This window comes from Aythya ferina (assembly GCF_964211825.1).
Source record: "Aythya ferina genome assembly, chromosome: 4".
NCBI classification, from domain to species: domain Eukaryota; kingdom Metazoa; phylum Chordata; class Aves; order Anseriformes; family Anatidae; genus Aythya; species Aythya ferina.
Window position 1 is genome coordinate 19,591,521 of NC_140300.1, and position 144,179 is coordinate 19,735,699.

General features: G+C 38.9%; 1 protein-coding gene across 3 annotated transcripts; it reads left to right on the top strand.

Moving 5' to 3' along the window:
- The first annotated feature begins 10,404 nt into the window (after positions 1-10,404).
- STIM2 (stromal interaction molecule 2) lies at positions 10,405-80,328 on the top strand. 3 transcript variants are annotated; one of them, XM_084516691.1, is made up of 13 exons: positions 10,405-10,754; positions 46,290-46,420; positions 56,891-57,005; positions 63,486-63,597; positions 64,219-64,334; positions 65,321-65,498; positions 66,433-66,610; positions 67,201-67,368; positions 67,557-67,657; positions 67,875-68,048; positions 68,091-68,113; positions 71,638-71,839; positions 72,642-80,328. In XM_084516691.1, exons 1-13 carry the CDS (start codon positions 10,523-10,525, stop codon positions 73,120-73,122), a joined length of 2,211 nt encoding a protein of 736 aa, XP_084372817.1. In that variant the 5' UTR covers positions 10,405-10,522; the 3' UTR covers positions 73,123-80,328. The 3 variants fall into 3 exon arrangements, with proteins under 3 accessions (XP_084372817.1, XP_084372818.1, XP_084372816.1); XM_084516692.1 differs by adding an exon at positions 72,115-72,263 and having other exon boundaries at positions 10,406-10,754; positions 67,875-68,113; positions 72,642-72,825; XM_084516690.1 differs by having other exon boundaries at positions 10,406-10,754; positions 67,875-68,113.
- The last annotated feature ends 63,851 nt before the right edge of the window (positions 80,329-144,179 follow it).

A 144,179-nucleotide genomic window follows, 5' to 3' on the forward strand; every position in this document is an offset into this window, starting at 1 on the left:
AGGTAATTAAAATATTCCCATTATTATACTATTCGTAAAACTCATCCATATTATTTGACTTATGTAAAAGGAAGGGTCAAGATGCTAGTTCCTACAAATAAACTGTTTTGTGTACAGTAGATGTTTATGCAATGTTCCAGAACATAAGGAAAGGGCAAAATAAAAGTATCTTTTCCAGAAAACCAATGGAGAACTGTGAAATCTGGATAAATAGTAAAACAAAGATCATCTTACATGGTGTGTACAATAGCAATTTGTGACGTTAGGAGCTATAGACATTTTTCTAGTTTGTCAGATACTTCCTGGTCCCTGGTAGTGGTGACATTCTTCTTTAACGATTGATCAGACTCTTGATGTTCTTAAATAAACTTTTTTTTTTTTTTTTTTTTTCAATAAGGAGTAAGACTTCATAAAGAGATAGTCTTCCTGTTCACAAGTTCCACAGTTCAATCAAGACTATTCTCAGCCAAACTAGCCTTAATTTTTGTTCTTTTTGTAGAATTTCCTGTAGATCTCTCAGAAAACTGCAGCCAGCCCAACTGCAATGAGTGCATTCTCGATGCAAATGTAAGTCATCTTTTCAATTTGCTCTTGACTGAAATTTTGCCCCCTTTTAGAAAACAGTGTGGTGAGATTATTAAATAGCAAGTGCAGGGTGGATATCTCCTTCCTGACTTCAGGCCAGACATTTAGACAGGGAGATGGTTATTGATACTGCTGGGGAAATTGTTCCAATGCAAACAAGTCAAGGCTCTATGCTCTGCTTTTGGTGGGACTGGGCCATTCAAAAGCAGAGCTATTATGGGACAGAGACATTATTTAAAGACCCAGTGCAGTATTAAGATTTTAGTAAGGATTAAAGCTAGCTTTTTATTTCCTTCATAGTATTTCTTTTAAAAATTTACTACTCCCTTTATTTCAGTGTTGTAACTTTACAGGCCATCTGTTAGATCTAAAAGGGGGTGCTGTTAGGATTTAACTGCACCTCATGTCATGCTCTCCTGTCCAGCTTAAACACTCCCAGGACAAGGCAACTGTCCTGCTTTAAGGAACAACACCCACCGTCATAGTTTGTGGTTTGCTGCCATGTCTCTCCAGTAACTCTGGACAGGTTTCACAACTACCTCAAATCTTCATAACTGAGGAGACATTAGAAACCTAATTTTTTTTCTTTGTTTGGTAGCTGTTTCTTGAGCTTGCCCTTCTTTGTCAGATTATAAAAATATCAAGACTGCACAGAAGGTATCAGTCCTGGCGTGATACTGAACTCTTAGTTCTGAAGGACCACAAATCCTAGTTCCTGATGAAGCAGAACATTGCTGGTGTTAGCACAGCTAATCCCACTGGGAATGCATTTCTGGAGCCAAATGCTTCTCTGAGTCTCTCTTTAGTCCTTCAGGATTGGTTCTGAATATATCTTCTGAACTAACTGAGGTGTAAATATGATGACAAATAGGAAATCATCAGAATAGATTTACTCATTGCTACTGGATGTATAAGTAAGCTGTAAGCATTCATCCTTGTTGTTGTTTTCCAGTATTTCAGTAACTAACAGTAGTAGTAGTAATACTTCAGTAAGGCCTAAAAGTATTGATTGCTCTCCTCTCCTCTCCTTCCCTCCCCTCCCCTTCTCTCTTCTCCCATCTCCTTTCTTCTCTCCAAAGTGCAGCAGTTAAATTACTAAAATAGTTTTTCAAGGTTCCCTTTATGGCCAGTAGAGTGAAACAAATATTTCAAAAGAAAAGTTATCTGATCTCAGACATTTGTTTTAGTGTGAAATGAACAACCTTCTGGAAGTTCCAGTCTCTCTCTATTGATTCTAAAGTGATCAGGATTAGACTGTCTCTGTGGTGGTTTCACAGTGCTGGGCAGCTGGACTCCACCACACTGCTCTGTCACTCCCTGTCCTCAAATGAAGAGGGGAAAAACTATGATGGAAAAGGGCTCAAGGGCTGATACAAGGACAGGGAGATCACTTGCCAGTTATCATCATGGGCAAAACTGACTCAGTGTGGTGAGAGTAATTTATTTTATTGCCTATTACTAACAGGCTAGAACAGGGAGAAACTAAAAGCAAACTAAAAACACCTTCCCCCATCCACCTCCTCCCCCGAGTGGTGCAGGTGAATGGGGAATGGGGGCTGTGGTCACTCTCTGATGCTTCATCTCTGCCGCTCCTTCACGGTCATTCCCTGCCCCTGATCCATGTGGGGTCCCTCCCACAGGACACCGTCCTTCCTGAACTGATCCTGTGTGGGTTTCCCACAGGGAGCAGCTCATCAAGAACTGCTCCCACATGGCTTCGTAGCATGGGGTCCATCCCCCAGGAGCAAGCTGCTCCAGCACGGGTCCCCCACAGGTGGCAGCTCCCCCCAGACCCCTGCTCCTGCGTGGGCTCCTCTCCACGGGCTGCAGCTCCAGCCTGGGGCCTGCTCCTGCGGGGGCTCTCCATGGGCCGCAGCCTCCTCCAGGCCACGTCCACCTGCTCCACCAGGGGCTCCTCCATGGGCTGCAGCGTGGAGATGTGCTCCATGTGGGACCCATGGGCTGCAGGGGGACAGCCTGCTCCACCAGGGGCCTCTGCAAAGCCCACGGGGGAGCTTCTGCTCCATGCCTGAAGCACCTCCTGCCCTCCTTCTGCACTGACCTTGGTGTCTGTAAGGCTATTTCCCTCACATTTTCTCATTCCTCTCTCCCAGCTGCTGTGGCACAACAGTTTTTTTCCCTTTCTTCAATCTGCTCTCCCAGAGGCCCAACCAGCATTGCTCAGCTCTGGGAAGCAGCAGGTCCCTTTGGAGCTGGGTGGAGCTGGCTCTGATCTGACATGAGGCAGCTGCTGGGCTCTGCTCACAGAGGCCACGCCTGCAGCCCCCTGCTACCAAAATCTTGCAACGTAAACCCAGTACAATGATTTGAATATCTAACTTTTAGTTGAACTCTTCTCTGTATTTTCCCATTAACCATCATGAACAGTTTACAAAAAACTGTTGAAACTCATTAAATAGATGTAGATGAATCCTATACAGGTTATATCAGAGAAAGATGACAAACTTCATCATTAAATGCAGAACATTTTTTGTCCTACCACTAACCAAAACTCTCCCAATTTTGTCATGAAGGCAGATTAGAGAATAAAAAAGTCAAAATCTGAGGAAAATCATGAAGGTCATTCGAATCCAGTGCTCAGGAAAGACTAGTACCTTGCACACAACCTCCAAGTATCACAACCTGCAAAGCAAGCAGCAACAAAAATGAAATGCACGTGTACTATTTCTGAAGATATAAGTTATAGATGAAATTTTGCTCTCACTTTTTTTTTTTTTTCCCTGAGAAGTACAGCTGTTTGTAGTGAGTCATAATGCCAAATGCCCAAGGTTGTATTTGAAAGTAGGAAGTCAATCCGTTTCCAGTGTTCTTGTAACAGAGAATATGCCCTTCAATGCTTTTTTTCCTATTACCTAAACCAAATAATTAAAAAATAAAAATAAAGCAAGACAAAGACAAAATATCTGTTATTTGACTTTCTCAGCAGTAGTTTCCATATCACCTTCAACTTTCTGAGTGATCTGAGACTAGCTATCTCTGCCTCTGCAGAATGATCGTATTTGTTGTGTGACACATCACTCGTGGTGACACTCGTGTGTGACACATCGCACGCGCCATAGCAGTCTGATAGATCTAGGGAGAGCTGCTGTTTACAGGATGTGCGGCTTGCCTTCCAAAATTCCAGGAAATAATCTGATTGCTTTGACCTCAGAGCAGCCATTTCAATTTACTACAAAACAACTGATAATATAGTTGTATTTACAAACAATGTACACATTCACTAGGCTTTTTATCTTCCAGTCATAGATCATGAGAATATAATCTCCTTTTCACTCAAGTTCTGGCCACCGAATGAGTGGTTGCTTGTCCAACCTTTCAATCAACAGCTGCTAAAACTACCAGAACCACATTTGAAGCAAATCTCCAATCACTTCCTTCTTGCCTGCTCATGAGGTCATAATATTCTTTGTTCTTATCCCAAATATTTACTTAAAGGGGTGAAAGATTTCCATTTTAAACAACTGAGCTGACAGCATTTTCTTAGACCCCGCTCAGTAAGATAAAGAACACCTCTCTGCATTAGAAGCTAACAGCGCTTTGGCTCTTTATTTAGACAGACAAAAATAATGAAAGTTACTACATACATTGGTTTTAATGCAGCAGTTCCCTTGGTTACAGCCAATTCCCCAGCACACCTCTACCAGCCAGAACAGGCAGACTCCATCCCAAACAGTTCCAGCTACAAGTGAGTAGGAACTTTTTCTCCTAGTGAAAACATCCCCAAACATGCCCCAAGAGGCAGTCTTCACTACTTGCTGTGAACATACAAGTATATGCTAATTAGTATGCCCAAATTCTTTTTTTTTTTTTTTTTTTTTTAACGTATTGTAAATTTTAGTCTTAGTTTTTGGTGGTGGTTGTGGTGGTCGGCGTGCTTAGTTTAAAATAAAAGCTAGTCCTCTACAGTAGTGACTCTGTCATCTCCTGGTTGTACTTTTTTTCCTTGTTTGCTGTCTAGCAGGAAGGAATAGGCAGACACAAAGCACTTTCTGTCTCAGCTCCCAGTATGTGTAGATTTAGAGATTTACTGAGATTTAGAGAAAGTGAAAGAAAGATTATGTACATACTGGGATTCTTTTTTATATGGCAATTAAATTATTTGTATAACCTTCCCTCCGAGATAGCCTTTTTTAGTAAGTCATCTCACTAAAGACTGAGAAGCTACCACTTCTGTCTTGAAATGGGCTGAATTCACAGATAACGTGAAAACAGAAGGATGGCCAGCATGTTATTTTAGTATGTTGATTGGTTGTGTAATATTACCGATCATTAAATATTAAAAATGGTCATATTGATTATTTAAAGACAGGTTTGCAAATGAACTGATTATGACTTTACTGGAGATGCAAAATTGTCAGAGTCAAAGCCCTCTTAAAAAAAAAATGATCAAAATGTCTGGACTTTTACAGTCTGGCACCCAATCTTGGGGAAAGAAAAAATAAAAGAAAGAAATAAAAGACTATAGTGAGGTGCATGCTCTTAGTATATCAGATGAAGAAAGGGACTTACTAATATCTAGCTAGCTCTCCAAGTTTGTCCCTTGGCAGATAAACATATTTCTGACCACCCTAAGCTGTAATATGCTAATTTCCACAACTGTTTTTGTGTTATTCTTGAATGTTCCTGTAGCTGTCAAAACATATAACAACCCATCGTTTTGTTGTAATCCAACTGTCACACCAAATAATCAGACAGATAGGAAGATTCCTGCTCCTCCATTGCTAATACGGTTGTGCCCTGGCAAGCTGCTTGGCTCCTACTACAGATTCCAGAAATTAAAGTGCTGCCTCAGATATTTTAGTCACTCGTTCTGCCATTGTTTTCCTTCAGATTTGGTATCTCCGGATATGCCTCAAGGTATTGCATAAACAGATTGAGTCTTTGTTTGTTTTTGAACTAAACAAAATCCAACCCCAGTCTGCCTAGCCTACATCGAGTAGCTGGAATGGCATCTTTGCTCCCATAAAGAGCTCAACAGATTGAAAAACAAAACATAAGCAAAGCTTCCATGCTAATGGGAGATGCAGCCGCAACAAGCATTTGCTGAATGTTCTGGGTTCTTCAAGATTTTTTTGTACTTATTTTATTCTTTAAGTGTGAGAGAAAAGAATCTGCAATACTGCTGATAATACTATCACTGGGGAAAAAAAATAAAATGAGGAGACATAATCAACAATTTCTCACAGAGCTATAGCCCTAGCTTGCACTTAATGACTGTTCCTTCTCACTGATTGAAAGAGATTTTGTCATTTACAGCATTTTAGGTTATTACCAGGCAATTTGCTCATTTGAGAGATGCCTAGCTCCCTTGATAAGAAGATCATAAGGGCTAATACGCTCATCAGATGAGAACGTTTAATTTACTTCCATTCTCTCAGTTCCAATTTCATTATTGGAACTTGATAATATCTATGGCCCATAATTTCTTAGTCCATTAAGGGCTGGGAATACAGGACCATTTATAATACTTACTGTAGTTTTCTCTGCAGTTAACAGCCTTCCTTCCTCAAAATATAAACTTCAGTAACTCAGCAACAACTGAGAATGGGGTCCTAAACTAATCCTCTCATTGTGGCAAATATAAAGACTATAAAATTCCATATTTGCTCAAGATTTTATCAGCACACAAAATCAGAGAACTTGGAGGCATGATTTTGTATAATTCGGGTAAAGATATGAATAACTTCTCTAGTCAAGAAAACCATTGAATTTTACTCTCAAAATTGAAAGTGATTGTTTCTTTTCATGGCATTTGTGGAATTAAATGCTCTTTAGACAATTTACCAGTAATCTGGTGATCATAATTTATTTGAATATACATGAATTTACTGTTGGTTTTGTATTTGCAATGTTTTTAAAAAGCAAATCTGATTGCCTTCATTTCTACCTAAGCATTTGCTTTAAGTCTTTTCTGTTATCTGACCTTCCTTCCCCTTTTTTTTTTTTTTTTTTTTTTTTTTTTTTTTTTTTCAGTCTGTGATATGCTTCCGTTTTGTCCCCCAGGTTTCTTTGTAACTCTTATTATCAGCCTGTTTCTGTATATGGTTAATATTTTTCCTTTTGAGTCCTCAGATATACCCAGACCATTCTCATCTTGTTAGCTGGAGAGACTGTAAATAGCACCAAGGAGCAGAAAAAGTATTTATTTTTTTTTGCTCTATTGTTCAAACCTGCTTCCAGGGTCTTTTAGGACTGGCCAAATGTAGCTATTGGAAAGCACTGTGGGCATTAAGCAACTCTGAAGATTATTTCCTTTCTCTATTCAGATAAATTTCCTTTCCCTATTCAGATAAATCAATGTGTGCAAGTAAGCAAGGAGGATAAAATTTGCTGATTGCAAATTGTAGATGGAAATGACAACTCCAAGCAGTAAAATATAGACTATGAAAAAAAAAAAAAAAGAAAAGAAAAAGAAAAAGATAGCTCTCTGCTCTGAAGATCAATGAAAGAATGGGAGACAGAGACTCAAAAATGGGAGACAAGACTCAAAAATCTTGGGTTTTCCTTACAGCAAAGCACATTCAAAACATTTGACCAAGACTATACAATTCCAATATTGATCAAGACTAAAGACTCTAAGTAACATAAATGACTTAACTCTAGACCTTGAGATGATGAGTTTGCTCTTTGCAAAAAGAGGTTGCTCTTTGCCATCATGGGAAATACTGCTGCAACACTGTACCAGCAGTGTACCACATATCAGTGTCGGAACGGTTAGAGAGGAAAATGGTTTTATTTAAAACAGAATTTGCAGTGAAACACCTTTAATTCACATCCTCACAGTTTCATGCTCAGGGGCACCAGAACATGTGTGTTTGGGAAATCTGTAAAGCCATGTGGCACCAAGGCAGAGATGCTTAAGCCACCCGTCCAGACCTATGGCACTGTCATGCCTAGGTCCAGCATCCCTTGCAATTACATACAGGACAAGTGACACCAGCTTTGAAGTCCTCAAGTTTCCTGGGTTCTTCTGAGGCTGGCAACTGTGTGGAGATCTTGGAAATGACCCTGTGGAGTCTTTAGGAGCTGATAGTGATAGCATCTCTATTCTGTCTCACTTCTGTGAGTCATCTGGATTTGTTCTTTGATCTTTTTTCTCCAGATCTGGGTGTCTTGTAAAACTGCACATAGATGTGCTGTGGTCTTGATAATCTGCTAACATGGGTGCCATTAGCACAGGCCCTGTTGTAGCAGTGTGCTCAATCTGTTGCCTCCACACCCAGACATTACCATTCATTCTCCATTCACACCAGTTTCAGCCTATTACAGTTGTCTACACCCAGTGGCAGAGAAAACCGTCTCAGTTTTTTTCATTACAAGCATACCAAGCCCAAGAACCACAGGGTCTGCTGATGAATGGGGTAGGTGACCCATTGATGAAGGATAGAGAAAAGGCTGAGATATGCCAAGCCCTCTTTCCCTTGGTATTTACTATCAAGGTCAGCCTTCAGGCCTCACAGACCTCTATGCCTAGAGGCAAAATCTGGGGGAAGAGATTACCAGCTCTAGGGAAAGGTTGTATTAGGGTCACTTTAGCAAATTAGATGTATACAAGTCCACAGGACTGGACAGGATGTGCACGTGAAGGTGCTGAGGAAGCTGACTAATGGAATTGTGCTGGTCCTATCATCCCTGAAAAGCTGTGGCAATCAGATGAGATTGCCAGGTACTGGAAAAAAAACAGCCTTGTGCAAGCCTCTCTCTCAGAGAAGATGATGAAGGAAATCTTTCTGGAAGCCGTTTCCAGGCTGATGAAGGACAAGGAGTTGATTTGGAGAAAATAGCACAGAGCTACCAATATGTTTGTTTTCTATGATGAGATGATTGGCTCTGTAGATGATGTGATCAGAGAAGCATACCCTGATTTTACCAATGCTTTTCATCCAGCATCCAATAACTCCAAAGTGGGTGAAAAAGAGGCAGAATCACTTTACACAAAGAGTACTGATCAACAGTCCAGAATCAAATTGGCATGTGGTCATACATGTTTCTTTGGGTTGAGTGGGTGGACACTCAGCCGTATTTGGGTCCTCACACTGAAATCACGAGGTGCTTAAGTTTCTGTGGATTAATGGGTCAGGCTGCAGCCCGGGGCCAGTACCTGCCCTTGCTCTGAGCTGGTGTGGCTGAGTCCATGTGAGGCGAAGCAGGAGGGCCCCTGGAGGTGTTCCCCCTCAACGTGCCCCTCACCATCAGGTGCTTATCAGCACCAGGCTCCCCCAGCTCCCAAACATGTGCTCCTTGGAAACAATTCATCCCAGGCTTCCTGGTCTGGGGACCCTGTAGCTGAAATCAACAGGTGAAAACAAACTGATTTTGCAAGATTTTTAATGAAAACCGTTTTCAGCTTCATACCCCCAGCATTTCAGTGAAGTGCTCCCTGCTCATGTCCCCAGCTCACAGCTATTCTGACACATGGCATTTCTCTGCAGGACTCCTGCAGCCCATAGCCTTTGACTCCAGCAGTTCTCAGTTACAGTAGATCACGTTCATCCAAGAAACTTGCCTCTTTCGTGTACCCTTTAGGAATACATCTCTTTTTGTATCTTAAAATTACCTAATTAATTAAAATAACAGCTGGTTTCTTTGTTTCCTTCTGGGGAATTTACTCTGCTCCAGTTCCCCTCCCTAAAGTCAAACAACGCCGAGCGAGCTTTCGTAAGATGCGGGCGTTTCATTGTTCTCTCTGCACCAGATCTGATCAGATACTGCTGGTCTTTAAAGGCTGCTGCATGCTAAGGCCACAAAGTCACCGTTGGATGCATTTTCCAAATCTCTGTATGCTATGTAACTAAAGTTTTTGTGTGCGTGTTGTTTTTATTGAAACGTTTTGGCTGAAATGGGTGTGCAAGCTGACTGTCGCTGAGAAGTTATTTCCTGCTGTATGTAACAGCTCTATGAGGCAGCACAGTGAGCTTTTGGGATTGTGCTTTTGGGATTGCGAGGCATGCGATGCCTCCATCTCCTGTGGGGTTTGCGAGGCAGGTCGAGGCTTTTCCGAGGAACCTTTAAAAATACTTCTGCTGTGACTTCTTAGTGGATTGCAGTAGTTAATTTTATAGTGAGGGCAAGGTTTATATAGCTTTTACCATCCACGCTGCATTGTTTTATGTTGTGTATCTGTGGTATTACGTGGGATGTGGGCTTTGAAGGCCTTGTTATTCATTGTTGAAGGGATCAAGACAGAGGGGCTGATAATCCTGTGGATTTGGACAGCACAAGGCACAACACGGATTTTATTCCTGCACAGTGGCTTGATGAAAATGACTTGAGTAAAACGTTTTTTTTTTTTTTTTTTGCCAAGGCCCTAAGCACAGTTAAATCAGGGTTTAGCCCTCATGAGGGCTTGGCGCTCCTGATTTAAGTTGCTCAGGACCAGACTCCAAACACCTTTCTGTGGCTGCCCAGAGGAGGCTGCGCGTGCCAAATTTAGGTTTTCCCTCACACCTTCGTGTCTTTTGGACAACCCTCCTCAGGCGACTGCTCTTTGGGCAACACCTGTGTGGCCAGGGCAAGTTTACGGGACTCCAAGCGTAAGGATATATTAATATTTATATTAAACTTATAACACGAGGTTTCAATTTTTTATTTTTTCACGCTTTTAACCGAACTGTTTCCACACACCGCACCCTGCCCCGCTCCACCTCAGCAGCCGACCCCGGGGCTCCCCTCAGCACCCCCCCCCGCCATGTCGCCCCCGCTCGGCGCCAGCCCGCCCCGGCCCCGCCCCGCGGGTGACGTCACGGCGCGGTGACGTGTCGCCCGGGCGGCTCGGCGGTGGCGGCCGCCGGAAGCGGCGCGGGGCCGGCGGCTGCAGCGCGGTGCGGCTGCGGAGCGGCTCCGGAGCGACTCCGGATCCTTCAGCTCCTCTTTCCTCCCTCGCCGCGGCCCGGCCCAGCCCGGCCGTCCCGTCCCGATGAGCGGGCTCCGAGCGCTGCGCGGCGCGGCGGGGACGCCGCTGCCCACCCGCCTGCTCCTGTTGGGGCTGCTCCTGCCGGGGCTGCTCCTGGCCGCTGCGGGCGGCGAGCAGGAGGCGGCGGCGGCGGCGGTGGGAGGGCGGCGGGGGTCGCGGGCGGGCGGCCCCCCTGCCTCCTCCTCCTCCTCCTCCTCCTCCTCTTCTGCGGCGGACACCGCGGCGGTTGTGGCAGGTAACGGGGGGAGCGCGTCTCGGGGCCGGGGGGGCGCAGCTGCATGCCTGCGGTCCGATACCGGGCTTCCCTTCCCTTTTTTCCCCCATTTTTCTTTCCCTTGCCCTCGGGTTGCGGCAGGCTCCGGTGGCCCGGACCCGCCCGGTAACGGACCTGTCTGTCTGCAGGCTCGGGGGCAGGGGGTTGAGGAGCCGGGGAGCCGTCGGAGGGGGGCTGCGAGTTGCCCGGGTCGCTTTAACGCCTTCTTTAGGGAGCCCTGCGGCTGGGGGTGGGAGGGGAGCAGCAAACCCCACCGCCCCTGCGAAGCAAGGCGGGCTGCGCTTCCTGCCCCAGCAAAACCCGCCGCTGGCTGAACCAGCGCCCTGAGCCAAAATCGCTACTTTTCGCGAGGTATTCCGTTAGCCTGCTCCGAGGCCAGGGCGCTTCGGAGGTCCCCGTCGCCTGGTTTTTGTTTGGCTCGCCACAGAAACTAAGGAAGTTGGAACATCCGCAGTCTGAAGCAGGAGTCGCACCTCCCAAGGGTGTTGGGGAAATGCCGTGTTGGATCGGCTTTTTTTTTTTTTTTTTTTTTTTTTCCAGAACATAACTAATGTGGTTGTAGGTGGTATTAAGTGGTTCTCGCTATGCCTGGTGCTGATGCTGTCTGCGTTTCACGCTCAGTCAATCTTGAAATGTCAATTTGGAGGGAGAAGTATTTTAAAAATATTTTTGGACTGTAAAACCACTGCGATGCTTGTCAGCTGCTGTGGTGCCTCCCTCCCCCACCCCCCTGCACTGGATCTGGCGAGAAAATACATGTGAGAAATGTAACACATCACACGTGGATTTACTGTTACATGTGTAAGCGTGGTCTGGGGAGCAGGTATGTTTAAGAGCCATCAGAGAATCAGTTTTAATCTTTTGAAGGTTTTTAACACAGTTCTGCATTCATCCACTTGCAGGATTTGGTGTTTGAGTTGAATGTGTGAATTGGCTGCCTGTCTGGTAGCTAACCCAAACAGTGCTAAGTTACTCTGCAGAGTCGGAAGGAAGAAGCCTTGAAAGCGGGGGGAGAACCAGATGAGTGTGCAGGGAGTGATTGTAGTTATATTATCTCTTATTCTTTCCTCTGAAGATTAAAACTTGCAGATGTGACATCAAGTTAGGAGGGACTGTAAGTATTCTGCTGGATAAAAACAGAATGAAAATCAAATTCCATAGGCTGGAGAGGCAAAATCCAGAAGTTAAGTCTGTTAAGTATAAAATGCTGTGCACAGAGGACTCTCAGATGCTCAAATACAGTGTAGGTGTATAGTCAGCACAGCTGTAGGAAATAATCCAGGAGTGATGGTTGCAAATTGATCTGAACAAGCAACGTAATGCAGCTGGCAAAAGCGGACGCTATCCTGGGATGTGTTGATCTGGCTTAAATTACAGAAAGCTCTTCATTTATTGTTCTTCATTGCTCTTCTGTGCCTAGTCTCGAGTATTAAACAAGCCAAAAAAGTCAGAAGTAGCAATGTGGATGGAGAGGCTTAGCCTCTGACTGATGTATTACTTTATTTGGGGGGATGGAAAAGGCTGTGGGAGGGGTGTGTCACTATCTAAGAAATTAGTTCAAGAGAGGATATTGATTTATTTTTCCATCTAATGTGGTTAAGAGGTGGGTTAAGAGGAAGTGAATTGTACGGGGGACGACTGAGGTTAAATATCAACTGGAAAGTTTTTACCAATAACATTCAAATTACAGAAATGGTTCAACAAATCCCATCGCTAAAGGTTTTTAATGGGTTAGAGGAGCAGCTGGCAAAGGTAATCTAGAGAGATACTGACGTGGCAGAAAAGGGATGTGCAAGTAATTTTATGACTTTATGATTTTATAAACAGCCATATTTTATCAGCTATTCAGGGACTCAATCGTTTGTTACTGTTGTCTACTTGCGTGCGTGCACCTTTTTAATCGTAACTTGTAAATGACAACTCTACATATGTTGCATCTGAAGATGTTTAGTCACAGTTATAAAAATCAGATCAATGAAACTGTTTCCACTGATTGGAATACTGTGAGGTTACCTTCTCTTCATTCTGTCCATGCTTGTTTACTCTTAATTTGGTCGAAAGTTTTAAGGAATCATTTATCCAGACCTTGAAGATAAGTGTGAGTTATCATATTCTGTTTATTCTGTTGTTATCTGCTTTGCAATTCTGGAGGATTTTTTTTTTTGGTCTGAATTTAATAAATGATCAGAAAATCTGGTCATCTTTCAGGCAAGACAGAGAACTTGGAACTGTATCTGGCTAATAAAATTCTCTCAAATAGTAGCTTATAATATTTAGCTAGGCCATTCTTAACTGTAGCTCTACATTGTATTTACTGCAGAAACAGTGGATGCCACAATGTAACTGCTTTCTCAAAGTGAAAGATTTGCCTTGTTCACTGAGCTTCCATTCTGGAACTGCCCCATCATGTAGTCTCAGTGCTCTGTGATCCCCAAATTTCTGTCGTTGGCACTTGAGAAATGAAGGTTTGTGTAAAACAGTTTTTTATGGAACTTTGTAACTGATTGAAGCCATTCTAACGTGGGTGGCTGTCAAAGGCTGTTTTTTCTCTTTGGAAGCTGACCCCAGCTGGCCATGCTAGCAGGATCAGTGCAAGAGAGCAAGCAGGAGGACATCCTGGTACCGGGAGGGAGGGAGTTTCCTGCTCTTTCTGCTTTGTGCTTTCTTTGTCCCCAGTGCTGTGATGAGCACTGCTGCGTTAGCTTGCAGGAATGTGAGAGGGGCAACAAAAAGCAGTGGTTTTCTTATCAGACTCTTTCCTGGCATGCTCTGAGTGCCAGCAGCAGTGCAAGGAAGAGGGAGGATGGGCTGTGTGGGTGGGGTCAGCAGTGATGGCAGTAAGTGAATAAATGAGCCTCCCTGCCCATGTAATTGCATCTGAAGGTGACTGAAACTGCTCTGGTGACCTTTTTTAGCTAGAATAATCTGTTTAGAAGTTGGTGTGGTTACGTGTGAGACTTTACGCTTGCTATCACTCCAGCATATGTGTAGTGATCTTGATCGTGCAGCAAAATGATCTTGGATTACATGTGCATGCACTGGTCTTGTACGACTGAGCTCCAGGACTGGTCTCTTCCCTAGCAGACTGCTTTTTAAGGCCAGTAGATTTTTCTAGCGACAAAAATTGAGTACCTCAAGCTTGTTTTGTTCTGTTACTTCTATATGTATGCTTGTAGCTAAGCTCTTTGTGGTCTGCACCTATCATTTAGGTCGAGGACAGAAATTTGTGTCCTTTTCCCACTAAAATGATGCTGACCTGAAGCTGTCGGTCGCTTTCTGACTGCATTTCGGTGCAGTTACTTGAAGTTCTTTGACTCAGGATCATCCCTCCATCAGCAGGTTTTCGCATTGCTCTTTCAGCTGTAAGCATTCTGAAGCAATCTCTGCTTTCCTGGGGACCTCCTACTAGGCTCCGGCTAGCTACTCCTACGCAACTTGGGCATGACTCATTTTCTTCTAACTATCTATCCTAAGTAGGTTGAGCTGCTGTGCATCTGTCAAAAGAGAACTGGACCCGATGGCAGAGGCAGTGGATCACGTTAAGATTTCTCATGATGATACTATCGCTACGGAAAACGCCTAAAAAAGCAGTTTCCTCTTTAAAAAAGCTTGTATGAAGTAAACAATTTGATATCATTTTTTTTTTTTTTTTTTTTTTTTAGTGTGTGTGCTGCACTCTTCGTCCTTTTGTATTTAATATGTTCTCAACCAGCACTAGGGGAGAAGAACATATTGTAAAGATCTGTGATGCTGTGGGAAAGCTGGTTACAGGTTTAATCTTTCTGTAGCTTTTAATGCACTATCTAAAACTTCTCAGGAGTCAAGTGTGGTATTTTACATAAGAGTTGACTCTGAAACCTGCTGCAGAAGCCCTGATGCACAAGAAGATTTCAGTGGGATTAGTCTGCATCTTATCTGTGAAATGCTTTTTTAAATACAGGAACTTGAGATGTTTATCTTGACCACACATGGTATGTGTTGGGAGTAAATAATCATTACAAGTGTTGTCCTAAAATAAGCACCTGTGCGTTTTCCAAACAAAGGTGAGTTTCGAGCTGTTACATAAGTTGGTGTTATTCTGCCTTGGTAGATGCTCCCCAGTCTCTCGTGTTGCCATGGAAACTATCTTTGCATCTCTGCAAGGGGGAGGGTGCATAAAACAAAATGCATATTTATAATTGAGAATCAGCATAAATGGGATGGGATGATTGCCTGGGTACTCTACAACTTGCGTTTGTTTACTTGATTTCTGCCAGCACTTCAGACTTAACTGGAGGATGTTTGTTCCTGTTTCTTTAATGCTTTTTTCCTCCCTTTGGACCTTGCTCCTTTTTCTTCCAATCACAAAAGCACGCCACCTTTCAGAGGCCTGTTAGAGGGATGTTTAATTCTGTATAATGAGAAGTAGTCCAGAGTTTTAACAAAAAAATCATCATGGAAATTGCATATAAGGTGCTTGCCAAAGCAGTTAAAAACTTGGGTTAACACTAACATTAACATAAGTGTTGACTCAGCAGAATATGAATTAACAGGTAGGAACCACCAGCTTTTTCTTTTTTTCTAAATCTCATCCTTGCTGTCTCTAGCAATGATTTTTAGCTATCTCATGAGGAAACTTCCTCTGTATGCAGACAGTGTTACACTCCTGCAGGTGAATTGTGCTTCTCTGGGGATCTCTGGGTGCAGGGGTAGAAGGCAGCGTCACTGAATATTGCGGCTTGTATTGCAAATCACAGGCAGCACCACAGAAACTTGGGTAAACTGGAACAGTTGTCGAGGCTACTGGGACTGTGTGAAGCTTTAACTTCTGCTGTAGCTTAGAGTTTATAGGAACGCAAAGATAGCTTTGACACTCTTCCTCTAGGCCATGCTTTCTGTTCCCTACTTCTTTATTATGAAGCAATTCACAACTGACAGTGGCCCAGCCCTATGGTACTGTGTCCAGTTACAATTTTAATACATGATTTTTTTGTGTATATTGTTTCTGTGGTTGTAAGAAGCTGACGTGTGCTCAGCTTCCAAAACTGGTATCGGCAAAAACCATCAGCTTATCTGAAATGATTTGAAGGTGTTTAAAAGCAAACAGCCTTTGGTATTCATTATTCAAACATTTTTTTTGGTGAAGATGTTTTGGGTTTCTAAACTCTGGGTACTTTCTCCTTAAAATTTGGAACTTTGCATACAAGAAGGTGTGGTATGAATGTTCTTTCTTGCTTTGTGGTTTAGAATAAAGGAAGGGGTTAGTCTTATGTAAATTACTCAGCACACGTAATAACGCTACACAGGAGAAGGAATAGGTTTTCCTCAGTTCCATCAGGTTACTGTGTGAACTGAATTACTTAAAATTTGGAATTCTTCACAAGTTTGGGGGATTCTCACAATGTTATTTTGTTCTTAATGTCAATTAACTCTACTAGATGACCATTGAGATTTGTCATCGGTAACTCCTGAGCATACCATCTTTTTTTCAGCATTTGTAGTACTTCATGAATAAGGGAATGGCTCAGCAAGTGTTTTTTATATTTATGCTATCATCTCTGTTTACATGTAGGAGTCTTTGGTGAGTTTTGCTGGGAATTTTTCAATGTAACTTTTGTTAATGTGCTGACACTTTGTTCCAACCATAGGATTTCATTTGAAACTCATTCCTCCCATGTGTACCCTCACTAACTTCTGTAAGCAGATGAATTTTCAGGTTGTACACCTAACCTAAAGCAGATTAAGATAACTCTATGTTGCTTCTCCATAGTTATAGCCTGAAATGACCAGCTTGGTTTGCTTTTCCCTCAATTCGCAGTGCTGCCTAGTATTTGGAGAACAGCAAGCAAGAAATATTATACTGTTAACAAACAAAACCACCCAAACTTTGTGGTCTTTGAGATGATTTTGAAACAAATACTGAAGTTAATCATTCGTAGTAGGAGACTTCCTTCTAGTGTGGTTTTAATTCTAGACTGCTATATATAGAAGGCTGCGAGATAACTTCTTACTGTAGCGTTGTGTGCCTGGGTGAAAAGTACCGTTGGTTTAAGTTAGTTTGTGTTGCCTGGACTCAAATGATTTTGAAGTGAGAATGAGGCAGTTTTCTTTTTTAATGCTAAGTATGGTGTACTGTTTCATTAAATATTAAAAATTAGACTATAATATCATGTAGCTCTGATACTTACATAAAGATGTGATACGAAGGAAAAAATGTCTTTACATCCTTGTCTACTTGTATTTTTTAGGTTGAAATGCATCAAGGCAGCACCGCCCTCCCAAACATGTATATATGTTTGACTTAACTTTTGTCAGTGCTTTTTGGGAACATGGCTGACTCAATTTCCTCTCTCCTGTCTGGTTTGTGTTCCCTGAAGACATCTCCTGAAACGCTGCTGGCATAGCCACCGAGGGTATTGTGGTTAAACATGTAACAACTGAATAATATGTCAGTTTATAGATGAGAGACAAGGACATTATTTTGATGTAGGAACCTGTGTCCTGTATTCTCTAGAATGTAATCCCAACACTGCATTTTAAATGAATATTTTCGTTTTGGTCTGAGGAAACTGCAGTGCCTGTAATTGGCCTTCCTTTGGTTGCGTTGCAGGAAAATGACAGAGTCACTCTGCAGTCTTTGAAGGATGTGGCTTTGTTATCAATTTCAGCTGACCTCAGTGCAGGCTCTTGCTGCAGAAGAGGGTATTCCTTTGTGCCTGTTGCGTTCTCTTCCTCCCTGCCTATTCTGTCTGTCCCAAGTTCTTTAATGTTGTTGTGGCTGAGGTGGTCCAGGGGAATGCACTGAGCTGGTAGTTGTCACTTGTGTTTTAGCAGGGTCAGGTCCTGGCTTCATTTCACTGCACTGCTGCATAAGAGCATCTGTGAGAAGGCAACAGTGTTGGAGGAAGGTAGTGTTGGCCATTTCAGTAGGAGCACATGCATGCCAAGTAGAAATTTTTGCTTTCAAATTAAACCTTCCAGGAGCCAACTCAGTTTTTAGCAGTTGATTGTAAGAGAGCTTATCTCAAAAGCAAAATTGCTTGCTTGGCATAACTATTTGATCACATAAAGCAAACTAATGAAATATGATTTTTATTAATACAGGATAAGGAAGGCATCTTCCATTCTGATTGAGATGTAAATGTTTATCAGCTTGAAAGGAAAAAAAAAAAAGAGCCAATCTGAACTCTTAGTTCATCTGACTGCTGCTTTTAATCTTTGTCGTAAAGGAATTTGAGTATAACTGGTTTGTTTCCTTTATTAAGTAAACATCTTTCTGAAGAAGCTACATCTGTGGTGTTTCCTTTTTTGTCACAAAAGCACTCAGATACTTGTTTTATGCTGCCTCATGTCTGTGTGTTTATAGTATTGTGAGATCAGTAGTCAAGGCTCTAATTTCTCTCTGTGTTGAAGAGTGGTAACATTTCCTTGCTTCAACAAAATGGAGGCTCTGTACATGACCTGGCCTGTTACGAGACCCACAGAAACTGCTGTTTCTTTACAGATGAGTGATAAGCAGTCACAGCTAATGTTACCTTAATGGGAAGAGAAGTTATGCATCTTCAAAGTACTGGATGATGACAAATGGAGCGTTATCCTAATTAGCTTCAGGGTGAGTGGAAGTTTGACGCATGACGGGATGATGAAGGGGGCCCTGCCATAAACTGCTGTTGACTGCACAGGTATCTGAAGGTATTGCATGATACTGTGTGAGAGGGTAATGGAATAGTAGCTGAGACTGTCTTAGTGCAGAAAACAAAACAAAATAACAAAAGCAAACAATACACTTAGGGAGGAAGAGAGAGGAGGAAGGAATTGGATATTTTCATACTCAATACAAGTAAAAGCTTGTATTGAATTTAACTGTATAACTGGAACTTGGTTGACTGTTACAGTTTTGATTTTGGGAGTAATTGTGGATTGTCCTTTGGAAAAAGCCTGGTATATTTCTTCCTGAAAAAATGACAAATTGTGAAGAAAGGAAGATAGTATACGTACCGTTGTCATTTGAAAAGGGTATAAAAACTAGAAAAGGTCTGGATAAAGCTGGCTGAACTTCTTGTATATATGCTTTTGTGTATGAAAAGGCATTGAGACTCCTTCCTTTTAAAAGACCTGCCCTGTGGCCGTAGTTATTTGAAAGCTGAAGCCAATACACGTTAACAGCTGTGGTTTAGGCCTTCACCCTGTGTTCTTCCTCATGCTGAGCAATTTCAGTTTAGTAAACTGACACTTTCTACTAGAATAATTCACAAACTGGTTAAGTGACGGTCATATGTACCCCAGGCTGGGTCAGGGAAGGAAGGAGGGATGTGGGGCACTGTGGCAGCCAGGTGGGCTTTGGGTGGTAGGGATTGGTGGTGAGGATGTAGTAGACCAGTTTGAAAACATGAATGTTATAAAGGAGGCAACTATAGGAAGACTGGTAGTTTCTTTCATATGGGACCTAGGGGCACTGATTGCAAATCAGAAGGTTTAAATTAGACATCCCACCTGCCCCACACTTCCTCGGAGGGAGCGGACCTCTGTGAACAGGTGGAATTAAACTGGGGAACTCATTGCGGTTGTGTTGTTTGAAACAAGACAGCTTGGCAGATGCTGTTTTCCATTAGCTCTTCATTTTCAGTTTTGTGCAAATGTTTGAAGTGATTGCTAATGCAGAAAGAATAAGGTTAAAATACTCAAAGGAGAATGTCATAATGTTGTAGTAAGCTGCATCGTAATTTATACAGTAAGTTTTTTGGGAGATGTTGCTAACTGAAGGTTTTCAACTTGAGGGCTTGCAGAATACTTGCTGGCACTCACTTTGTAAATGGATTTTATTGAAATGTTTTCCTTCCATTGATTTGCATTGGTTTGCAGGCTCCTAAATGCTATCTTAAAGCTGAAATTTCTTTCCTGACAGAAGTTAATAAAACTACAATGACTTTTTGTTTTTGATTTTTTTTTTTTTTACCATTCTTAGTTTTCTATGCCCAAAATGCTGTCAGCAGCAGATTAACATTCTTGCAACAGCCAAGAACAAGACAACCATTGTCTTGTAACCTAAATTATTGCTTTAAATATTCTTTAAATATGACCCTGCCACTCTTATTTGCAGGATGATGAGGGAAATTAACTTTTCAGAGCTTGTGGTTTCTTCTTTTTTTTTTTTTTTTCCTCTCCAAAAAAAGGTTTCAAAGGCTTACCAGAATAAAAACGATCATTTCACTGCATCTTGTGCAGTTGAAAACATTTTAAATGAAACTATCTGGCTTTGGCATGGATTCTAGTCTGAAAACTGACTCTACAGAAACATTTCATGAATATCTCTAGTTCAGTTTGCCTCTTTCAGAATTGTTTACTGTGCACATTAAAAATGAAAATGGAAGTGAAACTCTTCTAGTAACTGGGATGCTTTGCAGATGGAAACTAACAAAAATCTGGTGTTGGAAGCAATGAAAGTTCACCTTTGCCGCATCTGTATTGTGCTCTCAGTGTTCATAAAGAGAAGCTTAATTCTGGCCTGTTTATTAGGAGCGTAGTAAGAGACTTGCTAGAAGCAGGAAGGAGCATGTATTGCACCGTCAGGACAGAGCTCTAATTGTTTTCCTTGGCAAGAATTGTAGGCAGAATTTTGGAGAAGACAGTCTTCAATATGAAGTTATTTGGCTCTTTTTGCATACAGATGAGAGTAAGAATCATCAGCTCTGAACTGCTGTAGAAATCGGTGGCATACATATGTCCTGAGATCACCATGGAGGCTGCCGTTTGCACAAGCATTGGGAAATCTCAAAGAGCTCGTTGTGTGAGGCCGGATAGTGAGCTGAAGATCAGAATGTGAATATATAGGGCATTCTGTATCCTTTGGAGTTAAAACAGCATTTCTCTAAAGTACTTATTGCATACGTACTGGAGAGGAATATTTCCTGGATATTTTCTTAATGTTAGGATGTGAAGTAAGCATAGGCTAGAAATATGCTATAAAGTGAATTGCAACATGCATACAGGTGGCAAGTACTGACACTAATAATGAAGTGTTCAAAATATTGTGGTTTTAAGTGTTGGGCTGAAGTGAATACTGTACTTTCGTAATGCACCCTGTCCAAGAGTTGTAAGTAGCCTGCTATATTTGCATGAATAACAAACCTTTGGCTCTTACATATTTGCTTGTTTTATGAAATAGCCTCACCTGATGATCTCAAGTTTCTCATTTACTTAGAAATATTTTGAAGCTTGCTTCCTCTTTAAGAGAGGTTTGAGATAGGCCACGTTACTTCAAAGGGCAAGTTCTCATTAGTTAGTTTGTTAAACAGGCAAAAACCCTTGATTTTACTGATTGTGCATTAGTCATTCTCTATTTACTAATTCAAATGGATATGAAGTGTAGTTGTAATGATGATGTCAACCTCAATTATTTTTTTTACTGACCTGAAAGATTTTAGATACCTGAGCTGAGTTACCTAGGTATAACCAATTCAATTTTTCTATGATCAGAGATTGTATGTAAGATGTCATCCGAAGGATGACGTTCAGAAATCCTCTAGCTTTTATCCGGTTGCCATTTCTGTCAGAGGATGTAGGCAAATAACGATTTGCATTTGTTGGAGCAGGCAGAAAGCTTTGCTGTCAGTCCTTGTGCTGCTCCCAGATGGGGCTGGAAGCGTGTGGGATGGTTCCTGGTGGGGTATGGGCCCCAGCAGCAGTGCTCCCTGCCCGGCTGTTCCAGCAGGAAGCCTGCCTCCATGCCCCTTGGCTTCTCTGCCTCACTGCTGGTCGTGTCAAGGTGGTTGGTGTCACACCAGACCTGGAGAATGCCCTCACGTTTGGGAGCTGCAGATTTTAACATATGAGGGAAGAAATGTACTTGGGTACCAATTACTCTGCCCGGTTTGCTGCTTAATTATTTTCATTTATTTTTAACATGGTTAAATTAGTAGGGCTCAGACATCTTTAAGTGCTTCCCTGTGATGTTACTTGATCAGAAACTTTAAGGGTTAGATTCCTTCCACAGTTCTTGAGGTGTTGGTATCTGAGTGAAGAATCTGGGCTCCTTCTCTAACACAGTACAGAGAGCAAACATGATACCTTGAGGTAGCAAACCCTGCTCAGACATGTGGATCACACCATTAACTCTGTGCATTCAACATGAATATAACTGACAGTGGAAAGAGGACACTTCAGATGCAAGCAAAAAAATGTGTGCTCCCAGCTCTGTATGAAAGCTCTTCCAGGAGCAGTGCCTCAACCTGCTTAAGGAGCCTTCAGCCTGTTGAAGGTGATATCTGACCTTACACCATAATCTTATATCTAGCATTAGGCACCTCTTGAGTCATGCAAAAAAAAAAAAATTACCTGCCTTTAAGTTTTTAACTGCTGCAGACTGAATAATTACTGCTTGGGTTAGATATTAATTTGATATTTACATTCATAGTGCAGCTTCAGTGTGCTAAAGTCTTGTTTCCTGTCATTTAGCTTTAAAATGCTGCAGGATTAGGTTTCAGCCAATCAGTAATACTAGCTAGGAAGCTATAATTAATGTCTTAGGGAAGGGGGGAGGGAGGTGTTAACTCCTTCTCATCTTTGATATCCTTGTTAGCCTTAATTTATTACTTTGAGAAGGTTTGGGAGTTCTTGGTAGATGACTTGGTAGAGAAGATGATCTATCTATGCTCGAAGTCACTTCAGCTTTTGCACCGTTTTACAAACTTGATTTGAACGGTTGGATTGCACTGCAAGGCCTTTTTGTGTGTGCTCAGCTGGTTTAGGACCGATATGCCTGTGTTCATAAGGAACACCAGAAGACTATGCTGCCATCGGCTCATGTGGTTCTGAAAGTCTTTAACATAAATGTTTCAGATCTGCAGATAAGAGAGAAGCACAGCTATGAAAAAGGGAAAGAACAATTCCACCTCTGCATTAATTGCATCTGGGAACTTGAAGTAACGCTTTGTACTTCAGAGCAGAATGTTGTGCTAAATTGGAAATGGTGATATTCTCGCCCACAACCATTCGGTCTCATGCAACTGTGATTGGTTTAGTCACAAGCAGAATATTGGTCTGCCTACTCCGTCTTTGCAAGCTACCACGGCACTGGAGTTGCTGTTCGTGGTTCATTAGTATTCATAGGAGCTTTGCCGTAGGAAGGATGAGAGTTGTGGGCAGTGTCTCTTAATGGCATAGATTAGTCTCTGAGAGATAGCAGAGAGCTGGAGAAAAACTGAAATCTTCAAGCATGGCTGGGGATGATTATAGCTTATTTGGAGGCTATGGTTGTCTTGTATTTGAGGACCTTTTAGTAGTCCTTCAGAAAGTCCTTTCTGTGCTTTTCTTGGGCTAATGTTGGAACCTGCAGAGAACTTATAGCTGTTTTATCTGACTGGTGAAAATTGTAATAAATCAGCATTTATGTTTAAATTTTGTAAAGTACTTTGAGCACAGTTGGATGTGCTTCATGTAATCAAGACATCCAGAAGACTGCGGGCGAACTCCTCATATACAGTCTTCCAAATATATACTTACTAACAGCAGCAATTTGTCTAGTATGTGATGACTTCTGTCATGTAACTCTTAAATAATTTTTTTCTTGGACAAACTCTGGCTTTGGGTGCCTGTCCACAGTTACCCTCACTTCTGCTCATGCTCCTTACTTGCCTCAGTTGAACAGCCAGTGGAATTTTCTAAGTATTGTGTTCAAAAGAAAAGCAAAAGCTGCACAGAAATCTACTTCTGTATTTTTTGTTGTTTATAAGCTGGTTCGGTTCAGATAAGGAAGGGGTGAATGAAATGAGAGTGAATATTTGAGCAATCTGGAGTTCCTGTTCTAAATAAACATGGTGCCAATCCATTTAGATTAGTTGAGGCCTTGTAACTGTCTGAATTTACTTTGACTTTTTTGTGATTCTGCCCAATTTATGACCACCTGTAAAATTTGTGCTTTTATTCTGCTCTATCATTGCATTTAGAGTTGATGGTTGACTCATCACCTAATGCGAGGAATAGCTTTTATGTTTAATGTGAGGAATAGTTTTGCATTCGGTCTAACACAATATAAGCAGAAGGATTTAGCATGTGATATAGCGATAACATCTCCTCTGAACTAGGACCTTACTTGTGTATAGTGATTCTAGTAAATAGCAAGTGAACAGTTCCATACGAAGTAACGAAGTCAGCTTTCAGCAGAAGGTGACTCTAAATGAATTCCTCCATTCTGTCCACGCACCTGCTTGGCTTTAATGTTTAACGTGCCAACCAGCTGTCACTATTGCCCAACCAGATTGTAAAACGAGGAGATGAAATAAGAAAATTGGAGGAAAATGAGAATAACGAGAGGTTCCCAGCGTGGCCTTCTGAATGTTCATCAGAAGATGGATGATGGCAGAACATGGGCAGAGAGACTAAATAGAAGCTGCTGGTGAAACGTGGGATGGGTGAGGGGAAAGCTGCATCAGCGGGGGTGATGAAGATTGTGGATGCTGGAAAGGTAAAAATTCTGGATCTTTCTGAAAAAATACCTTGGCATTATGAGATATTCAAGTCATTAGGATAGCTGTGGTGAAAGACTGCTGCTGTTATAGCATTTGAAGGGTTGCATGCACAGATCCCAGGAGCGAATGAGTTGGGGCGGCTGGGAAATGCTGCTTCAGTTCATTCCTTGCCTCTTTTTTTTTTTTTTTTTTTTTTTTTGTGCTGTCATGTAAGCATTTTGTCCTAAGTGTTTAAGAAGCAAGTATAAAGCAAAGCAGAAATACTGTACTAATAGTTTTATGACTGTGTGGTTCATATTTGTATAAGAAATGTGGTGATTATGAAATTTTCTGCTTTGAGGGTGCTTGGCACGGTATAGTGTTTATTCTTCACTCGTGGCAGAATATTTTTCGTATGTCTTGTGACTGGAAGCTGTTAGCTAATTCACTGATTAGGATTGGCTTTAGTAATCAGTTTACTAAAAACCACCACCCCTGGCTTAGAGGAATTTGAGTCTGTGTACTCACCACTGGTGGTTTGACAATTAGTACTGCTGAAATGATCCTGCAAGAAACCCCAAGGTCATTCTTTCGTTTTTCCTGTGAATAATCTGGTTTTACTGATGAGTACTTCTACACTGCTAAAGACTTGGATAATGAACAAGGAGGGCTGTGTGCATGGGTCACGCTCTTGTTACTAACTGTAACTAACTAAACTAAAAAGTGGCAAATGGCTGTGGATTTTTACAGATCACTGAAGTATTTTTTGGATGAAGTGATCTCAGGCAATATTTTTATTTCTTTTATAAAAGAGTGAAGTTACTTGCATTTCTGCAGACCATTATCACTCACCTGTTACCCAGAATCATTTTGCTAAAAATTTTACTCACTGATTTAGGACAAGATTCAATTCCTGTGGCATCAGCTTTTATTATTAAAACATTGGTGTCTGCTTCTTTAAGAGGAAAAAACACGTGTAGTCCTTATGGTTTAATATGGAAATACATGGGGTTGTTTAGAAATACTGGAATTGCAGTGTTTTTTTTCATAGGCAGCTCTTACAGGGAACAACTGACACTTATTCTTCCATAAATACTATCTTTAGGTATATCATTGTGGGCTTTTTTCTCATCCTCGTTGATCCAGAGGTGGATTAAAAGGTTAAAACCTTGCTTAAGAACATAGTCATCTTACAAAACCAGGGAAGTAGCTTCCCTAAAATCTTGAATTAACTGTCTACCTGCAGCTCAAGAAGAGGGTATTAAGAGAAGTCTCAGCACGTGGCTAAGGCATGTGGTCTTCAGGAAGACTCTTCCTAACAAAAATGTCCTTATGTCTTATGTCCTAGTCAAGATTTTTTCCAGACTGCTTGTTTTTTCTTACCTAAAAAAAAAAAGTGGCTCCGTCACATAGACCTTGCTTTGGAAGGAGTTCTTGGTGTCTTGGACATGATGTTTATCAGTAAGCTCAGTGTCATAATTGAGCATCACATTGTGTAAAGGCAATTTTTTTTAATTAGTAACTTTTAAAAAATACTATCAACTGGTTACAAATAAATTCAATGTCTGGGTTATTTTCTCTGTTTTTTTTTTTTTTTTTTTTTTTTTTTATCACCTTGCTTCTAAAGTCCTTTGCATATCTCCCCCTTTATTTTCCTTTGGAATTTGGCTCAGTCTATTTTGAGATGAGCAGAACCAAGGAGCGTACTCAAGCAAGGGAGGTATAATTACCTCTGCATTGCTCTGTTTAGTAACTTCTAACAGCTGCTTATTAAGCAAATGACTTAATTGACTTAATACCTATTAGCAATCTTTCTGGTAAGAAATTTTCTGCTAAAACAAATTCCAGTGTGCATAATTACCTCAGGTGACTTACTGTGCGGATCAGCAATGGGCTGTTTCAAACTTCTGTGCCTTCCCCTCCACTTCTCCCTCTCTGCAGCCCTGGCTTGGATTCCTCCTGAAAGTGTCATAGGTGGGATTTGCTGTTGACATACCTGATCAACAGCAGTATTCAGTAGGAAGAAGATTGTTATGCTTGGGATCAGTTTCGCAATTGAACTTGTAGCTACTCAGTGTTGACGGGGGGGAAAAGGGAAGTCTTCAGTTTTGTTTTGGGTATAAACTGAGAAATCCTTCAAGTAGAAAAGATTGGTTCTGTACCCACTGTTCAGTATTTCTCTACTGTGTTTATAACCTGTCTCTGAGCAGTTGTCATTTGTCTGGTTTTACAAGTCACACCATCTCTTCTGCTGAGTGCAACAACTTATAAAAAGGATTTGGTACCAGTTTATTGGCTGTGGAATTAAACTTCAGGTAAATTGCTAGATTTCCCCTAAGGAGCAAAAGCAGCATTTTCCAGACAGATCCGAAAGTAGCTGTTTTCTCCTAGAATCTATTTATGCAGCATTTATTGTATTGATAAAGGAAGACAAAAATAGAGGCGAGGCACTCTGGTAGGCTGATTACAAGGAAGATATTAAGGGGAAGTGTAGCTTTTCCTTCTTTGGTAAATGTTTTATGTTAAAAAAGCAAACAATTGGAGAACATGCTATCAGGAACCAATCGGCTCTGTGCAGCCAAGCACAACTGCGGATCCAGATTGAAACAAAGGAGAAAAAAATTCTTAATTTCTAATAAATGGTTTTACTTACCAAATGATTAACATCTGTTTTTGGAATAACTCCTGCTAAGAAGTGGCCTTTTTATTTATGTGCTGCATAACTTTATATCTCGTGTATATTTTTGTACAAGTCTTTGATAAAGTTGATTACATTCTAGTTAATTAATTTCTCCTATTCTGTATATGGTTAGGGCAACGTTGTTTCTTCTAGCTTCGTACTCCTTTTCTTGATTCTGTTCCCTAGTAGAAGGGAACATCTCCTTTAAAAAAAAAAAAAAAAAAAAGCATGTAAATGCTTTCATCATGCAAAAGTGAAATTCTTCTGCTTTTTGGGGGCGAAAAAAAGAGCAAAGGGAAGCTAAGATACTTGGAGTCTTCTTTCCCACACTGTGGGAAATGCTCCATGGAGGAAAACTCTAGGTGTGCTAAACTTAAGCATTGAGACTTTCTGTTATTTGTCTTCTAACCAAACTGCTTCTAGCATCTTTAGGCAGAAATACTAACATGGAATGGAAGAACACAACCACTGTTGCAGGGTGAAAAAAGAGGTGCACAATGGCCCAAGCTTTATATTTTGACAGAGTTCTTTGTTGAGACATCTGAGTGAACCATGCCTGGGAATTGTCATAGCGTGGGCTGTTAGGACTGCCTGGTGCTGTGCAAAGTTTGTAAGGCAGGGCTTTTTGGTCATGTACAGCATTTCTTAAACAGATGAACCACTTTTGTACCACAGTAAGACATCTGAAAGTGTTTCTGCCCTGATGTTCTCTGCATGTGGAATAAGGATGCTCCTGGATGAGCAGTGTTGGCATCCTTACACTGACGTACGGTGATCTTCCCTTACAGTGACTGGCAATCATCTTTGTACATCCAGAAGATTTGTCTTTTTTAATTAATCCAGCCTGCCTGTAAGTCAGTTTCTTAAAGCTTAAGCCCTGAAGTGGCAGGGGAGAAGCAAATAGCTATGGATTTATGACCGTAAGATTTTTGAAGCTTAGAGAAGACACAAATTTAGCAGGTCTTTTTAAAATAAAAAGGCATGCAAGTAAATTTTATGAAGAGTTCTCACAATTGCTCTGTGGCCATCTTCGTTCACCTTAAGTAGGCTAAACTCTTGAGATGAAAAGATGCTGAAGAGGCTACAAGTGAAGAAAGATGTTTAAAGTTTAGTACTGTTGTGGTGTTAACAAAGACATGTAATATAGAAATTTGCACCCCTCAGTCTATATTTGCTTTCAGTGGCATTTGAGAAGATTGTTTTTCCCGTGAATGTAAAATAACATTGCTATTCAGTGCATCTTTAAGATAAGTGAATGCTTTGTGCAAGTTTAGGAAAGGGTGACCTTCTGGACAGAGGTCTCATCTTTGCCATTTCCAGGCAATGCTGTTACCCTGGAGTTGCTCTCGTGCTGGGTTGAATTAGTTTATTATTAAACTAGATTAAATTGTCCTCGTCCATGTGATGATACTGCTTTTGTTCTCCTCTGCAATGTCCAATTTGAACAATTAGATTTTTGAAAAATTTCCAATTAAAATTAGTTCTTAACCCTGTTTGGAGAAGTGCACGTATGCACATGTGCAAAAATTACTTTGGCAGGTTCAGTGAAAAAGAACACCTGATCAAGTGTTTAGTTGCACATATTTCTCATTCTGTTGTTAAAATGAGAAACTAACTAGAATGAGCCACTCTACCATTGCCAGCCAGTGGGAAGGATACAGGGGGAAGATGTCTTACAATGGGAGGAACTAAATTTTTAGAAGGAGGGGCAAAAGTAGAAGGTCTTTATAATCAGGTAAGAGAGCCAATAGGTCACCATATGAGACATACGTATTTTTTGTTTGTTTTTAAATACAGTATGATGATGAATTTGGTACTAGGATATCAAAACTAGCAGTGAATTTTAGTACTACTTTTGCAGATAAGGAGACTGAGAAACTGGAATGAAAACCTTGTGACACTTGAACTGGCAGGGGGTTGGCATTGAGAAGACCTGGAATGGAAAGAGGAAAATATGAGCAAAGCAGGGAGGGAATATCTGTGTGTGTGAAGGTTGGAAGGAGAAGGGGCATGATCTAATTTGTTATAGGAACTGATGGGGTTGAAAGTAGGAAGTAACAAGTTACAGTTGGCTTTCTATTCCTTTTTAAATATTAAGCCTGTTTATAGTAGGAATAAGCACGATGTGTTTCTCCTGTCGCCTTGTTACACACTACAGTATGTGTTGGTAGCCCTAGCTATCTGGCAGTGTGTGTAGCATCTTGTAAACTTGTTTTTGTGCTAGATAACAAGTTGAGTGTTCGGAGCACTAGATATTTTTGTAGCTTGTTCCAATAATGCTGCTTCCTGGCTGTGAACCGAGCATGCAAAACCACAGGCTGGTGGTTCTAGCCATAGACTGCTCAGTGATGCGCTAAAAGTGACTGTTCACTTTGCAAGTCCTGCCTGAGGCGAATGCAAGCAGACTTAAATGTTTGCATCCATACAGAAAATCTTGATACTGATTTCCTACACCAGTTTTCTATTGTCCTGGCCAGTTAATGGCATGGCAGGAGGTTTGTTCTTCTGCCTCGTGCTCATGGGATGTGTTTGGGCAATGGAGCTTTGACTGAGGAAGAAAAGGAGCTGATGAGAAACTTTTTTTTAATTAATTAATTTATTTATTTTTGGAGCTAGTTCATAGCTGCTCTACAGAAACTGCTGGCTGAGCCAACTGTACCTGTGATATGCCAGCAGAGCTGTGGTGGTTCCATGAGGTTTGGGTTAAGATGCTACGACTGAACAAATTCTGGACCCGGGCGGTATTTCTAAGGAAAACACAACACAAAATTCTTGCCCTGGCCTGCTGTCTCTATATTGTCATCGAGCTTAATTTGGGCAAGGTTGAAAACTGTTCTTGAATTCTTCACCTGTCTCTGTTTTGACTGTGCTGCTGCAGCAGGTGGTTTCTTAAGTAGGTCAATGGGCATGTGCTTGGCTACTGGTACACGAAGCTGGCATGGGTTCACGTGGCATGTAGCAATACCTGTGGGATTTGAAAAAACCACACGTATTCATGTGGCATGTAGCAATACCTGTGGGATTAGAAAAAAGTATTACAGAAAAGGTAAGCCTTCAAGAGACGTTTGTATCAAGATGTCCTTGTGAAAAACTAGCCAAGATCCTGCTTGTCTTCGTTTTAGTTTTATCTAGTTGCTGGCTTTTTGTTGCTTAGCATATATTTCTTTTAGCAATTACGTACATGGTTATTTTCCCTTGTGAGTGTACTGGCTCTTGTGCATACATAAAAATGAACAATTCCAACAAATGGCCATCTAATCCAAAGAGTGCTAGTGAGTGTTGAAGTGTATAAAAATATCATTTTTTTTTTTTTTATGACAGTCCACACTCTTGCTGTCTCTTTTGTGAGTCATTTCAAATTAGGCTGCAGGTAGGAAGCCTTGAAAATAAGAAAACACTGTGCTTGTGTTTCTTCAAGGATTTTTTTTTTTTAATTAAAAAGTGTATATAGAGTTGCATATTACAGGGTGGGCACAAATTTTTACTTGTTTTTAGAATAAACGAGATGCATGCTTTTAGACTAAAAGTATGGGGATGTATGTATGTATGAAGTATGTATGTTCTGGAGCTGGGTATTTGGTTTGTCACCTTACTGGTCTGAATTTGTGTGATTTCTTCTGTACCTTTGACCTCTTATATGGAACGGCACAATTTTAATGTTTATGAAAGCTATTTTGAATATTCCTTGGTCTTTGCTGATGCTTGTAGAACTGCCATTGTTTGAAAGATTGAACGTAGGTCTGGACTTTGCTGATATCAAATATTTTTTTTCTAATTGCTGCAACTTTTTGACATTCTGTACTTGACATAATAGGTACTAAATTTTTGCTTTGGTATTGTAGTCTTGCAGTCATGTCTGTAACTTCAAAATAGTGGTGTATTATTTTAATTGGCAAGCTAAAAGAATTCTTTTTAATCGGGTTTTACTAAAACAGATGATCCTTTGTAAGGGATCAGTAAACCAATAGCCCATGTGATCTCATATGAAACAAGGGAATTTAAAGAACTCCAGTGTTTAATTTTTTTATTAAAACTTGGGTGGAAGTACTTGCTGTTTTTTAAAAAAATGAACAAAGAATCCTTTATGCAATGCAGAGATTCAACTGTACCGTAACTTATATAACCTACTCACTTTGGTATTCTCAAAACCTGTAGATTAAAAACAAACAATGAAACTTCCAGTTCATGTTAATAAATTCAGCAAACTTAAATAATGTTTGATGCATTGATTTTTATGTCAGCTTGCTGTTTGAATCTGATTAACATTTTTAAGTAATAGTATTTAATATCTTTATTCTCTTTACTACGTAAGCTATTCCTGGCAAGCGTTAGAGAAAAGGTTTTAAGTGCATTAAAGCCCACCTTCCAATAAATAATGCTCAAGCTCACAGCTTGTGCAGTTGCATGGAACAGCTGATGTTCAGAAATGGTTGGAATTAATTCTGATCATAAACCCTGAACTGGCTTGCTCTCTAAGGTGCTGCTGCTGCAGGTAGTTACATATGAGCTCTGAGCTCACTCTTTATCCTGTTGAGGTGGAACTTCTTTCAGTTTATGGGAATAGATTTGGTTATTTTTTTTTTCAGGGTGTTGGTTGTATTAATTCTGCAGATCTCCTTAACTTCCCTTCAATTTATTTAATTTTGGTTGTTTTTCTGCTTTAGTGCATTTCACTTACAATCATTTTTAAACCTTTCTGATCAAAAACTATGGGTGAGGTGTTAAGGTTACAAATTCTTGTTTCTATGAATATATTAAAGGTTTTAAACTGCTTTTGTCACTTCTCTGAATCAGTACAATTTAGTTCACTGTATTTCTTTTTCTACTGTTTGCACACTTCCTTTCCTTTCCTCCTTCTGTTGGCTGCAAGTTAGCTAACAGCATCTTGAATCTTATTTTTGATTGAGATTGCAGTTCTAGTGCAGTAAGTTATGTAACACTTTTTCATAAATTACGTTTTCTGCTTATAGAAACAGTGATAGGGTTTTGAAACAACCCTGTTTTTTTTTTTTTTTTTTTTTTTTTCCTCTGCTTCCCTTCTACTTCTACTTAACAATGAAGTTAACCCTTCTCAAAACCTTGAGCTTAAAAACTGTTGTGTGAATTGTGGAAAAACTGTTTGTGTGAACAAAGCCATTAAACCTCTATTTTGTCTTCATGCCTAGACAGTCTTAGATCAGTTGGTGAAAGGAAAGGTGAGGCTTCTTGTATATCATGTACCAAAATATCACTGAATCCCATTGGAGCTTTAGACAAGTTACAATGCCAGAAACTCCTTGCTTTTAATCATGGCAGTAGGCTGTATACTCTTGTAATAGAAGTTTCATTTAAAAATACAGATCCCCATTTCTTTGGGGCTAGACATGGCCATGTTTAAGTAGAATTTTAGCTCTGTCTTCACATGGATGCGTGCATAAAGTCTCCTAATACAAGGTAGTTTTTATTGAACTATAAGACGCAAATCAATGTTATACAATATACTTTGTTTTTCTTTTTCCTTTAAAAAAAAAAAAAAGCTATTAATGAGTGAACATGCCTACTCATGCCTTCATTTGTGATGAATTCTTTCTTCTCAGTGATTATTACCCTGTTCTCAAGCTCTGGGCCTTTACAGGCATGCTAATTCTTATCATCCTGTTCTCGTTATTGTCTTTTAGCCTGTCTTAAGTTCTGCTGAAATTCATTTCTCTTCATTAGATGCAATGATGTGATGGTAAAGACCTGCAGATATTGTGAAGGCATTCCTAAGCAGAGTTCACACGTGTGCACGAGTACACACATTCTTTGCCCAGGCATGAGGAATATACATGCGTGCTTAAAGGCAGTACACAAACCTGTGCACAAACGTCAGTGCTGTAAGATCTCATTTTGGACTTGTTCAGGATTTTGCAACGGTTTCTTCACAGGCATGCCTTGTTCTTTTCCTGTCTGTAATCATTAGGTGTCTACTTAATATTTCAGGTTGTAAATGTGGTGGATCAACAACTTCTTCAGAACAGTGTGCTTCTTAGGAGTGTCCTAAGAACACATGGAGAGGACACAACTAACAGTTCATAAATAAGAATGACTACTGCTGTTACACCTTTATTTATATTTGTGAAGTGGAGCACTCCATTTTGGGGGCAGTCATAGAATCACAGACTTATAGAATCATTAAGGTTGGAAAAGACCTCCAAGATCATCTGGTCCAACCATCTCCCTGCTACCAATACCATCAACTAAATGGTCCAACCACCCCCCTACCACCAATGTCACCCACTAAACCGGGTCCCTAAGCACCATGTCCAACCTTTCCCTTGAACAGTGACTTCACCACTTCCCTGGGCAACCCATCTCAATGCCTGACTACTCCTTCAGAGAAAAAATGTCTCCTAATTTCCAACCTAAACCTCCCCTGGCATGACTTGATGCTATTCCCTTTAGTCCTATCACTAGTCCTTCTTGAATCTGCCTTTCAAAGGAGATGACAGATGCTTGTTGAAAAGGAGCACTGGAATCCAGACTTGTGCTCTGAGCCAGAATGTCACCCTGACCCAACACCAGCAGGACATCCATAGCTCTCTGGCTAATTCATGGAAACCTTCAGGGATGGAGTTTCTACATCTTCTGGATAGCCTGATCTAGTGCTGCAGTGGCCTCCAGGCAAAAAAAAAAAAAAAAAAAAAAAAAAAAGCTTTTCCTGATGTCCAACCTGATCTTCCCAATGCATCGTTTGACTGTTTGTCCATGTTTCATGGTCTGCCACTGCTGAAGAGGCTTTGCCATCTGTTGTGAGGTGGTTGTAGGTGCCTGTTAGATCACCTTGGCTGCCTTTTCAGAAGACGTTAAACAAGCCTAGTTTCCTGAAAATAAGTGGCCTCCTTGAATGTATGTAGGATTGAAACTTTGTTTTCTTAAGCCTAATAAGATTGAAGTTCGTTAAACACAAGATTTGGAAAATCAGTATTACCACACACTATAACTTTTGATTAAAAATGAATCTAAAATAAAAAAGGGCTGTAACTAGCTGCATGATGCAAGTTTGCGTTCATGTGTATACATAGTCAAACAATGCAATGTTTTAGTTAAAAGACACCAACAATGGGGGTTACTTGGAAATATTAGAATGTCGAAATCTTTTTGTGTAGAGGATCCAAGTCCAAGTACTTCAGAATGTACATTCTTGAGACAACCTAGACTGTTGCATATAAATAATGTAATAAACCAGTAAGATATGGAGAGAGACCAGATGAAATCAACACGTAGAAAGGTTGTTTCAGCTGAATTTAAGATGATGTGTAAGCAGAAAATAGAATAATGTTACTCAGTGAGAAAAAAGAGTGATGGAAAGTTTAGCGCTCAAAACATCAGAGCGGCTTAAAGTAAGTAAAAGTAACTAAAGAAGTAAGTGTGTAGACTTCTTTAAAAGGTGATTTGTTTTAATTGAATGTCTGATATGCCTAGGTGGAAGATTCTTTTAATGTGTTGACACTTTCTGCCTTAAATAGACCATAAGTTTTTGATTAAGCAAAATTAAAAAAAAAAGAGGGTGGGGCAGAAATTGAAGATGCATGTTGATCACTAAGCTAGTCGGGTAGTAGGCCACTACTGGAGTCTGCTGTAGGCTGTTTGTAATGTAGGTATTGGAAGTGAGAAAGTTCTTTAAGGTAGTTGTTTGCTTAGGATATGGTAAGCTTTAAATTTGTGATGCTACCACTTCAAAGCAAGAAGTGAAAGCCATGCTTTTAAATTCAGGTTCACTTCTCTTGTAATAGCCCCATCTTTGCTACATAGGCAAATATTGCCTTTCTTTGCTCTGTCTCCAGCACGTCTAGGACTTCTGGTTTGTGTGGTTGCAGAGAATTTTGGAATGCATGTGGATTTTTTTCCTGTGTGTGTCCTCCCAGTTCGAAAATGTTTGATTAATTTATTGATAAAGTTATTTGAGAAAGGAACCTAGCTTTGGTTTGGTATTGGTAGTAAAACTGTGTGGAGACAACCTCAGTTAACAGTTTAAACGTTGGTAGTTTTTTATTATTTTCATGTTAACTGGCAACTCTTCCCTTTGTTAATATGTACTGATTCAAGTATTACTGAAGAAATGAGACTTAATGAAAAGCAAAAACTTTCTTTGCATTTTAATAGAATAAATGAGAAACTTGCTATAACCCAGAGCTACAAAAAGGCATGGTTTTTGTACCTATTTTCTGGTTATATATTGGTAGTGTTCTGTATTCAGAAATAAAGAACTGACAAACACTGTCCTTCCCTGCCTCCTACAGATGACTTGGTATAAGAATTGCTTTGAAGTCTGTATAGACAAAAGCAGGTTCAAAGCAAAGTCATGTGTTACGTGGATCATTGTGCTAATACACAAAGGATGAAAACATTTGTACTGGTTGTTACATGTGACTGGAGTAGTTGGTTTTCAGGTGTCAGCTTTGGCAGGTGTTGTATTTAAAGCATCAGAATAGATTTCAAAAATGAAGTAAAATCCCTTGTATTCGAGTAAACCTGAGAGAAACTACAAGGTGTTACAAAACATGCTTCTATTTGAGATATGAATGAAGAACTTCAGATGTGTTTTACTGTCTATGGAGGCTGTATAACAGCAATAGGACACCCGATGAAACAAGACAAGCTCCAACATTTTTTAAAACAATCTTAGTTTAGTATTTTTATATGTTCTATTTGTTATATTTCTGTTTCTGTGGGAGACAGAAGGCCTTGTGTGAAATTAATTTCCTAGGGTTTTTGAAAATGGGGTCTAATTGAACGTACTGAATTAGAATTCATCTTTCATGTCTCTGGCTTGTTTTTGCTTATGTTTAATGAAAGACAGGTGGCTTTTTATCTTCCAGAAGTTATTTCCTTTTTGATAATTGGAAATGATGGACCACCTGTACTTCTTGATATTTGATATATTTTTATAAAAAAAAAAAAAGTTACTGTAGCAGAAACACTTCTGTTGGAATTTGTCTGGCTCTGGGCCTCTTCTTGTTCTTCTGTGTATTGCAGGGAGCAAGGAGCAGCAGAAACATTGGTAATACGGTGCACAGGGGATCCAGTTCCAGCAGAGTTGGGGAAAAAAATCTAGTATGTTGTTTGTCATGCTTCAGCCTTTTCAAATCCGACAGATACAAATGGCCATTAGTGTTTAAAGTCTCTTTTAAGACTCTTAAATTTTTAGTAAGCTTTATTTATGGTTGTCATGAAGCACCTGTAATGACTCTTGTAAAAATAGTCATTATCTGGAAAAAGCATGCTGTCCTTCGTTTCATCTTGATTTTTTTCACCTGTGCAAGTCAGGAACAAAGGCAATCTCAAGTGAGGACTTGAGAATAAATATTGTATGTATCTCTGAAAGTAACCAAAGACGTTAAATTGTATTTTATACTAATAATCTTTTGCAGATGGTTGTAACCTCAGTTGTCACAGTGTTAAATTTAAAGAAAAAGCACACTTTCTCATGCTTTCCCTTGAGTAAATTTCCAGGTAAATACCTTTCTGTTTCTTCTCTTCAGAAAACTTAAAACCACCACTTATTGATATCACAATCAAACAAATAGAGATGATGAGAACAAAAACACCCACCCACCTGGCTTTGTGTAGCCAGGTGTCACAGTCTGTTGGCTTTGGGAGAGACCTGTGTGTGTTCAGGTCTTGCATTTTGAAATCTTACTGCGTATTTTGGCTCATAGGTTTTTGGAAAGCAATCAAAACAATTGGAGCTTGACTTATGGAGCTACATAAATTAAACACTACGTGGACCTCTGTATTGCTATAAAGCCCAGCCATGCCACCAGTTTGTGCTTAACTATGTATGCTGTGTCTCCTCCACTTGGTAGTTGTCAGCTGCAACAAGTCTTCCAGGGCACGGTACGGAGGGCAAGGATTTAAGACCTGGAGCTGCAGTTCCCCACTCAAGTAGTAGCATAGCTGTTGTTCCACTGCATTAATTCTCATTTTGTTTATTTTGCTCACTCGCTGCATCGGTGGCTGGGTTCAGAAGACACCACAGGACCGGGGTTTAGAAGCAGTGCTGTCTGTGAAGTGCTTTTCTGCTGCCTCCTCCTTCAGTTTCTCACCCTCCTGCCCCCCTCCCTCTTCTGTCGCAAGTCTTTGTGTAGGAATATAGAGAACCAATTCAGGCTGAATCAGTTTCCTGAGCCTTCCTCTGCAGCACGACGGCACAAATGTGCTTCTGTTGGTACAAGGAAGGGGACAGTACAGGGGTAGGAACAAACGGTGGGGTACGAACAGTTAGGAATCCTTTTGGCACCAGACTTTGGCTTGTTCTGCCTCAGAGCATATGTGAAATAATTGCCTTGGCTCTTCCTTGCATCCTGGATGTGTTCGTGCTGTTGGGGAGCAACTGATGTTATTTGAAGCCGTGCAAGTAGTGTTTGGCGATGTGTGGTGCTCAGGCAAACGTAGAATACTCAGGAGCTTTATGCTTTGCTTTTGCTTTTGTGAACAGTTTCTCAAAATTTGTCCAGAGGCGTAAGCCTACTGCTTTAAGCTTGTGTACAAATGATATCTGTGTGCGATGAGAAGAGCTGTGTGTTTTCAGGTATGCATCATTTAACCATCAGCTTGAGCGAATCCTATCCAATGTTATATAACTTGTTCCGAGTTTTGGACTTTTTAGTTGAACCAAGTTTCCTCTTTTGTCCTCCACATGACAGCAGTACATGATGTCAGGCACATGATATTTGTTGTCTTCTCATTGTGTAAGAACTGGCTTCTCTTTTAATGCCCACTTTAACAGCCAAGGGAGTGGATGTTGGAAAACAATACCCTTCAATACCCTTTGCTACTACTTCCATGGGCCCCAAAATATATTAATTAAAACTCTGTCAACCAAGAATAATCTGAGTTATGTGCGTCTAGAGTTTATTCTGACACTCTTAATTGCAAAATCAATATCTGTGGTAAATTTGAGCTGTAGCATAATGGTGATATGTTACTTTACACGGATATGTGATCATCTTTTTTTTTTATGTTCTGAAAACTTAAAAAGAAAACGTGAAAGGGAGAGAGGGCTGTTTGGATCTTCTTAGCATCAAATAAGCTAAGGTGAACTGGGGCAGCATCAGTAGGTTTGTCAGCCCATTTTATCACTTGGCAAAATTTGTCATAAGAAAAATATTTAGCAGCATATTAGTTAGGAGCAGAACTGCCAGTTGTGCAGTCTGGATGTGAGTGCTAACTGCAGGGCAGTTCATGTAAGCTTCTGGAAGTAGGATAGTGCTCTACTAGCCAGCAATCTGCACCACTAAATCTTCCCATAAGCTAATGTGACTATTTAAAGAAACTATGATATTTGTACTTGCTCAATTACTGATGTGTTGAATGGTGCTGAAAGGAAAGGTTTAATTATGGTCTTATCGGTTAAATAAAATGAATCTCTGTAGTCAGCACGTTTGTATTTCTAAAAGCATAGACGCTGCACAGGCTGACAGATTTAATGCTCAAATGCAAAAATCCTAACAGATTGTGTGTAATAAAAAAAAAAATGCCTTGATGCTAAGGGCATGCTGTATTGGAAGTATAATGTTACAGTTTTTTAAATTTAGGTTTCAGTTGTATAATTCTGATATGCTCTTTTAAAGTATAAATACATTCTGACAACATGTTGTTACAGGAACTCTAGGGGAGCTGATGATGCTACAGATGGTGCTCATAGAGGATTAAATTTGATTCCTTCATAAGAACAGTTAATAATATACGTACTGGATCGGATGGTGTAAAAGACTTGAAGCGAGGTTGAGTAATGTCAGCAATGTCATGCATACTTGCCTGATTCGTGGATATAGGATATGATATGAATCACATGTGAAAACAAATATCAGCAGAACTAGCGTAGTTAAATGTCTAAGTGTAAAGGTGTAGTTTATATGAAAGTAGCTCATGACCTTAAAACTTCTCTAGTATATATCTTTCACATGCTTTATTATAACTGCCTGGAAGTGTAATGATTTAGGACTTAAAAGATACATTTTTAAATCTTAAAATCATATTTATAAAATTTACGTCTCTTAGTAAACTTTTCTGTGAAAAATTAAGATGGGAGTCCTTTCAAAGTGCTTTTGCTCCCTCATTTTCATTCTAAGAAGGTTTTAAACTACAATTCCAACATGGAAAAAAGAAATTGAACTTCTAACTTGTCAGCCATGCTACAGCTATGAGGTTGTTGTGTTCCACAAATCACTCTCCTCTGGAGAGAAGTTCAATGGCCTATGCTCTGCCGAACTTGTGAACTTTATGTGAACAGAAATTGGTGTACACCTTCTGTATGTTCTCACCAGAAGACCTGGCTAAGAGATTAATGCATAGCAGAGGTGTTAGTGTTAGCTCCAAGAAAAAAACACATTCTATTCTAACTTAGGATGTAAGTGATTAATATAATGTGTGAAGAGCATATCGTACTTTTTTTTACGGGTTTATTAAGTAATTTTCATGACAAAATCAAGATGCACGTCATGTTTACAATCACGTTAACTGAATTAAATATTTCCCTTCTTGGCCTTGTAATAAAGGATAGTAAAGTGAGACAGTTTGTATTGCTAAGAGGAGACATCAGACATCTGTCTTTTTTTTTTTTTTTTTACTGTACTTACAGGTTTGCACACTAACTATTGTTACCTTATAGGTAAGGTTGGAAAGAGGAAAAGTGGAGAACTTTTCAATGGGTAGCATAAGATAACATCTCCATCTCCCAATGAGCTCTGATACTTCTTTGTTAAGTTGGCCAGAGTTTCTCTTCTAAGTCATCTGTCTTTAACCATTTTATATGTGTTGTTCAGCTTCCCCCTTTCAAACTCACACGGGCTCAGAGAGGTTGTGCAAAGGGAGAGTCATGAATCCATCATCTTGACTTTTGTCTAGACATAGAGAAGAGTTGTAATTTGCTAATTAACTTACTAACAATCTAAATGTTTGCACTGATATCTTGTTTTGTCAGAGTAATCCATGAAATGATTAATGTATTCAAACTCTTTATATAACTTCCTCTTCAAACAAGCATTGCTGATTTGGGCTCATTGGAAGATGCTTGCTTTGAATTCTGTTTAATTACAGCAAAATTAGATTTGACATCAAATTTAATTCTTTAGAGAATTCCTTTCATGTCTTTTCCCTTTCAGTGGTTGCTGAAAAGATCTTAAATTGATATGTGAGATGCTTTGAATGTCTTACTGGGTGATCAGAAAGTTAATCATATCTGCTGTTCTGTTTTTCACGGCTTTTTATCTGACACAGATTAGAGAAGTGCCAATCGAAACCTGCCTTAACACTTGGGTTTGCTAGTGGCATTATGTGATTGAGTTTCTGCTTTAAATAATGTATTGTTACTTCACTGTTTTCTTGTATATAAAAAAGAAATTTAAATTCACTGTTGAAGAGCTTTTTTTCTGTGGGTGTGGTGAAAGCAGAGATAAATTGATGGTGATTTTGGGAAAAAGTCTTTCTTGCTTCATCAAGTGTGTGTAGATATAATCAATTTGAATATACTGAAGATAAACAGAATAAATGGACACTTCTCAATAGTTGCAAAAACAGGTTTGAAACTTGCACATATGGATCACTTTTATACACATTGAAGGGGTATTGATTTATTTTAAGGTTGTTTTAAATGGTTATACAAGGGATATTTAGTGGATTTTTAAGAACTGTGGCAGCTTTTATGGAGCTGAACTAGCATAGTTTTTTCCCCCTCAGTGAAGTGTTACTAATCACTAAGCTTTCTATGTATTCAGAACAAGTCTTTCAGGTACCAGGTTTTGCAGTCAAGAGTTTCATTGTTAAGTCTTATCGGCTATTGTAAGCACCATTTCAGAAATTACCTGATTTCTAATATGCAAAGCTTCGCTTTTCTGCCACTGTATATCTTTAATTCAAAGACAACAGGGCATCGTAGTGTCCTCTCCTTTTGCATTACACCCCTTCCCCTTTCCCTGCTGTCATTAGTATTATTGTATGTTCCTTTTCCAGAAGCTCATTTAAGTAACATGAGTGTTTTGATTAGAAGATAAGTGTATTCTGCCCTTTTTGTCAAAATTTTGTCTGTTGCTTTAACATCTTTTTTAGTAGAAAGATGTGCTGCAGTGATGAACTTTTTTCTCTCTCATCATTTAAATAAATGTCACAAATGACATTGTCAAGTTAACTGTTATCCTGCTCAGCCTACTTGCCATATGGAGGAGTTTAATTATTAAGAGTAGGAGTGATTTGCTTTGGGAGTTGTTAATTGAAAGATTAAATGAAGCTCACTCTGAGGATCTCTCTTCAAACATTTGAAGATTTTAATGACACCTTATGTAAGCATTTAAGATAAAAGCTACATGTTTGTTGCTTTTATTGTGAATAGGCGTTTTGAACATCTGGTGAAATTTCTGAAAACACTTGCTTTCCAGTAATTCAAATAATCCCCACTGTATCGTTCAGATTTGTACTCAAGCTTCTAAAAAATCATCATTCTCTTACAGTTTTTTTTTTTGCCTTAAATAATTTTGAACTGATGGAGAAACTGTAGTATATTAAAGTATGGTGTAAAACTAAAACAGAAAAGAAATGCAGCTGTAAGAAAATAGAAATCCTAGTGAGGTGAAGATGCATTTGGTGGGGGGGGGAGGCAGGAGGAGATTTTGTGGTCACTTGCTTAGACTCTGGAAAATGCAAAGAAATCCTGCTTCTGTCACCATGGCTTGCTGAAACATAGTTATTTTAAGCTCAAAATATGTGCTTAAGAAGCTGACACTTCAGTATAGTGCTTGCCTGTGAGGTTTCCCTTTATTCCAGATGGCTTCTTAGGAGTGAGGAATCATAAAACTAGCAGAACGTGGCACACTCCTGAGTTTATCACAAAAAGGACAGTCATGGAAACATCATAGGCTTCCATGGGACTGCTGCTTGTCAGCTCTTCCTCTCGGTGAGTGCTCAACAGAAATGATGTGTAGCTGCCCACTTCTCCAAGCAACTCCCAACAGCCAAGTTCCTCTCAGCAAACTAATTGGGAACCTGATTCCAGGTACTCAGGACAATCTTGAAGGCTTTGTGTGTTCATGTATTCTTAAAAAGGCTCCTTGAGGTACCAAAAAGCCTTTGAATGCTTTGGAGACCAGATTGGAGCTGCAGGCACCTGGCAGGAGTCCCTCTGTCACACTCAGGCACAATTGCAGCACTTACGCACCAGTGTCCATATCGAAAAGAGGGGTAAATAACTGCAGGTTATCTATATGTGGGGCTGTTGGGCCTTTTCATTCTGAGATCTGCTATGTTCCCAACAGTTTAAGGAAAAGCAAATGCAGGATAGATAAGACTGTGCGATGATCATATACCCTTTGCTTTGGAGCCACGTGCATTCCTAAAAATAAATGTCAAGGGCTTTGCTGACATGAACGCTTGAAGATACGGGTAATTAATTTTCCTTACTGGCTTGTGTTGACAGTGTTGCTCTGCAAGCTTACATCCTGTTACCTTCAGGAAGTGGGATGAAAAAGCTGTGACCCTGCAGTTCAGGAGAACTTCCAACTGGAGATTTTCTTGTAGCCTTGCCTTATTGTAGCACCCTTTTAAAATGAAAGGGTGTGGGGGGGAGCCAAGTATTACTTTCCCCTTATTTGTGTTCAAAACAAACAAGTAGCTTCCTGTGTACTGTACTGGGTAACTCTTAACTCAGTTCATTATCATCATGTCCTACAAGAAGGGTGGCTTTGAGCAGCCCTCTCCTACAATTGTGGCTTTGAGCAGCTCTCTGGCCAGGCACATGTTTTCTCCTGCTCTCAGAGCTAGGAGGCAGTTCCTGACCTACTCAAGGCAGGAGGAAAGGCTTCCTTCCAAAGCCTCCGCCAAGTTTGAGCCGTAAATCTCACATTTAATATTTCAGTGACAAATTTCCTTCATTATCATGTCCCTAACGTGCGAAATCCCCTCACTTCTGACCAATGCCCAAAGAGGTGCTTTGTAACTCCTGCATGTCCTGACAGCAAGGTGTGCCTGTAGGCACATGGTACGTGTGGTGTGCCTTTGCCAGCCTCAGCTAAACAACATCTTTTACTTCGTTTTACTTTGCTAATTTCTCAGTGGTGCTCATTAAAGGAAGGATCAGACCTGAAGTTACCAGGTTTGCTTCCTGAATATCACCTCTGTACTCTTTTCTGTGACAGTGATTTTGGACCATGCTTATTTATGTATGATACAGCAGACTAGGGCAGACATAGTGGTCCAGGCCTAAAAGTTAGCTTTATCCTTAAAGTATAATAAAAGGTTTTGAATCCCAGATGCCTTTGGCAGGGTGGATTCAGAATGAGATATGAATTGCCAAGACTTATCAATTGTTACTTGTTGCTGATCCTTAGGCTTTTGATGATGGCACTTGCTGTATATCGAGACACTTCCCCTAGACTTATTCTAATGGACTGGATATTTGAGAAGTTTTTAATAGTACTTCATCTAGTATTAATTTGAATTACACCTGCCTTGTAAATGAGGCAAAATGCAGTGTTTTAAAACCTTCTGCAGAGTTACAAATGATCACATTTCCATCAGTTGTTTTTTGGATTTGGTAGGGGTCTGTAGGTATTCCTTTGAAATGATTTTCACTTATTGTGTAGGTTGTAGCTTTCTGATTTTTTTTGAAATTGTTCTCTGAAGAGAGGGATGACCAAGTGTTGTCAGTCTGGGAACATTATTTTTAATTTTACTGCATGAAAATAAGGTTGGAGTAAATTTGGGTTCTGTATAGAGTGGATTAATTTTTATTGCAGTCAAGATGTCCTGCTGGATGTTTCTCAGCTCAAAAAAGAGCAAACTGGAACTCAATCTGTTCTTCGAGAGAGATCAAGTGTTCTTGGGGCCAGGGCATGGGGCATTTGAACCATAAGTAGCCTATTTACTTCTTTTAAGAAGAGTTATAGCTCTTTCAAGCGCTTTCATGTTTAAATAACCAAAAAAGGCTTGGGGAGGTTTGGGCTGGACTTCAGGAAGAATTTCTTTCCTGTGAGGGTGGTCAAACATGTGAACAGCCTTCCTAGAGAGGTGCCTGTTGTCCCATGCCCCTTGGTGGTCAAGAGGCATTTGCAGAATGCCCTCTCATCCATATGCTTTAAGTTCTGGTTAACCCTGAAGTTGTCAAGCAGGTGCATTGAACCTTTGGGGATCCCTTCCAACTGAACTGCTCTATTCTAACGCATATTTAGAAGTACTCATTAAGATTAAGAAACTGATCAACCTCAGTGTTGAGAAAGTGTAGCCTGAGGAAAAGTTGTGACTTGAAAAGCTGGCCTTTCAGCTGAACAAAATGGAAAAGCATTTGAGTGGGTGCTTGCAAACTGTGAACTCCATTTATCTGATGTATTCCACTATGTAAGAGTAGGACTAAATACAAATCAAACAAGTTGGGTGTGTTGGAGGGACCACTTTATCTGTTCTAACAATTGGGCTTTCTTCTAACTTAAAGTGTATGTAATCTTGCAGTACAAGTATGTTATGATTCTGATATATGACTGTTTTTAAGTAGTGCCATACTCTGTGGCTACTGGAATTTAATAATTAGCAGAATGCTGCAGTGATTTGTTACTATTGCAAGGGAAGCTTTTCTATACCAGCCACCATATTCCAGGGGGATAAGTCCTTAAATCCCCCAATAATTGTAAATTTCTCATTGCAAGGTAAAAATTTAAATGCCATCTAATGTGCAAACTAAACATTTTCTAATGAAACAAAGATGGATAAATAACTGATTTTTCTAATGTTAAAAAAACAAAACCAAACCCCACAACCTTAGAAGAGCTTCATTTTTTTTTCAAGGCCTTCTGATTGCATTCCAAAGCTGAAAAATGTTTGTGATAGGCCTAGTTTAGCATTTAGTAATTTGTCTCTCTGAAATATGTGAAGTACTTGTTAAATAGGTAGTATTTCTATCTCTGTGACTGTGTTGTTGTGGTTTTTGGTTGATATGTGGACACAGATGGAACAGTTAACTTCTGTGTAATAAAACTGGTATAGAAAGTAAGAGTGCATTAACTCATGTCAGTCTGTAGGGATCAGTCCTGTTAATGTCCGAGATCCCAGCTGTGACTTGGTTGCCAGCTTTATTATACTTCTGCTTTGTAGCAAGTGGAGTTGTGTCAGCATCTCTTATTGTTATAAATTAAAAATAATCAACTGAAGTCAGAAAAGCAGAATCATGCCAATTCAATTAGTATGGAATACTAAAGCAATAAATTTTTCTATGCAAACTCAATCCTATCAATTTCTGTATGTTTCTCTTCCATTACTTGTGCAAATGAGCTTTTAATAACTTCAGTAGTAGAAAGAAAGCTTAGTCTTTTGATAGACTAGAAGCAGAAAAAAAATCGTGCCTCCTCAAATTATATTTTTAATGATATGACTGAAGCTGAGTGTACTTAACTGTTGTTTATGGGAATAGCGTATTTTTATAATGGTTATTATGTTGGGAAATCACCATCTCAGTACTGAACTTACAAAAAATAATTTCTGTATCCTTTTCCACCTCCTGTTCTTTGAAGGGTTTGGATGCATCAGAACAAATGGAAGTTAGCTACTAGTTGATGCGAAGGTCTGTGAAAGACAAGTCTTTAACGATGGGTTGATCATTGTGTATTATAAAAATGGGCAGCATTTGGCATGTGTCTTGTGGCAAGGAAAGAAAAATGGTATACCAAATCCTGACATGGGGAAGCACAGCCATCAAATGGGCACAAATCATGAGCCTTCAGTAACAGACATGGTTGAACATGTGCTATTTGTGACCTGGGTTCCTGCTCTGTGGTGACTCTGCTGTTTTTTTTTATCAGAGTATTCAGGGCTGTGGGGTATCATATTCTTGTCAGTTCGCTTTCCTTTGTGGTGTGATTTCTTCTCCTGTAGTCCTTCTTGAGTATTTTATGTTCAGTAGTACTACCTACAGTACTACTGCACTGTGGGTATCATTCCTTTATCTGCTTATGAAGCTGTGATAGAAGAACATTATAATCTATTGTCTTTCTCATCCTCATCTGCTTTTTGTTTTCCTCCGGCTTCCAGAAAGGAGGTTGGAAACAACAGTGACTTTATTTGCTGTTGTGATGATGTATCGTGCAAAATGGTTGACAGATAGGAGAAGAGGTAGAGGTTACAGGGCGTTGGCAGTGAGGGCAGAATTGCAGGAGTCAAACTATACCAGTGTCTGCTGAGAGCTTCCTTATTGCTTAAAAAGAGGGTGTGTTTTCACTTTTTTGTCAGAATTCGTATTTTATGGTTAATTTGTTGTCTTTGAACTGGAGGCTACGTGCGGGCAAGTACATGTATACAAACAAAATCTGAAGTTCCGTGTTACGCTTTGGGAATTTTATATTCTAGAGTGACAGTGACTGATATTTCTGTTCTGATTTGTTTTCCCCCCTTTAGATCCCTGCAGTTCCCTCAGCCCACCATGCTTTACTGAGGAGGACCGATTCAGCCTAGAAGCTCTCCGCATGATACATAAGCAAATGGATGACGACAAAGATGGTGGTATTGAAGTAGATGAAAGCGATGAGGTAAGAATATAAAAAGTCTTCACTTGTGCATACCTATGAGGTCTGTCCTTCTCCCTGTTTTACATAGCTGCTCTTTATGTTCCAGAACCTGAGTAGTTGTTTCTTTTTAAATTCAGCCCTTTCTGCATGAAAATGCAGAAAGTAAGTCAGAAATGGAAAATTGTTGTCCGTGGTTTTAGCCTAAAAGAAAAAAAAAAAAAAGAGTATGTATAAAAGCTGTTATTTTTGATATTAGTGTAAAAGGTCTTGGCTTGGCTTGCATTGAGGGTTACTAAGCATTGATATAATCTACCAAATGTTATTTTAGTTTCTTTGCTTTAAGATTTTCTTGCTTAAGGCATCACCGGGCTTTCCTGTTTACCTCACATTTGTTCAAGGCGCTTCATGGTGCAAAACAGTACCTGTAAAAGACAGTCTAAATGCTTTATGTTTTTTTTTTTTTTTTTTCCCCTCCCATCTTATGGGCAAGTAGTAAGCACCTCCTGCTAAAGGTTAATGACAGATTGAGGTCTATGAACTAAGGAACGTTATTCAAAGCTGCCTGAAGCATTTTGTGATAGTGCTTGAATGATTTCAGTAGTCAGGCTCCTGGTGGCCCTGGCAAAGGGCTTGCCCTTTTGTACTTCAACTTTACCATCTGGATATTCAGAATTACTGGGGAGGAATGGAGATCTATCCATGTAGTTTCACTGTTCTTGCTTCTCCAGCTTTCTGGCAGGAGAAAGGAGGGGTTGGGGTGTGTGTGTGTGTGAAGATGTCCCCTGATTTCCTGTTTGCTAAAAATGAGGGGTATTACCATGTGGTTCTGAAACCAATTCTCACTGAAGGTGAGTAGAAGAATCTAGCCTTGTTTTCTCATCCATTTTTTGTAACATCTCCCTGAAGGAAGGAAGTTATGAGTTATCGTGGTCAAGTCTAATTTGATACCACACTGAGTTCTGTGTGAATATGTACAAAACAACTATGGTGCTTCCTGAAGGAATACAGTACAATAGAGAAGATGTTCCAGAGTAAACTAACGTGCTCCTGAGGAAAAAATCTGCCCTGTACCTTAAGGCATGTAATGGTGCAGCAGTTCAGGCACTGAAAATACTCTGTAACATTAGAGCTAGGGTGTTTATTAACATGAATATCTGGGAGAGGCACAATCCAGTCTGCAAAATGAAACATTAGTGACTGTGAGCTTTCTGAGAAGCTTTTCAACATTGCATGATTATCTTGACTTGCACTGCATTTTTTTTATACACGAAGGTGAAGAAAGTTAAAAGAAAACACTGAAATACACATTGAAAAGTTTCTAGCAGTATTCAAAAGACCTGCCCTTGCTTCCAATACACCTCTTCATCTTTATCTCTGAGACTAAGTTTCCTCCTGTTGCAGAGGAGTGTCAAGGTGAATCAAAGCAGCAGAAGCTACTCTTAAATTCGTTAAAATGACTGAAATTTGAATAGATCATGAGGGTTGCGGTTATAGCTAGGGTATGAGAGATTAGTGAAGCTATGTATTCAAAGTACTCACCGTGCATAAAGCAAGACAACTGAAATGTAGCCCTTTCTCTCTACTCTGTTTTCAAATGTTGGTGTATTTAATAAGAGCTAAATTAGCTTTTTTTTCTGCATTTAGTATCTTGCAGATCAGTGAATACGTATTTGCACAGATGTACTTTCATCTAAGACATTACAAGCAAACCTGAAATTAGTGAAAACCATAATTTAATTGGAAGATAAACTAGTAATCTATATGTTCCTGTGCTGCTTTAACTAGTTTTTATCTTAATCTTCAAAAATCTGACATTTTAACAATGAAGTTATCTAATTACCTTATTACTTACAACACATGTAGTATATATTCAGAACAGTAATTGACACTGCTTCCAAAACAGATGTTTTATCTGTCAGAGTGGATAATGCTGCTTGTCTTGATTAAAGATGAGAATAGATAATAAACCACTTAATTATAAATAAAGCTTGCATGAGATACAGGGATCTTCTTAACAGCAAGGTAATGGATTCTTACTGTTACGTGCTGCATGGCTTCTGCTTACAACAAGACTCCTGGAAGAGCAGTATATTGATATTCACCAGCTTTATTATTATTATTTGGCAGGAAAAATGACAAGATATATTAACTTTCTGCTGTTGTACCACTAGTAAAACAGTGTTATGGATTGCAAGCCTGTATTTACACTGAGGAAGGAAGTTCTTGTAAATAAGTTATTTTGAGAAAGGAAAGGTGACAAGAAATAAAGATGTTGAACTACTTTAGCTATTTTAATTTGCTAATCTAGTTGAGAACCCCTGGCAGTGATTCCCGAGATCTTGCTTGCTCTTCATTTTTGGAAAGTTTCTCATGCCTTGTTTTTGTTGTAGTTTGTTTATTCTATGTAAAATAAAGTCTCACATAAAACTGTTCCTTAGAGAATGAATTTCTCTAGGAAGTAGGAAAACGTGAACATTTATAAGAAACTTCGTGTTTCCTCAAAACTTGTCTGCAACTGGAAGCCTTTTGGGGTTGGCTTCTGTAGGCTTGAAAGAAGATCTTAGCTAGCTAACCTTTGTGAAGTTCATGTGGGAAACTTGATCAAAATTTTTACCATGAGATTTATTAGTCACTGAAACACATAAGGGATTTGTGGAAGTCAGCTAAGAAAGGTGGAAGGGTTCTAGTCTGATCATGGACTGGTTAGATTTTTCCTTAGTTTTGATGTGTTACCTAAGTTAAATTCACCAGAAAATACTTTTCTAGTTTGAAATGCTAGAAAATATTTGAGGAAGAAAAGAGGTTATGTCATAGTTACTCATTTTTGATTTTTTTTATTCAGGATTCACATAATTTTATAACATTTTCCTGAATTTTTAATATAGAATAACATAATTCAAAAACAGGGAACATAACTCAAAGGAAAAAAAGATTGATTTGGATAATAAACTTGTGTTATAATTTAAAGTAGATCATGCTTTACTGTGCTGCTATTAATTTTTGTGAAGTAGGATATCACCGTGAAAGGCAGAATGGGAGGAAAAAGGAAAAGCATAGAAGACAAGACTGTAGTTATCATTAGGGTAGGTCAATATGAATTTTTCAAATCTGGCTCCTGCTACTAATATTTTACTATTAATGTACAAAAGGTTGCAGTTGTTTACATTGCTTCAAAGGTGTAGACTGTAAAAGGGTAACTAAAAGGGAGGACATTATTGACTGAGGCTTTAGTCATGTGCTGTGGGAGGCTATCTGCCTCAGGAAGCATCTGTTACAGCAGGCATATATGACTTATTTTAATGATGAAGAGGCACGAGTAGCAAGACAGACTTATCAGCATGTTCGTTATTTACCAAGTTTTTTTCCTGTTTCCAAAGAAACTGTATGTGTAGATCCTACATCATGTAATCACCTCAAGGAATCTCACTGTAGAAATAAGTAAGTTGATGGTTTTGAAATATTACTATGTTATGTGTATAATGACACAAAAGCTAATGGCATGAATTTACAGCATTTCATGGGATCCCTCGATTAGGTGATTTAGTATCTCAATATCTTGCATAATTAAAACAAAAACAAAACAAACAAAAAAACACTAAAAAGAATACCAAGAGACTGCAGTACTGAAAGCATCAAATGATCAGAGAATGCCCATGAGCAAGATTGGTCAAAGCAGCTGGAAACTCAGAGGTGAGATGTATAAGTGATGTCTGGAGACAAGAATGTAAAAATCAGTCTGTAGCAGCTTAAACAGGGTGGGTGATCATCATCTGTACAGCGACCAAAGCAGTAAAAGTAGCTAATGTGATTTGATCAGGAAGAGTAGATCAGCGCCTTGGCTGTGTGATGGGCAGCCCAAGACCTTCCTTGAAGTGAAAGTGGCCATTTCAGAACGTGTGCAAGCTCTGTGAAGCCATTAGTTGAAGGTCATATTTGCATCTGTGATGCAAATAATCCAAGAGAGATGGAACAACCTATGTTATGAGAGAGTGTTTGAAAGAAGATGAAGAGGTGGAATAATCCAGTTGGGAACCAAAATTGAGGAGGTAGAAGAGTCAAGCATAAACAGAAATAAGTAATTTCTAGAATTAGGTTGAGTCGAGAAATACATGCCTCAGTAAACCCTGCCTTTGGTGCTCATTGTCCTTTAAGGTTTTAAGAAAAAGTAGAAGAGTATGAATGGTTCTCCTTTTACTTAGTGTGTAATTTGCTGGTGATATTCCCGGTGGTTTACATTTCCTTTCTTTTAGCAGTTAAAATGGTACATACAAACACCACAGTCTGTTTTACAAGCTTGCTATATGAAAATATTGTGCACTTAAAACTTTTAAACTCCAGATACCTCTGTATTCTTGAACAAAAGCAAATTTATACACAGCATCTCTGTCCCCTTTAATTGTTAAATCTTGGAGACAGTAAAGAGTTAGCAAAATATTTTAGGGGAAAAGTACATCTATGTAATATGTTGGAAAAATGAGTGGCTGGTAGATAGTGCATATGTATAGGCAGTTGATGGAATAAATGGACATACTTCTAGCTTTCCCAAACTTTTTAGATGATAGGGAAGCATAGAAGTTACAACCTCCCTAAATTTAGCCAGAGGCTCCTGAAGAAATCCATTCAAATGTTTTTAAACTGACACGTGTTTTTTAAACTGTCACACGTGTGACGTAGTTGGAGAGCTTGATCTGCCTTTGTTAGTGCCTCTTGGGACCTTGTTAAACTTCAGGAGCTCACCCCAGGTGTTGTAACTTCAGCTGGGAGGAGATCTACTGTGAGCTCTTGCTTCCTCTCATTGCCTGCAAATATACACTCAGCAAGAAATGTCCTTGTTAAAGGACATAAATTCCCTTAGAGTTTTGGCTTTGACATTATCACTTTTATAATAAATGTCCTTAAACTGCTGTTTGTAAGGTGTGTAAGGTAGAAAATGCTTCAGAGGCAGACTGCTGGGCAAAACTGTGTGTTGTAGGGAAATGCTTACTGCGGCGGCTCAGAAACGATACAACTGTTTTGCATCATCCCAGATATCTCCCGAGTGTGTTTTACATCTCGCTGTGCGAGAACATTGTGTGAAGAACATTGAACTTTCAGATGAGTACGCTGAGTGTCCTAACCAGTATGACAGCCCTTTTCCCCCAAAGCTATCTGCTTACTCTAAAATTCCGTTAGTTTTAGTAAGCAGCTAAATTTCAGCTGCAGATGTGTTAGTAGAGGTCTTGCTTCTATTGAATTTTATCATTCACCTGCTAATGCGTTTGCCTCTGATTGTTAAAAGGCAAACTCTTCTATCCTCCTGAAGTTTTGCAGCAGCTCAGCATGTCTACACAGTCTGTGCTTTTCAGAGCCCGCTAGGCAGGAGGCAGCCCTGCCTTGAAAGCATGATGGCAGTGCTAGTCTGTGGCTGTGTCTGTGCAAAGAAGTCCAGTGGAGCGGCAGCGTCTGTTATCATGGGTATGGTTGCATAGAAACTCGTGCAGACGTGTTTTGGATCAGACCTGCCTCATGCCTTGCCTCCTTGGAGCTGCTTAAGCTAATGTGTAGCTGTCTGCACCTGTTTTGTAGCATTGCAGGCAGTTAGTCCTGCTACAATTAAATGCTCTCTTGGAAATTAATTCCAGCTTTTTTTTTTTTTTTTTTCCCAGTAGAACTTGTAGGTTACTTAAGATACACTTGCTTCTGCTTTCATTAGCCATGGACTTTGTTTTACTGGAGATGTTTCCAATATGCTTGAATAAATTACCTTATTTTACTCTGTAAAATCTTCAGAAGCTATTTCTATGGGGGGAAATGGTGAATGCTGTTGTACCTTAATTGCAGCATGTTGAATGTTAAAAGCACACTTGCCATCAACTTGCCATCATAACTTGGTAAGGCTTGACAGTGTGCAATAGATGGAGTAAATCTGGTAGCACAGGATGGGACAGCTTTGTAAAAGGCCATTTAAGGGTGACTGCTGCTAGGACTGCCTCTATACTAAGGTAGGGTTAAAGGAAAATTGAGGTTTTGACTTGTTGCAGGTTTTCTTCAGAAGAATTAAAGCAAGAGGAAATAATAAAACTGAAAGGAATAACACTGTAGAAAGGAATGGTTGCTCAAGGGAGGATGGTAACACTTAGCCAGGAGATGTTACTAATTGCTCTTAAAGTAAACTTGTCAGTTGGAGGGTCTATTTTAAGTTTGTGAAACTGAAAATCATAAACTTGTGTCTTTATCCAGAACAAGGAATAAACATAGCATGAGTGCTTCCTTCTGCAGTTAGTGAATGTGGTTAATTTTACTTTTCCACTGTTTAGCAAAAGTATGCGATTGTTCATTTGCTCCTCAAGGAGCAAGGATGTTTTGCAATTTTGCAACTTCCATATTTTTCTGCCCTGCATCTTTGTGGTGTATGGCTTTAGTGTGTCAGTGCTCCCTTGGTGTCAGACCTGTGTTGGATTTTGGTGTCTGTTTTTCTTCTTTGGAAGGGTTAGAAGTTTGTGGTTCTTGCTTCAGGCTAGTTCTTGGTTGAGTTTGCTGGGTTTTGGTGAATGTTACAGAAATAAAGGCTCTGTGGAGAGGAAGGTGGTGGCTCACCTGACCTTGCCTTGAACTGTTCCAGGGCTTCAGCTTCTGTTGGCGCCAGGATGAAAGTTTTTCATCCCCACTTTATTACACTGAATCCTGGGCTCTGGGATATGATTTTTTGTTTGTAGGAGCACAGTTGTTAATATTTCTTCTGGGATCAAAACTCCAGGTTTGATTTTAGGTGTGTGGCTTTCTTTAAAGTAATTTTTAGTTGTTTTTGAATTACCTACCTCAACTAATGGCTATTTTACACTTCTTTTTACGTAACTCATCTGCTTTCTTGGTTTCAAATTTGTAGTCTTTAAAAGGCCTTCTCCCTGTTGAATAATTATGTTGGCTAAGATAATACTTCAATGTGTTTTGTCAGAGCTAATTCTTTTAACCTCCCAATTTAGAGTTACTTTTCTAACCTCTTCTTTGTGTACTTAATGGCCAGGGCAACAGAAGAGAGATTAGCTGCCATGACAAGGAACAGAAAAATCCTCTTTCTACCAGAGTTGTTCTGTTTTTATGGCTTTCTTCAATTTAGGATGCAATTCCTTTTCTTAACAAAACTTCCATATTAGGCCAGCTCTTAAAAAAAGGTATTTTAAGCAAAAGAGATGTTTGTTGACTGTCATATCTCTTCATTAGTGACTGCATTCCTTCTTTGAAAAGTGATGTTTTCTTGTCCAGCTGTACATGCTGTAACTCTTCCCTGTGGCAGTCCTGTGCTGTGACTGTCTCTGACCTGAGAGCAATATAGGTGGGATTGAACAGAAGACAGGCACTTTGGTTTTTCATGGAGAAATCCTCATAAACACAGGACCACTCCCGTGGAGTTACTGCAAACTAATTATTTAATGCAAGTTGCTCGAGGTGTTTGTGTGTGGACTCCTTGTTTAAAAAAACAAACAAACAAAAACATTTAGTCAAATACCCTAACAGTCTTTCAATGTAAATTAGATCTTTTCCACTATTCTTCTCTCCTTCTGGATTTTTTTTTATTGTAAACTTAGATTTTTCTGTATTTGTGATGAAATTTGAAATTAAGCTTTCAGTTTTCCCCCCTCAAGCTTACATAGCTGTGTTCGCATCAGTGCCGTGTGAATGTATCTGTTAACTCCTGCTCCCTCTGCTGGCTTTGTAGCCCAACAACAGGAAACCTTGAAAGTTTTCCATACATCCTTTCTGCATTGCTTAACTGGCTGTCGAGGTAACCCATGTTGCATTTTAAAAATCAGAACGCTTTCCTGTATAACCTTATAGGGCTCTTGTGTGATATGTAACACCCTAAAGCTTTTCTGTATATCAGTTGGCATCTGTCATCTCTTTCTTCCTAGCCTTGTCTGTAGCATGATTTTCTTAACAGCATTTCAGACTTTTTCTTGACAGCACCTGTAGCTGTTCAGATGTTCCTGTCGTGAAATATTTTGCTTTTGCTGTCAACTAGCAATAGATGGAAGAAAATTGAAAACTCGGAGGTATGAGCTTTAGCTGGGGAGGTGCAAAATGTGCTGAAACCTTTAGCTACAGCATGTATTCCATTCTGTTCCCCTTCAGAAACCACACTGGCCTTTTTAAAACAAATGTCTGTGCCTGTCACAGACACCTTCGATTGTACATCGTGTGCTGGTTATGGGAATTACCAGCTTCAGAGTTGTTGTGCCAATCTGGGAAGTACTCAGAGTTCATGTTTGGACTGTGGAACATGCAGCAGATACATTTCCATATGGTTACAGCAGTCATTCCTTTCTGTGCTTACTGTACTTTTTTTCTTTTTTTTTTTTTTTTTTTACTACTGTTGGACCAGGGTGTTTTCAAAGTTCTGCAAATGGCTCTACCCCAACAGGCTGCATTCTCAATTTTCTCATTTAGTACATTTCTCTGATATTTCTCGTATGCATGCGTGTGTAAACATGAGCATCTCTGCCTTCTTATACGTATGCACAGTAGTAGTTCAAGCACACATGAAATTTTTATTGGCTAAACAGAAATAATTGAGTAATCAAACTGCTTTAGAAAGCTATTGTCTGTCAGTCAAAAATGCTCTGAAGTGGTAGGTGAAAGAGGGCTTGCAACCAACCTGTATTTGGAACCAAAAGATAGGCATGGTATTTATGATTGGATTCAGGAAGGCAACTACTATTGTATCTGAAGTGTAGTAGTTAGAGGAGAAACCTGAATCCCTTCCTGTATTTTTTTTAAGACTTCTAATTTTCTTGTAAGAATGAAGATTTTAATAAGGGGACTTTGGTAAGTGTGAGTTTCTTCTTGTATATTTCTGCTATCATACATTGATTGTTTTTCCATCTGGTGCAACTTGAACTAAATCATCTCTAGATTTGTTAGAAATGTGGGAAGATCTGCAGATGCTCTATTCCAGGAGTAAAGTTTAAGTGGGACATCTAGCAGTTCACCACTTGCCATTCTTTATCACCTTTGTTTGAAGCAGAGATAGCATATGGACCTGCCACATAAAAACTCTTTTTTGTTAGCTGTCTTGACTACCTATAGCAGGTTTTGGTTGGGCTGCATATCCTTCAGGGAGTGAGGAAAGCAAGTAATCTCCTCTGAGATTACTTTGCTCTCATGTTAGTTTTCTGGTACTGCTACTCATAAGGTGTCCATCCACAGAGGTGTCTGATGGTGTGCTTTTTAGGGTCTGATACCGATGCAAGGTTACTGCTACTAATGGGAGATGGGTTTGCTAACCAGTATTCCAACTTCTCTAGGCTCTGTGTGAAACAAATAAGACCGGCACCTATTTGTTATGTTCTGTGTTATTCTTCTATTGTCTTGCTCACTTTGTCCACTTGGAAAACTTCATTCATACCTGCAGTAAGTTTTTCAATCTCTCCCTCTCATAATTTCCCCTACTTCAATTCTGACTTGCAGCTGAAGATATTTCAGTTACACTGAAACTTGGAAAAAGAATGGGAAGCAGTAGGTACGAGAAGAATTAAGGGGTTTCTCTGGCATAGTGCTGTACTACACTGCAGCACTAGTGTGGTTTTATGCACACCCAATAATGAATGCAGTATAAGAGCTAAGATTGTTGGCTAATGGACATTTAGCACTCCTCAGCTTTTGGGGGAGGGAGGAAGGTCTTCATTTCATGGTTGTGGTATCCATTTTTCCTGACAGTGGCCCTAGCTAAGAGGATATATGCTAGGGTCTTGCATTTCCATGCTTTTTCTGGCTCTATGTATAAAGAGAAACCATTTGCAATGACTTGTGAAATATTGATACAACACTGTTGTATAATGAGATTGCAGGATCTGTTTTGTTATGCTTACTAATATGCAAAGCTTGGTATTTTGACATAGGCTTTCTATTAATTATTGTAAATGAAATGCCATGTGTAATACTTCTGTGCTTGGAGTGTAGCCACTGAGGCATCATTATTAAGAAGAAAATTGTCCCTAAGATGGCTTCTGTTTTTAATTTGAAATGGAACTAAAATTTGTTATCTACTCAGAAGACTAATATTAGTTAACACCTTTCTATCATTCCACAAGCGGTTGTTTTTAACTGCTGTAGCAGGATTCAGGTATTACTCATCATCCATAAAGGTCTGGTGTGTTTTCTATTATTACATAGTCATCTTCATCTATTGAAGGTAAGACCAAATGTATTCAGAATGGAAAAGTATGCAGTATGATTTGTGCGGTGCATACTTGGAATCACTAAGTCTAAGGTACAAGAAAAATGTTGTTAAACGTTATATACTAGCAATTGCAAATTCAGTTTTCCTAGAGTTTAATAATTGCAGAATCAAGTCCTGTAAGAGTGTTAAAACTTCCTTTTTGAGTCTTTGACATAGTCAGCTTACATGAATTGTGTGCTGCTTGCATGGGGAAGAGATAGTAAAGATTTTTTTTGCCCTGATATACTTGCAGCTTCTGCTTAGAAAGTGATGTTTTTTAATTTGTTTTCCTTCAGTTTTTAAGGGAAGATATGCAGTATAAGGATGCCTCGAATAAACATAGCCACCTACACAGAGAAGACAAGCATATTACCATTGAGGATTTATGGAGACGCTGGAAAACATCTGAAGGTAGGTTAAAAATATATTGGTTATTGAAATAGACACAGTTTTCCACCAAGTTGTTTATAGTAGTAAGTGGATGACCTCTTCTTCAGCATTTTCATGAATCTGTATCAGTACCGTGATTCACAGGGGTATATAAACCCAACTGAATGCTCACTCTAGTGTTAATTTCTTTTTGACGTGCTGGGTACATTAAGATAGCTTTCACACTCATCGGTATGAGGTTATAATTTATGGAAGTGACTGTTGCAATCATTGAATTCCAGATAAGTGTTTTTATTTAGTGAGCAAACCCTAAGGGTTTCTATCAAGGTGTTTTTTAACATTAATTATACACTGTACTAAGTGGAAAATCCAATGTACTTCTACTGTATAAATTGTCTTTGGGCTACAAAGAGCTAAAATTCCTAGTCCTAAGTATTTTTTAAAATCTTTTGAAACTTGGGATACAGGACCATGCAATGATGATCCAACGTGCATTCCTTGATTTGAATGAAATTATAAGCCACATACTTCATGAATGGTATACTGTTCATTGCTGAGTATGTTCCAGGATTTAGTGATGAAAAAATAAATCTGTAAAGGTTAGGAATGTTGGTCATAGTTAAGAGTAATTTTTTTTAACATTCATAAGCTATTGAACTAATGATGTGTGCTTAAAGATCTGTAAATTAGTATCAGTTGAACAAAAGATTGAACAGAAGAGAACTGAAACTAGGAAGATAGCATTTGTTCAACTACTGTTAGGCACTCGTTTAAGTGCAGTCAGAGGTCATACATTGCAACTGTTTGCTATGTAGTAAACCAGTTGTATTTTAATCGGTGGATGTTTCTTGCTTCATCTCTTCAAGTATCCTTTAGGTACTTGCTCACAGAAGATCTTGTGCAATGAAAACATTGCAACTAAATTATCAAAGAAAATTTTGTCTACAATTTTGTCTGACCTATAGTAACTCTTCAGAAATGCAGGCTGTAGTATTATCAGAAGTATCTGTATATAACTTTGTTCCACGTCTCTTGAGTACAGTGAGTAGTGTGAATAAGACTCAGATTTTGAAAGGACTGTCTGGTCTTCCTGCCTCTGCTTATAGAGGCTTTGCTCTGCACTGTTCAGTGCTGTTGTATGTTCAGTACCATTATACTGAAGTTCTACCACAGGGATGAAAATGAGCCTCCCAAGCGGACATATAAAGGATGCTTTAGGAAAAGTGGAGTTTATACTAACAATATTAAAGTTTTATGTTTCTAATTGAAATCTAACTGTTATATGCTTATTTTCTTTATTCTTTCTTTTAATTGTATGCTAAGAAATAAAGTTGTTGAAGTTTTTGGAACTTTTCACTTGAGCTGCTTAAATTCTGAGATTTCCAAACTCATGTTTTGGTAATTAATAACTGCCTAAGCTTTTTATATGATGTTCCTCTTCACTGCTTTTTGAACTTAGAAGCAAAGTGACATGGTCTTGAAATGTTTTTTTTTTTTTTTTTTCCCAATACAGAACTTTTCAAAGTTGCCTCTGATTTTTTTTTTTTAATATGTATATGCACGCTTGGTTTTGGTGACTTAGAAAGCATGAAGCCTCTCAAATCTTAAACTATTTTCTTTTAACTTTAGGAAACACACAAGATATTGCTTTTCCTTTTTAGATGTTTTAGGAATACTGATTTAAGTGCTGCTAGTATATAGTGCCAGTTTAATGCAATTTGACAGCATGAAGCAAGAGTGTGGATGGTAGTGTAAATGGTGGTATCGGTAATTTGAGACTTCGTTAAGTAGTCTGTAGGTATCTGTGAGAATTACAAGCTCTAAATAGTGCCTTTGACAGTGCCCATTAGTGCTTATGCAGAATTGTCTTCTGGATTTAGTGTTTCTTATTTTATGGTGAATTGAATTGTCCTTTCTTTCTCATAAAGATAATTTTCTCCAGATGTTTGTCTTCAGCATATATCAAGTAGTTTAAAATAGCCTTTTGTTTGATACAAGATGGATGAGATTTGAGGGAAGAAAGAAAAAAAAAAAAAGCAGATTGCTTTTTAATTATTTCTGGCACGAGGCCTGCTTTTGGTATCCCCCCTTGCCTTAAAATCCATAAGTAGTAGTCTGTACTGGTGCAAGTTAAAGGGATTTCGAGGCTGCTGTAAGTTTTTCTTGCATGAAAGGAAAGACAGTGCAGCTAAAATCAGCATCTAGTCTGTTGCCATACAGCTTTGGTGACTCTTTCAGTGAAAACAACTGGCACTTAGTTTAGTTGATGCCGTTGACCATTTAAACTTTTAAATCTTGTGATTTAACTCTGGAGAGACAGAACTCTTTTTAGAAGATTGGTTAGGAACTGGCATATCTTGTGTAAAGCATAGAAAACCCTGCTTCCTAAAACTCTTCTGATTTCTGTTCTTATGTACGCCTGTTCCTTGTGTTCCATATGCTTGCCGTGTGGTGTTTGACTGTCTTTTTAACTAAGCAGTATTTATTTATATATGCACAAAGTCTGTCAGCTATTCTCAAGTATCAAGGTTAGTTGTTGTTGAGTTAAAGTTCAAGTGCAGAGTCGGTATTTATTCTGCCTTGAAGAGGTGCGAGGTGGGAGTTCACAAAGGTGGTGCATGAACACTTGCTTTGATGTCTAAAAAGTGATTGAGCAGAAACTGGCATTCAAAGTCCAGTCTGGAGCATCTGTGGCCCTAGCCCTTGTATTCTGCACCCCCTACACCACCCAGATCAAGTCTGCATGAATTTGAGTGCTATTAGAAGAGAGATGTTTACATATTTAGTCTCAGTCATAAGGCAGTCTGTAAAACTGGGGCAGGAGCCTTCAGCTGGATAGCTCTCTGACCTGCCTGGGTGAATAGAGCAGGGAGCTGTATTCTTGACAAGGTAGCATTGTCCCATACAACTTCATTGCTGTGGCAAAACAAAACTGTAGTGGTCAAACCTGGAGTTCTTGAGTTGTTTACTTCTGTCAGAATAAGTCCTACCAAAAGTCAGTTTCTATGAACTGATTTTTTTTAAAGAAAAAGCAACTACTTTTTCTCTGCCGTTATGGCTTATTTGACGTTTAATGTCATACATCCTGTAGTTTGTGGACTGTTCTATAATACAAAATAGCTTGCATTTTTTGTATTTGCCCTGTATTTTTCCTTCTGCTTTCCACAGAGAAGAAAGTAAAAGGTGACCTGAAGTCTACCTTCTTTAGTAGATAAACAAAGCCTTTAAAAATATCTTTATATATGTCATCACCTGTTTTAATCTGAGGTAATATTTCGTAAGTATTCTTGCAGTAGCTAGGACTAAACTGCACGCCATGGAGATGTTAGGATTGTTTTCCACTTTGTTAATCGTTTACTGTCTCAGTTTTTAAATATCGGAGATTGGAAACACGTGTGGGTCTTGGCTAAGGACATGTTACCTAAGGCTCCATGCCATTTGGAGCAGGATGAGTACAGTACTGCAGATGGGTTGTCTTGCATGAGGTGAAAAAAGACATGCACTTGGCTATCGAAAAGATAGAGAAGAAGGTAAACGCTGACCCAGACTTAAAATTTTTCATGCTATTCAAAAGTTGTAAAAACTAATAGCAGCATATTTCATACTAATGCTTTTGAATCTTTCCATGTGTTTGATAGATTTTTTTTTTTTTAATTTATTACCTGGTCAGCCTGCTTTTAACTCTAAGCCCAGCATATGGCTGTCATTCACTTTTGGCCAATGCTAAACTCTTTGAAATACTGCTGTTGAATGCAGTCTGACTTCTGAAAGGTGCAGGAGGTCCAAAGGAGTACTGGGGCTGATACTATAATGGTTTTACTTTGTGGCTCCCTGTGCTATGTGATAAATCTAACGTGATTAAAGGGATATATATATAGCCTGATCTTCCAATCAGTTATGAATATGTGTTAGCAAGGAGCAACTTTGATACAGGGCCAGTTTGAAAGTCCTTTTTGCTTCTTTCACCTTCAAGTATGTTATAGATGTTTTTTAAAAAAAAACAGCCACGTTGGGATCCAGAGCATAACAGCTGATGCAAGTCTACAGACTGAGTGCTGCATTGGGGTGTAAATGTGGCTTTTATACCTGCCCACCCAAAGCATGCTGCTGACATCCTCAATCTCAAGATAGCTCTTTGAAAATAAGTGTGAGAGGGAAGGATATGATATCTCTTTTAATGCAGTGTGCTTTTAACTTACAGCAATTGTCAATTGCTACTCCACTATCTGAAGGACTATGCTCTTTTTGGGTGATTAAAATATGGAAAAATTACTACTACTGCAGCTTGCTTATTGGAGCTGTCACAATCTAATTGCCAGTGCTGATCGAGATGAATTTCTGCTGGCCAGCTTGACTTTCAGTATGCTCCTGTCATCAGTGCTCTTGTGTCATGTTTCAGTAGGCTATAAATGCTTCTGCAGGAGAAAAAGGCCAGTTTGCTTCTGGCTGCTGTGTGCTGTTGTAGAATAAATTCATACACTGGTCATAAGGTCTTGTTGGAGACAAGTCAAGCAATACTTCTGACCAGTATATGCCATGTAGAAAACACAAATGGAAAGAAACAATTTGAAGGCTTTCGCTGATAGCAAGTCTCCCAGGGCTCTGCTGTGGTGCTGCAGAAAAGGGAGGACAGGGCTACAGCTGGACAATGTGGGCATTTGTGGGCCTAGCACTAGAAATTCACTGACGCAGAAGCAGATTCTAAGTGTCCGAGCAGTGTCAATAACTTACAGAAAAGTCTTCTACAGAATAAAGCTCTGATGGATTAAGCACTTGTTGTGAAACCTTGTTTTGGGACCTGGAGCAAATTGCCTGGCTTGAAGGTTGGCTTTATAAACTGACAGGTTAAACTGCAGGTTTCTCTTGCAGTCTTTGTTTCTGTATTATAATTGTTTCAGACCCTCAAACAGTATAGATATGAAACCCTTAAGTTGAAGGAAGCTTCTGTGGTGGTAAGAGGACGCTTCAATGGACCATTATTGTTGTATGGAACACTTGTGTTCAGTTGCCCCAGGGTGTCCCCTGGTCTGCTTCCATTCCCTGATCAGTGCTGTAGTTGAAAAGTGATTTTCTGTGTATTTCAAATAAAACATAAGTGAAAAAGCAATCAGTTATTGCATGAAGTCAAAATCTAACAGTTTCTACAAAGAACTCGTATACTTTGAAAATAAATTCTAAATGTAGAAATTGTGCTTCATGTAAATTCAAATGTATTTCATTAGAGCCCAGATGATATTTCTTAGGTGAAAAGTTTAAAATTTACTGCTGAGGGGTGTGTGTGTGTGTGTGTATATATATATATATATATATATATATATATATATATATATATATGTGAAAACAATTTCACCTAAATCTTGACAGTGTGACTACCAGGTATTTTCATCAGCAGTGAAATTTCAGTTTTTCCATTTATCAACTCAGTGAATGGTGTTACTTCCAAAATTACATGTTGTACTCTCAGTGAAGTCTGTAGTGTGTAGTAGCTATTTTAGGTAACTTTTGTATGTCAAATCAAAACTGTGCATTTGCTTTGAATCAGTTTGTGAATCTGATGCTTGCAGGATGCAATTAAGGATGATCTGGATGATCGTAGTCAACCTTTCTGAAATGCTTAAAATTAGTTGTGAAACTGATCTTTTCACATTCAAGAAACATTTAAGAATCTTTGCAATGAGCATATGATCTGTTTACAAATAGCCGAGACATCATTTATCAAAGCTTAGGGTATTACGACAAAACCGTGTCTGTTGTAAGATCAACACCTGGACAACAGCTTGTGGTGCTAAAGCAGAGGAAGAAATGGGAATAGTGTGCTGAGAAGGAGTAATACACCACCTATATGAATGGCTGCAAGCGGTTTGTATTGTGACTGTATTTCAAAAGCTTGTAAGTGGGTCTGAAAGGTGTTCTAGTTATCTGAATTGATCAAAATCTGAAATGTTTAAGCTTGTTTTTCATCTTTCCTGATTGTATGTGTGAGATGCTGTCTCTGCCCAGCTTTGTCACATGCGAGTAGTTCTAGAGAGCAAATTTCCTTTCTTCTCTCCCCTTTTGTGGTCAGTAGGCACAAGCCTCTGAAGATGCTGGTGAAAATGGGTCCCTGGGAGAGATCTTGGTACCTTGCTTTAAATGGGTACAGCACCCGCAGACATATGCAAAGACAAAAGGGTTGAGACTGAGATCATTAAGCGGATTTGTCACAAGATGCAGTCCCGATTTAAATATATCTATAAAATTATTCTGTGGATTTTTAATAAAGAAATATTGGTTCCGTGCTGGTTTGGTTACCATGTGTTTCCCTGAGGAAGCTTAGGCAAATAAGAAAAATGCAAAATGCCAGAAACACATTGGTTAGTATGAATGCTAATTCTATTCTAGAATCTGCAGTTCTATTTGGCTAAAGCCTTATGCTCACTAACTTCCTTTTCTACTGCTTGTCTTCTATGTCTTGCTATCGATTTTTGTGAAAATTAAGTTAATCAAACATTTTTCTTCTAGTTCATAACTGGACTCAAGAGGATACCCTTCAGTGGCTGTCAGAATTTGTTGAACTGCCCCAATACGAGAAGAATTTTAGAGACAGCAATGTCAATGGAACAACACTTCCCAGGTGAATTTCTTCTGAATTAGTTTCAAATGATTCCCCATAGGTTCTGCTGATTTAGTCAGGATGTGAGACCGACGATGTGAACTTGAAGTCTAACAAGACATGGATGAATGCAAGAAAAGAGAAATGCCCTCGTGCTTCTGAAGAGATGACTGACTTTTTTCTGCCAAAATAGTTCCAAATATAATTTGTATCCAGCCTTTCCTTTCATTTTAGCCTTGTTTCTTCCTGTTGAATTTCTATCAATAATCATGCATTTCTGTATGTTAGCTCACTTTGTTTTGGACAACTTCCAATATATTGCATAGGTATACATCAGAACTATCTGCATAACATCTCTTCTTGAGCATAGTTACCAAAGCTGAGTATTGTGTGTATTTTGTGGAGTTGGTTTCACAAATTTATAGATCAGCTATTGCCTTTAGCTGTGGCAGATGGATTAATGATTATTCCTGAAAAAGTGGAACAGGGAAATGTGGAACAGGTCAATCTATTGTATCTTTTAATTAAATTGCATGATTATAATCCATATAACCAGGAAATTCCATACATCGAGTGTTTATTTTTTTCATGGATGGGTTTGAATATAGCTTGTGAAGTAGGTAATGTTTTTGTTGTTAACAGGATAGCAGTAAATGAACATGCTTTCATGATCTCTCACCTCAAAATAATTGACCGGAGCCATAGACAGAAACTTCAGCTTAAAGCCTTGGATGTTGTTTTATTTGGACCTCTCACACGTTAGTATTTTTTTGTATTTTTTCTTATATTTTCATTGTAGGAATTCAACAGAAAATACTTTCAGTGAGGCTTGATGCTGTAGGTAGGATGGCTTATTTTATATTGTGATTGTACTGATGGATTGGTTGGCATACACTATGAAATTAAATGAATTAAAACTTGTAAGGATGCTGGAACTCTAGAATTGTAAAATTTAAGACTGTAGTAATTTTGGTGTGTTACCAGTGGGCTGCATGTTGGCTTTTGTGTTGCAATAAGTACATTCTAACTGTTTTTGACTATGTTTAAGTTACACTTCTAGCTAATGTTACATTCACCTCCAAGAAATCTTGGACACTGCAAGCTGGGATGTTGAAATGAGAGGGGATGACTCCTCGCTCCGTGTCCCAAAGAGGAGGAGACTGTGATTCAAACCCAATGCCAACGTCTTTTGTGCGCACTCAAGTTTAAGTGCTGTTAAATATAGTATTACAGTTTTGCATCTGACGCATTTTAGCTTATGCAAACATTTCCTTACCACATCATCAGTGGTCTACATGCTTACTTGTACACAGTTACAGTTGTGTTGTGTTTCTGTGCGTGTTGTCTGCTCCCAAACTAGGAAGCCCTTCCAGAGCTGGTAGGGAGTTAGCCTTCTAAAAATCTACTTTGTACAAGAAAATTTTTAATTTAGTATTAGGGTATTTCAGAGGGCACAAATGGAGGAGAACTTACTGAAACATAACTTAAAGTTCTTCCCAGGGTGATAAAGTGTAATTGGGAAAGCTCTCTTAACTAATTTAAATATATAGACAATGTAATGTAAAATTTAATAAGCTTTCCTCAATGTAATGTACGTTTTAGTATAGACTGTAGATTGCATTAGAACAGAATGGCTTACGTTGCATCACCTTTTAGGCTGTGCAGGAAAACAAAACAAAACACAACTTCACGGTGTATTCATGTATCCACGAAGTGGTTAGTGATCATGTTATTCTCTGTACAGGTCCCCCTCACAACTGGATGAAAGATTTTGTATTAACGGTTTCTATAGTTATTGGTTTTGGAGGCTGCTGGTTTGCATATACCCAGAACAGAACCTCCAAAGAACACATCACAAAAATGATGAAGGACTTGGAAAGTCTCCAAACAGCAGAACAAAGTCTCCTTGACTTGCAGGAAAGGTATGAAAACAAACAAAGCCTAGTTCAGTTGTCCTTGACTTCATTTTGTGGTGAAATACAAATACAGACCATTTATGCTCATAAACACTGCGCCTTAAAGCTTTCTTTGGATTTTGTTAATCTTTTTACATAGAAAGTGTGATGTCAGTGATGATGGGTTTTTGGGTGGGTAGATATTGCTCCTGGATGTTTTAGAATAAAATAATAACTTAAAGGTGAGAGTAGAGATTCAGTCTTTTGAATCTATTGAAATCTATTGATTTAGAAGTACATATTGTTATATTCATACAATTAGTTTGCTTTGGAATCTCTATTTTCTTTATGTACATTGAAATGAGAACACGGAACTATCTTTCTCCTGTTTCAAGCTCTTAAGTTTGAAATAGACTTTGGCTGATTACTTTGTATTACTTATTTAGCATGATAGTTGGTAGGTTTCTCTGGTACTTACGTAACTCAATTTTCTATGAAGATGGCTATTTTGATCTTATTAATGAAAGTTGATCTTCTAATGAAGATTCAACTGAAAGTTGGCATATTTTGTTTGACACTGGACATTTTGTCATGATGCTGCACATTCATGCAGCTTGTATTCAGTATTGCAGTATTGCAGAAAGGTTGAGGTTGGAAGGGACTTCTGGAAGTCATCCGGTCCAACCTTCCTGCTCAAGAAGGGACACCTAGAGCAGGCTGCTCAGGATCGCATCCAGGTGGCTTTTGAAGATCTCCAGGGAGGGAGACTCCTTACAGGGCAACCTGAGCTTGGTCACACATACAGTGAAGTAGTATTTCGTGATGTTCAGAGGGAACCTCTTGTGATCCAGTTTGTGCTAATTGCCTGTTGTCCTGGCACTGGACACAATTTCTTCTCAAGAGGGTGGCAATTTTTAACAAACATGCTGTGTGTTTTCTCATTTTTCTGTTCAATGTGAAGGCTTGAGAAGGCACAGGAGGAGAATAGAAATGTAGCTGTGGAAAAGCAAAATCTGGAGCGCAAAATGATGGATGAGATCAATGATGCAAAACGAGAAGCTCATCGCCTAAGGGAGTTGAGGGAGGGAGCTGAATGTGAGCTCAGCAGGCTCAAATATGCAGAAGAAGAGCTAGTACAGGTATCTGCAAACTGTATGTATTTTAATGTTGACTTTAATTTGGTCCTTTATTAGATATTTAGGGTTTAGAACAGCCTTTCTCTGACACTAGATTTGAATGGAAAATTCTGGGAGTACTAAAAGCAAAAGTCTGTCAATCATGTCATAGCTTCAGGAGTATTTTGCTACATAAAAGGACATAACTATGTATTATCTTATCATAACGTAACTGGATTCATGGAACAGGATATAAGAAATCTTGTTTTCTATCTTGTTATCACATGAGAAGGAGTAGCTTTATCTCACTCTTGAGTAGTAATAGAGGATTTATAATACTAAATCAATGTGTTGTCTTACAAATACTTGTAAGCCTCAAGCGAGTGACTATATATCACCAGAGAAATATCTGAGTGTAATATAGTACATGGAAATTCACATACCTTAATTTCAGAAATGCCTCATCTGCCTTCCTGACAGATGGGCACTTGCCAAAGCTTGTTGTAAAGCCTTAATATGTTGCTCTGGGTTTAAAAAGGTGTTTATATTTTGTTTTCTGCTGTCAGTTCTAATGAGAATCTTGGTGATGCTTTTTTTTTCTTTTTCGATGCTAGGTTCGCATGGCTCTAAAAAAGGCTGAGAAGGAATTTGAGCTGAGAAGTAACTGGTCTGTTCCTGAAGCTTTACAGAAGTGGCTTCAGTTAACGCATGAAGTTGAAGTGCAATATTACAATATCAAAAGACAGCATGCAGAAATGCAATTAACAATCGCCAAAGATGAGGTACTAATGTTTACTCTTCAGTTACTTAAGAGTGATATCTTGCTAGGTGAATGAAACAGTAAACACAAATTATTCAGATAAGTGTATGGATATTTTTTCTCCTTTGAGATGATGTATGCTGCCTATCAATATTGCTGATATTTTGCTGTCTGTATTAAGTACATAACATAAGCGTTTCTGCTTTTTAGGCAGAAAAGATAAAAAAGAAGAGAAGCACTGTATTTGGAACATTACATGTTGCACACAGCTCCTCACTGGATGAAGTGGACCATAAAATCCTTGAAGCAAAGTAAGACTAATAACAGGACGCATGTGTTTTTTTTTTTTGACTGTGTATTTCTGGAATTTAAACTTACTATCTTAGTGTTTTTGCACTTCTATGTGGAACAGCTTAAAAGACATTAAAATGGGAATATTTGCAGTCTTGAAGGGCCTAGAATGGCTGCACTGGTGTTGCTTTGCTATTAAGAACAGAATAAGTAATTTTAATGCTTGCTTTTTTTCAGGAAGGCACTCTCTGAGTTGACAACCTGTTTACGAGAGCGTCTTTATCGATGGCAACAGATTGAGAAGATTTGTGGTTTTCAAATTGCACACAACTCTGGGCTACCGAGCTTGACCTCCTCTCTGTACTCTGATCACAGCTGGGTAGTTATGCCTCGAGTTTCCATTCCTCCTTATCCAATTGCAGGGGGAGTTGATGACTTAGATGAAGATACTCCTCCAATAGTTTCACAGTTTCATGGTAAGTATTAAGTTGAGTAAACTTGATGGGAAAGCTTTCGAACATGGGATTTTAAAATCAAGTGGGAGGGGCATACTAAAATCATATAGGGTTGCATCAAAGTTTAGAAGCAACAAAATTCTGTGTAACTTTTCAGATGTCTTTTGGGACTTGCATAAACTGAAAATAAGGTTTTGCAATAAAAATAAAGGAAAAAAAGCCTTTGTTTCTTTACCGTGGGGGGGGGGTGGGGGACACTCCAGGTACAGAGTGAGCTAAAGTTTTTAAAGTCTGCTTGTCATGCTTGGTTCTCCACTAAAACAAGTTCTTATCTGTAGTGCTATTTTTTTTTTCTTAGCACATAGCACATTTATCCTTTCAGATGGAAGGGATGGATTTTGCCTAGGGTTCCTTGTGCTACATAGCTTTTCAAACATTCTTCAAATCCTGTTGTTGTCCAAGGGAAGCTTTCAGGGAGAATGTTTGTGTTTGGATACATTGGGTTGTTTGAGTGTGAAGCACAGAGGCCAAATGCTGGAGGGAGGGAAATCCAGCTTTGGTTAAACTATGATGAAAGTATATACACTGGGGATCCAGACCACCCTGGTATCTTGAGTCATTACGTCAATATAAGAGCCTGTTTCATGGAAGTTTTGATTAACTGGACTCTGGAGGCATATCAAAAGATGAGCTTCCATGTAGCTTTTTTAAATAAACAATATCAAGCTGGGGAATAAGTAGGGAAGAAATCTTTGTTATGTGTGTACATTTTTCTTCCAGGGCTGGAATTCTTAGAATCAATTAGAATTTTAAAAGCACATAAGGAGAATGCCACTTTGCTGGCTTTGTTTCATGTGCTTGGGGCATGTTTTCGTTCTAAATATACCAGTGTTTTTGCGTGTATTCCATGGAGCCCTTTGAAAAGTTTAATACCAATGCAATGCTATTTTTTCTGTAAGTTCTGATTACTTGTAAAGAGTACTATAGCCTTCTCTATAAGGGCTTTGATTTAAAGCTTAGTAACAAATTCCTTGGATGACCCAGTAAGATGTGGATTCCCAGGTCCAAAATTCCAAGAAAGAATATGGAGTAACCTATGGTGTGGTTTTAAAACAGAGCTCACGACCTTCCAGATAGTCTAAAATGGCAAATCACTGAAATGTGTATGTAAGATGTGATTTTAGTCCATTTTCTTGTTCAGGTCTTGCATGAAAGTGAAGCCAGAGAGCAACAAAGTGCAGCTGGTTCAGAGGATCGAAGATTAGAGAAGGACTGTATAGTTTCTAAGAGCACATGTAGTTGAAACTTCTGTTTTTGTTAAAATTTAGTTTGTCTTTTTGGAAGTGTTTATAGCTAATGAGTGGTATCTCAGTTAATCAGTGATGAAAGTTACCTAAATCATAATAACGTTACAAGAACTTTAACTATGTTTTCTGAGTTTTGATGAAGCATAAGTGTCTGCTTTTTGTAAAGTGATTGCATGAGGGAAGTAACTTTTTAGTTTACTAGCTTTTATAGTTTGTACTATTTACAAAAACAAACTGGAAATGTTTGGGACTGGGGAAACAAAAAATATGTTCAGTGATGTTCCTGAAAGGAACATCATTCAGGAAGTCAAATTATTGTGTGATATGTTGGTAACTGCTAAATTATTCCCATCCTTTAGAGAAAAATGACAAATGCACACGAGGAAGGACAGAAGCAAAATGGCTTGTCTCACTCATGAGGCTTCAGGCAAAAGACAGTATGCAGACAGGTCAGTTACAAGCAAGACTTTCAGTGTCTGGACATAACTGAACTGTCTGGTCTAGGCTGTTACCTGGCCTTAGCATCCTTTGATATCTGTGTAAGGTTGGCATAGTTGGCGGTCAGATGGACAGGCTTCTTTGCACTTCAGCAGGAAATATGATAGGCTAAAATGGTGTGAAGTAATGGATCTGTTTAGTCCTGAAATTAAGAACAGGAGGATATAAAGTAGATGAACAAGGCTGAAACGAAGGCATTACGTGAAAGGGATAGTGAAATTTTCTATTTTCCATTAACTTGCTAGGATTCAGTTGACTCCTTGATCTAGTGGGTTTCATTTGCACTATAAAACTGATTCTAAGTTGTCATAGCTGAATCTTTCACAATCCTGCAAATATGCCCCTATAAGAAAACAAAATGCTTATAATTTCTCTTAAGTCAGTGATGGTCTTGTTTTTTACACCAGCAAGTAGGATGGCATCTTATTTACCTGGACACACAGTACAAATTGCCTAAATAGATTCTGTATTCTTTGGTATACATTCTTTTTTTTTTTTTTTTTTTTTAGGAATTTGATTACTGACAGGCTTGTTTTTTTAGCTGCTTTTCCAAGTCATAGGGAATTCATCAAAGTAAAATTAAAAGTTTGATTTATGTGATAACTGTCATGTTAAGACTTGGAAGCCACTGTTTATTGCTCACTCCAGCAGGACACAAAGTCCATGTTGTGGTGAAGGTGCAGTTGTTTGCAGTTTTGTGAATGGTTGTGGCTTCCTGCACTGAAAACAGGAACTGAACCTTTTCTGAGATTCCAGGAAGGGAGACTGTAATCTACCTGACTGACTTGCATCTCAAAAATAAGATGCACGTTGTGTCAGGCTAGACATCTTTGTCTACAGTAAATGTTAAATTCTTTTGGTATGCTGTACTAAGTAAACGTCTTGAGCAGCAGTAAAGGTATGGTCTGTCTTATTTTAAGCTAAGTGATGCATTCTGTTGGAGAGTGTAAGGAGGTATATGAGAAGTCCTGAGGCATTACAGCTATCCTGAAAATAGATCTGGAGGTTTCTTTCCATAAAAGTATTGATGTCTAATCAGTTTCTGAAGGAGGAATTGGATGAGAAAGATCATAGTTTGTCACTTCCTGTTAGGTGCTTGAATGGTCGACTCTTGTGTTGCTGTCTCCACCCATTATTTTTTTCCTGAAATTCTTAGCATGGAAAAAGAAAACATCAAATAGGAAATTCTTGAGCTTGAAATGAGGTTGAATTATATATTTTCTATCTTGTTATATATGATTTAGTTTTCTATGTCTAATGTAATTTTCAACTAATGCAGTGTATTTCAGTTGAGTGTTTGGTTAGGTACCACCTACATTACAAAACTTTCATGTGTGGTTATTTGGAACTTAAAGAATACAAGTAAAATACAGGATATTGTGTAATGTGCTAACTTGAGTACTGCTATTTTTAGTTCATAAGGGTTTGCAAGTCTCATTAGTCTCTTCCCTCCCAAGGGAGGGTCGTGAGGCAGTGCTGCACATGGTCAGAATAGTATTTGGTAGGCACAAAACTTCTGCAGTTGGTTAGCTGCTTCATCTACCTGTAGAATGTGTAAGGTGCTGTTAGTCTGCCATCTCTCTTAACAATAGAGCAATGTCCTCTAAATAATTGAGCAATGTGAAAGTTGTTTAAGAATCACTGTGACTGAAGCAGACACCTGCTATTTAGTCTTTAGAGTAGATTTTGTTAACATCGATGTCACATGGGGGGGTTTGGTTTGCTTTTTCTTTGCCTCAGGGTCCATTGTAAAACCTCCCAGCACACTGGCAAGAAGCAGTAGCTTGTGTCGATCAAGACGCAATGTTGTGCCATCATCTCCACAATCTCAGCATGCTTTGCACTCCCCTGACCCTGACATCCTTTCTGTGTCGAGCTGCCCAGCTCTTTATCGAACTGAAGAGGAGGAGGAAGCCATTTACTTCTCTGCTGATAAACAATGGTATGGGGACTAGCAAACAGCACTTGGGAATCTGATTAGGAGTGTTTGAGGCAGTCAGTTTAGAATTAGAGGTTGAACCATGACGAAAATTAAAGTAATTTGTAGGATAATATAAATGAATGTAGTCAAAAGGAGCAGAAAGTGTTCATGTCTGGTATGTGTATGTAAATAGCTAGCATGTCATGTACAGTTAAGTAATGTTACAATCCAGGGTGCACTGAACTAACCCTGATTCTCCATTACAATATGTTACTGGCTTTTACATCTGAAACTAGGATCAAAAGCAATGTCAGCTACTGGGCGAAGAGAAGATGGATGGTAACACAATTCTTACAGCATGTTGAGCGTGTACCTACTCTTGTTACATGGCCTCATAGGAAAAGGTTAAATTCCTTTTGGAAGGAGCAAATGAGCTTGTTGAAAGGTAGGGACACTTGTCCTGAAGAAACTTTTTGTATATGATAGACTTAAATCTCCTCCTTTCATTTCATAACTTTTCTGACTTCACGTGCCAGAAAGATAGTTTTTGTTCTTTGAAGTGAGATGCAAATGACTGATTCTGGGCAGATCCTGCTGTCCACAAAAAGCAAAATTGCAGAAAGTAATTATTTTAAGTTTAGGTAATGAAATGATATAGTGCAAGTTGTAAGTTAAAATGTTGGACTTGATGTTTTTGTTAATTAACTACTAGGGAAAAGTGGGTGGTGCTTTTAGACTGATATTATTGATTCTAAATTTCCTTGTTAATTGCATGGTGGAAATAATAGTTTCATTCTTTTTTCCTTTGTTTGCTCTGACTCAGGGAAGTACAGGAAGCAGGTTCAGAATGTGACTCCTTAAATTCATCCGTTGGAAGGAAGCAGTCTCCTCCATCTAGTCTTGAGATGTACCAGACACTTTCTCCACAGAAAGTATCCCGGGAAGAACTCTCACTGGAGGAATCATCTACAGGAGACTCCTCTTCTCTAACTGCAGATATATCTAGGGGCTCTCCTGACTGTGTAGGCATGGCAGAAACTAAGAGCATGATTTTTAGTCCTGCAAGCAAAGTTTATAACGGAATCCTGGAGAAGTCCTGCAGCATGAACCAGCTTTCAAGTGGGATCCCAGTCGTAAAGCCTCGGCACACCTCGTGTTCTTCAGCCAGTAGTGACAGTAAACCCAGCCACGAAGCTTCTTCTGTCCCTAGGATAAGTAGCATCCCACAGGACCTGTACCAAAATGGTGAAAAAAACAAAAAGCCATCAAAAATAAAAAGCCTCTTTAAGAAGAAGTGTAAGTGAGGTGGGCAGAAGAAGCCTTGTAGTAATGTTATAAGTACTGTTTTTTAAATCTTTAGGAATGTAATTCCATTTGAGCATTCCAGACTGGATGCGCTAATGGAATACTCTGTAGGTGGATTCTATTTAACTGACTCTGCTGTCAAAGTTTGTGCCAGCTGTCAATGAGAAATCATTAAAAGTTTCAGACAGTTTACATTCATTTCTGCCTATTTATTTCTCTTTTTTTAGTTTATTCATAAACCTTTTTTAAGCCACTTTGGACTTACAAGCTTTAATGAACTAGTAAGCCCTCCTGGGCTTGCCAAAGTTTCTTGTTTACCAGAGCATCTTCCTATCTTTCCATAGAGCTACAACATTTATCTACTGGACTTCAAGAAAAATAAAAGAAGTAATTGAATTGCACTACTGTTTTACAGACTGGAAAAGTCTCTCTGCAAGTGAAACTGAAAGACTTGTATTTGAGGAGATGAATCTTTTCACTTTTAGATCTTTGGGGTTTTTAAGTAGAACCTAGAATTTCTAATTGACTTGATTTCTGGAAATGGAAATGCCACGCTTTTATTATGGGAAGCTTTGTTAGATGCATTTATTATTAGAATGGTTCAAGTCCTGCTGTAAAGATCATGTTTTTCCCAGGACTTTCACTGTGATTTCACTTCACTGCAGGCTGTATGATAAATATATATATATATATAAATATGTATGTAATTTAACAAGAGAAGAGGCTCTTGATTCCTTATGCAAGTGATGGATATGAAACTTGACCGAGGACTAAAAATATTCACTCTCTTAAAACGAGGAGGTGGGGGTAGTAGCTTTTGTTTACAGACTGACAGACAATGGACATTTCGGTTTGTGAAAGTTTTGTACTGTGGTAAAGATAATAAATTGGAAACATTATTGTGCTTGGGAATGTTCCAATTTTAGCTAATGCTTGTTTCAGAAGTCATGTTTATTGAAAGCTGTTGTAGGCTACATTGCTTATGCTTACTGCTGTGTATAAGTTATTGTTATATTTTTTGGATTAGCTATTAATGTCTTAATGTCCTCCTTTTGTAAGATTTCATACACTTTATTTTTGTATAGTTTGAAGATTTAGCTGTTCAGACATGTCTGAAGTAAATGGTATAATTTTATAATGCATACTGTTATACTAACTCATAATTTTAGATATAAAGATAGCTATAAAGGTGAGACCCGACATGCTTCAGAAAAGTTTTTGTTGAGCTTTTATACGGAGAGATGAAGTTACTACGAGATAATAAGGAAGCCTTCTTAGGGCAACAGTAGCTAGTTGCTTGAAAACCATTTTTTTTTTCCAACAGTTGGAGACAACAAACGTACTGCTTGAGTAACAGTGCCTTTTATTCAGTTTGTCTGAAAACGTTAATACTGAGCAGGAATTTGTTTTGAGGTACATTCCAAAGAAATACTTCTTGCTCTAATGAACACAAGCAATTTACCCAGCGATGACTAAATAGTTTCAGCTCTTCCATAGGGGTATGCTAGTTGCCTCAGTAACAGGTGCCACTGCCAGCAGCCTGTGATCAGGGGCTCATTCCTCGACAATATGTACATGCTGTACTGTATGAAAGAATTAATTCACTGATTGCCTAATCTTTTTTTGCTAGTAAGGAGCCTTCAACAAAACCTGTAGCTAATTGAAATTGAAATGATACATGTTTTTCTATAATTTTCTATTTAGGTTCCATTGTACATAAATGATGTGTTAGTTCTGTCCTTAATAAGTGGTGGTGATGTTAATGGAAGCATTTACTGTGGCTAGTGAAATGGTTAGAAGAGGAGGGTTAGAAGAAGAGATGGAGATGCTACCTATGCAAGTACCTTAAAAGTCCTGGAACATTTGGATTCTTCCTGTTCTCTTACAGAATTAATCAGATTTTTTTTTTTTTACTGTATGAAAATGAGTGTCATCTATATAAATATAAGTATAGGCAAATAAAAGATTTGGTAAAGTTTGGAGAAGAGACAAATTGCTGGAATAGTAAGTAAGGAAATTACATTGTCCCATTCTCTGAATCATCACTGAATAACAGTGGCTGCAAAAGTAGACACCATTGCTGCCTTGTGATGACTTTAAACTAAGATTGTGCACTCTGTACATGTTAGACTGTCCAAAGGCAGCTATGCAAAGACTTGTGCCAGAGAACCACCTCACTGCTGAGACTTCAGAGTTGTAGTTAAAAGCCTGATGAAGTACTTTAACCTGTACAAAGGGGAAATGCATAAAATTAAGGCACTTTTGGCTCCACAACATCACAGAAAAGAATACCACCAAAAATGTTCAATTTTGATGTCTGCACTTAAGAAGGCTATAGCAATAATTAAGGTTTGGGGCTGGATAGTAGATCTTGTGGTGTAACGTTTGAGGAGTTCTGTCTCTGTCATTACCAAAGAAGATAAAGCAGCTTTTTGATACTGGAGAGTAAATATATGTACACATGGGGGAAAAAAAAATAAAATATCTGGTACCGAGGAGCGGGAGGACAGCACTTTCTTAATCCTGACGTCAAAGTCATGCAAGCTCAAATACAGAGAAGCCAAAACAGACAAATCCAGTGTTCTATAGTAACAAAAACTGAAACAGAGGTAGTGGTAAGTTCTTCATTAGCTGTGAATTTTTAATGTTAAGTATCTTTTCTGAAATACACAATTTAATCAACTTCTAGGGAAAAAAGATGGCATTGTACAAACAAAATTATCATAGGTGTGATAGGTTTTGGCTTTATAGTGGCAAACTTTTGGAGCACAGACTGCTCTCAACACTCAGTTTATCACCAGCTGTCCTGTAACCTTATAGCTGCTACTTAATAAATATAATAGAACTAAAAGCTTAAGTTAATATGATCAGAAGTGGTGAGTATTGGATGTTGGAGCATAAACTGTAATTGGTTTTAAGTTCAAAGCTTTTTTCATTATTTTAATAGAATCCTTATACTTTTTGCCACCTTAATTTGTACACAATCTAAGTGACTTGCATTGCTACTATTATGGCTACTATAGACATGTTCGTCTTCAAACCTGTAGCTTCTTTTTTCTTGTCCACTAGAAAAAATAAAATCATTTGGCTTTTATCTGTTTTTGGTAAGGTAGAGAAAGGAAATAAGAAGGAAATGTATGTAGAGATCACTGATACTGGGATAGATCCTCACTGGTAGACATCAAATCCAGCCTTAATGCTGAAGTACCTGGCATATGTCAACATCTCAGGATTTGATGTGCTTTAAAAGGCCCTCCAAGTTTTTCCTGTTTTTGCTTAGTGCAAGTCAAACCAGTTGGCAGTCACTGTCCATAAGGGTTCCTGTAAGATGTTAGACATCTGAGACGATCTAGTGTCATCATTGCTTAGCAGCTCAGGACTTCCTAAGCTCTAAACTCAGAATGGTTGTGATCAGAGTATTTTTTTGATCTTTTGTAGCCAAAATACGTTTTATTTTGAATTCTTCAGTACTTTCTCAGAAAATAAGGATCTTTGCTTTCTTAAATGTATTGTTAAAGGTTCATTTGTCAGCACAGGGGCCCCTTTGTAGACACCGCCTAATTGGTAACCTCTTCAGGGTGAATCCTAAGTCTTTCACCTGAAAGAGGAAGAAATGTCAAGTATGTGATTCTATATCAAGAAGTGTACTGACAATTAAAAAAAAAAAAAAAGGGCAAAAAAACAACAAACTACCAACCTTCTAGAACCAAACTTTTCCCTTGTTCTTACTTAAGACTAGGATTTTTCTCTTCCCTAATAATACAAAAACGTAGGGAAGTTGTTCCTGGTTGTGTGGGGAATACCTTTGACTAGATTATTGCAAACCTTGAGATGAAAGCAGTTGATTCATTTTCTGTGGTCAGTGATGGAATTTAAAGCTGCATATGTGTAGTTCCAGGCATATCAGTACACTTTTCTTTCCCCATTTCACTGATACCTAGGCAGCAGATTGCTTTCTGATGGACAATTTGCTGAAACAGGGAAGATTCTCCATCATTGTCATGGTTATAATGATCCATCCTCATCTGGAAGACTTGGAGATGGTGAACCCAAGAAGACTTCTGTTTGTTATATGTATGGATGCGAGCTTGAGTTAGGCATTAATTTTGACTGACTAAAAGCCTACAAAGACAATTAGAAATTAAGCTTACAGTATTTTGCCGTTTTGCTTCTCAACATGCGGGAAAGGAATGTGCAGAGGAGAGAGAACTCCAATTAGCATTTCTCATACCTCCAGCTTTTAGAGCTTCAGGATAGTTTTTATTCCATTACCAGGTTACATTACTGAAGAAGGATTGCTAGCTTAATTTTATAATGTATGTGAAGAAGCATTTATTTTCCATTTACTTAGAAGCAAGGGAGAAGAATGTAAATAAACCTGAGTGTTTAATTTTTTTTTTTTTTAAAGCCAAATAGAGGAATCACTGGGTCTTGTACCTCTTTACTACTTGCTTATCTCCTTGTACAATATGTTAAGTATGATGAACGAGGTTTTCTCATCTGTTCCGGTTGCACTGACTGAAGTGATGTGTGTTTGAAACACAGCTTGCTCAGAATTTCTCTAAGCATTTTAATCCTGGGTATTGCATCTTCACTGAATAATGGTTAAGCCTGCTAAGGCTGTTTGATTTCAAGTGCTGGTAAACTTTTCTGCTAGTGACTCTTAAACACTGACTTTTTGGTATAACCAGTAACCAAAAAAGGCTTTTGCCTGTAGTGTTTGTGTGCTTGATAGCATGTAAATGTTTAGGTAACAGTTCTTTTGAGGCTATAGTGCCAATTCAACAGTGTCATACACATTTTCAGTAGATGGCTTTCCCTTCAAGGCCTTTTTGAGATGGTGCTGGTCTGAAATTCCACTTAGTCCTTTCTTGCATAAACAGAATGTACTGATTCGTATAAATTAAAACAAATTTAAACTGTTATTCCCAGTTGCTCTTGCATCTGACATCGCTTAAGTGAGATGGCAGCACTCACCAATCTGCTGTCTTTCAGCAATAAAAAGGATGCATTCCATTGTTCACTCTCCATCTGCGAGTCCCAGAGTCCCATGTTTACCAAATCTGGAATGTGTGCTCTGTGTATTCAATGCTTCTCTGAAATGAAAAGTGCTTAGGGTGGCCTCAGATGTTAAGGGTGGCACAGGGAAAAAAAATTCCTTTTGCTCATTGCATAGGATGAAAAAGAGTGCAAAGATATATCACTTCTAAGTCACAAGACTAAAGAATGCTCACAATTTATATTGCTGGAGATGAGAGGTGCATTCAGTCTCAAAACTTTCAGATCAGTGACTTTGTCCAAGAATTAACCTTTCTTCTGTAGAAATTTGCAGGGCATTGACTTGACATTTCCATTCTATTTTCAATCCAACATTAAAGTTGGTAGTTACAGCACTAACTTGTGATCGCCAGAGCTCAGAGCTGTTTCAGATAATGATTTCAGTAGTGTGTCTTAAAGCTGACTTCGGTTTAGTACGTGTTAAAGAAATCTGAATTAACTCTTTCTTCTTTACATTCCTTTTACTTTAGTTCAGCTCAGTTCTTTGTGATCTTCTACTGTTACAAAATAAATACAGGTACTGATACTTGATTGTTTGTTTAGAATACATTTTTTTCAATTAGTAATTGTTAATTACTAATAGATAAGTGATAGATACTGCTTTTAAAGACTAAATCGTGGTTGGATATAGTTGTAAAAATGCTGCTGTACTTCAGTTGAGCTAGGTACGGCATTGACTGGTGCAATTTCTGTATGAACGGTGAAGTTTTCCTTCTTAAATTCTCCTTTGTTTTGTATCTTAACTTGAAGCTGCCCAATTATTTTCAGACTTGAATTTGTTTAAGGTCAGTATGTCTAGTCCTAACAAAGGTCGGCCAGTTGTCAGCCATCAGCCCGTTCTTACTGGAATTAATTAAAAGTGGTCTTCTGCGGAAACAAACATCTTGAATATTTGTACTAGCTTATTAGCTTGTTAGATGGTAGAACAGGTTCCTGGAGGTCTTCAGGTGGAAGGCAGAGAACTGAAATGAACCAGGTAACCTGTGTTCTTTTCTCAGCTTTCAAATCCATCTCCCAATAGGACTGAGTCTTCCCAGGGGAATGTAGATGTACTTACTGCTTGGAACTCTGTAGTTAATTATATTTGGCTATCTAATTCTAATAACTTGCATGTGCGCTTTGCTTGCTTGCTTTTCAATAGCTGACATAAGCCATGGGAGATCTTAGGGGTTTGTTTAAAAATTGGCGATGGGGTGGGAGAAATCTGCCAGGTTATGGACTGACTTGAAGAAAAAACCTCCCAGCTTGTGGTTTAAAGGACTTGTTTATATAGCTCTTAATGAAATGAATTGGATATCATGTGTTTTCACATTACACGCTGCAAGCAACAAAAATAATTACTTTTAACCCCACATTTTAGCAAGGCTATTTGGGAGATGTCTTCCCCTGCTTTTATTTTCAATAAAAAAAAAGCAAAAAACAAAAACATTTAGTAGTGAGTGCTCAGCATATTAATACCTGACTGAGAAAACTAGCAGAATTTGAGTGACTTGCATTGTTTTTTTAATTACAGCTTTTTAAAACTGTAGATACTTGCATAAAGACCATCATTGGATATAGGTTGTTTTTCAATGACATAGCAAGAAGAGGACCAAGACAAGTAAACAAGTGCACAATCTAAGTCTTTCTTAAAATGCTTTACTGTTCTGGGAAGATATGTTGTCCTCCATGCAGATTCTGCTCTTCCTCTACTTGCTCTTAGCTGCTGTTTGTTTTCATTAGCTGAACTAAAATAAGAAACAAAGCCCTGAGACCGACCAGTTTCTGTCTCTCTAATGTATACACAATGTACTTGCTTTTAACTTCATCTACTGCATGTTGTTAATGCTGTACACAGATGCAGTTGGAGTATTTCTTTAGTGTTGTACAGCATGATGCATTTCATTCCCCTTTCTAGTTTACCTCCCATTGGCTATATATTGCTTTACAACTGGAAAGAACTGAGTTTTTGGGAATTGAGTCTGTTTGCGTATGATTTTTTTTTTTCCTGTGAGTCTTATGAGAAATGTCCTGCTTGGAGAGTCTCAGACAGTATTTTCCTGTGTTTATTCATGTTATTTTGCTTTATTTTATAAGTGGATATTGATTTCTGATGTGTTGTTACACTTAATGTTGAATAAATCTGATTTCCGTTTTGAAAAGTGAAATTGTGTTAGTGAAAATGTTATGTAATGCTAATTCATTTGAGACTTTTCCCAGAGTATATAAACATTGATATTTTTATTTTTTTTAATTATGCTTAGAAGTCTGGCCAGTATTTCTTTGCTTACCATGCGATCATTAAATTTGATATCAATTGTACTGGGAAGAAAAAGGTTTGGGCAGACTTATTAGGCTTGGAGATTCTGAGTCTTAGGGCTCTTGCTTTGAAAGACACTTTTACTTTTAAAGTTGCTTCATACTATGAATGTTGAGGATTTGGGGGGGTGGGGGAAGGTTCTGAACAAGGTGAAAAGCCTTTCCAATTAACTATTGGTATGACGCCTTGTGATTTTGATCATAAGGAGTGGTTTGAGAATCTTCAGGCTCTCTTAAAAGTTTTTACTGTTTAATATTCCTTACGTTACTAACTCTTCATGACTGAGAAGAAGCACAAGCTGCACATGAAGAACAGTTTTTAAAATGAGTTGTCTTATAACCTCTGCTGCAAACGGAATGCATTACATTTAAAGTCCCACCTATCTGAAGGTAATAAAATTGCAGTGAGATAAGCAGGTGAATGACAATACAGGTGAGGGACCATGGAAACAATGTGAATGGTGTTCAGACAACTTATAGTACAGAATAAATTTCTGCTCTAGAAAGAAACAGGTTATTGGAAATCAAAACTGTTTATAAGTTATTCTCAGTTTAGTCTAATACAGCTCACTACAGAAGCAGTAATGTGGTGTGTGAGATGGTCACTGGCTTCACTTCACTTTGTCCCTATTACCCTTGATTAAACCTTATATATGAATCAGCTCTGCATCTTTGGAGAGCTAAATTACTTTCTGTTGGGGACCGACCATTCATTTCTCTGGAAAGTTGTGAATGAGCTTATTTTAGCATAGGCTGTAATAAATGTGTTTTTTTTTTTTTTTTTTTTTTTGTTCTTTAGCCGTTAAATTTGGCACCCAGGCAAGTGGACCACAGAGCATTTTAATACCGTGGGATGATAGTGCTGAGCTTTGCATAATGACCACTTTCAGCGGGCTGGGATTCAGTCACCGAAGTTAGATCTCTTTCATTCTAGATGAACTACTTTTTATTACTACCGAATTGAAGTCAATTTCCTGACCTTGTCAAATTTAAGCTTTTAAACTGACAGTTTTAACAGCTCCACTGGGTGCTGGCATTGCTGGTGAACGTCTGCAGCATCCTGCTTAGCCTTAGTGAGGTGAAGGCCAGGGGTCTTCTGTATTCAAGGAGTGGCTGAAAGCATTCCAGAAATATTTTCAGAATCTCATCCTGGATTTCCGTTTGTTCCATACATTCTATTTAAATCTACTCATTCTATAACTTCTCTCATTAGTACTGGTTTTATACAGGGAAAGCTTAGCAATATGAAAATATTCTAGAAGTTGTATGCCACAGTTACCACATGTGGGTAAAGGCATGTGAACACACACATGGGTGAAGAAAGGCTGGAGATGGAGTCAGGAGAAGCTGTATCCCACGATTTACCTGTGCTCTTAAATGCAGCCTGGAGGAATCATTGGGAAGATAAGTTATGTGCAAGGAAAGTTCAAATGCAAACTATTTAATTACCAAGGAACTATTTTTTTTTTTTCTTACCCCCTTCTACTGTCATGATAAAAATCCTCTTTTAAGGGTTCAGAGGCAAAATCCTGAAGAGGATTGTGAATAAAAATAATGGCTTGGGAAAAAATCCATTCTGTTTTCTGCTCCAACTATAAAATATGTTAATCTTTTTCTAGTAATTTTAGAGGAAGTAGATAAAAGAATGTTATTTTGGATGTTTTGTCTGTCTCCAATGGTATACCAACGTTATGTGCCAGAAATGCTTCAAGATAGATGGGTACAAAATAAAACACCAAATCTTGTGGTGTTAAAAGCATTTTTTTTTTTTTTTAAGCCTGCTGTTGTCTAGTTAAAGTAGATAAAAGCCTGCATAGCTGTAGTTTACGTTGCCAGAGATTTTGATTAATTTCTGTTTGGGGCTGAAGAAGCAGCAGAGACATAGGAAAGAACACACCGAGTTTTGGAGAAAGTTGATGGAAAATTAATGAGTCACCAGTATGTAACAAGCGAAGATCCTCTGAAAGTAGACTTCTCATGAGGCTTATCGCACTTCCTAAAGAACTTTAGTTAATAAGTCCACAATGAATTGTTCAAAGGTGTGCTTTAGCTGTAGCGTTTCTGCTTTGTGTGTGTTTGGATTCGTAAACAGCAAGAACTCCAAATTTAATTAGAAGTAAAAAGAACAACCAGCTTCAGCTATGAAACTTCAAAGAGGAAAGAATAAATCATTTTAAGACAAGTTTTTTAGCGTAAAGTAACCAAATACAGCAGTGAGCTGTGTATCAGTAACCTTGATTTCTTTTGATAAGCTGCTCAATCCATCGTTATCTCAACATGAAGTTCTTTTGTAGCAAAAGTGACTTTTTTGTTGTGTAATGCAAAGAAGAGTTTCTGGAGTGCAATTTATCCCCTTGTGTACCTCCTGCAACCTCTATTGCCTAAGCAAGGCCTGGGATACCTCTGCTGCTTTGTGCGTGTCAGTGCACCTCATACAGGCAAACCCAAGTGTTTTTTTTTTTTTTTTCTGAAGTTTCTATTGGAATTTTGTTTTGTGTATCGTGGAATACTTCATTTTAAGATTCCTGGCAGGTCTAGCCAGAGCTATTGGGTCACAGTCTGAGCCGACTGCTCAGTGCATATATTGCTAATGTTAGCCGTGCATATATTGCTAATGTTAGCCATAGACAAGCACGTTAGTTTTCTAGAGACTCTACAGAGTGGAGACAGTTCTCACTCACCAAAATATTGAAATGTTTTCCATCTAAAACATGACAGTACAGGAGGAAGCCTTGAAGTAGATCTACTTACTTCACTTGACTCAGGTTATTTTTTGAACAGGAAAATCAATATTACTTTGTCCTTCAACATCCCAAAGTAGTAAATAAAGGAAAATATAATTTCCTCTTACACAGGGCTACCAAAAAAATTGTTCATGACATAACTGTCAAGTGTTCAGACACTAAAAGGGGTAAGGTAATATGCTCGTGTAGCTGGTGGGAACAGTGAAGGCACCATGGTTCCATGTTAGGTTTATCAGTATTTAACTTTGTTAATGATGGAAAAGATGAAATGTAAGCGAAGGAAGCAAAAGACATTTACTGGAAATTCAGTGTAAACAAGACAAATATGAACAAGTGTAGATGAGTGGTTAGGTGATCAGTTTTGATAAATGTATGTTAGAAGTGTTAACTACTTGATCCCTAGAATGCTCTGGATGTAATTCATTACTCGGGAAAGAGACTTGGCAGTCCAAGTGAGAACTCAGCATTCAGCTGCTATCAGTGTGAACATGTAAGATGTCAGGATTGGAATTGGATATGTAGAGAATGGCGATTATGCAAGTTGATTGTTAGCAGCCATGACACTAATTTCTCTTAAAAGCTAATTTTGATCTTCTTGAATCAGTCATGTTGAGGGATTTAGTATATACTCTTCAAAAACACTTTGCCCCAAAGCCCCACTCAACCTGGCCCTGAACATTTCCAGGGATGGGGTATCCAGGGCTTCTGTTCCAGTGCTTCACCATCCTCAATGCAAATAATTTCTTCTTAATATCTAACCTCAATGTACCCTCTTTTAGCTTAAAACTGTTACCCCTTGTCCTATCACTGTATTCCCTGATAAAGGGTCTTTCCCTATCTTTCCTCTAGGATCCCTTTAAGTACTGCTGTAAGGTTTCCCCAGAGTCTTCTCTTCTCTAGGCCGAATTATCTGAACTCTAACTGCCTGTCTTCATAGGAGAGTTGCTCCAGCCCTCCAATCATCTTTGTGTTCCCTTTGGATCAGACGATCATCTTGGCTTTTTGGCCTCTGCCAGATATTTCAGTATTCCTGTGGAACAAAACTGTTCTGAGATTTGTATGGAAATAAATCAACCTTCCTTGGCATGAATTTGCTGCAACTGCAAAGGCTATTTTGGATCTGTATCTGCTGTAGTTAAGAATACCCAAGAGTCCTATTTTCCAAGGGAGCTCCAACAAACCTATTATCAAAGAGCTGTGATTGATTTTGTTGCATTACAACCAAACATTAATTTTCTTCTTTTGTTCCACAGGGAGAAAGGGGCGTATGTTTTCCATCCCTTTAAAGATGCTCTTCATCTCCAAGCACTGTGTAAGCTGGCATATGTTAAATTCTGAACATCAATGGAGAAGGCAGCACTGTAATTCACACATTTTGATTTGACAGCTAGGTCGCAAATATGCTAACGTTCAACTTGTTGGTTATTATTGCTGCTCCTTTTCACAAGGGAAAATTAGTATGCACATTTGAGGATGGCTTCTTTACAAAGAGTTATATAAACTAGGCAGGCAGCTCAATTTCCTAGCTGTTTATGAAAAGACCTTTTATTTCTTACTATATTCCCAGTCTGGGAGAAGTCAAACATTCATTTGAACAGAAAGGCTTGGAAGTTGAACAAATAGCTCCTTCACTTAAATGCAGCCTGAACTCTTCTGAAACACTAGCTGTTCCTATTTTTTTCTTTCTTGAGGGTTTTGCACTGTTGAATCACTGTTTCAGTTCTGTGTTCAGGATATATCACATTCAAAATTCGTCTACGGAAGACTTTAGGGAAATCTGTGTGTCCATGCTTTGCCATTAAAGGAATAAGCAGATGAGAGAATTTCACTTATTACAGCTCTTAGGTCACCTAGCTATGGAGGAAGGAACGAGTCAGTTGCATATTAATAAGAGGTTTCTCTGAATCTGAAATAAAACCAGAAATTCTAAAAGTAAACTAAGCAGAGAAAAACCTAATAGGAAATAATATAACATTAAAATCCTACTGTCCTCACTACTTGAAAATAGCTGTTCCCATGCATTTGTTCCTAGACTGTTGCAGTCACTGCTTCTTAGATTACTGAACCTATTGACCTTTGAGGTATGACTTCCCAAATTCAAACCAAACCAGTGTGAAGCCATGTATTGAATGGGGCTTCTTGATTTCATCGTTACCAGTCTTTGCATGGTGTGTCTATTTCTCACAGCAGCTGTAATAGTTCAAAGCTCCTGGTAACTGTGTTAGGAGCTACCCTCAGCTTGTGCAGGGTGATTAATTGCTTTGAGGGGATCACTAAATTATTAGTGGCCTCCTGTTGTCATTGAAATTGTAACGTTTGTACTAGTTTGCAACAGCAAAGGACACCTGATTTGATCAATACTCCACCACAGGCTGTAGTTAGTGGGAGCAATGAAGAATTCAGGGATGGAAGAATAGGACAGTCAGGAATTGAAAAACTGAATCAGTTTTCAGTGAAATGCTGCTGCTGGATTGTGAATCTAAAATCAGCTGCCTCCTTGAATTTTTATAGCTTAATTGTATGGACAACAGAAGGATTTGCCAACGTGTGTTTTTAAATTGTTTTCGAATAGTACCCTATTCGCTTGAAGCACTTAACTAGTGCTCCATTTACTTGCCAGCTTGGGACTATAACTCATCAAGTTACCTTGGTCATTTATTTTTCCAAATTATCTTATTGGAAGACTTTTAATTACTATAATTTCTGCTACATTTCTGCCCCCATCTCTGCTAGCATTACATGGCCAGCTGAAACTAGCAAATTCTTGCTGTATAATGCTGGAAGTGTGACAAAACCCTAATTACTGAAGTTCAGTTATTTTGCTTCCACAGCACCATAATACAGGATTCTACAAATGCATAGAAAATGGTGTCACATATATGACTGCATGACTTTATAGCATAAAGGTATAACTTACTGTTACACGTGCTTTGCACCATTGCAAATCATTTGCCCATTGTGCTTAGTGAAAATGAAGCAGTATAGTGTTCTTTATTTCTGTTTTCTAGTGGTAAAATACAGCTGTAATATCTTGCTCACAACTGTCAACAGGTTAGCTTCATGAATCTTTATGCAGCCACTTTCATTTGATGTGGTAACAAGTACTCTGCAAATACACTACAAAACTACAGGTCTTTCAAAGCTGCTTTTAATGAACCAGTGGGACTTGGTTCCTTCGCTGTCAACAGCAGCCAGCCCCAGCTGAGCTTTCCTCGTGCACTTCAAGTCTGTATTTGATCACTCTGCGTAGACTGCTACTGCTTCTGTTTTGTCCATTTTGAGGCCCTTACTTGATAGGACACAACCCAGAGCAGCTTTGCCAGGTTCAGTCTAATGAAATACCTACTACCTAGCACAGCAAATCTCACAATAATAAGGTGGGGGAAAAGAAGACTTCCTTATGAGAAATTCACGTTGCCCACTTTGAACTCTACATCTGCTAACAATGTGGGCATTGACATACATATGTATATGGAAGGTGTATGGCTAAAGTTTAGCATAAGTTCCCACTAACACTTTAAGACAGCAATGTAGCTTTCAAGTGGAGAAATTCTATTGTTTTGTCTGTTGTCACTTTGAAGTGAAAGATTTCTATTGTTTTCTGGTCCTTCAAAGGTAACTATCAACAAAGGTAGTACCTTCGGATCTTTGCTTTAATGAATGCAAGTAAATAGCGTAATACATTTTGATTAAGCTTCACATGGGAGGTTCAAATCTAGTTCTTACTGTTGCTCATTTGCTTTGTGACTTTTAATTAAAACACTTCAATTGTTCTGTAAAAAAAAAGGTAATAGTGACTTGCTTCCTGCAGGGGGTTGAATAAATGTTAAGCTTCTGTTAATTGAAAGTGCTATTCTGAGTTCTAGGTATTAGTAATTCAACGGATTAAGGGATGAAACTCTTCTGAGAGCTGAACATTTCCTCCTGCAAAGAGAAGTCTTGATTTTCAAAGCTACATGAGACTCTACTCTGTCTTTCAGGACACACTAATCTATTCATATATTAAAAAAAGTGCAAAGTAAAATGAAAAGCCAGGAAAGAGTATAAAAATAACAAGCGGCTTTGACCTTTCTTCATCTTACACAGGGAGTTTCAGAAAGTGACAGATGATGGGGGAAGGAAAAGACACAAATCTGGGAATGTGAAGTGGCATGGGACCATCACAAAGACTTTCAACAGTGCTCTGTATTTATTTCACAGATGTATTGCTATTTTTTTTTGTTTTGAAAACCACTCTAAATTAATGGAGTAATAGAAAGGAATGCGCAGGCTTATCCTGACATTGCTGCTCATTAGCTGAAGGCATGAACGTGTACTCTGCTAAAGCAGGTTCCCTGTTTCTGGAGTTTGTTTCCTTTCCAAGAGAAAAGCCTTGCTGCTTGACTTCTTTGATATGCATGTTCAATAAATCCACCTAAAATTTCAGAATTACTGAGATGTCTGATTAACCTGCTAGTGGATTGCAGATAGCATATGTTTTCTGAGAATGTCAGGCTGATCTCTTTCCATAAGTTGATTTTGAAGTGTACTGAGGAACAATGTCTCTTCCCCCTCCCTTTATTTTTAAAACCTTTATTCACTCACTAGAACTTGGTCACAGAAGCACAGAACTGCTAAGACTGAAGAGACTGTTTAATAAAATGCCCCTTTTTCAAGCTGAGGTTTCCCTACAGCAGGCTCTCATGCCTGTGCTCAGTTTGGTTTTGAGTGGCTCTACAGCTGGGGCCTCCACAGCCTCTCTGGGCAAACTGTCCCAGTGTGTGATCAGCCTCAGTTGGGGAAAAAAATAAAAATTCCTTAGATGTAATTAATCACTTGAAGTTACAGCTGTTTCCTTGTGTGTGTGTGTGTTCCCCCCCCCCCCCCCCCCCCCCCCCCCTTCTTCACTGTGTACCACTGCAATTAGTCTGGCTTAGTCTTTTATTCTTGCTCTCACCAGATATTGATGCACATTGACAAAATTCTCTGAGCCTTCTCATCTACAGGCTAAACAATCCCAGATCTCTGAGCCTCTCTACAGATGAAAGTTGCCTCTGTCCTGCAGTCATCTTCACAGTCCCTTAGTGGAACTGTTCCAGTATACCCATCTCTCTTCTACTGGTCACAGCACTTACGGTGTTGACATACCAGCAGCACTGAGTGGAGTGGAAGTATTACCTCCCCTTTGCCTTCTGGCGGTGCTGTTCCTAGTGTGGCCTAGAAGGCTGTTGTCGTTTGTTTCAAGGGGATATTACTGGCTCATGTTCAATTTCTTGTCCACTGGGATCCTCCATTTTTTTTTTTTTTTTTCCTGCAGAGCTGTTTTCCTTCCAGTTCGTCCACACACTGTGCTCGTGCATGGCGTTGTTCATCCCCAGGTGCACAACTTGGTATTTCCCTTTGCTGAACTTCACAAAGTTCCTGTTAGCTCGTTTCTCCAGGCTGTTGAGGTCCCTCTGAATGGCAACATGCCCTTTGGTGTATCAGGTGCTCCTCCTCATTTGCACATCATCTGCTAACTTGATGAGGTGCTCTATTCTCTTATCTAGGTTATTAATGAAGAGTTTAAGCAGAATTGGGCCCCAGTTATCAGCTCCAAGGGTGTACCACCAGTTACTGGTTTCCAGCCAGACTTTGTGCTGCTGATCTCAACTTGTTGAACTTGGCAGTACAGTCAGCTTTCAGTCCACTTTACTGTGAATTTATCTAGTCCGTATTTGTCGGTACATGTGTAAGAATGTTATAGGAGGCAGTCAAAAGCCTTGCTAAAGTTGAGATAAACCATATCTGCTGCTCTCTACTCACCCACTGCACTCATGATTCCTGTTTTGTAAATTCCTGCTGACTAACCCATTTTGGAAATGGCTTCCAGAATGATTTGATCCTTCGCCTTGCCATGGTTGGAGGTAAGGTCAAGTGGTCTGTAATTCCTTGGATCTTCCTCCTTGTCCAGAATGTACCATACCCACCCTTCCCAGCACGTGAGCTGTGTGAGTGCTCTCGCCACATCTCACTGGGGGCATGGAGACTAATGAGATAGCAGCCCTACAACTGCATGCAGAACTCAAATTTTCAGCATTTGCTCTGCATGCCGAGAGTGTTAGCATACAGGCAGAGAGGCAGTCATACTAATTTCCTGTTGATACCATGACCAATACTACGGAGACGTACCACAACACAAACAAGCTATTGAAACTTTGAGGAAATGCTCTTCACTTTTTCTCTGCTTTGGCAATGAGAAGAAAGGAAGTACTGGAGGACAATGACTATCGGTTGCTGCTCTATATTGCTGAGACCTTTTTACACCCTGTCTTTAACAATAGTAAGCAGTCAGCTCCCCAGTAAGCCCAAACTGCAGTGCACTGTTAAGAAATGTGGCAAAGGTTGAGAAGGGAAAATGTTCATTGACTACTGGAAGAACTGTCAAGTGAAAGAACGTGCAGGATAGGGTGCTTGGAGAAACTGTGATGCTCAAAGGGCAAATGATTTGAAGTAGGACAAGACTAGCAGATTTGAATAGACAGGTGAATGTAAGAAGAGAAGTGAGATCAGAGTAAACAAATAATAGGACTGGGAAATGTTAATATATAGTTCCACAAGAGGCAAGAAAAAAAATGCTCATAAGAAACTACTACTTCTAAAGTATCCATGCTTCATAAACCATGTAAAAATGAAATGCTCTGTTTTGAGTAATCCTTAGTTTTTAATTTCTCTGTGCTGGAATGTATGCTAATGTGATCTGAAACGGAACCAGACATTGTTCTTTCAAGGGCTTGCTTCCCCGTACTCTGCTTTAATACCTTTCTTTCCTGCATTCCTTGGGTATGATAATAGCATTCAGTGAATTATATCAGCATGCAGAGCTTAATTAATGTTTGCAAAACACTTAGATCCTCAGATGATGTGTACTATGTGCATCCGGTGCAACAGATTATTGACAATAAACACAGGGTATTTTTAATTCCGGCAGCAACTCATTCTTGGTGCTTTTCCTATCACAAAAGCAACTCCATGAGGATGGCTGTGATAAGTCATGTCAAGGTCCAGCTATCTCACTATCTAGTCTCCAGGAATAGCAGGTGTTTAAGGAAAAGAACTGTGAAAAAGACAGATGCTTTATCTGACAAGCCCTCCTGGCTTCAAGCAACAAATAATTTTAAAGATCTTGCAACCCAGAAGCTGCATCGAGTACCTGCCTCTGAAGGGAATTCTTGTCCCTACCTTTTCAACCAGTGCTTGGTGAGCTGGGGATTAACCCTGCATACACTCCTAAGGGTGTTGTTTTCCTCTGCCTGAGAGAGAGAACATAGAGGAAAAAAAATCATATATTTACTCCATTTAGTTGGAAGTAAATCTCCATCTACCGTGATGATAAATGTATTTCAGTCGCCAGAGGAAAAAATATTATGCACTATTTGGTACTTTGACATAACTGCTCATGGAAGAGCTAAGAGTATATACTTTCAGCTCCCAGAATAAGATGATTTATTGCTTTAAATTTATCTGATTTTTTAAAACAATAGATTCATATCCAAGGAGAGATCAGTTCTTCACCCCTGTGAGCTACAGAGCTGGAGTCAGATGCATTAATTCATATTAATAAGATGCTAAAATTCCAAGGTTTTATATAAATTAAAAAAAAATGTCTATGTAAGGGATTGCTCTGCTTTGCCATGTCCTCCCTTTTCCCCTTCCAACTGATGGACAGTGTTTTGCATATCCACTGGCAACAGATTTTTTTTTATTCCTGAGGAATAGAGATATTTGGAAATGTGATACATATATGAACTAGAACCATTTTTATGTTAAATTGGGTTACAATTTCTCAATTTGCACAAATAAACTGATTTGTAATTTAAAATCCTGTGAAGAAAATTCTATCCCATTTGTATGGGGAAATGGATAACTACTCTGTGAAATCTTGGAAATATTTTGAGATGTTTGTAATGAAAGGGCCAATAAAAATGTAAATGATCTCGACTGTATTTATATATTTTGCCCAGTTCTCTGGCAATGCTGCTGATTTTGATAACAAACAGCCTACTACGCATTTTTTAACACGATGAAAAACAAAACAAAACCACAACTACAATATTTGCATTTAGTTATCTGCAACCGAAGGTATCTCTTCCATTTCACGTTAGTCAAGCAGATAGTATGTGTTCACCGAATCTTTTCATTTTGGTCCTAGATTTTACTCTAGGTGGCAGAGTTGTTCTATCTATATTATGGGAAGAACAGATTAAGAAACAAAAAATGGTTAATAATGTGTAACTCCTCGTTGTGAATAATTCTTGCTTCCTAAATCAGTTGCTTTATTTTTCCAATAGTGTCAAATTTATCTGTAAGCAGGTAGGATTCATAAGCTATGTTTTTGAGAGAAAAAATTGTTTTCTTCATGAATGCTGCATGACTCAATTAGAAACTCCAGAATATTTTGTAAAGTATAATTGCTATGATAACACTGATACTGGGAGCGTGTCTGGGGGAGCGTGCATGAACTGCCACGTGTTCCCAGTTTCCTGGGAAGGACTGAGGTTGGGGGACGAGTTCATCTTTCCAACAGTTCCAAGTGCTATGCCAATATGTAATTCTACAGCAAGTACAGTCACGGGCTAAATGCTGGCCTTTGGTTTGTGGACTATCTTGACTTACTTTTCTCTAGAGTTGTGTCTACTATCTGCCCTGTATTTTGAACTGAACTCACCCTTTATTCAAACTGGGTGTAACTTTTCGGTACTATGCAGTGAATACAATGCTTGCCTGAGCACACCTGAATCAAAAGTAGAAGGTTCAAAACTCTGATGACAACTTCTCCGTTGATACTTCTGAAGTGCATTTTATTTTATCACATAATGTCAATCAGAAATCTGTAAAGGTATGTGGAATATGGGATTTATTTATTATTATTATTTTTTTAAGATTATCCAATCTAAGACCTTGTCAAATAGGATGCTAAGTAAAAGTGGGAAGCAGTAACCAAAATAGACATAGACCTGTCAGACAAACATAGCACAGATGAAGACCAGGAACAAAATAATTGACAGGCTATCAGCAAACTGCAGGCAAACTTTTCAGGTGATAAGGATGAAACCTGAGGCTCCCGGGTGCTGCAGGGATTTGTGGAGCTATGCAAACTTACTGGGGCAATGTGCAGGAGAAAGGAGCTCAGGGAGGAACAAAAGGGGAGTGGACAGAAAGGGGTGTAAAAGGGGATGGTAATATGTAAAATGGGGCCAGTTAGCACTCTTACCTGAGTCCTGTGCCTGATCACAGCAGTCTGTCATAGCCTCTTATAAAATTGTTTCTTAATCTTTTTCACCTGTGTATGTGAGTGCTGCAAGGATAAGATGCCAGCTACTGGGGACTGGTGTGAGTGGATCTGGGGCCTGTGACTGCAGCCAGACCGGGGTGTAGGTGCCCTGCAGCCAGTGGGGGTCCTGGTCCCAGCTACTGGAGCTTTGGGGGACTTACTGGGGACTTGGTGCCTAAACCACCGGGACAGGAAGTGTGTGCTCCTCAAACCAGCTGGTGCGTGGTGCACCCCAAAGCTGGTGTGCCTGACATTTGCCTGCGAGCCTCCAGCTGGACCAGCAGGGGAGTGAAGGCCTGCTGGGCACCTGAGAGGGCTGGGAACCTGGGCAGGGCTGTTGGATGGGTCGTGATGGTACATAGGGAGCTAGAGATGTGTGTGTGTGCTGGTAACACAGAGAGTGTTGAGCGTGTGCCTGCACTTGTGTGCTGTCTCTGCCAGCTGAAGAGGAGGAAGGGGGCCTGGCTGGCTGTGCTTGTTTTATGGCAGTCCTGTGCATGGGCACTGTTGAAGACAGCGACTTGGTGGTGGCAGTCTGTGTGACCAGCCATGTCAGCATGCTCTCCTTGTCTGTGGATGCAGGCTGTGTGTCTGCGTGTCTCTAGAGTGTACTCAGCTGGGTGAACCTGCAAAGAGGAAAGCAGCAGCCACATCCCCCAGCCTGGGCAGAGACCCTGGGATCCCGGGCACCAGGCGTAGCAGAAAGGGCCTGCCCCAGAGCAGCCCGAAGAGGCTGTGCCCAGTGTCCCTAACAGGGTTCTTTGTTCTAGAAAAGCATCAAATGCTGCTGATTTATGTATTCATTTATATATTTAGACTGTGAAAAGTGAAAGGAAGTCTGTAAACTATATTTTTGACATAAAAGTTTTAGGAAAATGTGAATATTTGAATTTTTGAAAAATATGTAAGTTAGCTTGACTCAAAGGCTCCAATATTTTTAAAGAGGAATGAAAGAATAGTTTGCCTATTTTTGAGCTTCGATTTTATGTATAAATCCTCAAAGCCTACAAGTTTAGCATTTCTATGGGCTATAAAAGCAGCTTTTTATTGACTAAAAACTGTACGAATTTGTACTCTTATTGCTTCTAAAAAAATGTCAACCCGATTACTGAATAAAATTGAAGGCTGCCTTCAATTGCTCAACTTGTTTGTAAGAAATCTGTTGTGTTTACCTTACAAAGCTGTAATGAGCGATATGTATTTGTGGGAATATTTTATCTCTCAAGGGATTTTGGCACTCTGCATGCTAACTAGCACCACTGCAATGTTACCATTTATCATTAGGGAACTTTGAAGGTCTACAGCATTAATGCTGCTACGCACTGCTTGCCATGACAAGACTAGTGTTTCTACAGATTACTCATGCCGTGTTGTCAATGGGAAAGGTCATACAGGACTGAATTCTGCTTAATGTAATATTTCTTAATTCATAGTTTCTTAAACAAAATGCTTTCTCCTTGCTATAGGACAATTGAACTAATAGCCTTTAGCTTGTTACTGCAATTCTTGCAATGTTCTATTTTGGGAGAATAGGTTTATCTTATTGCCTCTCTATAAAAGTGTTCGGAGGTCACCTTTCGAGACATCATTTTTCTTTGTTTGCTCCAGTCACCGAGAAGAGATTCTGTTCTCTGAAGTGGGAAGCTCTATGTTAATGTGGTTTAATGTCTTTTCCAGAGGGAGTTTCTATCAAGTAACATGTGATGCTCAGGAGGTGAGGGTGACTATGTTTGTAGCTGCTCTCTGTGCTAGAAGAATTTCATATTTTTTACATCTTTTGAGTGTTAATGAAGCTATCTTACAAAAGGTTTTTGACTTTGAATATGTTTTATTCTCTAAAAAGCTGAAGTGAAACCTTTATACCTGTTATCTTACCAAGCATTACACAACTTTATTTAAACAAGCTTCAAACAGGATTGGTATCTATTCCACTCTTGTTAATAAGACATGAAGAAATAGGAGCAACAAATTTGTTTTTTGTCTTTGCTTCTCTAAGAAACATCTGGTCCTGACCTTCCTCTTCATCAATTCCCCCCTCATTTTGCTTTAGCAGTAGTGTTTCAGACGTCAACCAAACACACCGATTGCAGTGATTTGCTTTGCCTCTTGAAAGCAGCATGCGATGCCTTACCACTACCCACCTCAGTGAGCAGCCTTGCTACAGCACTGCTGCAGAGCCCATCCAGGAAGCCTGGCAAGGGTTGGAGTCAACTTAACAAAAAGTATTTACTCAAATACTTTGCATTTTTGTCAAAAGAGAAAAGTCAGTTTTCAGAGTCCCTTTCCCCCAACCTTTCCCTCTCTTTTTCCTTTTTTTTTTTTTTTTTAAATTTATTTTTATTTTTTTTTTTTATTTTAAAATTTTTCCTTCCTTTCTTCCTCTCAAATTGAAGCTTTGTTTTCAGTGGAAAACATAGGTTAAGAGAAGCACAGGCCTGTTTAGTGGTTGGTTGGAACAACATGTTTGATATGACCTGCAGAGGAAAGAAAGGTGTGAGAAATCTTTGCCTAAAAGCAACGTAATGATTTATAGGTCTGATGACTTCATATCTACAAAGACATTTCAAAAGAAGTTCTATTACCAGCTGATAGGCATAAAAAGTAATTTGAAGTTGAGTAGTTTTCAAAATATTAAGTGAGAAAGGCCATATAGTTTATGCTGCATCTCAAAACTGTAGAACTGGGGGAAAGAAAAGGGAAGAAAGAGTTGAGGAGAATGACCAGTTAATAAAGGGAATATCATAATGCAGTAAATGCTGAAAAAGTTCTCATCCCAGTGAAGGGGAATAAAACCACATTTCTCATAGGTATGTTGTACTGTCTATTGCAGAGTTGTACAGCCTGTCACAAGCATACATATCACATACAAATGTGGAATGCTGTGACTGTAAGATAGTGTAATTAATCTCAATTTCTGTTTCTTCTTTTCACCACTCTGAAACCTCTTTGGGACTACTATATTTCATATTTCCTCAGCCTTTGGCTGCATGGTAGGCTTTCCTAAATTTTGTTTAAATTTAACACAGTGAGGTAAGTCCCGGTACACATCTGCAGTACTGTTCATTCTGTAGCTCCTCTTGAGATCCCAATATTTTGGGATTAAAAGATGTTTCATTGAAATTTGCATGCTGGAATATTGTGTAGTGAGTGATAACATTTCAGCATTGCTGGCTTACCTAAAACGTTCCACTTTCTAAAATTACCTTATAGCTTTGCCCTTAAAGTAAGCCACTTATGGGACATACATTTTCTTTGTGTTTCAAAGGAGAGGGTCTCATCTTCCTCCTTCAACCACTGTCAGTCTTGACAAGTCGTTGATTCTCAGGAATGCCTTAAATGAAGATGACACCCATTTTGCTACTGTTGCCTGCCCGTCTTTCATACAATGGAAATACTGCCTAAACCCTGAATGTCTGATCAGTCTGTGTATTTTCAAGCTGAATTTTTTGCACTCAAAGAAAAGAGAGCAGATGGCTGTGTCTCTGCTTGCATTTTAAGAGAAGGTTTAGCTTTAAAGAAAAGTGAGAATAGGATTTGTTTCTTGTTTCAGATTGCAGGTTTACGGTAATTACAGTTTATCTCAATTTACAACTCTTTTAGGGAAGGTAAAACTGAGAAGACCAGCCTCCGGGGATAAATAAAGAAGAAATTGTTGAAGGGTATAGCTAGCGTATCCTTTCCCTCTTAAGGAGGAGAGGAGTCAAAGGATTTGCTTAAAAAATGCCAGCTGTGATATAAGAGGTCATTTAACTCCAACCTGAACCTAGTAAGATGTTAGGAGAGAAGGATTGCGTTCCACCTAATAACATTTTAGAATCCATGCAGATGCACCATTCTTCTTTTTTTGGAGAATAATTAACACTAGACCATCATTAACGATTGAAAACAGCAAAGTTGAGACTGGGTGGGTGGCACATGCTGGGAACTGAAGGGCCATGAAGAAGAAGGATTATTGTGGCAAGAGGAGATTGGATGTCCTTGAACATGTCATTTACAGACTGGATTTTCTGAAGATAAAGATTCATTTTTTTAAAGTAAGGCAATTATTATGAAGATGCTAACTGAAAGCTAAACAGTTTCAAAATTTTAGTTCTCACAAGAACTTTTTCCTGGCTGAGAGATGAGTTCTTGCACACAGTCTTACTTAGCAGAATTGTAATAATTTTTTTTTTTTTTTTTTTAAATCGAATTCAAAGGAAAACCACTGCTCTCAATTCGCTTAAAAATGGACTTTTGGGGTGGTGGGAGAATGGGGAGAAATAGCAAATTATATGGAAAGAAGGCTATTCCATCTTAAAACGTGCTTAGCTACATAAAACTCTTATCAGAACTGACTTTCTGGCTGCAGGGAATAATTTGTATTTTTCTTTTTCCTGCAAGAAGCACAAGAATGGGTTTTATAAAGTTCAATATGCTAAAACTCTCTCCATCACACTTTGAAATAGGAGTTTAAGCTTCTCTAGAGGTAGTTCAATACCAATTTACTTGCATTTCAGTACAGCAGTTCTGTAGGATTTCTGAAGTCTGCTGAGTAATAGACGTGAATACCTGATGTTTCACACAGAGGTCTACGCTAGTTCTTGAATCAACATAGAGAAACAAAACAAACAAGCATTTCAAGATCTGCTTAGAAAAAAATATTTCCATGCCCTTCCTCTGAACAAATTCTTAAAGTGATGTTTGTTCATAGTAATTGGAGTGAAAGTATTTTAGAAAGTAAAAAAAGCCTCTCTTTCCTGATACTCAGGATGGCTGAACTTCTTCCAGGCTCCTCCATTTCTGGCAATGAGGCTCTGTCTGCCCTTTTGCAGACCTACGTCTTGCTGTCTTGTTAATTTTTCCCCTGTAAGCTTCAGGGTTTTTATTGTTTTGAATTCTAACATTTCCCCCTCCTCTGTGAAGGTTGCTGGCCCTGGAATGGGGAAAGTGAAACTGGAGGAGCTTGAAAGAAAACAGCCTGGTGTAAGCCCTGAAACCAGCCTATCTCACATGGATAACTTGGGTTTCTGTGGGTCTGCATGTCTCAAATAAAACTCCTGAAGCAGCACACATGGTTAGATACACCAAGAATGTTAACAATCTGTGGCGGCGGGGAGTGGAGGAAACAAATTTATTTCCCAATTTATGCACTGAAACCTTCCTTTTTTTTTTTTTTTTTTTTTTTTTTTCTGCTTCATATTAGGCCTGTGGTTTTAATGCCATAAAATCTTGATTTCTACTTTAGAAATATATATATATATATATATATATATATATATATATATATTTCATTATCTGTGAGAAGGGAACCTAGCTTGTCAACTAAGAGACCTCCAGTGCTGTACCCAACCAGACTTTGATGTGCTCTGTTCTTCTGCATGGTCCCTCAGAATCAGCTTGATTAAAAGTGGGGATTATCCATAACAGTCAGTATTGACTTAATCTAAGTACTTGTTCAGTCGTGTGCTGAACAAGTTCAGTCAAACTGGGAACAAATTTCTCTGAAGATCTTTGGTGTCTCCATTCTGGGAAATGTATCAGTGGGTATAGCAGAATAGGGCAGACAGTGCCATTGCCAGACGATGCCCCACTTTACCTTATTTCATTGTGTTATAAAAGCTCAGAGGCTGTCACTGCAACTATCCTTGTTATTTGGAATGACTCTGGAGTTTAGCAGACTTTTCTTCATTGTTGTTGTTAACAATAATAATAAAAAATCTTACTCAAGATATCCTATTTAAATGAAATAAATAAATAAAGAGTATGCTAGACTTATTAAAGAAGGCATAAAACACCGCCTGTGGCAGCGTTCCCCAACTTTGCTGGCCTGGGGGTAGTGATATTGAATGAGTCGTGTGCTTGTAGGCATGTTGTACTTTCTTCTTCCCTTCAGCTTGAATTCAACTTTTTAATTTCCCGTGCCTGTGAGCACGGTTGGAGGGTGTCATGGGCAAACAGTGCTCACGAGCAGTAAGCTTGGAAGGCTGGCCTACGGTGAAGCTCCCTTTGCTGCCTCATCTCTATCGCATTTCTGCTGCTTGGTACGAAATTATTCCTGGAGCTAGCAAATTCCATGAAAAGTTTCAAAACCTGAAAACTAAGCCAGCAGAAAAGCACATAACGTGAGACCTGTTGTGTGATGCTGTTACTAATGCACACCAGGGGGCACAGTTACGCTTTCCCTTGCGATTTTTCATGGCTTAGTTTCCTGAGATGCTATAGATTAAGGAAACATTCTCCTGTTCTCTGGAAATAGTGGGGTGCTTAGTGTGATAATATGTTAAGATATACACATTCTGAGCTGGCATTTCTAAGATGCAAAAATGTAGTTTAAACCCCAGATTTTTAAACCATTGCTATGAAAAATATATTTTTTTGATCTTCGGAATTTGTCAGTAGAGCATGCTTCGTGTAGGTGTTACACACAGTAACTGTGACTTATATGGCCAGTTCTGAGTTGTTGGTTTTCATCCACCTGAAACAATTAGAGCTGATTTTGATAGCCTAGCTTTCCTTTCTCATGGGCTATTGAGAAAGGTTAATTTAATTATCTGTATCACCGTAATTGTCTCATCATCATTTTAGGAAACCTTTAGATTTGCATAAATTAAAACATCCATGTTTTGTAAGTTTCTTTGTTCTAAGGAGGAAGAAATCCACAAAAATAAAGCAGCATAACTCTTCATAGTTTTTCTGATAAAGAGCACAACAAATAATGAGTTGTGGTGCTACTAGAAATGAATTTGAAACAATGATGCATGAACACTGAAATGTCTCCGTTATGACCTCTTTGGAAAGCTTGTGTCTCTTTAATGTATGCCATCATTTATATGCAGCACAGGGTGAAACTGGACCTAATAATATTTTTGCTTATTTTCTACACAGATCTGCTCCCCAGAAAAATGTGTTTATGATATCTGCAGCCAAATCAGATGTAGGTTCTGCTTTAGATTCAGTGATGCCTACATCTTGCAAATGTTAAGCTAATTTAACCCCAAATAGTGAAAAGTAAATAATAAAAAATGCATGGTATTTCATCCTCAGCCAAAAATTCAAGGATGGCTACTTCACGAGCTTCATTTAATTATTTTCTGCCTTCACTGGAGATTTGGTTCAGGTAGGAGCAGATGTAAGCATAAAAATTTGAACTGAGGTCCTGACATTTTTAGATGGGGACTTCAATTCATGGTTTTGTGAATTCCTATTGTCCTCAGTCCTGTATCTTGGTTTCCAAATAATAGCAAAAATAAAGTGAGATTTTTATATGTGCTGAAGAAAAGTATTTATGCCTGAATTGTCTCTGCGGCAATTTATAGAAGTATGCAATTATTATCTTAAATGCTTACAAGTAGGGCTCAATCATGTTGGAGTGCAAACACAAAGCAGTAATTGGTCCTCATTTCAGAGATGCTGTAAGTTAAATGGACCTGATGGGGATACAAGAAAAGTAAGTTATGTGGTGGCGGCATGTTAATGCCTTGATTATTTAAACGGTAGGATTGAGTTAAAGCTTTGCTGAATGGAAAGGGGAGAGAAGGCAGCAGGTGGGTGGGCTCCTGTTCTTCCACAGTTGTCAAAGAGAGCCCTGAATGGCATGGGCAGGAAGACGTGCCTTTAATAAAACAGCAAAGTGTGAGTGTGCAAATGGTCTGTGTGAGGGAGAGGTGAGTGTCCTGTTGTGTTTAGCTGTCTGTTTCCAGCAGTTACGTGCTCAAACTACAGTTCAGCATTGGCCTAGAGGGCTGCTTCCTCTCCTGAAGAGGTAGGGCCAAATGTGTCTGGGGAGCCTGAGCCTGCTGGAGCGTGGCCAGGAGACTTGCACCATAATGCCAAATGGACCACCGAAACCAGTGGGAAAGTTTGTATAAGCCAGGGCCTACAACTACTGTTGAAACAGTCTGGATGCTTTCTTTACTTTTTGGATGCTGTCCCCAAAGTATCCCGAAGCACCTACACCCTGGCCAACTATAGCATCACCTAGCAGGTAGCTGTCATCCTACTGAAAGCCAGCAGTAACCACTTCCCCTACCACTGCTATTTCACTGCTTTGCTGGGGAAAATAGGTTTGTATTTCACCTGAAAGTTAACTTGCACACTTTCCTCTGACCCTGCTACAGAAAGGACCATTTCTGTCTGCTTTATTCCTAAAGATGTGACTAAGCCAACAGAAAGTTTTCTTGCCTAAAGAGACTGGTTTCAAAGCCCAACACTTTGTCAATATAGCTCATGTACAACAAACTTGGATTCAAAGATGTTTGAGGACCTGGGACCTGCTGCCTCCCAAATGCTTGCAGATAGCATGTTGGAGGGCTGACTTAGCACAAAAGTGGTTATCCATGCTATGGCACAGGCACGACCTGTAAGTATATATGTGGTCTAACTGGAAACCATGATCAGCAGAGAATTATTTATATTGTATATTACTTTATATCGTATGTAAGTTTGTATTATATAAAATATGCACGTTTTATGCATATATCTAACTGTCTTTATATGCACGTGCATATGTTTGACAGTGTGGTGATAGTAATCACAGGCCAACTGTGCTCGTTTATTCTTACAACCTTGCAGCACTCTCAGGTGTTAACACTTGGTGTGTTCTGACAATGCGAATGTCAGCAATAATGTCTCTCTTTCTTTGAGAATACCTCTACAGAGCTCTGTAAGAAAGCCTATACATATAGATACTGAACTTACACTAGCCTACTGCACAAGGTCACCATTAATTTTTAAAGAACAATTGGAATGCATTTTAAAAAAATCTAGACATACGTATGCTATAATGAGTATTGAGCAGCAAGGAAGAACCCCCACTCCCCTTCCCCAGCCATCAAACCACCAGGTATCGTTTCTGAACAGCAGCCAGGCACTCATAATTCCTTTCAGTGCTGTGAGTTTTGAATATAGGCTGTGGAACAATGGACGTGGCTGCCTAATTTTCAGGAGTGTTGAAGCTGAAGCTTCCTTTCTGTTGTTGAGTTGGTAACTTTTACATCACAAAGATGCTTGCAGCTTCATGGTGAGATTCTCTGCGAGGGAAAACGGTTAACCGATTCCCATCTGCGATCAATATGAAGCTGACACAAAGTCTTTGCTTTAGCAGCTCCAATGGAGGTGATGAGCTGCTAGATGAAGGGTTTATACTGGTGTTATTTTTGCTCCTTCGCTTGTGTATTATGTGTATGTGATGTAAAAGGGAGTTGAATGTTTTCTTTGTTGCTTCCTCTGTGCCTAGAGGAGCTTGCAAGATTAATTTTCAGTGTGTGACAGAGAGAGTCGCTGGCTCTGAAGGCTCTTTATTCACTGAGAATCCGAAAGATGTCTCCCAAAGCCTGTGTGTAGGTTGGTGCTGTTGTCTGAGCGCAACCAGCTGAAGGTTCTTTGTTTGTGAAATGAATGCCTGTGTTTTTTGTCTGCACTTTTGGTTGAATCTGAGCTTATCTCTGAAATGATCTCTATGTATCGTGATTGAATAACCAGAGTCACAGCTTGGAGAGAATGCAGAGGCAAATTCTTGTTAGCCAACATAAACAGTAGTCAGATGAGGAAAAAAGCCATACCCAGATGAGCTGTGATTTTTAACACTACAATCAAGAGCAATGAACATGCAGATTGAAAATAACTATGGATTGTAGCTGCTTTTGGAAATACAGCTAGGAAAAGAAGCTGTGAGAAGCTAGGTTTAGAAATAACAATGCATAGGAAACTCCACCTTAAAACCAAGGGGTAAATATCTTGGGGAAAACACATATTCCTTGCTTCCAAAAAGGCTTTTTTTTTTTCTTTTCTTTTTTTCTCAAGTCAAATGCTTTATGATAAAAATATCTCACCTTGGAATATTACTAGGTTGCAATATACCCTAGCAAGAAGAAAATCTGGGAAGGGCTAATGCGGCTTCTGTAGGTGGAGCTGAGGGAAGTTGATGTGTCTGATCAAGAAAAGATCAAAGAAAAATGATTTCTGGAGATGCAAGCTTTCCTTTTCACTGTTACTAAGTCAAAGAATGCCTACATTGTCTAGTTTCTGAGAAAGATAAGTCTGGATGTGTTGTTAAAACTGATTTTGCTAGTGTTCACTGATCTTATTGATCTTTTCAGAAAGCTCTGGATAGCCTCACATACTGTACAATGTAATGTAAGAAAGAACCTTTAGCAAAAGCTGGAAGAGACCATCTGAAATGATGGAAGGGGAAGTTTTACCTGATTACTCTGCAGTTAATAAAAAAACTTTTCTTTCTCTATAGTCATATCCTGTTTATCTGACTGCTGGCTGCAATAACTGAGCATCTCAGCATTTAATCAGCTTCCCTTGTAGAATCTGTGAAGTACAGAATGATGATTTACCCTTTTATAAGCTGGGGGTAGGGAAAACAAGTTGCTGAATATTTTTGAGCATCCTGCTTTAAGGCCTTTGCTCAGGACAGTAAAAGGCTGAATCTCTAGTGGACAGAGGTCTCCCAGGTTTTATCAGATTCTTGACGTACAAGAATGGAAGCGTTGGAATTAGTGTCTTTTGTGTCCCAACCAGAGCAGCTTGCATAAAGCCAACAAGACAGGAATGAGTGCCTTGTGTGGATGGTTTTCTGGGCAACTATATGATGAGTGTAAAATTAATAGTTTTCAGAAGTTTTCAAATTGGCTAATGCTGATATATGAGTGGTCTGTGAAATGTCTAGGAAATAACTTCCTTAATGGTAAGATCTGCAGCTATGGGCTAGGACTTGTGAAATTAGCTCCATAGCTTTGTCCTTGCATTTACAATCTTAGGGTGGTAACAGAGTAAATTAGATGCCAAGATGTTTCTATCTTTAAAATGGCTTTAGTGCCTCTGTTACTGGATATAGTGAGGACTGGCACATATATTGAGACTTTCAGATGAACAGCAAAATGGAATTGCAAAGGTTACTAGCTTTACTGTTTGCTAGCAGTCTAGAAAGTGCTTGCATTCCTAAGGGTTAATACAAAAATAAATTTAGCTTAGCACAGTTGTCAGCCAATTTAAGGTGAAGATTTCAGAGATTAGTTCTGACAATCCTGTGGAACACACCATATGTCATCTTTTGAAAACTGAAGACAGTATTCCTTCTGGTCTTTGTTATGAACTTAATGAGGTTAGAGAAATGTCCTCTGCCTCTTACCAGACACAAGGGTAGGTGGCCTTGATTTGAAAAATACTGATCAACAACGTATCTGTAGTGAGAAAACAACTTGAATTATGCTGCTGGTTTTGTTCCTACGGTGCCTCTCAATACAAGTTTCATCACAAAATGATTTAATTGCAATTGCTTGTAAAACCCACAATTTATTACAAGCCAGAGTAGAATTCAGTAGGGATGACTGACCACTTGTTTTGAGTTTGCTTGTTGTGTTTTGGAATATCCAAGCCTGATGGGACAGACCTAACAGCTGTAATGCAGGTGTAGGAAGATGGTGGCTGCAGAGATCTTTCTGGGTGGGGTTCGCTGGAGGACAGAGCCTCAATCTTCCTCTGACTGTAAGAACTGACGTGCCCCAATGCCAGCATCCTCCAGGCCAATTACAGTATGATGATGTTTTATTGTCTCACTGCTGCAAATATAATGAATGTTGCTGCTATGACAAAGAAATAGTCTTTAATACGAGAAAAGAGATTGGAAAGAAATTGTGCATCCAGCTGCCTTGCTGGCTGTATTTTTTTTGCTATCCGAGTCTCTTAAATGACAATTTGAAGGCTACCTAGTCACTGCACTATCTACTCTGATCATTTTGGGTATATGTATCTCTTTCATCTATCAAATGGCCAAAAAATGCTATTTTTCAATCTTGGAAGATCCTGAAAACTGAGTCTTTAGGTTTTGATTATCGTTCTGTAGTTATTATTCTGTACACCAAACTGGAGCCAAATGTTTGTATTTTGATATTTATCTGTCTTTAGCAAGTTACAGTTAGAAATAATCATAGAGATTCTCCTTCAATTTTTAATAAAAATTGCCTATCATTTTAAATCAAAAAACTTCTACAACTTCTGCTGTCCATTTGATCTCACCTTTTTTAATCAAACCTGAATTTTGAAATATGGGATTTAGGGATCATGCTAGGTTCTTTTTAATTTAAAACTAAACCAGGAAAAATAAAGGAAATCTCATCACATATTTTTTTTTTCTTTCACTGTTGAAAGTATTTTAAGCAACTGAAATGAGAAAAATGACATAAATGAAACCTAGGTAATGTTAGAAATAAAGTACTTTTTCTCAGACTGTCTAGGATTTAGATCAAGAGATTGGAAGTTTTTCTGACTTTGCTATTGATTTGCTAGGGGATGGTGTTTAACTTCTATGTGTGTTTCTGCAGTTGCCCTTATCTCATAAGATTTTCTTACACTTTGCATCCATGATTTTTATTAACTGATTTATGGAGGAAGGGGAAAAGTAAATAAGGTGCAAAGGAAGAGGCACTGACTCCTTACTTGTCCAAATATTTTCAATCTATAAGAAATCCTACTTTTGGGAAAGAGGAGTAATCTTCAGAACACAACATTGATAAATCTAAGAAGATTGAAGCCTGCGTATATTTAAGATGAATGATCAAAAGAGCCAAGTGGCACAAAGCACAAATGGGATATGAGAAACAACAGCAATAATGAAGGCAATTAGTTTACTTTCTCTGAGAGAACAAGATGCTTGCTGCCAAATGAATATCAAATTGCTTGGCAGCTGGGGATGGTGCACGAGGGGGCAGGAGCAGAGTGGTAAATTGGCAGCAGTTATCCTTTTCTCTGTTTCCCAAAGAGGTTTTGGGGCCGGAGCAGATGAGAGAAGGACATCTCTTCCTGGCTGAGCGGGGCTGACCTGCCCTGCAGGACAGAGGGGACATGTGCTGGTGCACGTAGCTCTTCTCAGGAGGTTCTTGTAGAAGTGCCTCCATCCCAGCCCTGGGGGTGAACTTCTGCTTTCCTAAAAGCCAAGATATCAGGATACTTATTCCCCTTGTCAAAAATTCTTCTCATCAGACTTAAGAGGTGGGGAGGGTTTGGTGAGAAGAGATGGACGTCTTCCAGAAGAGGAGATTTGTAAGTCTGATTTCAGTGCTGAAAGTGATGGCTAATCCTGCCTATGATGTGAAACAAAAAGTAAGAAAGTGACGTACATGCTGAACTAAAGAAAGCCAGAAGGCTAGAAATGATTTTCCTATGGCTGTTGTTCTGTAGGAATTGATTACTAACAGCTGAATATCAATGAAACTTAAATTCTTTGATGAATCTGTCGTTGGACAGCTCTGTAGGAAATATATTTATCTTTTAAAAGGCAGCTAAATGAAGAATAAGTATTCTCTCATGCTCCAAAAGCTAGCCTGTGATGGAAACCCTTCTCATAGTATCTCTACTATGAAAAGCTTTATTTTTTTTTTGCTGGTAATGCTGCTGATAGTGAAATACAAGTGTAAGGTATGCCTTTTTTAAAAAATAAAAAGCTATTTACTGTATTTTTATGGAGAAATTACTCATAAATTATGAAGTTCAGAGCCTCCCTAGTCTGGTTTTAGGAATTTCAAATGAATGAACTGCACGTGGCCTTTGCCTTTTACAGAAACCTTTTCTTATGTGAAATTATTATCCAAATTAAAAATACATCTTTTTACATTTTGTACAGAAAGAGCAGGAACAGACAGATGAGCCTTTGCTTTCAGAGCATGCATATGATTTATCAGGCATTGCGTTCTTTCCCTGGGGGAAGGTAGGTCAGCTGAAGTATGCAGTGGGGGATGATGTAAAGGTTTTTTTATTGCAAGAGATGTTTTGTACACATGTGTCAAGATAGCTTTCATTAGGATTGTTTCAGAATTAGCACCACTGAGAACAAGCCATGGGATTTAAAACTTGTATGTTGCTGGTAAGAGTTCTCTATTGTGGTTTGAAAAAAAAAGTTATAAATTATTTTCACAGAAAAGACAAATGCATGAAAATACTTGTTACTGTGTGAGACGACAGTTCTATGGTATTATATTTCGAAAAGCTGCCAAAAAATACTGTATGAATAACTAGCGATGCTCTGAAATGTCTAGTGCTGTGCCTGCAAATTGCTCCTTGGCATGAAATGTGTTTTGCAGCTGTTATAAAGGTACATCAAAGCCTGGGCTGGGGGAAAATTCAAACTGGTGGGCAAAAAAAGTCCTGGGTGCAAATAGTTGATCTGCCCAGAGTGAGACGAAGCCAAATATTGTTTGCTCTGCATTGTTTGACAGAAGCATTGAGCAAAAATTACAAGCAGGCCAAATTCACTGCTTGCATAAACAAGCTGAATGTCACTGAAGTCAGCTGTTTGCACTGACAGTGAATTTGCCTTCCAGGTTTTAAATGACTCTTATATCCTTTAATGTCAGAACATAAAACAAGTTTCATTATGTGGTCTAAATTAACTAATTATACGAGTTTCCCATCTCTTACTGTAGAGGTGGGAGAAAAGCTCCTTGTTCTACTGCTTAGTACTGTAGGTTGTTTCAGAGCCACGGAGGTGAGAAGATGCAATGCCTATTGCCTCTTTACCTTTGATTGCAGCTGCTTGAGGGGTGAGAAGGCAGCTGGGGACTGCTTAGGGTGATGCATCTTCCTGGGCTGCATGCACTGTGCAGATCCCCAGAAAGGCTTGAGGGGTCTCCTGCCCTGGTTTGCATTACTTGGATACTTTCCAGGGAAGTTTTCTGTGAAGGGAGGTGGCTTTAGAGGGTTGGGGTCAATGACCAAATGTGAGGAGACGCTACTGGCAGATCCCACAGGGGGGTCAAACTGGAGAACAAAACAGCCAAAGGAGGTTACAGCAGGTGAGGTGAGAAACTGCATTAATTCCCATTTTCTTGACTGGGTTAGACCTGGGCCCTCTGCTGATGCTTCTCACCACTTGTATATGTATAATATGCCCTAGATCTGCACTATCTACCTATGCAGATCAGTCCCACAGCTATTTTGAATTGACAGCTGTTAGGCTGGCCCTAATTTTTCTTGTCTTTCAGCCCTGCCTTGTGAGTGGGTGATGTTGGGAGCCTGCATGAGGGATTGGTTTGGGGCTCACCAGGAGCAGTGTTGCTGCCACCTGCACCAGCATCCCTTCCCTCTCCTGCTCTTTTCCCACTCCCCTGCAAGCACTGAGGTGTGTAAACAGGGAAATCACTCATAACTAGCTAATAATCTGCAGGATGTGTCCTGAATACAAGGCATTTAATCCTCACCAGGTATAGAAATGTGCTGGCAATTGAAATCTGTTTTATTATTCAAATCCCTAAGTATTGATACTAACACATTAACTTAATTTACAAGCTAAAAGAATAGTTTTGCCAGATAACAATGGCATAATATACTATCCACATCTGTTAGTAAGGTCCTTTGGGAGCTTCTATTTAACTCCCTTTCTCAAAGCATCCTGCTTTCATTGTTGTTGGCTTTTATTTGAATACTTCTCTTCCAAAAAGAGCAATAGGCATTCTTTTAGGTATACTTTTACTGGTTCTAAATGTCTGGAGGCTCTTGGAGAACTGATCAAAAAAATAAAATACATTAAAAAACCCTTCCTACCCAAAGATGTGATCCTTACTACTTTTTGAACATGGTCAATTTTCTATGGAAAAAAAAAATTCAAATTACACAATTCTGTATTTTGCATGGGCTAAACGAAACATTTTGTTTCAGAGTAATAATTCCTAGTTGAAATATTTTGGGATAATTCAACTTAATCTTGTTCTTGGCTGCCTCATGGCAACTAGAGGTAGTTGATGAGCTGGATTCCCTTGCTTTGCTGTGCCCTCCATGTCCTTCAAAAGGAAAACAATGCCAACATACCAGAAGTACTTGGCTCGATGTTGGGGAAGCCTCTTTTTCTGATTAGCTTGATGCTCTCTCAAACTTTTATTATTATTTTTACTGATTATTGATACACTCTTTGCTTTATAAGCCGTGACAAAGACCATACCTGCTGTGTGGCTCTTAAAAATATCCTATTGAAAAAAGAAGAATGAATGAGGGTTAGTAAAAAAAATCAGACAGTCTCCCACAATGATGTGTTAAAGCAAGCTAAGTTTTTAGGAATGGTTTGAGTGAGAAGTAGTAGTTTGATGACTGTGGAGTGCTAACAAGGGAACAGCAGTTTTCCATTTTCTTGACAACAAAAATTTAAGCTCCTGAGAGAAAGCTTGGCATTAAGGTAGGAGAAGTCATTTATTTGAAACTGATTCAGGATATAGTTAATGTTTATTCTAAGGATTTACTTTCAGAGAAGGGCATAATTTACGTGGCAGCCGAGGAGCTTTTGTAACATTAAATAGAGAGGGGCACTGCCTGTATGCTGCTTCCTTCTGATCAGCACAGGAACTGGAGAGTGCCCTGTCTAATGTGCCACAGCCAAATCCCATGTTAGTGCTGCCTGGTAAGTTGAATATACCCAGAAGTGTGCCCTGGCAGCCAAAAGGGCCAACCAACCATACCCTGGGGTGCATCAGGCATGGCACTGCTAGTTGGTCGAGGGAAGGGATTGGCCTGCTCTGCACTGTGCTAGTGCAGCCTCATCTCAAGTATCATGTACAGTTTTGGGCACCACAGTATAAGGACATAAAACCCTTGGAGATTGTCCAAAATAGGACTACAAAGATGGTGAAGGGCCTAGAGGGGAAGACGTATGAGGAGAGGCTGATGTCCCTTGGTTTGTTCATCCCAGAGCAGAGATGGCCAAGGGGAGCCTCATGGTGGCCTGCAGCTCCCTCACGAGGGGAGCGGAGGGGCAGGTGCTGAGCTCTGCTCTCTGGGGACAGTGACAGGACCCGAGGGAATGACATGGAGCTGGGATGGGGGAGGGTCAGGCTTGGGGTTAGGAAAAAGTTCTGTACCCAGAGGGTGGATAGGCACTGGGACAGGCTGCCCAGGAAAGTGGTCACAGCACCAAGTCTGCTGGAGTTCAAGAAGCATATGGACAATGCTCTCAGACACATGGGCTGATTTTTTGGATGGTCCTGTGTGGAACCAGGAGATGGACTCAACTATCCTTCTGTGTCCCTTTCAACTTGAGATATCCTATGAGAAATAGCAAAAGATGTTTGTGGAACCCAAAACAGTACATTGAGGAGCAGGCAGTTACCCTGTGATTTGGGATGAGTCCATGTCCAGAGCCACTGAGCAGGATGTTGTCCCTGGTCTGAATTTCTGATAGTTCACTGAAGGAAGCTTTAGCTTTTTAACTAGGAATGCTAGAGACACAAGCATCACTGTGATGCCTGAGTAAGCAAGGGGTGGTTATGAAGTGGGGTTGAAAAGTTGGTTATATGAGCTGAATGTTTTGGCTTAGTAACTTCCTTCACTGCTACAGAATTCCTGTTTGTGATCATATTTCAATGCCTTATATTTTTGTATTGAAACATAGGTAAAATACTTCTATACTGCAAACACAGGTACAGTGAAGAAAACTGGTTTACAGACTGGTTTCCAAATGTTAATGGCACTGTTAATTCTATAGATTTAGACTTCCATGATTAGGTGTCTGATATAAAGCTTACTAATGACAAGGGAAAGGCTGCTGTTCAGTTTGAATTGGTTGAATTGGGAACTTAATGTGATCTACTATAATGAAAGAAGATATTAAATTATATGGAACAACAAGATTTTAGAAACCCTATTGTCTGTCAGTAGGTTACTTTTTGAACTATGTATCTTGATTTTCAGACATTTACAGATAATATGTTTATTTTTGTACAGGCTACCATTAAACAATATTATTTCCCACCTTTTCTTTACAGTAAAGTGAAATGAGAGGAATTTCATTGTTTGTTATAGGAGGACAAGTCAGGATTGCTGGGAGGAGGACAAGGAGGCAAGCAACCACACTTCACATATAATATATGAAATTGATTTCATAAATATCAGGAAAGTCCTGAACTTTGATCAGTGTGTTTTCTGAATGGAATCTCTCTGGAGGACATTCATTTTACTTGGCTTTATTTTAAAAGTAATATTGTAAATGCTAGGAGAAATGGGACGTATGACTTCCAGATTAATTGTATTTTATAAGGAAGTTGCATTCTATTTAATACATATCGTTGGATTTTTCTAAACCAATTCAATCTAAATACCTTGAAGATTTAAGTCTTAAAGTTTCATTTCCATCTGCATTGATTGCTTTAGCAGGTCTTTGGATAAATGTCTAAAGAACTTGGGAGGCAGAATAAGTATTTGATCCACTGAAATCTTCAGTTTTCTCTGAGAAAGATCAAGTTATGAGCAAATACTATTTATACTGCTGCTTTCACTAGTATGAAGATCAGTAAAAACATGTCTATAATAATGTTCAAGGAGAATGGGTGTCGCATCTATTATGCAGGCATTATAATGTTTCAAAACCAGATAAAAATAATGTACTCAATAGACATTACAAAATGAACTCCAGTCTAATTGCTCTCAACATTGTATTATATCACTCCCATTTGCACCTTGCTAATGATTTCAAATGTTCAAACAAGCCATTTTTAAACTGATCAAAGTCTATTGCAGTTCTAACACTGATTCATTTCACCATCTAATCAGGTCTCCGTCAAATTCCTAAGTACTCATTTCCTTGGAAGTAATTTGCAAGTGGTGCTACTCGGGGTATTATGAGTTGATGCAATATCCAGCTGCTTGTTGAAAGAAACAGCATGAACCCTGAATTTAGAAGAGCATAAAAGATGAGCTCACTTGGTCAAACATGTTTTGCAAGTTATGGCATTAGAGCAGACTTCGCATGTATCCTTGAATGTACTTTGCACCTGGTTCTTCATGTCTCTTGTAAATGTACAGCTGTTACGGCATCTTAGGATATGAGTGCCTGTAGCATTCTTGCTCTTTGAAATGACTAACCGCTCTGAGGCTTTTTTGGGCAGGGCCTGTTGAGAGGACGGTCATGATGAGGCAAGGATTTCTCTGGCACTGTCCTAGTCATATGAAAGATGCATCAAGAAGAATACGTATGAAATTCTACTTTCTCCTGTACAGAATGCAATTTCTTTGTTTGCATTTTGCCAAACCTTCTAAGACTACTGCTAACTGAAATGCTCTTGGGCTTTCACTGTTGCTAGTAGCAGAACCTCACAGCTGCCACTTACTTTTCAAAAATATTGCACGTATATGAAATCTCGTGGAGTCCCTTCTCACCCTGCTTGTGAGTTGTGCTCAGGCTGTCTTGGATAAATGTTGATTTTTTGCAAAGTGCTCCTAAAGGAGCATTTATTTGTTCCCTCATCTAAGTGGAGTGTCTAGTGATTGCCATGGATCACACATCGGCCTTTTAACAGAAACAAGGCAGTAATTTGTATACTGTAAAAACCTATTAACTTGGCCAGAGGCTTTAAAGAAATTGGAGGTAACTAGAATTGTAAGGTTCTGGTAACCTTTGGCTTGCACTAATGTTTTTTCATCACATGTTCATGGTCTTTTACGTTGTATTTCCTTCTATGGAAGGCTGATTACTTGTGCATGTTGAAGAACCTGCAGTATTAAGCTGGACCGTATTGTACAATTTAATGAGATTCCAAGAATTTGACAGTGCTGTTTTTCCAGGGAAGCTTCAGGTACACTTCAATTTTAGCTTACATTTCTTTATTGTAAGTTGAAAATCATCGCTTTTCATATCCACTTTGCTGTTTTTATTTGACAACGCAATCTCCACTGTTTTAGTGGGCTGAAATCAAAATCTGCTCATTGTACTTACCTGTCCTTCATAAGTTTGCAGTAGGGACTTTATTGATGTCAGAGCTGAGCTGACATCAGCAAAGCAGTGTTTGCTAGCCTGCCACTTCTGCTCAGGAAATGCTAATCAATTAGTCTGGAATCTCTAGATGCTTACATGCAAAAATACTTGCTGCTCTTCATCAGTTGTTAATTTCAGAGACAAAATTCTATCCATAGGTAAGATCAGCTACCGTGTTAGCTAATGACTCATGTGTTTATAACACTGCAAAAATTTTCCTTTAGTATTTTTTTTTTTTTTTTAATATTGAGAGGAGATTGCTAACTAGATAATAATGGTCTTTACACATTAAATTAAATTCAAATGTGCCATGTTATTTAATTTGATTTAGGAATGCTTTAACTGTCAAGCTTCATAAAGCAAGGATCTGAAGATCTCAAAGAACTTTGCAGGTATAAATGATTTAGACAGAAACAGTCTTTAGTGGAGAAGGATTTTAGAGAATGTCCACCATCATCCTAGTTTCCACATGCACATGAAACTGGTGAATGTTTGAGAGTTCCCTCTCATGGTCAAGAAGGATCATCCAGAGCAGATATATTCACCCACATCTTGTGGTATTTATCTTGTAGCATTAGAAAGGTCACCACTTCTCTGCTGCTGTGAGGTATTATTGGTTCTTGGATCTAACAGGCAGATGACTATTTTTCTTTGGCATTTGCTAGTCTTACAGGAACAAAACCAGACACAGAACTTGGAACATAGCTGGCTTCAAGGGGCCAATCCCGAGGAAGAGAATTTTGGGGGGAATCTGGATGGATCTGGACCACCAACTACAGGGGTAGTGTTACAAATACCTGTTCATGACTTGATTAAAATGAGGTTTTAATCTTTCCTGCGGAGGAAAAAATTTGGAGCCATTTGCATTTAGATTTTTCATATTGAAAAAAGGGTTTATTCTGTCCTTCAGGAGAGAAAACATGTCTGGAAACATTGCAATATTTGTGGGTTGCATTTGCCCAGGACCTTGCTCCAATGTTCAGCTGGAAAAGCCAACTAGCAGGCTAGGTTTGGTGTAAAATTTTCTCTTGCGCTCAGGTTCTCTGAATAATTATCATGAAAAGAGCATAATTTCATATGCTCAAAATATCTAAAAGATGTTTTGAGGATGCTTCTTTCAAGCCCAGTCCTCTGACATCAAACTCCATCTTAGCTTTTCTGCAAACATTTTCTACCAAAATTATGCTGAGGGAAACTGATCTTTTATAATAAATGACATGAGAGAATGAATGCATTGTGAAATGAAACTCAACAAAATATTTTAACACCAATTATAATTTTCCAACTCTACCTAAAGGATTTTGGCAGATTTCACAATCATTCTCCACAGCTATTTTGTCCACTGCAGCACTTTCTAAAGAATAGAAGTAAAAGATACCTGACAGAATAGTTACATAGCTCAGTGTTAAATAACATTTCATTGTAAAATATAGAAATGAAAGGACTACAGATTTGGTATAAATGAACTGATGAGATGACTGAAAATAGACTTACAAATTCACATATGTATTTAAAATATCATCTATTTCCTATAGAATAGAAACTTTCTATTTCCATGTATAATCAAGTAAAATACTGTAGTATTTGATGACAAGCAGTAAAGACTGATTTTTCTAATGAGGACTACATTTAGTGATAAAAGTGTTGCAAATACTAACATTTCTTGTAATCTGACTTTTCTAGCCATGAAATCTCAAAATATTGTGAATTATATTTACACAGACATGAAATAGATTTGACTCTTGGCAGCAGAGAGGCTGCATGGATGTGAAATAGTATACTAGCAGTAGTTCTAGTCACAAAATGGTTTTGTGGGCAAGCTAACCTAAGCCTGTTATGAGAAGAGCTACGACAAGTTGTTATGGTAACTGGAACTGTACAGTAACAGGGTAGGATTAAATAGTTGATTTTTTTCCCTGTGTGGAGTTTTGTGAAGCATTGTTTTCCACATACAAAGGAGAAAAACATTTTAGAAGAAAATTAATGAGGAAATAGCCCAGACGAATGTTTGTGTAAATTGGCTCTGTTGTGCTTTCATGAAAGGCCTTGCCCCTCATAAATGATAGGCCTTGCCCCCTTCCAGGCAGAGATGAATACACTGAAAGTCAATGTTTGTTTTGGTTGGATGTTTTCTCAGTTTTCAAGATATTGTTGCTTTTTGCTTTTCCAGTTTTATTCTTTCTGATATGGTGATTCTTTTATCATTTCCATATTTCTGCTCAGAGGATGTCTGTGGCACGACGGCTGGTGTCAGGGGCGAGGTTCTTATGTTGCAGCACCAGGAGGCCTGTAAGTAGGAAGGATTTGGGGAAGAGGGGGACATGAATGACAGGACAGTGGCTGCTACTTCATGCCTTTTCCCAGAGCCCATGGCAACTATTCAACGCTCCAGTTATTCTGAATTCCCTTTGATGATGAGATCTTTCTTTAATAGCTGAAAATCTGCTTCAGCTATGTTTAACATTAATATAGACATGTTTTATTATGACAATTTTTTGTACAAGTCATTTGTTTGACTCCTGCTTTTGTATCTGTGTAAGGCTGCTTGTTACTGCTATTACGGACCATGTATATCCCCTAGTGGGATATAACTTTTTTTTTTTTTTTAGCAGTTTATCAGAACATTTGATGAGCTTCTAGTATGTTCTTTGTCTTGTGAGAATTTTGGTTGCCTTTGTTTCAAGAAGCATCTTATTTTCTAATTTTATTTTACAGAATACTCATGCCAACAAACTATATGGCACTCTTAGCAGGGTTCACAGAATCATAGAATGAATCATAGCATGGTTTGGGTTGGAGAGGACCTTAAAGATCATCTGATTCCTCCCCTGGCCCAGGCTATACAAGGCTTTTTTTCTGACTCTGGCTACGCAAGGTTTTTTTGTGTTTATAGTGCTTACTAATATGTTGTTATAAATGCTCATGTCTTGGAGTTTAGGTTGCTAAACAGGCTCCACAAATTGCCTTGAACCCACTGGTTACCAGCTTTATTGGATGAGAATCATTTTTATCATGGGTGTTTGTTTTGTAATGTAGCTTACTCTTCACATTTGCAGTCCACTTGAATTCAAGCACTGCTCAGAAATATGAGTTAAACTTTACTGGCCACCAAAGCAATCCTCTGGTACTCTAGCAGACTCTCTTCAGTTAAAAGCTGTATCTATATAATATGCTACCAATGTCATGCAAACTATAAAGGAGGTCTCCATTATGTTTATATTTCTTATGTTTATTTCCTGTAATGAATTCCCCTTTTCAGATGCATAAATTTAAACTTATGCCACTTAGGAATTTAGGCTTGCTGATTACAGAACATAAAACAGACAGTATGTATATAATATGCCAAGAAATAAGAAAAAAAATAGCAGTGTAGATTGCAAGATCTCACCGTGATAGAGAACAGTAAAATATGCACAGTTCAGATGACTATAACACAAATAAAATGCAACATTTTACAGGAGTGAGCCACAGCCACCGACATAGCTCTGGCACTAACATGCGAGTAGTGATTATTCAAATGTCTCCATGATTAATTCAGCTTGTATTGATGCAAATAATCCTAGAGGAGACCTGTGAGAGCTAATGCATTTTGGTTCTGTGGCTTTACATTGATAGCACAAAACAGCAAAGAGGAAAGTCATTTTCATGATATTAATAATGGGATTACAGTATCAGGTCATTTAAAAGAATGGTGCTGACTCAGCTGTAGTAGTGCAGGGTTGAATGTAGAGATTAATTCTTGAGCATGCTACATAAAAATCTACTGCAGGATATCTCATTGCACTAAAGTGTATTTCCTCCTTTGTAGGAAATATTTAAAATGACAGCAGCTGATTTGATGCCTTCTGCCCTGCTGCTAGGAATTCTCTTATAACATCAGAGCGCTTTCTGTTAGAAGTATTTACCTTTACCCTGTGAGAGGGGGGTTTGCTTTGCTCCCCACTCCAGGCACTGAAATCAGTTTCTTCTTTTATAATTCCCTGAAGGTCAATGAAAGTCCGAGGGGATCATAACTGCTCTGCATGGATAGCTGTCTCAGCCAGTGAATCTTATTAAAACCAGGGATGGGAAGGAGCAAATATTTCCTTTCAGTGAAAGGATATCTTCATAGATGTTACCGGAGGCAGGCTCCTCGCTGGCTTTTGGTACCTTAGGCAGTTCTAGTGTTAGACACCAATGCTTTTTTGTGCTTTTATTGCTTTATGAACAGGCCAATAAGCTTAATAGATGTGCAAAAATCACATTTTAGCATAAGCTTCATTGTAAGAGAAAAAACCTAAAAGCTGCCATTGATTTTTATTTTTTTTTAAGGTGCAAATTACAAATGCACCACATAGCAATTTTGTTCCCCGTGTTTAAAAAGACAAGGGAAGAATAGAAGTATTTAAGTCAAAGTACTTAAAAGAAAAATCTACTTTTTTTTTTTTTTTTTTTTAATTTATTTAAGTGGAGTTCTGGGGGACAGGCTTGAAGAAATAGGGAAAACATGTTTTTATACCTCTGCAAAGTACTGTTTCTGCATTAGTCATATTTTTGCTTGCTTTGATGGAATGAAAATTAAAATATGGATGACAGGAAAAGCCTAATCATATTTTGTAGAACTATATAATGAAAACTGAGTTGAAATTTAAACAAACGTTTTTACCTTTATTTCAAACATTCCTTTTTTTCCTGATCCAAAGTCATTAATGTATGAGTGATATATTAATTATTTCCAGAGTCAATAAGAAATCATATAATAACATCTAGCCAAAAACATTACTGTATTAAACAGGATCAGCTCATGAGACTTGTAGTTTGAGCTTGCTGGTGACCAGAAAAAAAATAAGAGCATTAGTGAAGGATATTACAAGCACCATCTACTAATTAGAGACGTGAATACTTCTGAAATTCTGTAACAACACTGGCAGCTGAGAGACATATCTTCCTCCTTAGCATCTTGTGTGGTAAATAATTGGGCTACTTTGGCCTGCCTGAACTTGAAAGTAAAGCTCATATTTTCTTGCTGAGAGTTTTCTTCACTTTGTGTTTTAAAATAGGTCAGATGCATGCCTTCCCCTTTGGCTCTGTATTAAGTCATATCACATAGCTGCAAACTCACCTTCTTCTCTGAGAAAGTTGCAGTTTGCTGTGTCTGGGAATACAGGCTTTGGCTGGGGGGATTAATTCTTCCTGAGCGTGCAGCATGATAGGCTCACTCCCACAAGGACTTGTTCCGCATGTACCATGTTAAGTTTCCTTTCCAAATGCCTGGATACATATAGGGTAGGACTTGGGGGGGTGGGAGTGGGGTTGTGGTAAAGCCTTGGATGTAGATTTAAATCATCTGCTGCTTTCTTCAGTCTTGCCTGGATGAATTTGTAGCTGGGTGTGCTTTCCAAAAATGTCCTCTGCTGTCTCCCAGCCAGTAATAAATTCTCCTTGTTCAACTTCACTGGCTTCACTTGCCCCTTAGCATTTCTCCTCTGGGTTCAGGTCTCTCTTGCTCTTCTAGCTGTATCACAAGGGTTTAATGCTATTGTCTGCCTCACCAAGTACCTCCTGCAGTCAGAGATGGGTGAAATGCAATAATTTTTAAAAGGCTTCTATCTCTAATGTCCAGATCATACCCATAGTCCCAAGGGCTGTGACAGGTCTGTGTGCAACCAAAGGGGAAGGTAAGAGCCTTGGGGATCTGTACTCTCCTGTTCTGGTATGATTTTTGAAATGAGAGTCACTCATGAATTGATTATCTTTGTACAAAAAATGTAGAAATGTAGTTGAATGTCAAAATATTACAATGTCAGCCAGTTTCCCTGCACCAGACTTCTGCTGAACTAAATGGAGGTTGTGTGCTATTGAATGCTGATATGTGAGGGATTTGGATGAGACTGGGACGGTTGTTGTTATATTTGTCTGTGCTGGAGGACTGGAAATTGGTATATTGCCTCAAAGTTTGCACAGGTGGGCGAATGACGTAGAAGAGTGAGTCATATCAAATTGAAATGGGAAAGGGGGCTAGGGAGCATTGTTTTCCTGTTCATTTTTGCTGTTGACGTGACTCTGTTGTTAACCACTTTATTATTCTACTGTAGTTATTTTTGCAAAGACATTTGCCAAGGATTAGTTTTTGTTCAGTTGCAAATATTGTATTGCAGCTGGAAGCCTTTTAATGTGGCTTTCAAAAGCTGAGAAATTGGTTGTCAGTGTGTGAAAAGTTCTTTGCCGGTACCATAAACTGCCTTTCATTGGGATGTTGTATATTTAATGATTGCTAGCCCAATGGGGCATGTAGAATTTCCTGCTGTGGTCTTCTGTACAAATTTATTGGAGAAAGACATTGGAAAATGTTGCTGGTGTGCAACAATGCATGGAAAACGTTCACATTTGCGTAAAAGTGATGGAAATCCTCAGAAACAGTTGCTAGATTAAAACAAAGCCAAAATCTTTATGATTCTAGATGAGTTATCTGCACACAAATATTGGCAGGTAAGGTGGATGTTAGGTTTTATCACTGCCTCTGGGTAGCCAGAAAACTTTCAAATCCAGAATTAAACTGTTTTTCTTTTGGAAGAGAAAAGTAAAATATGGTTTTCTCATTTGTTTGCATGCACGTACAAAATTACAAAACAAGAGCCATAAAATAAAACATATAACTTACAAATAGAAGTCCATCTTTCAGCTCTTTCCTGAAATTTTGAGATGTGTTGACTCATAAATCTTGCCCCAGCTTCTCTGTGTTTTGAGAAGCTTACTTGTCAGAGGCTGTGATTTTTTTGTTTGTTTATTTTGTTGTGATTGCAGAACCATATTGGAAAGGCATGTCTCTCTGAATGAAGATGTCAAAACAACGAATGAACTTGGAAGCATTGGATCAAATCTTTAGGTCTGACTGCGGAAAATAAAATATAGCTCAAGCTAGAGGGAAGCTGACGCAGTTGTTGACTAAAGCTACTTGAATGGTTTTCTGAATTCAAGATGTCCAGGGATAAAAAGGCAAATTTTACACCAGTGGCTGGAGGGGAAGTGACTAACACAAGATTTTCAAGGTGTAGATCGTATGTTAGCCTCAGCTTTAGGTGGGATTGGAGAGCCACTTTGTAGTCCAGGTACTGCTGTTCTTGCATTGAGCTAGAGTATAAACTGGAGAATATATTAAAATGAATTCCACATCTAAATTTTTATCATTTCACTTTGATCCTGAAATTGTATCTGTGGTTATTTTATTGACAAATCCATTCTAGATTTTAGTTGTTAATCTGGAACTTGCTCCAAGGAAAACATTAGTATCAAGAAAAGTATGCTGTCAAGTGTCTCCCATTTGGCTAGTTTGACAAGGGTCGATCATCTTCCAGCCCTATTTAAAGTTTACATTCATATCCTTTAGGGTGACAGAGTTGCCTGTGGCATCGCGCAACCTGACAACATCTTGAAAGAGCTGAGTGAAGATACGAGCCATTTAATGGACGACATAGTTCAGCCATATAAGGTGACATGAGTCCCATCAAAATGATCCGGACATAGGCTCATAGCAGAGCTATAGATGAATGTAAACAACATGAATGAGTGAGTTTTAGTGCAGATATAGACTGTGCTTTGAGGTATTTTCAGCCACAGTGCAGTATTGTCTATGGGGGGCATAAATTCTTTGAGGGAGTCCTTGCATGATGGTATCTGGATGACCCTCCACCATTTCCTCTGCAGCAGATGGTTTCTAGTCCCAGCTTTGGGGTCTACAGAAATAGACTGTGTTTAAATGTGAAATCCAGTGACTTACGAAGCTCTAACCGAGATGACAGCATGTTTCACTTAAGCAGATACATAATTTACTTCCTGAGTGTGTCTGTCAGTGGGTCACCATGATGAAGTACAGTGCACATGCCTTTTGAGGGAAATGAGCTTGCTTACAGTCATAGAGAGGATAAGGAATGATCCTAAGTAATTTTAGCCTACAACTACTTTAAGAGGGGAGTTACAAAGATGAGAGCACCAAACTTTCCTCGGAAGGTGGAGATGACAAGGGACAGTGACCACAACTTCAGGTTGGGTCAGAGAGGGTCAGGTTGGCCATCCTTTCTTGCTAGGAGGGCAGTGCAGCACCCAGACAGACAGCTGTCTTTTGAGGGTTTGCTACAGATGACCTGATTCAGTGTTGCTGATAATCCTGCTCAGAGGGCAAGACTAGACTGGAGAGCTTCAGTGGTCTCGTACAAACAACGTTTCAATGATTTTCTTCTCAGTCTACTTGACCCAATTTTACTCTTCCCCTCCCTAACCCCAGCCTATGAAGGTGCTTAAAAGCTGGCTCGATTCAGCACTCCAACAAGTTTCAGTAGAAAGCCTTCAGGCTTAGACACTTTGTCTCTCTGGGTAAGTGCTACTCTTCAGCCTGAAAGTAAGGTCTGTTTCAGCAGAGGTTGTTTAATAATCTCCTATAGAACTGCAGTGGTTGTTGCTGCCTCAGATGGAAAGTATACTCTTTTGACCTTGACTTCTCTAATATAAGCACACAGCAGCATGTATACATTTAAGCAGAGAAAAACAATCCTACCAGATCCTACTTTGCATATATAATTTGGTTACAGGGAAGAGAATGAGAGAACAAGCTGCTTGTGGCAAATGTAAATAAATTAATTCATTACTACATAGCACTTCTTGCTGTGGCATGATAGGGTATTTTCAAATCTTGCAGTACAAAGTCTTATTGTCTTGGTTTGACCAGATGGACTAATGATCTTTTGGGTCCTATCATCTATAATCTAATGGCTTTTTAAAATATTTGTAATCTGCATAAAGCAAATTTTAAACATAGTGCTAAAAGAAAGACATGTAGTTGCATACAAGAATGCTGTTTGTTATTTTCTCTGCAGTTTCTTTTGATTAGTTCTGCTTGAATGTCAAAAGGGAATCTTGATAAATCTGTGTGAAGGCAACACTGATGTAGAGACTCGAGCAGAGAGACAAAGCCACTTGCCATGGACCACACATCTAGTCAGATGATTCTCTCTCTTCATTAATTCTGATGATAAAATGGATGTGAAATCAATTCTTACACAGATCTGGAACAGCTGTTGAAGATCTTTTAACAGAATCCAAGTAGGAATAGTGTCAAGCCAAAATAGCTCTCTAAATAATTAAGACACATTAATAAAACCACAAAATTCAGGGCTGTGGTATGAACACAGATTTAATACCAAAGAGAAGAGAAATATGAGAAGAATTGAAACATTATTGACATATATATGCAGTGTCTTCTGTCTAGGAATTTATATTCTTCTTAGTGTAAATGCTAAATATCTGAACAGGCTAGATTGAAGTGACTCTTGTGGAGGAGGGATGGGGGAAAACAGTTAGAAACCATGCCACAGATGATGCTTTCCTAATTATGAGGAGATCTTGTCACTGAGATTTGCCAGCTGGATACATTTATTGATCCCCAATTGTTTTGGGGTTTATTTATGATAGTGATGACTAAAGGACATCACATTTTGCAGCTGAAAAGTTTGTAACAGTTTATTTGCATTTGACTTCCATATTGCAGTACAACTCCTCTCCAGGAGAGCCCTGCAGAGGAAATTACCTTATCACAACATATCACAAAAGATAGGTAGATCCCTGTGTATCAGAAGTAATATTCAAGCATCAGAGAAACAAGCTCTTTTGTACCACTGCAGCATTAAGATTATCAGGGAGAGAAATGCAGAGCTCACCCTGAACATACATACCTGTTTCATAAGTGAGGGATAAGTCTGTGCTTCAAGCAAAAGTCAGGCTACCAAAAGCTCAGGTAATTCCAGATTTTCATCTAATTCTTGACAGGCTTTTGGGTAAGTCACGTATTTCTTTATTTTTTGTGATTAAAATAGAGATAATCTATCTTTTCTTCTCCTTTCGCTGTCACAGAATGCTGGTGATTTGTTCACCCTTGAGGAAAACACAAAACGTTACAGTGATGCAAAATGCTATGCCTGCCTGTGGTTTTGTAGTTTTCAGCAAGATCTGTTTCTGTAGCTGCTTGCTTTAGTGCAGCCAGCTCTAACCCTATGGACAGGTATCAGGCCCTGACACTTCACTCTAAAACCTTGTAGGAAGTAAATCTATTGTTTAGGTTTCTTTCCCTAAATCTAAAAAGAGTCACGGGGTTTCCTCTTGCTGAGCAGAGGAAAGAAAACTAGAGTCTAGATGTCATCTGTGGGAGTCTGGGCCCACTGTGTCGGGCTGGTGGCCCTGCAACCATCCTCACAGGAGGGAGCTGGTGCTGAGGGCTGATACCGGAGTGCTCCAGCAACAATAAGCCCTCCTCTGTCACAACTTTATCAGTTAGGAGGCTAGAACAGACTGGTACGACTCCTGTGTTACACCACTCTGTGACAGTACTGGGTTTGTGTTTACTAATTCACGTTCCCAGAGATACAGGATCCACTTCAGTCACTAAAATTTCCTGAAATAAACTGGAGGGATATAATGAAATGTTTTCACATGAAATGAAATCTGCCAGAATATTCTCTGTGCTCAGCCCTGGCACCGTTATACTGCATTGGGATATTTCCTTGAGCCTGCACCAGGGGGCACTTTAAGACTGATTAAGAGAAGTGGAAAACTTTGCAACACTAATTCCACATCATCATGAGCAGAGTAAACAGTCTGGTACAAAACAAAATATAAAAAAAACATAAGCAATTAAATATGTATTTAGCAGCAAGTGTGATTCGATTCCTGTTTTTCCCCCAGCAACTGCACTTGCTGAAACTGGACATGCAACTGAAAATTACTTTCTTGTTCTAAACAGATTGTATCATTGTCTTCTTGTTCGTCTAAATAAATGGACTTTGCTTTTCAGCATCTAGCTAAACACAGGATCAGATGCTATATTTTTTTGGTTAATCAGCCCCTGTCTCTGCAGCTATCTCTGATGGTAGGTTTACATTTTTTTTTTTTTTTTTTTTTTTTGTATGTGTTTGTTTGTTTCTTCACAGGAACTGGTGAAATTGCTGTTCTCCAGCATTCTTGTTTGTTTTGTTTCTCTCAGCTGGTTTTATCTGACTTGGGTCCATCCAGAACTAGGGTTCTGTTCCAGGACAGCCCTCTAGAGTGTCTCCTGAGCATGAGAAAGTGCTTTTGCTGCCATGTTAATGTCCATTCCCCTGCCAGAAATATGTGTTTGCCAAAGTGTTTGAATTCTGAAATGATTTGTCTTGTTAAGCACATTAGAAGGACATAATAATCAGAACTCCTAATTCTAAAAGAATTTTTTCTTTTGAATTGTTTAGGAAAGCTTAGAAGTAATCAGATTAATCAGATAAATGCTGACAGAAATGTAGCTTTGTTATACATCTCTTTCCACAAAATGAAAAATTTGCTTTCATAATATCAATAAGTTATATAAACTGTGAAAAGGTAGATAAGAACGACCTATTCAGTTCTCAGCTACACGAAAATGTGCGATACAAAGCCAAGATGACTCGATGTCTTGCAACAACAATAGATGTACACTGATTAGCATATAAAATAGACAATAAAGGCAAACCTTTTTTTGAGTTTCATTTGTAAGGTAGATTGTAAGTGTTTTTTTTTTTTTTTTTTTTTTTTTCCCTCCTGCATCTACTGTGCATCTGACTGCAGTTCACTGCCTCACATACTGATGGATTTGCTTATTTTAAGAAGATGGTAGCGCAGTTCAACTTTATGGGATGTGCTATTTTTTTGTCAGAAAGTACTATGTTGTTGAAGCTGCAGCATTTTGGGGAAACAAGGCTTTTGATAAAACTTTGTCAGGAAGGTGTCTCAGCGTTGGGAATACTGAGATGGTGCTAAAAATATGCTCACCTCGGAACAGCTAACACCCAGTCACAGAGGATGAGTGTTGCTTTTAGTTCGGTACTCTATACTGCCTCTATATATAGAGGTACGTAGCTATACCTAGCTCAACGTGTTATGTAAAATTATTCTAAGGAAAGTCTGAAAAAGTTAGAAAATTAATCTGAACAGAGAGCTCTACAGGCATGACCCAGGGGCTGCTGTAGTATCTGCATAGTCAGATGCTTGCTCTGAGCCAGCTTCTGCCTGAAGCTTTCGTACCTGCTAGTGTGCAGCAGTGCCTGCAGTAAAACGTGCTGCTGCTTGGGTGGATGTGTGGGCACGGGGCTGCAGGGCGCTGAGCTGGGGTGGGCTGACAGCCCCGGGACTAAAGCGGGGCCTACACGATGCTGCTTTCCCTGAGCAGAGAGGAGGCACGTCTTAACAGTAAGCAAGAAGAGTGTGTGACTGCAAGTTGATAGGTTGAACTTAACAGATGAAAAATGAGGTCTAACTGGTGATTAAGCAACATTGGTGTTTGAAAGAACAATGGTTCATTTAGCTCTCTCCTTTCTGGAGGGAAGCAAGAAGGAAGAGCCTGAATTTCAGAGCTCTTACTGCATCCTGGGATCCTTCAAATACTTCTGGGCTTTTGTTGCCCTGGCTTTGGGAGAGAGGGCAGAGACTGATCAGAGAGAGCTGCAGTAAGAAGGGATTCCAAAAGGATGTTTCAGTTAACAGGCCTCAGTTGTCAAAAATTAATGTCTTACTCTTTTAGACTCCCTGACCTCTGCTGTGACCACTTGTTAGCCAGGTAAGCCTGCATCTTCTGAATCATTGTGAACTGAACCTTCGAGCAAAGATGCAGATAAAATTTCTTAGATAAACAAAGGTAGGAATGACATAAGTTTACAAGGTTGCTGCCTCTTTGGCAGCTCTTTAGTCTACTCCTTGTCTTTGTCTGTGCATGGGTGGCTTACATGTAAGAATCACAGTTTGCAATATCTTTACAGATATTGCATAGCTAAGCCATGTGCCAATTCATGAAGTTAGTTTTGAATTTTTTATTTGGAATATAGCTCTTAGTGTTGCTTTGGAAGTAGGTTTTGGTAGGGGTTACCAAAGGGTCTCGAGTAAGCTTCTGAAGTAGGTTTTCTGGTCTGCACTGTGTTCTGAGCTCTGGTTACACTAACAGCAGCAATTATATAATTAGTTTAAAGATAGCTTTGGTGTGTCTGTGCAATCTGCAGTGATACAACATGTGTTTGTGCATGTGTATATATGCATCATGTAGCTGTAACACAGGGTGGTGTAAGATTCACAAATAGGAGTTATGTGTTTTAACTTCTCGATTTATTTAGGTGTTTCTCATTTTGTCATCTTTTTTTTTGCTCTTTAAATTAACTTGATTTATCATCACAAAATGCCTTGCTCTCCTAGAATGGACTGCTGTTAGCATTATAATCATCCTGTACAGTGTCCTCATTAAACAACAACAACAAAAAAACACTATCTAGAAATACCTCCCTTGAGATTTCAGTTTTTTCTTCCATATTTTCTGTTTTCATAGAAGATGATTATGGTGATTGTCTGCTAAGAAGCTAAAGCGTGCCTACCTTAGAACTCAGATTTATCTCAGTATTTATTTGATATTATAAAGGGAGCTGAGTCATATTAACTCTATTGACTTTTTTTTTCTTTTTTTTTTCCACTTAACATATTCCATTGAATTAGCCCAAATGGCATTGACTGGGACTGTGGAGACTATGTGTCAAGTCCCTGCTTTGTCTGATTCAGAGCAAGAGCCTTCATGAGCCTTCATCTTGGCTTTTGTTTGCAGATGTCAGAGTCAACGGGTTACTGTGAAGTGGGATTTTCATCCTTTTCTTAGGGCTATATTTTTTTAGTGGTCTCTGCTTCAAATCATTGTGAAATAAAAACTCTGAAAACTAGGAATATTTTGTAAAGTGGACAGCTGTTTTCATCCTCAGGTGTTGTGAATATGTTTTCATTCTTTCCAGTTCTTTTGTTAGCAAGTACAGTCTTGTATGTAATCAGAGTGGAGACAGAATGCAAAAATACTGCAGAAATTCCAACACACAAAACCTTCCTGGGGAGCTTCTTCATCTCTGATGTTATATTATGAAATCATTAGATTTTGAGATGTTTGAAACCCTCAGTGGCAAATTACAGTAAATCAGAGTAATCCTTCCTGTGCATTCCACTACCAGCAAATATAGCTTTGAATCCATAGCTAATTATAACATCTCTGTTATTGCTTAGGCTTTTTAAATAAAAGAATGTACTCTGTCAGCATTTCCCAATGTTTCTGGTAAAGTGCAGTGTACAAATGTTCCTACAGTACTCCAGGGCTTATAGGTCATGATCTTCTACTGCTATGAAAGTGAGTGCACAAGAGCTCATCCACTACTGCAGCTAAAATGAGTAGTGTTCCCACTGAGTGACCACAAGTGTACACATGACATGAGGAAAAGTTCCTGCACTTTGGTCATGTGTTTGGAAAGACAACCGAGATGATCACAGAATGACAGACACACTGAGGTGACGAGAGGCCTCTGGAGATCATCTAACCTGAACCCCTACTTCAAGCAGGGTCAGCTACAGCAGATTGCTCACGGCTGTGTCAAATCTGATTTTGAGTATCTCTAAGGAGATACTGGAGCAGGTTGCCCAGAGAGGCTGTGTTTAATTTTTCTCACACTAAAAGTATTGCTTAACCTGTTGCTGGCACCACTGAGAAGAATCTAGCTACATCTTCTTTACTCCCACCATTAGGTATTTATCCATATTAGTAAGTTCCTTTCAAGCCTTCTCTTCTCCAGGCTAAGCAGCCCCAGCTCTCTCAGCCTTTCCTCGTACAATGGGTGTTGCAGTCCCTTAATTGTCTTCATGTCTCCTCAATGGACCTGCTCCAGTATGTCCATGTTGCTCTTGTAGTGGGGAGCTGTGGCGTTCTTACACTGATACACAGTTGAGCTCTGCCACACCACTCTCTCTCTCTCCCTCTTCAAAAGAACAGAGGGATAAAATATGATGAAAAAAGGTGCATTGGATGAGATAAGGAGCAGATTATTTAAAGAAAAAGAGAGAGGAAATAATACAAGAATAGGCCATGTGAAAGGAAAGGGAGAAAACAATCATTCTCTTCTTCCCATCAGCAAGCAATGTTCACCCATGTCTTTTGCCACCTCTTATGTTTCCTTTTGATAGTTGAGTTATGTCAAAAATTCTCTGTTAACGGTGCATGTGTCCTGCCTTTGCTTGACTTTCTGCACACTGGGATTCTTGAACTTGGAGGAGGAGATCCTTGAAAATCAAACAGCTCTTCCAAATTACTCTTTTCTTTAGGCCTGTGCTCCATGTGAATCTTCCAAGCAGGTCACTGAATGGGCAAAAATCTGCTTTCCTGAAGTCCAGGGTCTTGCAATTTGCAATGACCTCAACGAGGTTGTAGCTCTGTAACTACACACGTCTAATTACTCCTAGATGTCTAATTACTACTATCTGTTCCCCGTGCTGTGAACACTGGGGTACATCCACTTCAGAGAGGCACCAGTTTAGTGATTTCTGAGAAAAAAATGTGAAAACCTTTTTGTGTTTCCTCGTTTGTGTGCCTAGACTTGGGGTGGCCCCTTCAGCCCATATCCCACTCAGTTGGTGGATCCTGTCTCTTCGAAGCAGTCCTCAGTCATCAAAGAAGATGCCAAGGGTAGTTGCTCCAGTCAGTGGTGGGGATTGTGGCCTACTTCATGTCACTGCCACTGCACAGGCACACGTAAACAATTATTATCCCCCTTCTGCACAAACTGCTCCCTAGACCTCTCCCAGGTACCTGCTGAAAGGGTGCTGGACTGTCCCTAATCTCCTGCTTAGGGTTAGAGCCAGAGCACAGAGTACCCCGTGATCAAGAACAGCTGGCAGAGCTTGTTAAAAACTGCTAGGGCTTGCTGGAAGTTGTGGCCTCCTGTAGGTGTTCTTCCCTGGCAGCAGCAGGAGGCTTGATGCTCCTCAGAGAGCTCCTGGGAGCCCTCTGGCAATCGCGGGGGGTCAGGAAGATTTAAAAGCAGAGCCCAGCAGCTGCTGTGCAAATTGCTGTGTCTGAATTTAACACTGAGGAGGTCAGCTAGAAGCAGGTTGCAGTTGCCAAGTTGATGCATTTGCCTCCCCTCCTGCCTGCTCCTAAGGTGTCCCTGACTAAAAAAAAAAAGCAGAGTGATGAGGAAGATGAACTGTACTTGTACAGTGCCTCTGAACCAAGGCTGTGGGTTCACTGCCTCTTTTGTGGTACATGCAAAGGGATAGGACATGGAATTGAAAGCCTTCCCTTGCATTTTGTCTTTAATTTGCTATTTTGTAAAAACTGTTTTCTGCATGTTCTGAGTTGCTCAGAAACAGCCTACTCTGGATGTAAGAAAACCAGCAATGTACCTAATGTTGTAGATGGCAGCCGATTCTGTCTGCTGCTGACACTTTGTTGTACTGTTTTGTCATCATAAGTACAATGGAAGAGCACTCTTGTTGTTAAAACTTTTCTTTCCATCTGCTCATTCTGACTTTAAGCATAAGCCGGCTTAGCACAAAGGGAAGGCATCCTATCTAGCAAGGAGAGGTTCAGGAGGGTTCACTGTAAACAAACTGATGAGATGAATGTAAACAGGAGCAGCATGTTCTACTACAGATGGCTACCCCTCCTTCTTGCCTTATAATCCCCATGCTCATAATGAAATATTTTTGTTCCTTAGAATCCTATAATAAAATTTGAGGTAGCAAGAAATGGATTTTCTGAAAATCAGGTTTGAATTCTTCATCTGCTACCTATGAGAATGGGTGGCTGAAGAATTAAACCCTCAACTTCATGGGTTACCCTGCTTTGAGCAGGAGGTTGCACTAGGTGACCTCCTTCTAACCAGAATTTTCCTATTATCTTGTGTATTATACCCCAAATGAGTGGCTATAGCAACATTTTTCAGTATATATCAGTCTGGTATTTAACTGCACCAATATAAGTCAGAGCACTTCTATCAGAAGTGTATCTTGCCTTATTTCTAACTCTTCTGTTTATCTCTTCCATAAATTGTTAATGGAGAAATGAAGAATTTTGTGATGGATCCTTTTTCAGTCTAGAAGCTAAAGTTGTACTTCTTTAAAGATGGTGAGGGGGCTGGAGCACTTGTCCTATGAGAAGAAACTGAGGGAAGTGAGCTCAGCCTGGGGATGAGGTGGCTTTGGGGGCACCTAATAGCAGCTCCCAGTACCTACAAGGAGGTTTTTCAGAAGACAGAGCCAGCTGCGTGGTGGGAGGGTGAGAGACAATGAGCAGAAATTGAAATGAGATGTGCAGACTGGATGTAGGGATAAAATGTCTTCCCTTGAGGACGCTCAGGCTCTGGAACAGGCTGCCCAGAAGGGTCATGCAGTGTCTGTTCCTGGAGTTCTCCAAGATCCATCTGGACCAAGTCCTGGCAGACCTTGTCTGATGCTGGCCCTGCTTTGGGCAGGAAGCTGGACTAGAGATCTCCTATGGTCCCTCCAAGCTCAATTGCCCTGTCATCATTGTGTAGCAAACTCTGGATCTGTTCAGAAAGTCATACTTGCTGTTGTGAAATCCTCAAGCTTAGTTCCCTTTTTCATAAGGATGTACATGAGGTTCTTTTATTTGTTATTTTTATTTATTTTTTATTTTTATTTTTAGCAGTAAAATGAATTTAATTAGGCTCGACTCCTTGGGTCTTGTGCTTCTTGCTTTCCTGGTTACAAGAGGAGTCTCGACCATCGTAATCTGTTCAGTGATGTTATCTGAAGTTTGTGAAGAGAATCCAATGGAAGGAAGACTTGCAGTTGTTAAATCCAGGGGAGATGATGGTTGTTACTGCTTGTGCCCCTGAGGTTAGACTTCTAATTTTGTGGTGGTGTGGTCTCTTAGTTCCCAAATGGGTGTTATCATCCCTCCCCCTGTCTTTTTGATTTCACGTGTGAGATTGTGCTGAGGGGAGGAAGACGATAACTCTCACTCTCAAATTGACATGTTGCCTGTGCAAGGAGTGATTAATAGTGTAGTTTTTAATTTCTGCTCTCTTGTGTCTCTGATTTTCTTACATGATTTAATTTTTTTTTTTTTTTTTTTTAAGTCTGAGCATGATTCATACTTAAAGGATTTATCTGTAGCCATGAGTGTAGCTATGAGCTGTAGCTGCCTTTTTTTTTTCATGTTTTCTAGTTTCTTTTTTTATTTCTTCCATAAAGATGAAATTCCATAGAACTAGGAGAAAGCTACAAAATGTGCAGGATCCATGCATATGATATGCATGATCCAGGATTAAGCATAACGTGAACTTTCTCTCTGCTTTGCTGACTCCCACTACTCACCTGTTCCCCTTCTTATATCTTAACAAAATGCTGAATGGAATTTCACGCTGCTGCTTCTGCAGACTCGCAGATATTCACAATCAATACTCAGTCTGCTGAAATGCTGGTAGCATCACTTTGAATTGGTACCATCGGGCAGCTGATCTTCAGCTTGCCTTCTTGCCTTTCCAGGCTGACTAGTTCAGAGAGATACCAGAGCTGCTGCTTCTCAGAGGAGCAGGGTGAGCATAAAGGTACCAGCTCCCCTCCATGTCTTGTGCTGTGATCCATACATTTATTACGTTTAAATGGTGCCTGCAATACCTCCCACTGTTCAGGGTCTAGGAGGTGTTGTTTTCTGGCTAGGGGAAATATTTTGTGCTCCGGAGCATAGTTTCCTGCTCCATCCAAGCCCAGATGGTGAGAAGCCTGGCAGAGCTGCAGTTCTGCCTGTCCATATCACTAAAAGCTAATCCTCTGCCATGCTGCTTTCATTCCTGGGTGAAGCATGGGCTATTGATTTTGCAGTGCTGGAATTGCCTGCATTTGTTTGGAGAGTTGGACACAGCTGAGGTTTTATTATTATCGTGGTGCCTACTTGTCTTTGTTAGTGATCCCTGTGGAGATGAAGAGAGAAAGAAGAGTCTGCTCTCTCCTGAGAGAGAGAGAGCCTTTGCTTCAAAGATAGGCCATGAGACTGGATATGAGCAACTATACATCCTTTTGATTTAAAGGAATATTTATAGGATTGCAAAGAGCAGGTTTTGCAAATCACAAGTAGTGAAGAAAGCATTTTTACCTGCAGAAATCCATATTGGAGCACACATCATTCCTTCTGGTTCAGTTCTAGGACCATCTGTATGTGGTGGTTTTGTCTGAGAGGAGCCTCTTGGCTTTGAGAAATTGAGGGTATCTAAGCTGTTTTCGTGGCTGTTGCTGTCTTCAGTGGCTTTCCTAGTTACTGAAAACTCGTACATTAAAGGAATATTTTAAATCACATTTATTCTTAAATCTAAAATGAAGTGTTGCAAGCTAAAGATTTTTATTTATTCCTTCACATTTATAACTAAAAAGGCCTCTCTGGCCTCTCTTTTATAAGCTCTGGGAGCTTATAAAATTAAAACGTACTTGATAAAAGGAAGAAAGGTTTCAAATGGATGAAATGCCTCAACCTACCACATTTCTCTCACTGTCATTCCAAAAAGTGGTCACCTATTGTACTCTGAAGAGCTATGCAGATATTTTCTATAATTCTTATTTAAACCTAGCTTCATTTTGAAAGGGTACTAAGAAGTTGACTGAATTGAGGCAAAAAAAAAACACAACAAAACAAGCAAGGATTTAATGAATGACCTGTTTCAATAGATGTCAGACATTTTACACAATAATTCTGACTTCCTTCTGTTCCTCAAATATGTGTATATGTATGCCTCACTCCCATTCTATTGGATTGCCCAAAAATCCTAGCATCCCAACCTCTGACTTCTCCAACTTTGACTGCAATAAGCCATGTTTCTTCCCACCCCTTCCCTGCCTCCAACACCCTCAGAAACTTTTTGACACAGGCTCTAATAGGGCCAACTCTGTTTCTCCCTTGTTTTTGATTCCTATTGCTTCAAAATAGCAGTAAACTTTTGATGTGAAGCAGAAAATTTCAGGAGGAAGAGAGGTGGGTAAGGCAGAGAGAAATAGGAGAGAAGATGCAAAGGTTGAATGACATTTTCCTGGGAAGTTTCCCAGCATAATCAGCCTGAGAGCTTCTCCCTAAAGGTCTAACTACAAAGTAAAATGTAGGTGTGATTGTAGCATACTAAGAATAAAATGAATATACTTATATCTCTCCTGCTACATATGCAACAACACAGTGTCTAATAACTAAAAATCAAACTCTCTGGGGGTTGAAAGTACATGGTTGCCAATCTGTCACTGCACCCTCATTGCTGTCTTACTGTGCATACTGAAGTTAGCACAAATATACCCATGCACATTTCATTCTCCAGTGTAAACTATCCCACCGAACTGAAGACATTGGCTTAACGTTACCTCGCTGCCAAATTAATAGTGAAGCATGCGATGCTCCAATAGTTCAACTCTCTACTCCTTCTGTCCCATAAATGGGAATTTATGAGACTATAACCGTAGCAAATCTGAAAGCTAAACATAGAATGAGAAACTACATTCCTTGTCTGATCAATAAGATGAAATCTTGAGCTAACTGTACCATGCATTTTTTGGCAAACTCAACATCTGCTTGGTTACTTCTTCCCACTATGCTGCAAACTTCTGGGAACTCTTAACAGGTCAATTTGTTGTACACAGGCAAATTCATTCTGTACAATGCATAAAATTACATTCCTAATCAGAGGATATACTTTTAGAAACCTTCTCATCTTGCAAATAGCAGTTCAATAATAAGCAGTTTTGGAGATGTGGTGGTATTCCCTGCTTTTCTAGTGTGTGGGCTATTAACTACAGGAATTGATTGTTAGTCATTCTGGACTCCTACTTTGATAGGAAAAAGGCTGTAACCATTTTAGAATCTCTTCTTTAGTATTTTAAGAATTTCTGAACAGCCTTTGAATTGGTTGTTCTGACTTCTAGAGATTTTTGAACTTTTGTATATAACGAAGACCAATTGTTGGCATAACTCACGAATGTCAATTGAAAGTAAACGCTACAATTAAACTTCTTAGGCAGAAATCAGATAAAAGACCAAAACCAATACTTAGCTTACCAATTTAAACTGTAGATACTGCACCTGGGAAGAAAAGTTTGATTGCCTCATTTTTTGAACAAGATACAGTTTTGACAAAATACTTCTCATTTCGTTTACAATACTTACTTTCAATCCCTCCCCAAGAGATTGGCTTGGAGTTTATTATATTATGTTTTCTTGGACACTCAAAATTTCAGATCCATTTAATTTATTATTTGTATTCTTTTCTCCTGTTTTATTATTTTTCACATAAATTTATTCAGCTTGGAAAGCCTACTTTGATTTTTTTTTTTTTTTTTTTTTTTTAACTGTTGCTTCAAATGTCTCTTCATACCCCTTTCACTTCTTCATTGGTTGTAATTTATTTTCACCTTTTAAAAACTATTTCCCTGAGAACTTTGGAGGATTAAGCTTTTGTTTAATAACAAAAATTCCTAGCTTCAGGTTCAGATTATAACTAGTTGTGTGTGTGTATAACAGGCTTGAGGGTATGGTGAGAACAACTCAAATCCAACTCAAGCCTGCATACCTATAAGGCGCTTGAATTTAAGATGCTTATTTGGGATCACATTTACTGCCAATATTAATGGTTCTTTAAAATTGTATGCAATTACTGAATCCATTGCTTTAATTTTTACTCATATTTATAGTCTTTGTACATTAAAAAAAAAAAAAAGCCCTCCTTCCTTCATCTCCCCTTTTATATATATATATACATATATATGTTTTGTTCAGATAAAACTAAAATACGTTGTAAATTTGTAAAAAAAAATGTTTTCCATTTTAATTGTTTTCCATGGCACTGACACATCATGGTACTCCTGCCTGGCCACAAAGGCAAGAACAGCAGAAACATCACTGAATTAACCTTGTGCAAAAACCCTGTGAAAAAATGAAAGAGCAAATAAATCCTGACTGTGCTCTGAATTCATATTGTTTTTAAAAGCTACATATTTTAGTCACTCAGAGATAGAAGGAAGTAATCCAGGTGAATTACAAGACATTTTAAAAAGATGCCTTAGGAACTATAGGCTACGCTTTGCTCTCAATAGCCTGAATGTAAACTGGTTATGGTGGATGGAGCATGCGAGGGTCTTCCAAGGTGTGTGTTTGTTTTAATACATTGGAAAGAGGTGCCTTTCAAGAACAATTGCTCAGGAAAACATGATGATTAGCATAATCATTTATTTACTTATTCACTTATGTATTTAAAGTCCCTGTTGTGCAGCAAGTTTCTGCAGGTCATAACAGAGCTTTTTTTTTTTCTTCCCAAACTCCAACACCTGCTGCTAATTTTCTAAGTGTGTTTAAGCCAATCAAATGATAGGTTAATATCTAATTTTAGAGCTAACTAAGAATTTTTTTGAACTTATGTTCCTGTTAGCAACTATATATGTCTTTAATATATGATGTGCAATTTCTCTTATCTGTCAAGCATGGATGATGCATTGCTGACAAACCTCTTCGGACCCATACTGTGATTGTAAGTGCTAGTAGGTTGCAGGACACTTTTGTGGCTATACTCTGCAAAGCAGGACTGCTTTTTACAAATGCATTAAACATTAATACAGACAAATGTGAAGTTTTATAGTGCAGAAGCTTTATTTGCTTGGACATGTATTTATTTTTTATTAATATTTCTTACCATACCTCACATTTCTCTTTAGAATTTGAACTCTGAAAATAATTCCTTGGACTTAGTAAATGTTGTTTCATATAAGACCAAGGGAACAAATGAAAATCACTCAGATTTACATTTTAGTGAAATTTCATAAGTAATGCATGAACTGGGTTTCAGAACTGACTTGTACAGGGCCTTAAGTACCTTGTAACACTCATCACCTTCCATAAAGAAGAGAAAAGAAGAGAAATTCTTCCTTCTTTCTTTTCTGAACCACAGGAAATCTGGAGAAGGGTGATAGAGGCAATTAATGGTCAGGAAATGTACAAAACGCCTATTTTTAATTATCAGGGAATGTCCTGATTTAGCTAGCTGTTACTAATTAAGGCACAGCACAGCAAATACTGAAACTCGTGTTCTTGATGCGTGATGTGCAAAAGTCATTGTGAGAAGCTTTCAGTATGAGTTTAATATGACTAGATAGGTCTGCTTCAAAGAAATCTGCAGATGGAAACAACCACGCCAGTTTGGAGCACTTATGAAAGCTTCTTGCTAAAGCTCCTCAGGTATTTTTCTTTGCTTTGTGAGAAATTGGGATTCTGACTCCAGTTTTAAAATGATTGTCTCATCTGATATGAAAATGTTTTTCCCATAAACCTACAATAATCCACTGTCACTGTCTGTCTATTCCTATCTGAAACTCATTCCTAAACCATGACCTGTTTTTATAATACATAAACCCTTCACATCGTCTACTACTACGCATTCTTTTGCATGTTAACATAATAGTATCTTTCACTGCTGACCTTTATTATGTTATGTAATCCTGCTGAATAGGATCTTAACTAACATCAATACTTTTCATTCAAATAGAACTCCTCTCTTGTATAACACTTACTAGGTTTCCAGCATAAATTCTCAGGTGCGTAAATCTACTGCAAGCATAGAAAAATCTAGAAGAAATGCCAAATCATAATCACTGAACAATGTCTGCACATACATGCAATATGAAAAGGGGAGAAATTAGATTTCAATGACAATTCTGTGACAGCAGTGACTGTTGACATTAGAAATTCGAGGATTAAAATGATATCTGCATTGAAATGCTAACAAGTATGATGATTTAGACTGTGTGCCCTGTTTCTAATTATTATGCATAGCTTGCATATAACATAAGTAGTTGTAACCTTTGTGTGAAAAGCAAAGTCAGGAAGTGTTAACCCACGGGGAAACCATCACTTTTCTACAATGTCTGCATAGAAAGTGTAACTCAGATTTCTCTTGTTCTTCAGTCTGGAGGAGAAAACATCTCTTTTTCTTTTGAATATCCCCCTTTATGCTGTGTGTGCATTAGTCAAATTGATTTCCATGAAGAGTTCTGTAGGCTGAGTTACATAACACTAACATTAAATGCATCTGCAGTGAGAGAAATGAGAAATGATACAAAAAAGACTTTCCGAAACCTGGAAGTAGCAACTTTATCAAAATTAAAAAGACTTGAGACCGAAGAGCCACTATGCAGCTTGTCTAGAAAGTAAGAGTGTAGAGGGAAAGTAAGATTTTGAATCTTGGAGCTTTGTGTTTCCATTTCTCCTTTGGAAGAGCTTGTCACCTGGTAGAGGCTAAGGGTTGGGCTTGGGGCCACCCAGTAGGCAGAAATGGACTGCTACAGAAGGGTATGGCATGTACATCACCAAAGGACAGCTTTTGGCAAATATACGAAGCACTTATGTGCAGGTTCTGCTCTCTCAGGATCCATTCTGGTTACCTTTTGAATGACTCTAGGGTAATCATTCCTTAACACTTCTGTAACATGAATTGTATGCAATGGTTTCATCAGAATAAAACAAAATGCTGTCAGGTTTCTGGAGTGCTAAAACTATAAACTTTTAAGGATAGATAGCATGTAACTGATCACAAAGTGGAAGCAAATTTTTTGACTGCAGATATCACTGATTGTTCGGACATGATCCTTAAAGCAATTGTGCTTTTCTTGCTCCCAGCTTCGTGGTTACTTCGTGGTTACTAGTGATTATCTGCTTTTATAGAAAGGATTTATTTTAAAGTAAGTGAGTAAGTGACTACTTCTTCGCCTGATTTTCATATTTCTGCTCAAGGTTTTTTTTTTTTTTTTTTTTTTTAAATCAACACATCAACACATACTGTCACCAGTATTTTGCAGTTGAATAATTTCTTCTCACTCATCCTAAAGGCTCCAGTTACATTGCCTTGGCCTATCAGTCAGACTTCTCCAACAAAAAATTAGGAATACTAACAAAATGCTTGCACTTGGAAATTTTTTTCTTTAATATTCTCCCATGTTTTCTTTCTTTCATGTATTTTACACATATGTTCAGTGATGGTCTGTCTACACTTGTGCAATGCAGAGTTCTTGTCTATGATGCACAGCTAGCATATAGTGTCCTCAAATTTAAAGTCTGCAATTTCCCCAAAGAACAACATTTCGATTACTGAGCCATTTCCAGTGTTTACTTTTTTTTTTTTTTTTTTTTTTTAAATTTTAAATACTGCTTCAAATTTAATTGTATACTCTATTATAATATAAGTAGTATTTTCTCATCATCTAAAACTAAGATTTTCCTTAACATTTTGGGCAAAAAATGACACTTCACAGTGTTCCCCCTCCAAAATTTCCTAGTTTTGGTCTGTACTATAGAACTTCCTTGTTTTTCTTTTAATGAAAAGCATATATAAAGGTCTGGGCTCAGATCATCCCCAGAGTCTTACAGTAGAAAGAATAGTTTGTTTCTGTAGAATGACTCATGGCAATAACTTAAACTTTGGCAATAACTGTCATTTATATTCAAAAAGGTAAAATATACATAGCAGCAATAATAGAGAAAAATCAATGGGAATAAAAGTGTGTCTGCACAATGTAGGTGCAGGCATATAAAGAGCTACGTCTATCTTAGTCGCATCAGATGTGACCTGAACAAGCAAAAGTCCTCTTGAGAACTAACCCCCAAGTCTATAGGCACTAGAATAAGGAGGTAAAAGCTTTGATCCTTGTACAGCTGCTTGGGATTTGAGCTGGACCTGGTGGCTGCCAGGATGAGCTAATTCTGAGGGATGGAAATGCTGAGCTTTGGGGAGGAAGAAGTGTGCTTGAGGAGGAGAAACTCTTTTATGACTCAGCTTGCATTACTGTGTATCCTGTATTTTAAAAGCATATCAATAACTCAAGGACTGAATCTGTAGCTGTGCCAGCAAAATCAATGCAATGCCCTCAAACAGAACAGGATGAAAATTAGGTCTTTACAAGGCAGAAAAATAAACACACATTAAAGAAATTCAGGATCTTGGCAATTTTCATCAGGTTTTATTTCTAGCAGTTACTTTGATTCTTCATAAACTGTTTTGTGAAATTATATTTTAATTGCTCATCATATTTTTTTCCACCTGACTCCTTTAGATCAGACTGTGGTTATATACTTTTTTTCCTAAAATCATTTCTATTAGTGCTTTTCATTAAATTGAAAACCCAAAGTATGTTTAACATTGCTATGCACATTTTCACCCCCAAAATATGTCTGCTTCCTTAAAAAAAAAAAAAAAAAAAAAAAAGTAATAAAAAATGCTCCTGAGGTGAGACTTGATACGTTAAATTTCAGCTTGTAGTAAATTTTTACAGTTGAGTTATAAACCTCTGGGAAACGGTGGGGTGGGTTATCACAGAAATGCTAATACAAACCTAACTCCAGCAGTGATGTTGTAATATAAACATCATTAAGTTTCCATTCTCATGGAACGCTTGGTGTACAGAATATTTACATTTATAGTACTATAGTGTATCTTACAGTATCCCTCCAGGTAACAGCGAAATGATAGTTTCATGAGGAAAATTATGTGACATTATTTTAATATACCCATGCTGATTTAAGCTCAGAGAAGCTCAGGAGCAGGATTGTTATAATGCTTCCCTATATTAGCCTAGAAAGCGTTCAGCCCCTTTTAACTATTAGTTTGGTGGTTGCTCATAGAATAGCAAGAATTCAGACGACTTTTTATCCCTCTGGCTTCTACAGTAATTATATTGTAGTAGGTAGGCTTTTTGTTAAAATAAATCTAATATTCCAACCTGCTTTGGATGAGGTTTAAATATGAAAAAGGTTTTTCAATGCATTTTGATACCTGTTCATATATTTATTGATTTACCCATGCAGGTTTTACATTAGGTGTCATTTACCCTCAAATGCCAGTGGACAATTGCTTTGCATTCTAATCATAGCAGGAGAAATACAGGAAAATCATTACACTGGAAGGCAGTGATTAGAACTACACTCTTTTCTTGGTCTTATTTTTAAAATGGAAATGAACAAAGGAAAAAAGAAGAAAAAAAACTTTGAAAAATGAGATTGTGATCTTGTGTCCCTGAGGATGGACATTAAAGCAAAAAGAGCCACTGAAGAGGGAGAAGAAAGACTCAAAGTCAGTAAGGGACAATGAAAGTTTGTGTGAAGTCACTTGCAGCATTTGATCCTCGTGAACTTTTTGGTGGCTTTTTTGTTCACACATATCAGCCCAGCCATGTTATTTCTGTGTTCTGCTATTCCCTAAGGACACACTTAGGTTTTTTTAGAAGTATATAGGGGTTTGCCTGAACAGAGCAAGAAGTCAATTTTATGTTATTGAATGTCTTTCAAATATTTCAAATGTAGAGATTAATCTTGGGTCTGCTTTTCAAGGGTTGGTGTCAGGACTGAACCCTGCAAGGCTGCACAAGATGTATGAGTGCATACTGTTTACATGATTGATAGTTAGGTGGGAATGTTCTGAAATCAAGTATTTTCTTCTAGGTGTAATGGTCCAAGTGGGAGTTCCATCTCCAGAAGGTAGTATCTTTTGTCCTCAGAATGCATGTGGAAAGGCAACTACAGGTTGCCTTTACAGGTGATGAAAGGGCCATGGTAAATGTTTTGCTCTAAAAATGTGTTAAGGGTAAGTTTTTTTTTTTCTTTTTTTCTTCCCAGAATACATCTGAAAAGCTATTTTGTAGCATTCCACTGCAATAGTAATTTACTGGAGTTATGATTGTATCCCTGCAGAGCTTTGTTTGATCTAAAACACACAGCAGCTACCAAGTACTCTTCTGTAGAGTGCACGAAGCTGTAAGAGAATGACATTTGAGTTAATTAATCTGTGGAAATACTGTTAGAGAGGAAGATACTAATGTTGAGAACTTGACAGATTCTACTTGCTTTCTGAAAACACTTTCATGACAACAGATTCCAGCAACAGGCATCAGTACCAGCAAACCACCTTGCTAATCTGTTCTGTTCTGTTTGTCTGCATTCAAAGAGAAATCAAATATTTTCTGTTGGAATGACTCTCATTTTAAATTAAGAACAACAAAGTAAGAACAAAAATAAAGCTCCATCAGAGAGTGAATTTGTTTTTTTCTTCACAGCCTTCAGTGAAACGAAATGAAAATGGCTGCCAGTCTTTGTAGACTACTGTAGTTTTTTGGAAGCACAACTCATGGGAACATCAACAAAATACGTAGGTAGCTAATTGCAGTCATGTATAGATGTTTTCCACTTCAATAAGACTTGCTGTAGACATTGTCATCCATGACTTCATCCTCTCAAAGTATTGAGCCTTGAGGTTGTTTCCTTAACTCTGCCCTACCCCAGTGAGGGCACTACCTTCATTGAGAGGACTTAGGACTATCAGTGTGAGAATTAGGACCAGTATTTGACTTCTGAGGATGCAGGCTGTTACTGCTTTTGGAGGTGGATGTGTGGTGGGGCTGGAGGTTATACTCTGCAGAATAATCTTACAGCTCAGATCTTGTTCTTAGATGTGGAGACTGTCAGCCAGCTGTCAAAGTGACTGAAAAGTATCAAAACAAAAATAACTGAACTGAGAAATAATTCTAACCTTATTACTCAGTCATTTTATCATGACTAAGCTTGGTAATTTAGAAATACAGAATAAAATAGTACTTTTCCCACTGATATGTATACTTAAGTTGCATGATCCTATGGGACTAATAGCCTATGTCAGTGATTTCATACAGTCCTTTTCTTGGCCAGACAAGCTCAGCTTGTAAATGCCTGCCATTTTAAAAATTTTTGAAAAAAGTGTTGTTATCTGAAATCTCTAGGATAGAAAAGCATAAGATTATGAATGGGGAGAAAAGAGTTAAAATTCAGAAACGCATGGGACTTCCAGAACTTCTCCTTGATTGTGATGGTGTGCTCCTCCTCCCAGCCTGGCCTTTTGCCTGAAGCCCTGCTCAGGCAATAACCACCACTGGTGGTTGTGAAAGAAGTGTGTGGTCGTGATGTCTGCAGCTGGCTCAGTTTGCATTCAGGGGAGACAGAGAACACCCAGTAGCCAAGGGGCTAGTTGGGCAACGTACTCACCTGACTACAGTGCTGGTCAGTGTCTGCTTCACGTCAAATCTGGAAGAAACTAACCTCTGCAGTCAGTATGCAAATGGGACCATGACTCAGTCATCTTACCCCAGAAACAGTGAGCAGCCCAAGAGCCCTTTGAGCTCCCCTGTATGACAGTGGGCTGCACAGCAGGATCTCCCCTTGGGCAGAGACACCTCTCAAGGTTACACCTACTGCAGAGATCTCTTACACCTCGATACCAAGAGATTCTTTGCTGCTACAATTCCTTGGTAAGTGACTAATAGCTGGCAAAACCTTGTAACCTTTGTAAAGATTATACCTTAGATTTATTGTGCACATATAATCTTTTGGACATGAAATGTTGACCAAGCCTGGGATTAGGAGTGGATCCAAGTGCACCTAGGCTCCTTACCTCATTGGTTCAAGGAATTTACAAAGCAAGGGAGTCCATTCCAAACCTTGTGACTCAATGGGAGGTCTACTCAACCTTTAGATATAAATCATCAACTAAGTCATTAATAGAGGAACTTGCTGAACAAATTGAGAAAGTGGATGTAAGGATAACTGTAAGCATAGTTGTTGTCCTTTATTTTAACCTATTTTTATGTTGTGAGTGCATTGGGCTTGGATAGAGTAAACTTTCTTCCTAGCAGCAGGTATAGTGCCATCTTTTGGATTTAGGATGAAAATAATGTTGATAACACACCGATGTTTTAGTTGTTGTAGAGCAGTGCTTAAGTTATGTCAAGGACTTTTCAGCTCCTGGTGCTGCCCTGCCATTGAGGAGGCTGGGGGTGCACCAGGAGCTGGGAGGGGACATAGCCAGGACAGCTGACCCAAACTGGCCATAGGGATGTTCCTTACTATGTGGTATCGTGATGAACAATAAACTGGGGCAGTTGGCTGGGGTGGGCTGCTGCTGCTTGCAGAAACAGCAGATCAGAGTTCCCCAGGGCAACAGTCCAGATTCAGGAAACCCTAGGCAGTAGATAGTTAAGAAATGGTGGGAGAATCCAGAATCTGAGTGTTGAGGTAACGACTTCTATAAATGAGACCTGTGAAAATGTTAGTTGTCATATTTTTGGAAGTAAGATTGTCAGCAGTAACCGGTAATTCTGAATGGCAGTGTTACATATCCAGGATTGATGGGCCTCAGCTGGATCTTTTTATCTCTCTGTGTAATTAGAGATTCTGCACTTATCACATAGGTTAGGTTTATGCTCTGCATCCTTGCTCTCACATTCCTATGTGAGACTGTTTTCTGTGGCAGACTAAAAGGAGGCATTGAATCTGTGATGGGCTGTCAGATTGCTAGGGCATCGCCACTTGAAGTAGTTAATTATTTTAAAAGTTTTAACTGTCCAAGAATGCATCCCTGGTGCTTTCTTACACTAATACCCACAAAGAGCCCTTTTAGAAGGACACACTGAATTAACTGGGCCCTTTGGAAGTCAGTACCTTACAAGTTGTATCAGTTCACATCTAATAAGTTGTTTCTTCCTTTTTTTTTTTTTTTTTTAATTCTCTCTTTTTTTTTTTTTTTTTTTTTTTTTTTTTCCCCGTTTTCCTCATAACTGACTGGAAACCAATCAAACAGAAACTTTGTGTCTGAGACATAATCTCCTTTCACTCCTTACTGCTTTCTAGGTACTCGCTGACATCTCTGTCTCTTCAGGTAGTGCCTACAGCAGTACAGTCCACATTGTTCCTTGCTTGTCTTCCTATCCACGAGCCCTCACCAAATACAACTGTGAAATAAGAGGTTTTGAGAAAAGATTTTAATTGCTAACACAGAACCTCTTTTCAGGCTTCTCTGTTTTCATTTCTCTTGCTACATAAATTTCTCAAGGGAAGGAAAGGAGGCATGGGAGGTAGGAATGTTTGGTCTCGGGTTCCAGTGCTCAGCAGATGAAAGATGAGACCACTTCACTTCATTCTTCACATAAAGTCTGTTAGCTGCAGTGATCTTTGCAAAGTTTTAAAGCTGTTTTATGTTAAAGTCAGTTGGCAATTCAGTTTTTGGTCTTTTTTTTTTTTTTTTTTCATGTATATTTTTTATTTCCTCCCCTAAGGCATATATATTTTTTCTTTGCTATTTTTCCGTTTTCTTTCTCTCTCTCTCTCTCTCTCTCTCTCTCCTCTCTCTCTCTCCTCTCTCTCTCTCTCTCTTTTTTTTTTTTTTTTTTTTTTTTTTTTTTTTTTTTTTCCCCCTTGGTTAAAAATACTCACCAGAGTTTGGAAAAATTACTTTGGAAACAGAAATAGTTTTTTCAGCTCAGATTTATCTTATCAGTATTAGAATTTTCTTTTCCCACTGTCACTTAAGCTCTGAAAGAAGAAATAAATGTCTAGCTGCAGTGAACTGCACTTCAATATTCTAATTTTATCTTGGTGCATTCGGCCAATTGCCAATCCTAAAAACAAAACAAAGTTCCCCAATAGGAGTCCGTAGGAAACAGATCCAACTTGGTCGGCTTTGCTCTTTCTGTTTATACTGCAGTTTGTCTTTCACAACAGATGCAAAGTTGATACTTTTTGCAAGTTTGGGCAGGCACTTACTATTCTGGAGACAATCTGAAATCTTTGGAATGACTTTTTAAGAAGCACAGTATTTGAGTATGAAAATTAAATGTGTACATTACTTCTTAAACAAATTCTTCTAAACAACTTATTATGTCTCAGTCAACAAAATATTTATATGTGATCTCAACTTTGTGGTCCACAGTATAGCTAGTATTGTGTGGAGGAATGCTAAACAGAAAAGAGAGAACAATGGTTTAAATTTTGTTAAAAATATTGACAAAAGTTCCATCAGGTTTGAAATGCAGAGAGGGAGAGGGGAGAAAGAGCTCTTTGTCACAGAATAGCTGTCGGCCTAGTGAAGAGGTCACTCAACTTTGGGATTGAGCATCCCACTTCAAATTCTAGCCCGATGGCAGGCTTGCAAGCTAAATCTTGAAACTGAGTCATCTTTTTATTTTTCTAGCTAGCCATAGACTTTCTTGTATTTCTTAAAATGTGCTTGGGAAATTGTACAAGGATGAACTGGTGAAGGTAGACTTTTCTTTGCACAGCACCTCAATCAATTG

What these genes read in the sequence shown, in the direction of transcription:
- STIM2 (XM_084516690.1), top strand. Translation starts at nt 10,523, where the DNA reads ATGAGCGGGCTCCGAGCGCTGCGCGGCGCGGCGGGGACGCCGCTGCCC. An exon ending in CTCCTTGACTTGCAGGAAAG is followed by an intron (nt 65,499 to 66,432) that starts GTATGAAAACAA and finishes TTCAATGTGAAG; the next exon opens with GCTTGAGAAGGCACAGGAGG. An exon ending in AATAGTTTCACAGTTTCATG is followed by an intron (nt 68,114 to 71,637) that starts GTAAGTATTAAG and finishes TCTTTGCCTCAG; the next exon opens with GGTCCATTGTAAAACCTCCC.